General features: G+C 52.1%; 5 protein-coding genes and 2 long non-coding RNA genes across 12 annotated transcripts in view; 6 read left to right on the top strand and 1 right to left on the bottom strand.

The window, feature by feature from the left end:
• Positions 1-8,293: 8,293 nt before the first annotated feature.
• SRSF3 (serine and arginine rich splicing factor 3) lies at positions 8,294-14,336 on the top strand. The gene is made up of 6 exons (XM_054648652.2): positions 8,294-8,418; positions 9,166-9,373; positions 10,219-10,353; positions 12,568-12,606; positions 13,215-13,301; positions 13,545-14,336. Exons 2-6 carry the CDS (start codon positions 9,168-9,170, stop codon positions 13,570-13,572), a joined length of 495 nt encoding a protein of 164 aa, XP_054504627.1. The 5' UTR covers positions 8,294-8,418; positions 9,166-9,167; the 3' UTR covers positions 13,573-14,336.
• Positions 14,337-27,087: 12,751 nt separating this feature from the next.
• CDKN1A (cyclin dependent kinase inhibitor 1A) lies at positions 27,088-31,990 on the top strand. The gene is made up of 3 exons (XM_054649005.2): positions 27,088-27,181; positions 29,649-30,056; positions 30,776-31,990. Exons 2-3 carry the CDS (start codon positions 29,657-29,659, stop codon positions 30,823-30,825), a joined length of 450 nt encoding a protein of 149 aa, XP_054504980.2. The 5' UTR covers positions 27,088-27,181; positions 29,649-29,656; the 3' UTR covers positions 30,826-31,990.
• Positions 31,991-32,059: 69 nt separating this feature from the next.
• On the top strand, positions 32,060-53,792 carry RAB44 (RAB44, member RAS oncogene family). 4 transcript variants are annotated; one of them, XM_077190652.1, is made up of 17 exons: positions 32,060-35,060; positions 36,413-36,681; positions 36,776-36,890; positions 37,134-37,305; positions 37,537-37,680; positions 38,008-38,098; positions 38,204-38,299; positions 38,925-39,112; positions 39,873-39,921; positions 40,208-40,302; positions 40,777-41,906; positions 47,865-48,425; positions 48,927-49,008; positions 49,424-49,538; positions 50,934-51,035; positions 51,841-51,917; positions 52,364-53,526. In XM_077190652.1, the coding sequence occupies exons 2-17, from the start codon at positions 36,478-36,480 to the stop codon at positions 52,449-52,451; spliced, it is 3,309 nt and encodes a 1,102-aa protein (XP_077046767.1). In that variant the 5' UTR covers positions 32,060-35,060; positions 36,413-36,477; the 3' UTR covers positions 52,452-53,526. The 4 variants fall into 4 exon arrangements, with proteins under 4 accessions (XP_077046767.1, XP_054504979.2, XP_054504977.2 ...); XM_054649004.2 differs by having other exon boundaries at positions 32,062-35,060; positions 40,777-41,171; XM_054649002.2 differs by lacking the exons at positions 32,060-35,060; positions 36,413-36,681; positions 36,776-36,890; ... (6 more) ...; positions 40,208-40,302; positions 40,777-41,906 and having other exon boundaries at positions 42,821-48,425; positions 52,364-53,792.
• A 3,729-nt stretch (positions 53,793-57,521) lies between these two features.
• Positions 57,522-82,064, top strand: C25H6orf89 (chromosome 25 C6orf89 homolog). Of its 2 annotated transcripts, none has more exons than XM_054648818.2 (8): positions 57,522-57,616; positions 60,911-61,118; positions 62,505-62,670; positions 74,680-74,834; positions 75,149-75,270; positions 76,326-76,452; positions 77,137-77,260; positions 77,629-82,064. In XM_054648818.2, the coding sequence occupies exons 2-8, from the start codon at positions 60,930-60,932 to the stop codon at positions 77,712-77,714; spliced, it is 969 nt and encodes a 322-aa protein (XP_054504793.1). In that variant the 5' UTR covers positions 57,522-57,616; positions 60,911-60,929; the 3' UTR covers positions 77,715-82,064. The 2 variants fall into 2 exon arrangements, with proteins under 2 accessions (XP_054504793.1, XP_077046801.1); XM_077190686.1 differs by lacking the exon at positions 57,522-57,616 and adding an exon at positions 57,754-59,923.
• A 1,106-nt stretch (positions 82,065-83,170) lies between these two features.
• PI16 (peptidase inhibitor 16) lies at positions 83,171-103,620 on the top strand. Of its 2 annotated transcripts, XM_077190656.1 has the most exons (7): positions 83,171-83,611; positions 86,205-86,442; positions 97,509-97,727; positions 97,985-98,094; positions 99,291-99,379; positions 99,772-101,607; positions 101,955-103,620. In XM_077190656.1, the coding sequence occupies exons 1-7, from the start codon at positions 83,424-83,426 to the stop codon at positions 102,095-102,097; spliced, it is 2,823 nt and encodes a 940-aa protein (XP_077046771.1). In that variant the 5' UTR covers positions 83,171-83,423; the 3' UTR covers positions 102,098-103,620. The 2 variants fall into 2 exon arrangements, with proteins under 2 accessions (XP_077046771.1, XP_077046772.1); XM_077190657.1 differs by lacking the exons at positions 83,171-83,611; positions 86,205-86,442 and adding an exon at positions 94,534-95,095.
• A 2,396-nt stretch (positions 103,621-106,016) lies between these two features.
• LOC129130341 (uncharacterized) lies at positions 106,017-114,415 on the bottom strand. The gene is made up of 3 exons (XR_008535530.2): positions 113,419-114,415; positions 112,570-112,821; positions 106,017-108,206 (listed from the first exon to the last, which is right to left on the bottom strand). It is a non-coding gene; the product is annotated as an uncharacterized LOC129130341 (long non-coding RNA).
• A 12,052-nt stretch (positions 114,416-126,467) lies between these two features.
• LOC143695716 (uncharacterized) overlaps positions 126,468-129,984 on the top strand; it is a 4,919-nt gene continuing 1,402 nt past the window's right edge. The window contains exons 1-2 of the long non-coding RNA XR_013185232.1: positions 126,468-127,185; positions 129,494-129,984. The exon at positions 129,494-129,984 is cut by the window's right edge and continues 1,402 nt beyond it. This is a non-coding gene — a long non-coding RNA (uncharacterized LOC143695716). The remainder of the gene's footprint in view (positions 127,186-129,493) is intronic.

Raw genomic sequence — 129,984 nt, 5'->3', positions numbered from 1 at the left:
CTGTGAAGAAGTGGATTTCTGGCTTAGGGAAGGAACAACTAGAAGATGTAATTGTGCAATTAAAAATTATTATTTTAATCTGTGTTATCATTTCATCCAGCTCTATATCTGCTCATGGCATTGGTACACCCATACCTACATATCCCTTCAACCCCATCACACCTTTTTGGCCAGGTCTAGCCCAAAAATTTCTGTATTTTGGGTATTGATGACTGTACTCTGCTTTAGGATTGGCTCCAGCCTTTACTCCTGTATTAATTGTTACATCAAAACCTGGAGGGACAACAAAACAAAAGTTCTCGCATTTATATTGTTATGTAAGAGTAGTAAAGACAAGTTCCTGTACAAGTTTTTGTAGGAACAATTCTTTCTGTGCAGAAGAAATTTGGGATTATAAAAAACTCAGCATCTTCTCAAAAGACTTGTCTTTATACTACATTGAATATTGTCAGTGACTGGATAATAAAGCAAATTATACATTAATAGAACATAAATGCTCATCAGTTCTGTATTTGCCTGTAACAAGTTTGTTCTTAATAAGCCTGCCCTAATAATTTGTGAGTAATTTTCTTGGGCAATATGTTGAAATCAAACTAGATGTGAAATAACAAGTGGGTATTAGCTCTGATGAAAAACATGTGTATTAAATGCAGATACATGCACATAAATATACATAAAGATGTGTCTATTAAATGCTGAGGGATATTTGAAGTTATGCTAATGCAGAACTGCTCAGACACAATAGAGAAATGACACTTTGATCAGCACTAAACTCTACATTCATTAAAAGCATCTCCCAGTTACAAAAGGAACATGATCCACTTACTGGTGGTGTTTGGATCCCAGGGAAGTCCTGGCCTGCAGAATCTCCTGCCAGCCCTGTGGTGATGCTCCAGTCCAGTGCAGTGACACTGAGTGCCCTTGAGCACCTTTTATAGCAGCCCAGAGAGCTCAGCAACAATGGGAATGGGCTGCACAGCACTCTGTGACTAAGACCTTGTGCCAGGGAAATGAGACAGCTCCAGCAGTAATAAACCTTGGATTTTAAAATATTCAGCTCTGACTAAAGACAAGATCACAGCTTTGCAGGCAGTTTCTTCTTCCTTTGCAGTCCCTCCTGTTTTGTGAGAGCTTTTTATTCTAGCACAGCTTTGCTGTGCCCCAAGATGATGGACAGGGGATACCAACTGTTCCAGGGTTGATCAGAAAAAGTGTCGTTGGTGTGGAAATAAATTTTGCTCCTTTTCTGTCCTTATGGCTCAGGTGTGGACCCTGAGTTGGGTAAGAGGACTCTAAATTAACAGTACTGGTGATGCCTGCAATGTACAGTCAGCAAAGCCCAGTTACAGAATCACAGAATGAACCAGGTGGGAAAAGAGCTTTAAGGGTTAAAAGTCCAAGCTATGACCTGACACCTCCTCATCAACTAAACCACAGCACTGAGTGCCACATCCAGGATTTCTGTAATCACACCCAGGACAGTGTCTCCACCATCTCCCTGGGCAGCTGATTCCAGTGCCCAATCACTCTTTCAGTTAAGACTTTTTTCTGATGTCCAGCCTAAACTTCCCCTGGCACAGCTCAAGGCTGTGTCCTCTTGTTCTGTTCATGGTTGTCTGGTAGCAGAGACTGACCCCCATCTGACTACAACCACCTTTCAGGGAGCTGTAGAGAGTGATAAGGTCACCTCTGAATCTTCTTTTCTCCAGGCTAAACAACCCCAGCTCCCTCAGCCATTCTTCACAGGGCTTGTGTTCCAAGCCCTTCACCAGCCTTGTTTCCCTCCTCTGGATGCGTTCAAGCAAGTTCAAGTTACTCACAGAAAATCTCAGGAGCTGGTAAATAATAAAATCCCAGAATGGTTAGACTGGAAAGGACCTTAAAGCCCACCATCCACCCCCTGCCATGGCAGGGACACCTTCCACCAGCCCAGGGTGCTCCAAACCCCATCCAACCTGGCCTTGGACACTTCCAGAGATGGGGCAGCCACAGCTGCTCTGGGCAACCAGAATAAGATCCCACTGGATTTTAATGTTCAGTAGAAATTTAATTTAAATCTGTTGATTGTACAGTAAAAAATAAAATAATTTGAAATTTTGGAAAATGGGAGAAACTCACTAAACAATAAAAGTGCAAGTGGTAGTACAGGCAAAAAGCCAAATTCTGATATGTCCTGAAACCCTGCAAGCTGACAACACACAAGGTTTTGTATTCACTGTATGACCTCTAAGCAGTTAATTTCAATAGAATTTGGATACTCAGGATGTGGCTGGATCATTAGGCTGGAACCACTTAAGAGGACCAGTTCCTGCTTCTCAAACTGAAAGACAGTGAATGTATTTGTCACCTCTGAGGAGCAATTCCCTGGGAGGATTGCAAAGATCATTTGCTCAGTGTTTTCTGATTCCTTTCCCATAGGCACAGGGCTGTGTTCCTGACAAAGCCAGGCTCAGGTGGATGCAGACACGTTGTCCTGCACAGACAGACCCCTTGCAGGGCTTCACAGCCTCTGTTCTCCAGCTCCCATGGACACCAAATTGCTTTTCATTGTGTTCCTCAAGGCAGCTTGTCTGAGACAGCCAATAAACATTCCTGATTTCATTACCTGAGTCCTGATCATTAAGGAGAGTGGCACCCATTAGAGTGTGTCACCAATTAAGGCTGACATTCGTTAGCACTTATGCTGTTACACCAAATTATCCACCATGGATCCCTTGGTTACATCTTCAAGGATTAATGAACGTTGGCCAAAGTCCTGTGAGAAACATCTGGGACAATTCATCCGTGAACTTTTCAAGTCTCCAGTGTACAATGGGTTTTCATTGGATGCAGTTTTGGCATCTCCACCAGAAAAACATCAATGGAGTGACCACAAGCAGAGATGGTGACGTGGATCATGACAGGGGCACTTGGAGAGTGTTCTGGTGGTCACAGCACACTGCCATGGCTTTGCCCTTCCACCAAGGACTCTGGAGAAGTCAGAATAACCACGGTCATCACCTTGTGACATCTCACACTGCCATGGCTCTGCCCTTCCACCAAGGACTCTGGAGAAGTCAGAATAACCATGGTCATCACTTTGTGACATCTCACACTGCCATGGCTTTGCCCTTCCACCAAGGACTCTGGAGAAGTCAGAATAACCATGGTCATCACTCTGTGACATCTCACACTGCCATGGCTTTGCCCTTCCACCAAGGACTCTGGAGAAGTCAGAATAACCATGGTCATCACTTTGTGACATCTCACACTGCCATGGCTTTGCCCTTCCACCAAGGACTCTGGAGAAGTCAGAATAAGCACGGTCATCACTCTGTGACATCTCACACTGCCATGGCTTTGCCCTTCCACCAAGGACTCTGGAGAAGTCAGAATAACCATGGTCATCACCTTGTGACGTCTCACACTGCCATGGCTTTGCCCTTCCACCAGCCATTTCCTTCCACCAAGGGCTCTGGAGAAGTCAGAATAACCATGGTCATCACTCTGTGACATCTCACACTGCCATGGCTCTGCCCTTCCACCAAGGACTCTGGAGAAGTCAGAATAACCACAGTCATCACTTTGTGACATCTCCCTGAGGTCTGACTGTGCCAGGATTACCCTATGTCCATGAGAGATCCAACATTTCTAAAGAAAACATAAAATGTGTCCATTGCACACTCCAGGCACTCGCCCAGGAGGAAATGTTCCCAGCTGTAATGGGGTCAGTGCTAATGTCACAGGGGGAAATTGTACCACCAGCACTCCCTGGTGATATTTTTAGCTGGGATAAGTTGACCCCTGTGAGAGGCCTGAGCGGTGCAGAGAGGAGCAGGAACCCGTTCTGCTGGAGGGATTCGGGCTGCCCAGAGCTTTGTCCCCCCTCAGGGCATCCTCCACAGCATTCTTGGAGCCATCAAAGGTTCCAGCCTTGGCTGCAAAGCCTTCTCTCCCTCCCTCCAGCTTTCCCTGCTCCCTGCCTGGGAGGGCCTTTTGCTGTTCCCTCACCTTCAGTGGGAGTTTTGGAGCAGGAGGGCTGTGCCAATTATAGTTTCCCAGGGAGTGATTCTTTTGTTTTGCTTTCCAGCCCTTTCCCCAGGGAGCCAGGTGGGGGAGGAAGGGAATATGGCCTGCTGCAGGGCATGAAAGAAAAAGGGAAGAGAAAGCCTGGAGGCCCAGCTGAGGGGGAAGAAGGAGCTGGGGGAGGGAACAGAAAGCAAAGCAAATGTGCAAATAGCCTCGTTAGGGTAAGGGGGATCCTCTGGCCTGGGATTTGAAAACTTAATTAAACAAAGACTGTGCTGCATCAAAGGGATCCTCTATCTGTAGGGAGAGGGCTGAGAGATCTGAGGAATTTTTTCCATATGCTGTTCTCTGTTACTCACCAATAACAGGAGCGTGGGCTCCAGAAGTCTTCCTGCTTCCCTGACGAAAACATCGACTCTTTTTTAATTACCATTATTTTTGGGTTGTGTTTTTTTTTTCCCTTACTGCTCTTAGCCCAACAGACCCGAAATCCTGTGAGCTGCTGTGCCGTGAGTGAAAGCCGGGCACCGCCCTGCCCAGAGGAAACGCTCTGACCACACTCAGGGCAAACAGAGCTGCTGGAGGAGAAGCAGCAGCTGCCAAAGGGCTGTTTGCCCTCCCTGGCCTCCCCCACTCAGAGACAGCAGGAAACGACACCTCACAGCAAACCACGAAGATTTTGGCACCATCACACCTGCACTCGGTGCTCCAGAGGCATCACCAGCTCTCTGTCCCTGGGGAAGGAGCCAGCAGACCCATGGCTTCCATCACCATTTCAAGAGGTGAAGTTGAGGTCCAGGTTTCCCCTCCTTTCTGGGTGCTTTTAGCTCTTCTGTGTCACCTCCTTGTCTCTGGGAACAGTCCTGTGCCACCTGGAGAAGTGCCAGCAGTCTCACTTGGGAAGGGGCAAACTGTTCCAGGAGCAGTTTGAAATCGTGGCCCCTGTGCACTGCGTCATTCCAGAGAAAACTCCCATCTTCCAGGGAATTAAAATTAGAGTTGAACAGCAGTGACTCAGGCTCACTGTTTTCATTTTCCATTTTCTGTTTCCAAGCCAGATCTACAGAAGCTCCTGGGACTCACAGCTCTGCCTGAACACGGTAGCTAGGGTGAATGTTTTGTCCTCCAAAACCTACCCTGAAGCCAAGCCTGGGGCTGGTTCTCTTTTCTGCCCAAAATTGTCTCCGGATGGAATATTTTATGTATGCAAAACAAATTCAGGTGAAGCTGAGACAAAGCCTCAGGTCCCTTTTTCAGCTTCTGTAACACCCACTGGGCTCTCTGAGCTTATCCCACAGAGGTTCCACAGTGTTGCAGAAGTCTCCTGAAGATCTCACCTGAGTAAAAACAAAACAAAACAAAAAAAAAGGGATGTGTCCCAGTGCCATGAGCCCTGTCTCAATGGAAAGGAACTCTCTGGGACCTGCCCCTGCAAGAGAATGTCACTGTGGTGTCAATGGCTTAGACATGAGACCCCAACAGTGGCAGAAGCCTCACACCTGGAAAGGTGAGGATGAAGGATGAGCAATTAAATGTCATCCAAGTAAAGAAATGTCACACTAATTATTAATCCCCAGGTGCTGAGTCTTGGGGACATGCTGTGCTTGGTTCTGTGCCTTACTTTAAGTCTATGATATATAAATTACAATCTGTTGCTTCCTTCTCTCTTTACATGAAGCCTGAGGTAGAGATAAAAGCTTTCACTGTGTAAAAATACATGTTAGAAAAGTGAGGAAATAAGGGACTTGTACCCTTTAAACAGAAGAGTGTGTGGGAATAAGCTCATGCATTGAAATATATCTAGAAGATCAGGCTTGTGTAAGTCTGTTTCTTCAGAAAAAAGCTTTCACCAGGGCTGGCTGATGGGCAGGATGTGAAAATGGGGTGAATCCACAGGAACCTCATGACAGCAGACTCAGATGTGCCCGTGTGCAGTTGGTTTCTGACTGAAGATGCATCCCCCCCACCAGTTCCTGTTGTGTTTGAGCACTGACATTTCCCACAAAAGGCTTTCCTGTGGGCAGAACTGTGCTAGTAAATAACTGGTTTTGCTGGTGTCTGGTTTTGCTTGAGGAGCAGCTCTCAGAGATCCTCTTGCTGATAGAAGTGTTCTCCAGTAAATATTATCTGTCTCCTGAGGAATCCAGAGCTCCAGGAGCATTTGGACGATGCTCTCAGTCACATGGTGGAATTTTGGGGTGTCCTGTGAAGGGCCAGGAGTAGATTTGTGATGGTTTTTGTGGGTGCCTTCCAACTCAGAATATTCTGTGGTTCAGTGATCCTTTAAATTTGGCTCACAAAGCTGAGGTTTCTTCGAAATCATAATGTCTAGAATGTGCTCATTTTCCCCTGAGACTGAAATCTCAGAAACCACAACAACAGTTTGACTAGAACACCTTACTGCACAACTAGAACACCTTACTGTGGTCTTGGATCCTGGTCTGGGGGTTTATAAAACATTTAACCAATGGTATTGGACACAGGTGGTAAAAGCAGTGAGTGCAATGCAGCAGGATTTTCAGGACATAGCAGGATTTTCCAAACACTCACAAACTTGGAAGAAGGAGGGAAGTGATGTAGCACAAAGCTCCCACATATGTGACAGGGCTCATGTTCAGTTTCTGAATAACACCAAAACCAAACTGAAAACGGATTATGTTTGCATGATGTGATTTTTGTGGGCTGTGATTTATAAAATGTTGTGACAGGCTTAATCCCAGGGAAGAAGTGCTTGAACAGAGCAGGTAACATGTCCTAGGTGAGTGCTGAGTGCTCTGTTTGCTTTGCAGCAGGTGAGCTGACTTGTGAATAAATCCTTTGTTCCCAAGTCTGTCACCTGGAATTATCTTCAAACGTCTTGTGTAACTTTGGTATGAAATCAAAAGTTCTGTTAAGATTACAAGGTCGTCCAAGTTGCTATCTAATATTTGTTCCGTTTCTTTTTTAAATATCCATTATTGCAAAACTTAAATCATGTTTGATATGCACATTTTGTGATGTGAGGGGGTCTAGAAATGCTGCAAACCCTCTTGGAGAAGGGAGGTGAATGCTGGAGATCACCTTCTCAAAGAAGTCACAAAGTGAAATGGCTGAACAGCTCCAACCTTCAAATTATTTCCTTTGTTTGTGTTGCCTCAGGAAATTAGCCATCAGCTAATTTAGATTACAATGGATTAGATTTCCTTAATTAAAGGCAGGTAACTCTCAGATAACTGTATACACAATAAAAATACTTTGGAGCATTCATTACCTCAAAATCATTGTTGTATTTCTGTCCCTTGGCCAGTTTTGACCCTTTGAGGATTTTACTGGGAAAAAGCTCTTAAAAATAATGGGGGATTCCACAGAAGATTTTTGAAAATTCAACTGGTTGTTTTTAAGTCCAGTTGGGTTTCTGGAATTAAAAATTAAATTTCTGGACATCCTATCCTCTGCACAGTTCCTGTTTGGAAAGCAGAGTCAACAAGCATTAATTTGTACTCAAAATGCCTTTTTGTGTATTACATGATTAAAAGTATTAGTAATTATACCTGTACCAGATAAATCTGTCATCTCTGGCCCATGGCAAAGAGCTGAAGTCTGGATTAAACCCAGCCTGGTTGTGAGGGGAGGTTTTTGCAGCAGCAACACTGGGTAGATTTCTTATATTACCTAATAACAGAAATCAGGAAGCTTGTTATCAAAGACAACCCCTTTGGAACAACTTCATTGTTTATTAGAGGTTAAAACCCATGTTGTATGTACAAATGTTGTGTATGAGTGAGAGTTTGGCAAAGCACATCAACAGCACTGCGTATCTGTGGCTGAAACTCCTCCGTTCGAATCCTCTCGTTTTCTCTAGTACAAAAAAAAAAAAAAAAAAAAAAAATCAGTTCCGTCCGTCCTTTGTGCCTCAGTAAGCAAAGCCCTGACATGAAATTTACCAAAAACTCCGATTTACAGCAAATTGCTCAACGCACTTATTTAAAACTCAGGGGAAAGAAATGAGTCCGAGAGAATTGAAGCGTTCAGAAGTGTAAACCCTACCTAGAGGGACCTCATCGGGCTAGAGACACAAAGAAATAAAACTTTATTTTTCACGTTAGCCGATAAACCAGCAGTTCTGGGGCTGTTACCGCTCCTGATTCCAGGGCCCAGGCGGGGCCGCCTCAGCGCTCCCGCCATTGCCGCCAAGAGCCCGCCCGCGCTCGCGCGCGCCGTGACGCCACCTGTCAATCAGCGCAACGGCGCCCTCTGATTCGCTGCCGCCTGGCATCACGTGGGAGAGGACTGGCATTATATAAATGCGGGCGGGGTCGTTGCTGGCCGCCATTTTGTCCAGTGAGGAAAAGCGGAGCTGGGGTCTCGCTGAGGGTCGAGTCGGCTGAGTTTAGCGCGGGCTCCCTTCGCGCGCCCTCCCTCTAAGCACCGGTGAGGATCTTCACCCCGGAGGGCGGGGGGGAGGCGGCAGCCGCGGTCTTGGTGCCCGTCAGGGCGGATGGAAGCGGCGGCGGCGGCAAACAAAGCAGCCGCCATTTTGTAACGCCGGGCTTGGGGCGGCGGCTGCCGCGGCCCTGAGCGGAACCGGGCGGGGAGGCGGCGGGTTGCCGGGAGGAGCCCGTTCTCGGCCTGTTCCCCGCGGGGTGTGAGGCCAGGCGGGGTGGGGAGTGCCGCGGGGTCGGTGTGGCGGCGGCCCGTCCGCCAGTGGCAGCGCTGGTCCCTCACGGCGCACCGAGGAGCAGCTCCGGAGCGAGTCCCCGGGCATTGCCCGCGGGGCTCGGCGGGAGATGGCGCTGCCCACCCCGTTCGTGCGCGGATCGCCCTGATCCTAATCCCGATCCGGGAACAATGGAGCCTCCCCCGCGCAGCGCCCTCTGCAGACCCCCCCGCGCTAAGCAGGAAAAGAAGCGCAGGGACCTCCCCCAACAAATCTAAACAGTAAAAGTAAATGAAATTCCTCGAAATAGTGAATTTTAATCACAATGTGGCATAGCAGCTCTCTTGTTGGGTTTTAAGTTTTCTCCCAGCCCGCTCGGCCCTTCCAAACAGTGTCTCCATCACAACGCATCACTGCTGAAGTTTCAGGGGGAAGTAGCCAATAGAGTGACTTCCCGTGGAAGTGAAGAAGCACGTGAGCTGTGTTAAATATATGTGAACTTCTTTTTTTTCTTGTCCTAGCAATGCATCGTGACTCTTGTCCGCTGGACTGCAAGGTCTATGTGGGTAACCTTGGAAACAATGGCAACAAAACAGAATTAGAGCGAGCTTTTGGCTACTATGGACCACTGCGCAGTGTATGGGTGGCGAGAAATCCTCCTGGGTTTGCCTTTGTGGAGTTTGAAGATCCCCGAGATGCAGCTGATGCAGTAAGAGAGCTAGATGGAAGGTAAAGTGTGCTTGGCTTGGCTGGTCAAAATATGGGACGTTATAGGAGTGATACAGTTTTAAATTGTGAAACTTAAACTGCAGGACTAAAGTCTTGATGCATTTCTTATGCCCTGTTTTGTATGGTACTATAAGGGTGTTCTTATGGTGCAGCAATAGAATCTCAGAATGGTTTGGGCTGGAAGGAACCTCAGACCTCATCCAGTCCCACCCTCCCCATGGCAGGGACACCTTCCACCATCCCAGGCTGCTCCAAGCCCCATCCAGCCTGGCCCTTGGACACTTCCAGGGATCCAGGTGCAGCCACAGCTGCTCTGGGCACTGAAAAATTCCTTCCCAATATCACATCTATCCCTGCTCTCCTTCGTGAATACTATTGTAATGGTTAATTTTACATTTCCCAGTTGAACTCCCAAGTTAGGAATTATTTGCATCTCTTTGTGTGTGTTAATTAAATTGCAGATGGTGTTACTATAAAGAGGTAAAACTGATTGTGGAGACTCTCCTTTGCTCTTTCCCTGCCTGCTTTACTGGCACAGCAGTTTTGAGAAGCAGCCAATCCTTTTGTCTGCCAAGGGATCTCAGAACGGTTTGGGCTGGAAGCCCATCCGGTTCCACCCTCTGCTGTGGGCAGGGACACCTTCCACTGGATAGCCTGGGCTGCTCCAAGCCTGGCCTTGGACACTTGCAGGGAAGGGAAGTGCTGGAGCTGACTCTGGGCACTGTGCTTTGACAACAGAACATTTTTCCCTTTTGCGTTGTTCTTCCACTTTCTGGATCATGTATGCCCTATTCCTTGCTGCCTTCTCCCTGGCAGTGCTGAGCAGAGTTCCCCTCTCTCCCCAGAACGCTCTGTGGCTGTCGTGTGCGGGTGGAGCTCTCCAACGGGGAGAAGCGGAGTCGGAACCGCGGCCCCCCTCCGTCGTGGGGCCGGCGCCCTCGGGATGACTATCGCAGGAGGAGTCCCCCTCCTCGGCGCAGGTACCTGGGCACAGCACACTCCTAGAGCCCTTGGCACAGTTACCACCTAGCATCCTAGGAGCAGGCTTGTTAAAGGCATGTTGATGGATGGCATTCATCTATCTGATCATGATTTGGAAATGACAGATGCTAAAAAAAAAAAAACCCAAACCAACCCCCCACAAAATCGAGGTGAACTTGAGTTGTGTTGAATGTTGTTGGCTTTTGTCCGTAGGTGACTGTGCAGTTGGTAGTCAGTGCCCTCTGTCCTGGGCTTATCCTCCTTCCTCTTAAAACCTGCTCATCTTCTAGTCACACTTTGCCTTTCTTCCCCATACTTCAACTTAGGCTGTTCCTTTCCTTTACTCCATATTGGCAAAACATGACATACAGCAGTATAGCATTTCCATACCAATGGGTTTTTCCACTTTGTTTGCAGAACTAAAATACTTCCCAAGCAGGCAGCTGTTTAATAATAGATTGAGTAACAGTTGCTCTAAACATCTGGAATCTTGACACTTTAGTGTTAGCGTGGAAATAAAGCATCATGTGACAATCCTGTCACCTGAGGTTTGCAAACCCAGCTCTAGCATATAGCAGGATTTTTGGGCACTGGCACATTCTTGGACCCAGACTAGTTTGTCTGGCAGTTTAAGTGTGCACCGTGGTTTTTACAGGACTGAATTTACCTGTGGCAGGTGAGTGAAGTCCTCCCAAGCCAGGGTTTCAAGCTTACCCTTTTGCTGTTGAAAAAAAAAAAAAAACCCAAAAAAAATAACACATTAGGAGTATTTGTTAGCTAATAGATGGTTGTACTGATGGCTTGTTTTTCATTTTTTTTATGCTTTTTTGGTCCATCTATTAATAAAAATGAACCCGTTACAGAGTCACCATCATGTCTCTTCTCACCACCCTCTGAGTCTGCATTAGCCAGCCAACTAGCCCTTTCAGCGTCATGTGACCAGCGCGCCCCATGCAGCTTGGCTGGTGTCGTTTCACATGACCCAGGCATGGCCAGTCGTCAGGTTGCACCGCCCTTTGGTTCCCGAGCATGCTGTTTTCTCTCAGCCTTCTCTCCAACCTTAACCAAATCGGCAGCAGCCACCTCGACCGCCCACACATTCCCGGCCAATCAGCTCAGCTGTTTATTTACCAAATGTCTTCACAACAACTACAGCAGCAGCCTTCGGCTAACAAAAAAGCAGGAAAAATCCACAACACCCCCTTCGCCAACCAACTAAATACAACGCAACATCTGGCAAAACCTTTTCAGCAAATTCTTCTTGGCAGTCAGTCCGGCAGCCTCACCTCACCATTTCTAGCTTGTTGAAACCAAAGACTTGTAAGTTTTTCCTGCTTATACAGTTTACTGCTGGTTAAAATAAGGAGTAAGCGGCTTATAAGTAATTACTTTTCTCAATCAAAGGCTGGCTGTGCATAATTGAGTGGTAACGTACATATGTTGCTTGAGAAAACTTTTAAGGGTGATATGGAAGCTCTTACACTGTGAATAATGTAAAAACCAGGATATTTGCATGTGAGATGCCAAACTAAATTTTTAATAAAGCTCTAACAAATGTAGCTTTTCCTTGCCAGAAAAATCCTATCACCTTTAAATGGTTTTACTAACAGTTTTCAAAACTTAAAACAATTACTTTTTGGGATGAACTGGGCCGAGCTAAGGTTATATTTTTTAATTTTTTATTTTTTATAAGAAAATAGTCTAAACACACTCTATGGCATTAAAAATGACAATCACAAATATGCAGTTCTAATGTAGCACTTAATGGCATTATCAATATTGACACTGAGCGCATTTTCACTTTTTTTTTTTCCACTTGATATCTCTTTATGTCTTGTTATGGACCTTTTTGGCTTGCATGGGTTCCAAAACATTTGCTCTGTGCTATTTTTTTTTTTTTTTTTTGGAACCACCTGTGGGACTTTGGTGTGGTGTTCTGGGCAGTGTATTTAGTTGAAATGGAAAGTGTTGCATTGGACAACTCTGCTCTGACGCGTTCTTAGTTAAGTGAATTCGTGGTTGGAAACGTGCTGTTCACACTGAGCTTGGTTTTACTGCCTAATCTTTCCATGCCTTTTACTGGATGATGGATGCCAGTTATTCTTGGCACGTTCCCTGGGCCCAACAGTGAGTTTGACAAGTTGGGAAATGCCTCAGCCCATTAAAGCTCAAAGAATGGATAAAGTGCCTCACATTTGGTTTTCTGGTTCTAGATCACCACGAAGGAGAAGCTTCTCCAGGAGCCGCAGCAGGTACGGATCCCTTCCCTTCCCCATGGACTGCTCCAGCCCAGGGGTCTGAAAAGGACAGCCCAAAACAGCTCAGTGTGTGGGCTGTGCACAATCAGTTTGGTAAAGGAGAAACAGATTGGCTTCTGTCATATTGCTTGCCTGGAATTACTGAGCTGTTTGAGATTCCAGGGGTAGCAGTGGAAGGATACTGAGAACAGAAGTAGTTTCCTTTCTGCAGCTGCCTGGCATCTTCTGTCAGTTTTCCCCTAAGTTTAAGTCTTAATGTGCTACTCTCTCACAGATACTGTGAGCATAGGATCATTGAGCCCTGAGGTGGGAAAAGACAATTGAGTCCAGGCATAAATCAGAATGTGATTTGAATGGGATTCTGAAAAAAAAAAAATAACAGACCAAACTTCTCCAAAGTGCTACATACCTGTTTACAGCACATTATTGGCTCAGGCTGATTATTCTTCCCTCAAGAAAAGGTTAATAAATAGCAGCATGGATAACAAGCTTCCCCTGGTTGAACAGTTAGAAACCTTCACTCCTGAAGGGAAGCTCCTCATCTCAGGGAGCCTCCTGGGCCTGATGAAGCTTTGCTCTGATGGTGCTGTGGTCTGTCCCAGGTCCCTCTCCAGAGACAGAAGAAGAGAGAGGTCACTCTCACGGGAGAGGAACCACAAGCCCTCCCGCTCCTTCTCCAGGTCTCGCAGGTAAGGAGAGCCTTCAGTGTTTGTGGTTCTGAGTAAATGTGAAAATAACTTTGTGCCTTGTTGGAGAATCACCTCTAGTGTCATAGGAGATTCTTCGCTTAAAAACAACAAAATATTCAGTTTTATTAAATGAACAGTATTTTTAAAATGCTTAAATATCACCTGCTGATTGTGGCTGGGGGGCTTACAGGAAAATCTGTTCCTGACACCTGATCCTAACCTTACCTGTCTGTTGTTCTTCAGTCGCTCCAGGTCAAATGAGAGGAAATAGGACTGTGGGAAGGAGCTGTGTACAGGAAGTCATGAGATCCGAGGCCAGGAGTATGTACAGAACATTTTGTTTTGAGACTTCATAAAGCTTGGTGCATTTTTAAAATGTTTTAGCTGTTGAACTTGCTTTGTTCCTTGTATCTTGTAACAGGTGGCAAATGTAAAGATGTGAATCTGTATATGGTTCTGAGCAGATCCTATGATTTGTAATATTAATGGTTTTCCAATGTACCATTAGACATGGGAGGGGTGTGTGTGTGTGTGTGGAATGGCAAATGGTCTGTGTTGTGGGGCTGGGCTGGCCTGGGGGTGGCTGGGGCTCAGCTGGAGGAAGTGTGCAGGGATGGCTCCTTGTGGGATCAGGCCAGGAGCAGAGCAGGACACAGGTGCTCCATAGCCCATGTCTGGGAAGGAGAGTAGTGGGGCAGGGGGAGGGTGAGGGTTGGGGGCTGCAGCTTCATCCAGCTCCAGTTCTGACTGAGCTGCTTTCTATTCCATGAAATACAACTTTGTAGCTGTAGGGTCAGTTAATTTTGTACTTGGTGTGAGTAGAGTCCTTAATTAGGTGATTGTTGATTGACCATGTATTCCAGAAGCTCTGAATAGACCAAATCCACAGCAGAACTGACACCTGGAGTGGATGTGTTGTGTCTAATGGTACATTGTAAACATTAGTTATTAAACATTTCTTTACTGTACAAGAATTTTCATGTCACTTGTAAAATGTCTTTTGTGAGATCCTTGGGATTAAAGTTTTGGTTACAACTCGTTGTTCAGTATTTAACTCGTCCCTGACTGTGGCAGTCACCCCCCTGGCTGTAGCACAGCTGTACCTGCTCCCCTGCCCGTGGTGAGGGGCAGTCTCACTCCACCATGGCAGTCTAATCCTGTTTTACAGGTCCAGCTGGGCTGCTCAGTAGCAAATGCCACCTGACCTCTTGCCTGGCAAGGAGCCCTGTAGTGATTCCTTGGAAAGCCAGCTGGAGATGCAAAGGTTCACCATGAGCTGTGTATGCCAGCTGTGGGTTGGGAGCAGCAGTTCAGGTACTCATCCCATCTCAGTCTGGAAACCAAAACTTACCTGAGATTCACTTCCTGTAGAAATGCAGCATGGCTGGAGAGCAGCTGGGGCTGCCACACTGCCCAAGGGCTCCCTTGCACCTGAATCCCAGATTGCTCCACTGGTTCAGTTGTGTGGTTTAGATTAAATCCCTCATGATAAACACTGGTGGTGTGTGCCCGTGTTCACAGGGGTCCCAGGATGAGGGAAGAGATGAGGATCTGACTCCATGTTTCAGGAGGCTTGATTTATTATTTTATTATATATATTATATTAAAACTATACTAAAAGAATAGAAGAAAGGATTTCATCAGAAGGCTGGCTAAGACTAGAAAAAGAAAGAATGATAACAAAGGTTTGTGGCTCAGACAGAGAGTCTGAGCCAGCTGGGCCGTGATTGGCCATTAATTAGAAACAACCACATGAGACCAATCCCAGATGCACCTGTTGCATTCCACAGCAGCAGATAACCATTGGTTACATTTTGTTCCTGAGGCCTCTCAGCTTCTCAGGAGGAAAAATCCCTAAGGAAAGGATTTTCCATCAAATATGTCTGTGACAGTGGTGGAGTTTCCTTTACTTGGTGGTTTCCAGGCAGGGACAAGGAGGTGGTGAAGCTCTAAGGCAAGGATGTGCTGGTGCTGCTGAGCTGTGTCTGGATTGATTTATTTTTTTAATGACTTAGTCTTTGTTGGGCTGGGTCTTGAAGGTCTCTTCCAACCCCTCTGAGGTTCTGTTGAGTTAACGACTGTGTGTCGCCGTGTCTCCCACCTCCTGTCCCAGAAACACAGGCTGGCCGCATGTGCTGCAAGAGGCCCTCACAGCCTGGAACGGGATTCAGCGATGAGCTGGGACTGCCCGGGCCAGGCCCGGCGTTTGCGGGGCCTCGTTTCACCCGCGGAGGGTGCGAGCAGCGGCTGGAGCGGGCTCGGGCCTGCAGTGCCGCCGGTGCCCGGCAGGGGTCAGCGCGGCTCCTCCGGCCCGGCTCTCTTCGCTCTGGGATCCCCGGCCCCGCTCCGGCCCTGCTCCGTTCCCTTCCCTTTCCCTCCGTGCCTCTGGCAGTGTCGGGTGTGCAGAAGGGTCACAGCTCGCGGTGCCTCTGCCGGCACGGACGTTCTTCCTGTGGTTACCTGGCAGAACAAGGAGCCTTCAGTTCAGCGGCTGCAGGGAGAGAAATCTGAAGTGCCAGAGACAGTGGGAAGCAGGTTGTGGTTTTCATACGCAACACTCTTGCAGAAGTGTTCCAGTTTCAGGTTTCTGACTATTCTAGTCCCCAGCTGAATGAAGAAGTTGCTCCTTAGATCAGAAGTGGGCTGGTTTTATGTAATTGGGTGGAGGTTTGAAGGGGAACACAACAAACAGCTTCTAGAAAAAGATAGGAAATTAATAAATATGTGTAAACACTGACTGGACAGCCCTTCCCACAGGGTGTAGGTAATGAGCTATTTTTGATGTACCAGCACATTTGTGGATTTCAGGCATCTCCTTCCTGTCTGAGGGAGTGACCAGCCTGGGAGTGTTGTGTTTCAGAAGTTTGCTCTCAAATTAAATGTACAAGGAAGTGTTGGTGTTCTGAGGCCAGGGCCATCCCTTGCCTTTCCCCGAAGATTCTGACACCAGGAAGAATCACCAAGCAGTCTGTCCCTGCCAGGGTAGGACAGAAGGACACTATCCAAGGCTCCTTGGCAGAACCTCAGCCACAGCCCTGCTCTGGAGACCCCTGGAGTGATGGAGCAATTGCTGCTGCCTGGCACCTTCCAGATTGTTTCAGGGCCTGGTTTCATGGTGCTGACAGTCATGATTTACACAGTGTTTCTAATTTGGGGAGAGGTTTAACTGCCCCTGCTTCAGGCAGAAGCATCCTGGGGTTAATCATCGGAGATCCTCAGCAGTGCCTGAGCACATCCCAGTTATTTTATACACTCTCCCTGGGGAGAGCATTGTGTGCAAATGGGTTTGCAAAGAAGATCTTGTTTTTTTCTTTTTATGTACATGCTGCTCTTTGTTTATGACCAAAGATCGTGTTAAGAATGTGCCTTGCACTTTAGGACATCCTTAACCTCTCCACTTTCTTTCTTTTGTTGGGATTTGTTGCACTGGCCTGCAGCCAGGGTCGTGCTTGGGTGAGGGTTTGTGATCATCCCAAGCACTGACAGTGCTGGTTAGGCTGCTCCATGTGCAGGATGATGTGTCCATATGCATAATGCTAGCTAGGACAAAAACTGGAGAAAAGGAAGGCTGGCAGATATATGTTAAAAAAACAAGGAAAAAATCCCTTGAAAAATAGATTTGTGTTTGTCTGTTCCACTCAAATTCATCAGGTTTTAGGATACCTTATCCTGACCCTGTTCAGAAAGCTGAAGGGAGCCAGTATGGACCATTCCCACTGTTGATTTCAAAGCTGAACCTTGGGAAGGATTGTCAAATCCCTGTCCAGAGGTGCAGCCTGGCAGTTTGTGGTTTCTCCTCTAAATTGATTTGCTCCCTATCTGAGAGCAGAACAGAGCTGCAGAAGTCCAGAGCCAAAAAAAAGCTTTTTTACTCTTGGACAAACAGGTGTGCTGTGTTATCCCCCTCATCCTCCAAACCCAGTCTGGTTCTGGAGCTTTGCTCTCCTGTCCTCCAGCCCAGCTGGAGCTGCAGTGTGTTACTGATGGAAGGGCTTTGAATTTCATCCTCTGCCCTTGCATTTCCTTCTTTCTGAAACCAGAGAGACACCACACAGTGCCCATGGATCTTCTGCAGCAGCCTGGCACAGGTTACACCTTGTAGTTCTGAGCCTCTCCTGCTTTGGTGGGGTCAGGAAGCAGAACCCAGTGCTGGAAGGATTTTTTGACCTATAGATGTTTTCAGGGTTTTGTGTTTATTAATAAAATCATGGAAAAGCCCCCTAACATTGCGTCCAACCATTCCCCCAGCAGTGCCTGAGCACTTCTGCAGCTTTTTACTGCTCTTATCACCATTTTTCAGTTTCCAGTTTTTCCAGTTTTACTTTCATTTGCTGTGATGTCATCCCCATGAGCTGCCTCAGTGTCTCTTGATACACAGGTCCTCAAAGGGGCTGAATGTTGGACAAATTTCTGCTGGATTTGATCCCTGTCTCTGTACCCTTGCTCAAATCCTGCCCCAGCAATACTGTCCCAAAACCTGAGCTGCAGTCCCCCCCACAGGTGAACCTGCTCTGGAGCTGTCTTAGTGCAGAGTTAAACCAAATTACAAAACAAGTGAAAAAACTGGAGCATCAGCCCCTTTTGCAAACAAAAGGCTGAAGGGCAGGAGTGCAATTCCAGTTGCTCTGCTTTGACCTTAGCTCCTGCACGGGCGATGGCACCTTGCCATACCTGCCCTAAAGACACAGCTCCCCACTGCCCTGCTGCTGGAACACAGCTGCCTCCAGCTCCACCCCTCAGCCTGCCAAAACCTGGCAGAATAAAGCTATTTTTAGCTTAGCCATGTTTGCAGTTAGTCAGGGGCTTGCTGGAGCTGAAGCCTTATCCCAGGCTCTGACATGAGAAGTGTTCTGGTTTCCTCCAAGCACCATCACTCTCTGGGGTTGCTCTTTCGTTTCTGCAGTTTCACTGGGGCACGGCCACGAGTTCCTCTGTTAATGCCTTTCAAACAAACATGGCTGGGGACTAAAATAAACATGGGATCCAGACAAATACAAAATAGACATGCAAGAGGAACACTATGTTCGTTCCCAAGTGATTCATGTGGCTATTATTTAATAATTTAGTGGCTGACATAACTTGGAGTTGAACAAATCTTCACATTGATTGGGGTGGTGTTTCTGCTTGCTCCTCTAAGTCATTTTAGCCGTCAGATTTTCTGTGGGAGTGATCCCAGTTGGAAGAGGGAAGCACAAATCCTTCCCATCTGGATCCTGTCACCATGGCCAGCGCTGTCACTCCACAACCTCCCTGACCGTGAGGAGATTCTTCCTGCTCCAGTCCCACTGTTGTTGTTGGCATTTTGCTGGCTAACACAGGAGTTGTCATGTGCCACTGGCTGATGCCAGCCCCAGAACACCCCGAGGTGTGTGACAGGCCCTGGGCAGCCCCGGCTCAGTCGGGACGGCGCTATCGGGGTGCAGCAGGGGTATCAGGGTGGGGCACTGTGTCACTCAGGCTGTCACTTAGGAACATCACCCCTGCCAGCTGTCAGACAGGCATTATCTCCTCATGGGCAGAGGCTGCTTACAACATGAATATTCAAAAATATTCAGCAGGAAGTCTCGGCGCTGTCCCAGCCCTCCCTGCTGATGGAGGGCTTGCTGTCAGTGTTTGATACAAAGCATTTGCAGTTGGTGTTTCAGGGAATCCCGGAATGGTTTGGGTTGGGAGGGACCTTAAACTCATTTTGTTCCACCCCCTGCCATAGGCAGGAGCACCTTCCACTATTCCCAGGTTGCTCCAAGCCCCATCCAACCTGGCCTTGGACACTTCCAGGGCTGGGGCAGCCACAGCTGCTCTGGGCAGCCTGTGCCAGGGCCTCAGCCTCATTGCAGAGAAGGATTTCTGCCCAGCACCAGTGTTATTGCCCCTTGTGCACTGGGTGCTGCTCTTCCTGGTGCTGGATTGATCAGCTTTTCATGCACTTGCACTATAAACTTTGTGGGAGGAGGTTGTCCAGCTGGGGAGATAAGCTCCAGGTGTGGTTTGCTGCCACTCCTGCCAGCTTGTCCTTGCAGCTGCCTGGCTGACACGTGCCACTCAGGAACTCGTGGATGAAACTCTGCCAGGTTTGGAGGCAGGAGTTCCCCTGTGCAGGGAATGTTTGACAGGGACCCATAGGGTATTTTTTGATCTGTAGATATTTTCAGTGTTTCCTGTTTCATAGAAGCATGAAATAATTTAGGTTGGAAAAGCCCTCTAAGATCATCATGTCTAACCAAGCACTGCCAGGTCCAGCACTAACCCATCCATACTTTTTTTGAAATGTGTCCAGGGATGGTGACTCTGCCACTGCTCTAGACAGCCTGTGCATGTGCTTGACAGCCCTTCTGGTGAAGGAATTTTTGCTAATATCCAACCTAAACTTCTTCTGGTGCAGCTTGAGGCTGTTTCCTTCTGTCCCTGTTCCCTGGCAGCAGAGCCTGACCCCCCAGCTGTCCCCTCCTGTCAGGAGCTGTGCAGAGCCACAAGGTCCCCCCTGAGCCTCCTTTGCTCCAGGCTGAGCCCTCCCAGCACCCTCAGCCATTCCTGGTGCTCCAGACCCTTCCCCAGCTCTGTTCCCATCTCTGGACACACTCCAGCCCCTCTATGTCTTTCTTGCCATGAGGAGCCCAAAACTGAACACACCTCAAGGTGTGGCCTTAGCAGTGCTCAGCACAGGGGCAGGGGAACTTCAGCTTTACAACATCCCTCTCCCTTTGTCTCCCTCCTGCTCCCATTGTGGATTTACAATTGATAATCTATAAATGTCTCAGTGTTCTGCCAAGCTGAGGTTTGTGCAGAGGTGGGAAGGGCTCTGGTGCAGCATTGCTGCTGGTGGGTGAGGTACAGAACATTTTAAACCCTGTTCCCATCCTCTGTGGCACTGCTGACCACAGCTCCAGGTTCCAGCAAATTTTCTTTTTTTTTTTTTCCTGAAACTGAAAGAGAAAGTTTTATTTTGGCACCTGGAACTCCCCAACTTAAATCTCTGTGGAACTGGGCAGAGCCTCTCTGGTGTGTGGAGCATGTCCACCCCCATGGCCCAGCTCAGGGGACCAGTGGGGTGAAATCTGCTCCTCCATCCCCACTCCCGGAAATCCTGCTCTGCCTGACTGACATGTAGGAGGAAAAGTGCAATCGACCCTTACCCTGTGTCAAGGTGGTGGCTGCCATATCATCACCCCTGCCTTTATTGCCATCTCAGCTGTCCCCTCCCATTACCTCTGCTCTGCTCTGGGCTGTGCACGAGTCACTGCACAAGGCAGGGCTGGATCTGTCTGTCTGGGGTCTGGGTCCTGGTCCTGCCCTCCTGCAGATCCCATTTCATGCCATGTTCAGGGTCTGTCTGGGGTCTGGGTCCTGCCCTCATACAGATCCCATTTCATGCCATGCTCAGGGTCTATCTGGGGTCTGGGGTCTGGGTTCTGGTCCTGCCCTCCTGCAGATCCCATTTCATGCCATGCTCAGGGTCTGCCTGGGTCCTGGTCCTGCCCTCCTGCAGATCCCATTTCATGCCATGCTCAGGGTCTGCCCCCTGCTCTGCCCCTTCCCTCCCTGTGCCCACGCCCAGCCCCATCCTCGCCCCCCAGCACAAAGTGAATCACGAGGCTGTGCTGGACTGGGGCATTCCCGAAAGGTGTGACTGGGGATCCCAGGAGATGGTGACACACGCTGAGCCAGTGGCTGTTGGGATGGGCAGGCCAGGGTGCACATCCCAGAGCCAGGTTTGTGTGGGACAGCCCCAACTCCCAGCGTTTGGGAGTGGAGATGCCCCACCCTGGTGTCTGGGTGCTCCAGGCAGAGGGTGCCCCATGGAATCAGGGTTGTTTCAGAGGTGACACCGTGAGCAAATGCTTGGTCAGAGCTCCCCATCCTCACCTCCTTCTCGTGCCTATAAAGGGCCAGATCCAGCTCCCAATGGATTTCAAACCATCCATGGCTTGGAGAGCAGCAAACCCTCAGCAGCAGCACCGTGCCACATGTGCTGTGCATTGGGAAGAATTTACATCCATTGACAGCTTCCAGGGGCTGCATGGACAGGAGCAATCCTGCCCCACACTCCCTCCACTCACTCACCCTGCTGGGTAAGGTCCTGCTGTTCTCTCCCTGCCCTCACTGAGATGCCCATGGGGAACTGCTGGCTGCAAAATAACTCCTGTGGGTGTCCATGTCCCCTCCTGTGGGTGTCTGTGTCCATGTCCCCTCCTGTGGGTGTCTGTGTCCCCTCCTGTGGGTATCTGTGTCCCCTCCTGTGGGTGTCTGTGTCCCCTCCTGTGGGTGTCCGTGTCCCCCCCTGTGGGTGTCTGTGTCCATGTCCCCTCCTGTGGGTGTCTGTGTCCCCCCCTCTGGGTGTCTGTGTCCCCTCCTGTGGGTGTCTGTGTCCCCTCCTGAGGGTGTCCATGTCCCCTCCTGTGGGTGTCTGTGTCCATGTCCCCTCCTGTGGGTGTCTGTGTCCCCCCCTCTGGGTGTCTGTGTCCCCTCCTGTGGGTGTCTGTGTCCCCTCCTGAGGGTGTCTGTGTCCATGTCCCCTCCTGTGGGTGTCCGTGTCCCCTCCTGAGGGTGTCTGTGTCCATGTCCCCTCCTGAGGGTGTCCATGTCCCCTCCTGTGGGTGTCTGTGTCCCCTCCTGAGGGTGTCTGTGTCCATGTCCCCTCCTGTGGGTGTCCATGTCCCCTCCTGTGGGTGTCTGTGTCCATGTCCCTTCCTGTGGGTGTCTGTGTCCCCTCCTGTGGGCGTCCATGTCCCCTCCTGTGGGTGTCTGTGTCCATGTCCCCTCCTGTGGGTGTCTGTGTCCCCTCCTGTGGGTGTCTGTGTCCCCTCCTGAGGGTGTCTGTGTCCATGTCCCCTCCTGTGGGTGTCCGTGTCCCCTCCTGAGGGTGTCTGTGTCCATGTCCCCTCCTGAGGGTGTCCATGTCCCCTCCTGTGGGTGTCTGTGTCCATGTCCCCTCCTGAGGGTGTCCATGTCCCCTCCTGTGGGTGTCTGTGTCCCCTCCTGAGGGTGTCTGTGTCCATGTCCCCTCCTGTGGGTGTCTGTGTCCCCTCCTGAGGGTGTCCATGTCCCCTCCTGGGGGTGTCTGCCCTGTCCTGCCGTGCTCCAGGCCGTGGGCACTGAGGGCAGGGGATAAAGGGACAGCCGGGTGCAGGGTCTGGAGCCAGGTACTGCGGCCGCCCGGCCGTACTCGGAACAATGAGGCCTTTGCTGCCAGCAAAAAAACCCCACAAAGCTTCCAAGCTGCTCATGGAAAGTCAGTGAAGCAATTACGTTAATGACTATGAATGGGGCTAAAAACAATCTTGGATGAAAATGAGTGAGGGGCCGAATGAAGCGACCGATTCATGGCCTGGCTCTCGCATCCAGGAATATTTCCAGTAAGCAAAGGCCTTGTTTTAGGACTGTCTCATCCCCTATTTGTGCTTGGTGGGACTCTATTTCCACTCTGCTGGGTCTGGTGTCTCATCAAAATGCCTTCATAAATGGGGCAAACAAGGGCTGGATATGGCAGGGGAACAGTCAATTAACACGATCCGAGTTCTTTTAGGGGCAGAGTTAATCAAGCATTCAGCGTTTTGTCATTCTTGTCTTTCTTTCCTGGGAAAATCCTATTAGTATAAAATCACTTAATAGGGCACTTCAAAGAGCTGATGGGAAAACAGGCTTTGCTGGGATACAAACGCCCTCCAGCCGAACACTGGGCTCATTTAGACTTCTGCTGGAGCGTGAGGGTTTCATTAAGAGCCTTCACGTTTCCCACTTAAAAGAAAAAAGCTTGTTAGCAGAGATAATAAAAAAAAAAACCACAGAGAAAAAACTCCTGGTGATTTGAATCTTGCTGAAGAGGCTTTTTAGTGCTGGAATACTCAGGACTTTGTCACTGGCAATCTGCTGTCCTGAGTTGAGTAATTTCCACCTGCCTGGGATGTTCTGGCAAATAAAAGCTGTTTGAGGAGGGGAAAAAAAATCACCCCTGTGCCCCATGGAGTGGGACACAGCCTGGCTGGACATTTGGGGTGTAGGATGGTGAGTTCTGCAGGATTGAACCCCAACCCCATCTCTCCACTGTCCATGCTGGGGCAGAGGTCCTGTGTTAGTTCCCCCCATTTTCAGGGTGTTTCTTTGGGTAGAAATTCACCTTTTTGCAGAGTTTGTGTTTATCTCACCTTGAGAAATAGGTGAGATAAACATTAAAAAAGTGTGCCCTGATCTCTGCCATCTCCATCCCAAAAGACCTGAGGGATGCTCATCTGCCCAAATCTTTGCTGTTTTCCCCTCTGTGCTGGTTGATCTAACAGGAATATTACTTCCCTGCCCCAAAAAACCTTTTTCACATAAGACCTTTGACCACTAAATCTCAAACCCGTGTAAAATCCTTACACGCAGGAATCTGTGTGCATTTCAAACAGTCCCGATGAGCGCGGGCTGGACCTCGGTGAGTTATTCCTGCAAACACAGCTCCACCAAACCACATTTCCCCATTTTCCAAGGCTGGAGCATTCCCACCCCAACCCCTCCATGCGACCCAAGCCGTTCCCTGCTCCACCCCGGAGCTGCCCCCGTGTCCCCGTGGCTTTGGGGGTGCCGCTTCCCGAGTCAGAGCAGGACACGGGGCAGGGACGAGCCCGTCAGGAGCGCCGTGCCCGGGCACGTTCCCTGTGGAACATCCCGGGCTGTGTGAGGATGGGCTGAGTCACACTCGGCTCTGCCTGCCCACAGTGATGCGTTTGCTTCCGTGTCTGCTCAGGCTTCCACTCCCCCCGGCTTCTGCGGGACCCACCTGGGGAGATCCCCTGGGAATTCAGCGCTCCCGAGGGCTCCCTGCGGCCGCTGCTCAGTGTTTGGGTGCCGCCGGTGCTGGGAAGGAGGTTCCTTTGAAGGCTGTGAAATATGCAGTAATTTAATATATTCCTTCTGCTTCCAGGCATTGGGACGGGTTATTCAAGGAAATGATAAACACGGATTCTCCCACGAGCACCCTCCTCCCGGGTGGGGGTTTGGGAGCCCCGGGCCAGGGGAGGTGACAGATCCCACACCGTGGCTATAAATGGTGAGAAGGAAACAGCCCATCAGCCTTCAGCGCTGATCCTGGTCCCCAGTCCTGTGTCTGCCTTGCTCCTCCTCCTCCTCCTCCTCTGTGTTGTGGGATCAAACACCATGAATCACCTTTGGGATTTTTTTTTTTTAAGTTCCTGTATCGCCTTCTTAATCACTCTTCCTCCTCCTATCCCCCCACCCCTTTTTTTCCCTCTGGTAATGCCAATGCAGACGTGCCCATGGACTTCCTGACCCAGACCCTGACGCCATCCCTCTCCCACTTCCCATTTCCAATTAACCCCCTGGTGGCTGGAGCTCCCCTCTCCCAGAGGAAGGGAAGCGAGAGTGGAGTTTGCAAGAGCCAGAAACCTCCTCATGCCCCCCATCCCAGGGTGTGGGGAGTGAACCCTCACCCCACCAAAAAATCACTGAGAGTTACTTTCCTAAGGAAAAAATCTACATCTGATGGATTTTCTTGCTGGTTTAGTCCTGGGCTGAACCCCTGGAGTAGCTGGGATGTTCCCAGCAGCCAGGCTGCTTGGCTTATCTCACTTTTTGAATCCCCCAGTCTTGCGCCAGTGGCTCTGGGGCCACTCTGGGTTGCACAAGCTCCTTCCTCTGCCACTTCAAAAAGCTGCTGGTTTGATGTTCCCATTTCCTTCTGTGCACTGGGGGAGAAGAGGGAGGTGGTCTTCTATGGAAGAAAAGGGATGTGTTTTAAGCAGGGAGCATCCTCTGGCAAATGCAAATCCCAGAGTCCCAGGTGGCTCCTTTGCACTGACCCAGGGGATGCCTGGGCTGGGCTGGTGCCAACTGCATCCCTCACATGCAGAGGGAGCAAACCCACACCTGCAGCTGGAGCAGGGCTGGGGCTTGGCAAGGAAATCATCTGCAAACTTCTTCTGCATGAGGCTCTGAAGGCTGCTCCTGCCACCCAGGAGCACAAATCATTCCTGGGTGGAAAAAACGGTGACAGCTTCCCTGTCCCAGCTTGCCCCCTCCTCTCCCTGCCTATTGTAAACAGAAAGGATAAATTTTAGAGCCTTCAAGTCCAGACTGCATCTTTACAGGTTGGCTTTTCAGTGCTGTGACAGGAATTTAGCATTCCTCACCCTCATTTCCTGTCCATCCAACTCTGCCGCTCTGGAGGCAGCCCCAGGGATTGAACCAGGCAGGCACCACTGGGCTTGGCACAGCTCTCCAGAGTGGGGATGAGTGATTCACTTTCCTCACTGTCACCTTGTCACCTGGAATTGTGATTTCCCATTTCCCACCTTCTTTTCACCTTTCCTATTCCATCCAGCTGTGCCTCTCTGGGGGACTGCACAGCCACCACTGAACCACATTACAGCACCTTGGCACAGCTCTGCAGAATAGGGACAAGAGATTGTGAAATACTCCTGCAGCTTGTGGCAGGAGCGAAACATGCCCCAACACATTTTTTAGCTGCTCTGGCCAGTGGGAAGCTGCTGCTCCAGCTGGAAAAAGCAGGAATGGTCTGCACACCAAGGGTCCTCCTCAGCACCCCAGCACCTGCTGCCTCCAGGGGCTTTTGAGGAGACCTGGCACTCCCAAGGGATCACTTTAAAGTGGCCTTTGTCGCTTGGACTTGTGCTGTCACCTCCTTGTGCCCAGGGGAGCAGGTTGTGTTTGTGTCCGTGTGCCTGAGCCACGAGGGGGCTGCAGGACAGAGCCCCTGTGCCCTGCTGGGCTGGCTCTGAGGGCATCCCTCCCCTCCTCGGGCTGCCAGGCAGCGATGGAGCCACCAGCCAGGCTCAGGGCAGCTCCCTCCAGGCCCACAGGGTAACCCCAGCAGAAGCTGACCTGTCTTCACACCTTCCCTTGGATGCATTTTCCAGCTAAGCCACAGATCTCCTCGAATCCTTGCCGCAGATTCCTGCAGGACATGCACAGACTTGTTCCTCCTCCTCATCCCTGCCTGGACATCTGCAGGACTCAGGGCAGCAGATCCTACTCCAAACACTTTTTGCTACCCACAGTGGGTGCTGGGGCTCAGCTGGTGCAGCAGAGCCAGGCCTGGGGGAGACAATCCTGTTTGAGAGGCCGGGGATGGGTTGGGCAGTGCCTGGGGGCCAGGGGGGAATCATCACCGTGTGGTTCTCAGCTTGGCACCCTAGGGGCTGAGCCACCCCTTCCTTAATCCGTGAATCTCCTTCCTGCAGTGCCGGGTGGGTGGGACAGGACCCTCTTGGGGCTGGCTGAACTCCTGCGTGTCCTGGCTGGAATGTGGCACCTGGATCCACTGCAGGGGGCTCCTTGTACCCTCAACGAGGAGATCTCTGCATCCCTCCGGGGCATCTCCCTGTCCCCTGACCCCTCTAGGAAGGGAGTCTCTGCATTTCCTCATGGATTGGGGGGTCCCTGTATTCCCTGATGGGGGAGATCCCTGCACCTCCCAGGGAGGAGGGCTCTGTATCTCCTGGCTGGGGTTTCCTTTGTCTCCTGCCTGAGGTTTCTCTCTGGTCCCTGATGCCGGAGCCCTGCACCCACCTAGGAAGGGCTTCCCCCTATCCCCTGGTCCCTCCATCTCCTGCTGTAGGGGCGTCCAACACACTCCCCAAGGAGGGGGATCCCTGTATCCCTGACACAGCTCCCCGCCCTCCCGAGCAAGGGGGTCCCGATGCCCACGGTCCTGGCATGGCCGGGTCTCCCGTGGCACCGCGCACATTCCCGGGAACAGGGATGGGAGAGGAAGGGGCGATGGGGGCGAGGATGCACACGCAGAACGGGGCCGGTCCGGGGCGGGGCGGGAGGGAAATCCCGGGCGACGCCGGGCGCGGCTCCTCCCCGCCCTGCACTATAAAGGCGGGGACGGGCTGGGCTGGGGCAGACGCGCGGAGCCGGCGGTGAGTGCGGGCAGGGCTGGGCACGGCCGGGCCGAGCGGCTCCGCTCCTGCGCTGCCCGGGGAGGGAGGGCGAGCGCCGGTGCCCCCGGGGAGCGCCGGTGCCTGGAGCGGGGGAAACGCCGTAGCGGGGGCGGCTCCGCCTGGGGCCGTGTGCCCAGCGCTGGCAGAGAGCGGGGCCGCGCCCGGTGCCCGGGGCCGGCGGTGCCCGGGGCTAGAGGGTGCTGGGGCCGGCGGTGCCCGGGGCCGGCGGTGCGGAGCCCCCGGAGCCCCCTGGGGGATGCGGAGCCCCCGGGCTGGGTCACGCTCGCCCCCCGGTGGCGGCGGTGCGGGGTGCGGTGCTGTGCGGGGCGCGGTGCGCGGTGCTGTGCAGGGTGCGGTGTTGTAGGGGTGCGGTGCCCGGTGCTGTGCAGGGTTCCGTGCAGGGCACGGTGCGGGCGCGGTCCCACCGCCGAGCATCCCGCGGGTCCCGGCCACCCCCGTGCCAGCCCCCCGGACCCATCGGTGACACGAACCGAGCGTTCTCTGCGCGGGATCAGCGCTTCAGCCACTCCCGGATGCGGATGCCCCCAGCCCCTCCTGCTCGCCCAGCCTTGCCCAAACTGGTGGGACTGGTCCTGGCTGTCGCAGGTGTCTGTGGAGCCCCGCTGCGTGTCCCCCCCCAGGGCTGCTCTCATCACCCAGCTCGGCTGGCAGAGGTTTTAACGGGGCCGTGCACCTGCCGCTTCCTCGCCCGAATCTTGGGGTTCCCTCGGTGCCGGGAGCCTCGGAGCTCCGGCTGGGCAGAGGTCGCTGGAAGCGGCTCCAGCCCCATGGGAGGGGACGATGACCCGGCGCCCGTCGCGGTCCCTCCCTCGTTGGTGGCTTTGGCAATCTGCAGCCATGAGTCAGGGCCAGGCTGTTATCTTGAGGCTCCAGGGTGGCACCTGAGTGGCGTCGGCGACCTGGGAATGGGGACATCGGCTCGTGACGCAGGCGGGGAGGGCCGGGGGTGTCTGGCCAGGCTGACGAACGTGTCCCCCTCCCACCACCTGCCCGGGCTTGCCTGGACATGCTGGGACTTGCCTGGCAGTGAGGTCACCCCTGTCTGTGTGCTCACACTGCCCGGAGATAGGAAGCTGGATTTCTATTTTTACTCGGGGTGCTGGGTCTGAGCGCGGGGTGCCCACGGGGGCTGAATGTGGCCCCCCAGCCCCGGGCTGGGCACTCCCCAGCTCCCCACTGGCACACTGGGCTGGTGACATGCCTGGCAATAGGATCATTGAATCATTAGGGTTGGAAAAGATCTCCAAGATCCTCGAGTCCAAAAATCTGACCGACCCTCGCCCTGTCAGCTGGACCAGAGCTTTGAGTGCCACATTCAGTTGTTTCTTGCACACTTCAGGGGTGGAATGTGGGGAAGACAATGTGGCACAGGCAATCCAGAGGGGCTGCAGGTGCTGAGTTTGGAGAGAAATTTTCCCTGGAGGAGACTGAGAACTCATTTCTTGGGGAAGTTTGGGGACGGGGAGGATCTTTTGTGGCCTAGCTTTGAGAGTCCCAGATTAGGTGGGAAATTGGAGCTATGAATCTTCCTTTTTTAAGCTGATTTAGTGAGTGTGGCTGTTGCAGCAGGGGCAAGCCTTAGCTCTGAAAACTCAAATCCCAGAGCAGTGCTGCCTCTTATCAGCTGGACTCGATGATCTTGTAGGTGTTTTCCAACCTTAACAATTCTGATTCTATGTCCAGCTTCCTCATAAGTGGGGTGTAATGAGGGGCCCATTATCCCCACACGTGTGTCAGGGGAAGCTCTGCTCGGATGGAAAGGCTTTGTCACTTTCTGGGAAGGTCAAGGCTTTCGGCACCGATTTGAAAAAAAACAAACAAGGTCTTGTTTCTGGTTACCCAACAGCTCCTTGCAGATAAGGAGGGTGGTTAACAAAGTGGTCAAGCTTGTGGCACGTTCTTGCAGCTGCTTGAAGGTTTCCTTACCACTGGGTCTGAGTTCTTGAGATGAAGAAACTGGCCAGAAAAACATCCTGTTGCTTCACTTGCCCGTGTGCTAACTTGCCCTTGCCTGCATGGAGGTGGGGATGAGCAGGTTGGGCAGTGTCTGGGGACTGGGGGAGCATCATCTGCTGTGGCTCTGAGGCTGGCACCCCCAGGGCTGTCGTGGGTGGAGCAGTGAGGTGCTGGATGCTCTGACCTGGCAGGGCTTTGCCTGCTGCAGGGGGAGTAGGGAACGTTGACATCTGCACCTTCCCCACCCTCCTGTCTCGCGCTGGGCTGTGTCTGACCTCAGCCATGCTCCAGCCTTTGCTAAAATCTCCAAAGTCAGACTCCAGATGTGTCAGTCCCCTCTAGGCTGCCTCAGTGCAGACCCAGCCCAGCTGGTCCCACCTTGGCTGCCTTGCTTTGCCCTGGTGGCCAGCGCTCCCCTGTGTTTGCTGCTGTCACCCCAGCCCCATAACTCGCTCTGCTTTCCCCGCAGCTGCCACGATGCCGCTGTCCCAGAGCAGGGCTGGGCAGAGCCCCTGCAGCACCAAAGCCTGCAGGAACCTCTTTGGCCCTGTGGACCACGAGCAGCTCCAGCAGGACTTTGAGGACCAGATGAAACAACAGCTGGAAGAAGCTCAGCAGCGCTGGAACTTCAACTTTGAGACAGAGACTCCCCTGGAAGGGCCCTTCAAGTGGGAGAGGATGCTGGTGGCTGAGCAGCCGCCCCAGCAGGTTCACAGCCTGGTCAGGGCTGTCATCAGCAGCGACAGCAGGAGCTCCCTGGCCACCAGGGTCCCCCCCAAGGAGCGTGTTGGCAGGATTTGCCCCGAGGAGGCTCAGCAGAGCTCGAAGGTTTGCAGGGCTGGTTCCCTGCAGAAACGTGGGCAGACCACAATCAAAGGTGAGCACTGGGGGTTGGTGTCACTCCTTGGGGGCTTGATGGTGATGTCATGGCAGGGACAGACAGAGGGGACTTGGGTGCCAGAGCCCTGCTGGCTCTTGGGCATGGGGAGGGGTCCCACCCTCCCTGGATGTCTCCTAGGGAAGCAGAGCCCATCTTCCAGAGGGAAAAAGGCCCCCAGCTGGGTGCCTCTTGGCTGCTGGGATTTGTGCAGGGACTGACATTGGGCCTGTGGGTTTTGTAGCTGAAGATGCCCCCAAGTTCATCACCTTCAGTTCCAATGGCTTGACCCAATCCTAGAATCGCTGAATATTAAGGGGTTGGAATGGACCTTAAAGACCTTCAAGGTCCATGGGCAGGAGCACCTCCCATTAGCCCAGGTTGCTCAAGGCCTTCATCCAACCTGGCTTTGAACACTTCCAGGGTTGGAGCATCCAGAACCTCCCTGGGCAACCTGTGCCAGTGTCTCACCTCCCTCACAGTGAAAAATTTCTTCCTGTGCTCCATGGTCAGGGCCTGAAGTAGAACTGCAGATGAGACAAACAGCAGAGATGATGCAGATTTACAGCTCTGCTCTCCAGCAGCTTTGCACGGGGGCTTTAGGGTGAAACCCACCTGGCCTGGGCTTGGGGTGCCTCCCTGGGGACACCTCCCTCTTCCTGCCCTGCTGTTCCCAGCGGGCTGGAGCCACTTTCCAACCCTTTCCTTCTTCCTTCCAGACTTCTACAGTGCCAAGAGGAGGATTGTCCCTGCCCGGCCCCGGCCGTGACGCGCTGGGGCAGCCGCTGCCACCAGGAGCGTGGCTCCCCACCCTGAGCTCCGTGTAGCAATGTAGATCTGTAGTTTCCTATTTATGAGTTGCTCTGGGGTCCTGAGGGACCTCCACTGTGTGCAATGTAGAGGAGGAGCCCCACGGTGGGGCTGAAGGAGGACTGAGATGGACCTGGTGGGATGAAGGCACTGCCCTGCCTGCAGAAAAGTGCCCCGTGCCTGTGGGTCCAGGCACCGTCCTTGTGCTGTCCTGCTGTCCTGCCGTGGTCTGTCCCCTGCCTAGGAGCTGGTCCCGGGGGACACTTGTGTCCCAGCCACCTGGTGGCACCAGATATCTTTAAGAAATGTCACTGGTGTGGGTTGTAGAGCCCTGGGACAGCCCTGCTGCCGGCACAGGGGTGCCCTCTGTCCCAGCAGGATGGACTGAGCACTTGTCCGTGTGTGGGAGCAGAGAGATGTGGAGGCTGCTCCTTCCCACGGCTCTGGGCAGAGGAAGCTGTTCCCGGGACAAACCTTCCCTGGGAGCAGCCATGGGGGACCAACAGTGCCCCCGGGAGGCTTTGGGATCCCCTGCACTCTGCTGGCCCCAAATCCCATTTTCTCTCCTTGCTGTTGGCTTGTTGAGAGGTACTGCTTGCCCCCATGCCCCTGCCTGCCTCGACACTGACCAGGCTGGGGAGCCCCTGCTCTGGCTCTGCTGGGCTCCTCTAGGAAGAAGTTCTTCTCAGCAGCATGGATGATGCTGAAATAAGGAATTGTAGCTTGTTTTCCTGGACTCTTTCTCCTTTGGGGCTGGCCAGGAGAGGACCCTCACCTGGCTCTGCTCTGGGACCAAGGATGGCCTGGAGCAGAGGCTGCTCAGTTCCAGCACTGAAGGATGAGTCCCTGAGGGACTCAACACTGTCGGATCTTGGCACTTTCATGGAGTTCATCTGCTGCTCTGCTGGATTTGGACTCTGGAAACTGGTGCAAGATGGTCCCAGGAAGAAAAGGGACAGGGTTCATCTCCCACCTTGCACCACCATGCACTTTGCTGTGGGTGAAGCTTCCAAGCTCCCAGCACTAAATGTTTATTTATATTTAAAATAATGCTATGAAGTTATGTGGGGAAAGACCTCTTTGTCTGTAAGTGTTAACTCTGAATAAACAGCTGTGCAAAGGCATTCTGGGTTAATGTGGGTGATGAGAGCAGGGCCTGGCTGAGGGAGGGGGGTGTTCCAGGGGCTGGGGATCCCTCTGGGGGTGCAGCCCTGAGCTGGGATCTGCCTTTGCCAGGGCTGAGAGGAATAAAGCCTTGCCCCAACCTCTGTGCTTGACCCCATTCCCTGGGGACCGTGGTCTGGTGCTGCCACCGTGTCCCCAGCAGTGTGGGGTGTCCCTGGGGGCTCCCTGTGGCTCCTCTGTTGCCCCCATCATTCCCCTGCCCCACTGTGACTCCCCCCTGCCCCTCAGCCTGTGGCCATTAGCCATGGGCAAGCTGCTCCCCTCCCTGTGCCTTTAAAGGGTGCTGGGGGCCCACAAGGGTGACCTATGCTGTGGGATGGGGACACAAGAGCATGTGCTGGCACTGCTGCTGGAAATGTGCATCTTCTGGGTGGCACTGAGATCCCAGGGGCGTCAGGGATGTCTCAGTCCTTGGAGGACTGGGCAAGGCTTGGATGCAGACTCAGGTTCTGGTTCCTGTGAGAAATGCCCAGATTTGCAGAGGATCCAGATGAAAAGAAAGCTGAGGGCAATGACAACCTCGTGTCATTGCTCAGCTGAGGGTCCCTAAAGCCTCTGTCTGTCCCTGGAGTGAGGGGTGACATCCTCGCAGACCCTTGACACGCACTCAGCCTTTGAGCTGCTGCTGAGTCAAACCCTACAGATTTAGCCCCTGTAATCTTTCCCCTTACGTCAGTCCTTCCAAACCCCCCTGGCTGCTGCCAGGAGCTCCCCTCTGCTGTCACCTCCTGCTTGCCAGGAGCAGGAGCAGTGAAGGAAATGAGAAATAAATCAGTGAACCCCCCTTGTCTGTGTTTGTGGCTTTGGGGACAGCCAGGCTGGACTCTGCAGGGTTGAGCTCTGAGTCCCCAGGACACCCCAGGACTGTGTCCCCCCAGCTTTGGGACACAAAGCAGTGATGGCAGCTGGGGAAAGGATGGAAACCTCCCACTCCCAGCCCAGGCTGTGTTTGCTGCTCCCAGCCCAGCCCAGCCTCAGCACAGAGCAGGGATGCTGAGGGTCAAACCCTCACAGGGGGAGGTTCAGGTGCTTCCCTTCCCTTGTCCACATCAATCCCCTTTCATTGGGGGTCTCATTGGGGTTGGATTGTGCCCTCCCCCCTGGGCTGTGGTGACCATTGCTGATCCACTGGAAGCATGATGCCAGAGCCTTGCTGGGCAGAGGGCACAAATCAAGCTATCCCAGGGATATTTAGGGTTTTCCCTTCAAAAAGGAAAATTTTCTCCTCAAATCCTTGGGGAAAGCCAAAACCCAGCCTTTCTGTGCAGCAGCAAACATTGCAGAGGGTTGGAGGGTGAGGGCACAGCCTGACCAAGGGGATGCTTCAGTTTGGGGTGAGCAGCAGCAGCAGCTTTGCCCAGAGTGTGGAGAAGAACCAGCTGAGCTTAATCTGGCCCTGATGGAGCAGATGGACCTGAGCTGGCTGCTGCTCCCTTAGGTTAGACAGCAAATGAGCAGGGTGTGGCTGGTTCCCAGAGGGATTTCACCTGTTTAGGTGGGCAGAGAGAGCTGGGGCATTGTTCCAGATTGCAAGGCAAGATGTTCTCTATTACCATCTGTATGGCAGATTATCTTTTGTCAGGTGGGCAGTTTGCCTTATCTCTCTCTTTGAGTGACCACAATCATTCCTCCCTCCAGAGAGGGGACACTGCTGATAACAGCCATTGAATGTCCCTGCATGGCTGATAAGAACTACAGCATCCCATTGGGAGATGTGAGCCCAGGGGGAGGAGCCAAGCATTCCTACCTGGATATAATCTGGAGATTCTGGAACACCAGCCAAGCATTCCTACCTGGATATAATCTGGAGATCCTGGAACACCAGCACAGCTTCTGCACTGGATTGCCCAGAGGAACAGCAGCTGCCTCTCCTTGCCCTGGATCTTCAGAGGCAGAGACTGCACCTTTCTCCAGGATCCCTGCTCCAGCAGAACCAGCCCTGGCACTGCAGGAGGGCTGAGCCACAATTCCAATGGTTCTGCTGCCAACAGCCTGACCCACAGGGTGTCAGGCTGGGCTCTGACTCTGGCAGTGCTGGTTTGGTTTACTGCATTGTTTATTTTATCTTTTTATTTTATTTTCTTCCCTAGTAAAGAACTGTTATTTCCTGCTCCCATATTTTTGCCTGAGAGCCCCTTAATTTCAAATTTATAGCAATTCAGAGGGAGGGGGAGGGGTTACATTCTCCATTTCAGGGGAGGCTCCTGCCTTCCTCAGCAGACTCCTGGCTTTCCAAACCAAGACAGGCATCAGCTCCCAGCCCACAGCTCCTGCCCTGGGAGCCTGGGCTCTGCTGTGGGCCAGGGGATGTTTGTTCGAGTTATGCCCTAGAGATAACAGAGTTTCCTCCTGCCTGTGTTCTCTTCATGTTTTGCAGCTAAAGAGCAGGAAAAATGCCTCTGGTCCATCTGACTCCCCTGTCCCTCATGAGGCAGAGTGGCTGCAGCCCATGACCAGACCGTGGGTTTAAAGCCACGTTTATAATTCAGGCAGGAGCCTTAAAAAAAACCATCAGAGAACAGCACGGGAGGGACATCTTCAAATTATGGGGGCAAAGAGCCTCCACAGGGGGGATTTTCAGGTTGTTCTGTCTTTGGTAGGATGTTATAATCTGGAGGCTGTAGATAATCTTATATTTTGGGTTATTTGGAGTCTTAAAATAACATTTTTTCTTTGTCTGCTGTTCTTCCCCCCACTCCAAACTCTGCCCAGCCCCAGACATGGCAAACCAGGAAAGGATGGAGACTTTTCTGCCCTTCCTGATGGCACTGGCAGTGCCTTTGCAGAGCTGCCTTGGGACCTGGGCACTCTGGGGACACTGTGACCCTCTGGATGGCTCCTTCCCACACCCCCCTTGCAAGGCAGCAAACAGGAAATGTGTGAGCACCGGCAGTTGGTGTCACCCAGAACGGAAGGTGCCTTGAGAAAGAGAGATGAGAGCAGAGGCAGCTCCGTCCCTCTGAGCTGAGGAGCCCCTGTGCCCCACTCTGAGCGTCCCTCGTGGGCAGGGTAAGTCCTGCTGCTCAGGGGCTGGCTTGGGCATCACCTTCAGGAAGAGAAAAGTGAGGGAAATAAGGGGTTTTTTCTTGCTGTTGTGATCCAAGGGGTTTTTTTCCTGCTGCCTGTGAGGGGCTGTGGCTGGGGCTCCTTTCTGAGGGCTGGGAGCAGCGCAGGGTGCTGTGGAGGGAGGCAGAACACTGGGAGCTGGGGATGCCATGGGGGCCCTGCTTGGCTGGGTGGGGGCCACAATTCCCATCCCATCCCATCCCATCCCATCCCATCCCATCCCACCCCACCCCACCCCATCCCATCCCCCTGCTCGTTCAGCACCTCCATCATGCTGTGGGCTTAGCTCACTTGCCCTGGAGCTGGAACAGGAACCAGGGGCTTCTCCAAGCCTTAAACAACCCCCCTGCCCCCCAGAGCTCCTGCTTCTGCTGTCTTAGAGGCTGGGACCACCACAAGGCTGTTTCTGGTCCTGTGGGACTCCAGCAACTCCACAAGACCCTCTTCTTGTTTTAAGGGTTTGGGGCTGGTTTTGGGCTCTGTTCCCATTTCTGATGCACACTGGGATTCAGCAGGACCTGTTTCTCATGGCAAAGGGAGGGGGCAGAGGGCTGGAGGAGCTGCTGTCCCCCCAGGCTGGGAGGGGAGAGCTGGGCTCAGCCAGACCCAGCGTGGCCCCGGCTCTGCGTCACCGCTCCCCACGGTTTCCTTCCCTCACAGTTTCAGCTTTGCCACACAAAGAGCAGCCCCCCTAGGGGATGGCATGGTGGCTCTTGGTGACAGGGCCACCCACCCAGGCTGGGGACAGGGCACTGGGGCCCCCAGCTCAGGCCCCACGAGCCTGGGCGAGCAGCAGCGTGGTGGAAACCGGCCAAGGGCTCCTGCGCTCTGCCCGGAGGTGACTCACAGCTGTGAAAACTGGGGGAGGACTTTAAAAGGTGCTGCTGAGCTCTGAGAAGGCAGGTGGGACCAGCACGTGTTGCTCAGACCTCCAGCATCACCTTGGCTGGTCCTTTCCTGGTGTCACTTCCTTGCTGTGTCACCTCCTGGCTTACCCTTGTGCTCTGTGCATCCTCCACAGCCAGGGAAGAGATTTCCATGGGAAAGGTTTGGGGAGATTTGGGATGGGTGCTTGGCTGGTGGCAGGAGTGTTCAGCAGGGCTGGGAGCCCCTGGGAGGACTGGCAGGAGCAGCTGTTGCTGCTGCAGATCCAGGCTCCATCCGTGCCGTGCAATCAGAGATAAGGCCTTCCCTTCCCTTCCTGTTGCCAAACTCTCCTCAGCAATCGAGGTTTGGGCCCTTGACAGCAGCAAAATGAACTTCCAGCTTGGTGCCTCTCTGCTGTCTCCCACCAGGCTGGAGCAAAGGTGCCCAGTGAGGGCAGGGCTGCCCGAGTGTCCCCGCCAGGCCAGGCCAGGCCATGTCCGAGCGCCGGGCAGGCACCAAGGGCCGGCGCTTGGGCTCCAGCCGGCGCAAGCAGCTGCAGGAGGGCCCTGGGCAGGCACCAGCACCCAGCCCCAGTGAGGAGCCACCATGGGCATCTGAGATAGTGCAGAGGGTGCAGCAGCTGCTCAGCACCAGGCACACGGAGCAGGCAGGAGTCGTCACCCGCTCGGACGTGCAGGTGAGGATGGGGCTGTGCCCTGGGCTCCAGCACTGCCATGGTCACTGCAGATGCTGTGACAGGTGGGTTTTACCCTGGTTTGCTTTGGTTTTAGAAGCTGCAGGAGGAAGGTTTGCCGTGCAGCAGGGAGGAGCTGGAGCTGGTGTTTGATGGGCTGGATGCTGCTGGCACCGGGCGCTTGGGCACAGAGGAGTTCACGGCCGGGCTCCGTAAGTGCAGCCTGGGCTGGTCCTGGACACGGTCCCAGGGCTCTCCTGGGGGATGTGAGGTGCTGCCTTTGCTGTGTGGCACAGGATGAATCATCCCTATGACCAGCTCTCAGCCCTTGGCTCACCAGGAGCAGGGTCCTGCTGTGCTGAACCGCTTTGTTGAAGCCGTGGAGAGGGAAATGTTGGTGTTGGGCTTTGCTGTTGCCCTGCTGGGCACTGAGGATTTGGGATATCTGTCAGCAGGGCAGTTCCTGAGCTCCCAAAATGCTGCCAGGGAACACCGGAGGAGGAAGACGGCGTCGCGGAGGGTGAGGCTGGTGCTGCCCAGCCCAGTGCTGGAACAGGGGGACAGCGAGGAGAGCAGGCACTTCAGAGCCTTCATAGAGCAGCTGGGCACAGACAACCCCTCTGAAGAGTGAGTGCCCTGCTTGGCACCTGTGGGTGTCCTGCAGGATGGATAGAGGGGGAAAGCTTGGGGCAGGGAGCTCAGAAATGGCGCGGAGGTGCCTTGGGCCTGAGCACAGGAGAGGGGTCACAGCAACCCCAGAGCTCACACACCTCAAAAAGTGTGAGTTCAGTGACTCAGCTGGCCTGGCTTTGGGGGTTCTGGGGGGATGCTCACCCCACAACACCCCTGTCCCTGCAGACAGGAGATCTGGCAGCTCTGGGTGAAGCTCCGGCAGGACGAGCCCCAGCTGCTGGACAACCTGGAGGGATTCCTGGCCAAGATGAGGCAGCGCATCCAAGAAGCCAGGAGGGAGAAGGAGGCTCTGGAGCTGACTCTGAACAGGTGAGTGACCCCAGGATAGTGCACAGGGATGGGACAGGAGGGATGGGGACAGGGATGGGGCCCTGGACGGCCACCCCAGCCGTGTGGAGAAACCTGGATGCCTTCAGCATCCCCACCAGCGGCCGGAGCAGAGGTTCTGCCAATGTTTGGGGTCGGGCTCCCTCTACAGTCACGGAAGCGATGGCAAAAGGGCCGGACGGACTGCCGGACACATCCGTGCTGGGGGACACCCTCGGGCGAACCCAGCCCGGCATCCCGAGGCTCCGAGGGCACTGCGGGGTCCTGGAGCGGCTCTCACCCCCCTGCCCGGCCCTGCTGTCACCACAGGCGTGTGGCCGAGCACGACAAGGACGTGCAGCAGCTCTGCGAGGCCCTGGAGCAGCAGATCCAGCAGGAGCAGCTGCGGCTGCAGCAGCAGGTGCGTGCCCAGCTCCTCCTGTCCCTGCCCTGGGGACCCAGCACCCCGGACCCGCTGGGCAGCTGCCGGTGGGTCCGAGGGTGCCAGCGTCCTTGTGCCACCCAGAGCACGGCCCGGAGCCGCCAGCAGGGCGAGGAGCTGCAGCGAGCGCTGGATGCCAGCGAGAGGGAGGTGCAGCGCTTGGTCACAGCGCAGATGGAGGTGGGCTGCCCCCAACCCCCCCTCTGTGAGCCAGGGGTCTCCTGGCTGTGCTGTAACAACCCCATGCTGCTGCACAGCCTGTTCTGGGGTGTCCCCACCACCCCTGGCTGCAGGCTGTCACACAGGACCCGCTACACCCCATCCCTGCCCTCCCCTCCATCCCCCGAGGACGCAAGTTGAGTTTCCCATCCACCATCCTCATGTTGTCATTATAGTGCAAGGGTTCTATTGTCATTACATTGAAAGGGCTCCATATTGCTGGAGTTTTGTACTGCCTTGATGTTTCTCATAGGCAGCTCCTCTAGGCACTGCCTCTTCCTGGTCCTGACAGCAGCCAACTGACTCCAGATCCCACCAATCCACTCTTTAATAACACTCTTCTGATTGGCTACAGGTGTGGCCTGTTAACATCAGGCCTGCTCCTAATCTTTAGTAATTGGTTCAGCTGCAACTCTTTAGTGGATAAGATTGCATTCTATACCACCTTCATTTACCCATACTGTATCCCCCTACATCCTCAGGGTGGGGGGGTGGTGTGAAATTCAGCCCTGTTCTAGAGGAGGTGGTTGTGAATTATTTTGCGTGGGGATTTTTGGCTCTGAGTGTCCTGGTTGCCATCCCCCAGCTGGAGCGGCGCTGCCGCAGCCTCCAGAGCTCCCAGCAAGCGACCAGCACGGAGAACCAGCAGCTGCAGGAGAGCAACCAGGCCCTGCAGCAGCACCTGCAGCACCTGCACCAGCAGCTGCAGCACACCCAGGGCCACCTGAGGACCATGAGGGCTACAGTGGCTTGGGAGCACATGGGGGAGCCCAGGTGAGTGGCTGAGTGACCGTGTGTCACTCTGTGTTCCCCACAGACATCATTTCCTCCTGGATGGGGAATGAGTTGGATGGGCCTCAGGCATCACGGTGCTCCAGTGCTGCCCATGGTGCAGGTTAACTGTGGCTTGGTGTGCAAAGCATCAGAGGAGAAAGCAGGACTATCAGCACCATGAATGTGTGCCTGGAGGGCAGTACCAGAGAGATGTGGGTGTCTGTGACCGTGTTCACAGTGGGTTTTGGATGAGGGAAGAGATGAGGATCTGACTCCATGTTTCAGAAGGCTTGATTTATTATTTTATGATAGATATTATATTAAAACTATACTAAAAGAATAGAAGAAAGGATTTCATCAGAAGGCTGGCTAAGAATAGAATAGGAAAGAATGATAACAAAGGTTTGTGGCTCAGCTCTCTGTCCGAGCCAGCTGGGCTGTGATTGGCCATTAATTAGAAACATCTAACATGGGCCAATCCCAGGTGCACCTGTTGCATCCCACAGCAGCAGATAACCATTGTTTGCATTTTGTTCCTGAGGCCTCTCAGCTTCTCAGGAGGAAAAATCCTAAGGAAAGGATTTTTCATAAAAGATGCCTGTGACAGGTGTCCTTCACCCAGGAGGGCTCAACAGGACTGATCCAAGGACTGTGGGTTTTGCTGACCTGCCCTATCACTGCCCTGACAGCCCTGGTGCTGGGGTGGGTGTGGTGAAGGGGATGGAGTTCCTGTTTTGACCCTTGTGCTCTGTGTTTGCAGGGACAGAGTGGTGGCAGAGTTACCCATCGTGGTGCCAATGTCCCCACAGGTACTTCAGCTGGGTGTGTGGGGACAGGTCCAGGGCCTTGTGCTGTTCTGTTTGGGACTGCTGAGGAGCTCAAGAGCACAGGGAGCACCTGCAGCACTGCCTCCCCTAAAATCTCTCTCAAACGGGGCTGGTGCAGATGTTTGGGAGGGGAGGGGGTTGCAGCACCTTACTTCTTGTACCTCCAAGATTTTGGGGGGTACAGCTGGATACTTGCACATCGTTTCAGGTGGATATTCTCCCTCACCAAGTGTATTTTTCTCTCCTCCTCCCACCCTGTTTCCTGCAGCTGAGTCCTGGGAAGAGCGAGAAGTTCCGCTCCGAGATGCGGATCAGGCTGGGATCCCAGAGCAGCGAGGGCAAAGCCAAGAGCCCCCACCAAGTGTAAGGGGTCCCCTGTGTGCCCCTGGGGTCTGAGAGCTGGGGCTGAGCCCCAGGCCCTCCCTCCACCCTCCCCAGGCAAACAATGAGATTTTGTCCTTGTAGCGCTCCTCTCCCACCCACTCATCTCTCACCACGGAGCTCACACCTCTTATCCCAGCTCATCACTCCCTTGGCTCAGGAACTGGCTGTACCTGGCTGAGAATTGTCTTTTCCTGTCTGATAATGTCAATATGGGTACTGGGAAGAGGCCAGGATGCAGCCCTGGGTCTGGCTGCCTGTGTGTGCACCCCCTTTCCCCTGCCCCCATTGCTGCCTGTGTGAACTCCAAGTGCAATGGGGGGATATAAAATCAGGTTTGGAGAGGAATGGGGTGAGGGTGTAGATCAGAAACCCTCTGGGACTGACTGGGGATGGGAGGGAGCTGGAGCCTGACCTGGGAGCTGGTTCATTGCCCCCCTTTTCTGCCCTTTCCAGGGTTTGGGAAATGCTGCCAGCAGAAACAAACCTTTCAGGAGCCCCACAGAAAGCAAGCTCTGCAGAAGAGGACCCCTTCCCAGAGCCTTTGAAAGAGGAAGGTGTCTCTGACCAAAGCTCTTTGCTAAGAGAGATGAATGATGCAATAGCAGCTCTGAGCAAACATCTGAAGGCACAGGCAGTGGGTGCACCCCCTGCCCTGGCAGACACTGCCTGTCACCCCTGGGACAATGCTGAGCCCCACATGGGGACAGAGGCAGCCACAGCCCATGAAACAACCCCTGGGGTTCTGCAGGAGACCCTCCCTGGCCACATCCATCGTGAGCTGCTGGAAGGAGACCTGCAGGAGGGAGCAGGCACAGCTGAGCTTCGTGCTCTGGATGTGACACAGGCTGGTGCGTCCGCAGGAGCCGGGCACTGCACGGCTCAGGAGCCAGGGGCAGAGCAGGGAGAGAGCCCAGAGGAGGCACAGAGGATGTTATTCCTGCAAGGAAAGGGTGCTGGTGTGGAGGAGATGGTGCTGAACGTGGCTGAGCATCTGGGAGAGAGCATGGAGGCAGCAGAGCAGGTCCTGATGGAGGTGGAAGGAGCAGGGTGGCTGCAGGAAACAACGGCTTGGGCAGAACCACAGCTCCTGGGAGAAGTTGAGGAAGTGGAGATAAGCCAGAGAGAAGATTTGGAGGCAGGTCTGGGGCCACCTGAGGCTGGGCAGGAAGGTGTAGCAGTGGGACAGTGCCTTGCCATGGATGAGCAGCAGCCAGGGAGGACACTGGAGGTGCAGGCCCTGGGCACAGAGCTGCAGGAACGGGCTGACCCCACACTGGGGCTCCCAGGGAAACTGGAAACTGAGCTGGGAGAGCACCTGGAGCCACAGCCCCCATCCTGGGGTGAGGCACAAGTGGGAGCAGCCCATGGGGGTGGTGTCCCTGAGGTGCCAGTGGCTCCAGGCCCAGGAGTGCTGGATGAGGAGCGTGCCAGGATGGAGGTGCAGCCCCAGGGAGAGACCACGGACTCCAAAGTGCTGGAGGCGCTGCCAGCCCCAGCTGAGCGTGCAGGGAACAGCAGAGCCAGGGACGAGGAAGAGGAGGTGGATGAAGCAGAGCCCAGGGAGGCAGAGCAGCAGCTGCAGGGTGAGTGTGCCAGGGGAGGTGCAGGGTGGAGAGGGAGTGTGGGTGCTCTGGAGCCACTGGCAGTGGCTCTGCCACCCACCCACGGGCAGGGAGGAGGGGGAACAGATGTGGAACTGATGGAGGCCCCCAGCAGCACCAACATGGAGCTGCTGGCAGAGGTGGAGGCAGATCTGCAGGGCTGGAGTGAGGCTGGATCCCCAGGGACACAGCAGGGAGGGGGTGTGGATCCAGGTGTGCAGCTGGAGAAGGAAAAACCAGAGGTAGGGCTGGGAGAAGAAACAGGGGCTGCTGCAGTGCAGAGGGAGGGTCCTTCCCCTGCAGAAACACCTGTGGGCAGCCCAGACTGGTGTGGGCTGTTCCCAGGTACATCTTGGGCACTGGTGGAGGCAGATCTGCAGCTCTCTGGGGGTCCCAGCCCAGAAAACCCCCAGGGAGGGAAGGGGGAAAGAGCTGTTCAGCTCCCAGAGAATGAGGAAGAGGATGGGGCACAAGGACAGGGTGAGCAGGGGCTGCCACATGGGCCAGTGCCTCATCCCAGTGGGCTGACCTTGGGTCAGGGGGAGGGGGCTGGTGCAGGGCCAGAGCTAAAGGAGAATGCTGAAAGCCTGGGCACTACTGAGGAGCAGAGCACTGGTGCCAATGTGCAGCTGATGGCAGAGGGGGATGAGCTCAGAGTGAGCCCAGGAGGGAGCACAGAGACAGATCTGCAGCCCTTGGGTGAGGCTGGATCCTCAGGAACAGAGCAGGGAGGGATTGTGGATCCAGAGGTGCATCCCCTGGATCAGGGGGATAAAGCAGAGTTTTTGGAAAGGAAGGCAGAGGATGCCCAGGCAGATATGGTGTTCCATGAGGGTCCCAGCCCAGGGGCTCCATGGGGAGGGGAGGCTGAAAGAGCTGCTCAGCTGGAGGAGGAGGAGGAGGATGGGGCACAAGGACAGGGTGAGCATGGGCTGTCACACGAGCCTGAGCTTCATCCGCAGGGATCAGGAGCTGAGCATGGTGAAGGGGCTGGTGAAGACATGCAAGCACAGCAAGAGGCTGAAAGCCTGGACACTACTGAGGAGCAGGGCACTGGTGCCAATGTGCAGCTGATGGCAGAGGGGGATGAGCTCAGAGTGACACCAGGAGGGAGCACAGAGACAAATCTGCAGCCCTTGGGTGAGGCTGGATGCTCAGGGACAGAGCAGGGAGGGAATGTGGATCCAGAGGTGCAGCCTCTGCATCAGGGGGATAAAGCAGAGGTTTTGGAAAGGAAGGCAGAGGATGCCCAGGCAGATATGGTGTTCCATGAGGGTCCCAGCCCAGAAGGCCCACAGGGAGGAGAGGCTGAAAAAGCTGTTCAGCTGGAGGAGGAGGAGGATGGGGCACAAGGACAGGGTGAGCATGGGCTGTCACACGAGCCTGAGCTTGACCTGCAGGGATCAGTAGCTGAGCATGGTGAAGGAGCTGATGAAGACGTGCAAGCTCAGGAAGAGGCTGAAAGCCTGGGCACTACTGAGGAGCAGAGCAGTGGTGCCAATGTGCAGCTGATGGCAGAGGGGGATGAGCTCAGAGTGACCCAAGGAGGGAGCACAGAGACAAATCTGCAGCTCATGTCTGGATCCTCAGGGACAGAGCAGGGAAGGAATGTGGATCCAGATGTGCAGCACCTGGATCAGGGGGATAAAGCAGAGGTTTTGGAAAGGAAGGCAGAGGATGTCCAGGCAGATATGAGGGTCCATGAGGGCCCCAGCCCAGGGGCTCCATGGGGAGGGGAGAGTGAAAGAGCTGCTCAGCTGGAGGAGGAGGAGGATGGGGCACAAGGACAGGGTGAGGATGATCTGTCACACGAGCCTGAGCTTGATCTGCAGGGATCAGGAGCTGAGCATGGTGAAGGGGCTGATGAAGAAGTGCAAGCTCAGGAAGAGGCTGAAAGCCTGGGCACTACTGAGGAGCAGAGCAGTGGTGCCAATGTGCAGCTGATGGCAGAGGAGGATGAGCTCAAATCAGCCTCAGGAGAAAGCACAGAGGCAGATCTGCAGCCCTTAATCCAGACTGACTCCATGGGGACAGAGCAGGTGGCTCCAGATGTGCAGTCCCTGGATCAGGGGGATAAAGCAGAGGTAGTGGAAAGGGAGGCAGAGGAGTCCTGGACAGACACTCAGCTGTGTGTGACTGCCAGCCCTGAAACTCCCCGTGGAGGGGAGCTCTGTGCAGCTGTGCAGCCCAGGGATGGGGCTGGGGATGGGGCACAGGGACAGGGTGTGCGTGGGCAGATGCAGGAGCTGGTGCCTGACCCATCTGCAGTGACCATCAGCCAGAGAAGGGGGACAGATGGAGGTGTGCAGCCAGTGGAGGAGGCTGAAAGCTTGGACACAGTGGAAGAGCAGAGCAGTGGTGCCATTGTGCAGCTGATGGCAGAGGGGGATGAGCTCAGAGTGAGCCCAGGAGGGAGCACAGAGACAAATCTGCAGCCCTTGGGTGAGGCTGGATCCTCAGGGACAGAGCAGGGAGGGAAAGTGGATCCAGAGGTGCAGTCCCTGCATCAGGAGGGTAAAGAAGAGTTGGTGGAAGGGGAGGCAGAGGATGTCCAGGCAGATATGGTGTTCCATGAGGATCCCAGCCCAGAAGGCCCACAGGGAGGAGAGGGTGAAAAAGCTGCTCAGCTGGAGGAGGAGGGTGGGGCACAAGGACAGGGTGAGGATGAGCTGCTACATGAGCCTGAGCTTGATATGGACAGATCAGGGGTCAGGCAAAGAGAGGGGGCTGATGAAGACGTGCAAGCTCAGGAAGAGGCTGAAAGCCTGGACACTACTGAGGACAAGAGCAGTGGTGCCAATGTGCAGCTGATGGCAGAGGGGGATGAGCTCAGAGTGACACCAGGAGGGAGCACAGAGGCAAATCTGCAGGTCTGGGGTGAGGCTGGATGCTCAGGGACAGAGCAGGGAGGGAAACTGGATCCAGAGGTGCAGCCTCTGCATCAGGAGGGTAAAGCAGAGGTTTTGGAAAGGAAGGCAGAGGATGTCCAGGCAGATATGGTGTTCCATGAGGGTCCCAGCCCAGGAAGCCCACGGAGAGGTCAGGGTGAAAAAGCTGCTCAGCTGGAGGAGGAGGAGGATGGGGCACAAGGACAGGGTGAGCATGGGCTGTCACATGAGCCTGAGCTTGATCTGCAGGGATCAGGAGCTGAACATGGTGAAGGGGCTGATGAAGACATGCAAGCAGAGGAAGAGGCTGAAAGCCTGGACACTACTGAGGAGCAGGGCAGTGGTGCCATTGTGCAGCTGATGGCAGAGGGGGATGAGCTCAGACTGACCCGAGGAGGGAGCACAGAGACAGATCTGCAGCCCTTGGGTGAGGCTGGATGCTCAGGGACAGAACAGGGAGGGAAACTGGATCCAGATGTGCAGTCCCTGCATCAGGACGATAAAGAACAGTTGGTGGAAGGGGAGGCAGAGGATGCCCAGACAGATATGGTGTTCCATGAGGATTCCAGCCCAGAAGGCCCACAGGGAGGAGAGGGTGAAAAAGCTGTTCAGCTGGAGGAGGAGGGTGGGGCACAAGGACAGGGTGAGGATGAGCTGCTACATGAGCCTGAGCTTGATATGGACAGATCAGGGGTCAGGCAGGGAGGGGAGGCTGATGAAGACATGCAAGCAGAGGAAGAGGCTGAAAGCCTGGACACTACTGAGGACAAGAGCAGTGGTGCCAATGTGCAGCTGATGGCAGAGGGGGATGAGCTCAAATCAGCCTCAGGAAAAAGCACAGAGGCAGATCTGCAGCCCTTAATCCAGACTGACTCCATGGAGACAGAGCAGGTGGCTCCAGATGTGCAGTCCCTGGATCAGGGGGATAAAGCAGAGGTAGTGGAAAGGGAGGCAGAGGAGTCCTGGACAGACACTCAGCTGTGTGTGACTGCCAGCCCAGAAACTCCCCGTGGAGGGGAGTTCTGTGCAGCTGTGCAGCCCAGGGATGGGGCTGGGGATGGGGCACAGGGACAGGGTGTGCGTGGGCAGATGCAGGAGCTGGTGCCTGACCCATCTGCAGTGACCATCAGCCAGAGAAGGGGGACAGATGGAGGTGTGCAGCCAGTGGAGGAGGCTGAAAGCTTGGACACAGTGGAAGAGCAGAGCAGTGGTGCCATTGTGCAGCTGATGGCAGAGGGGAATGAGCTCAGAGTGAGCCCAGGAGGGAGCACAGAGACAAATCTGCAGCCCTTGGGTGAGGCTGGATCCTCAGGGACAGAGCAGGGAGGGAAAGTGGATCCAGAGGTGCAGCCTCTGCATCAGGAGGGTAAAGAAGAGTTGGTGGAAGGGGAGGCAGAGGATGCCCAGGCAGATATGGTGTTCCATGAGGATCCCAGCCCAGAAGGCCCACAGGGAGGAGAGGCTGAAAAAGCTGCTCAGCTGGAGGAGGAGGATGGGGCACAAGTACAGGGTGAGCATGGGCTGTCACACGAGCCTGAGCTTGATATGGACAGATCAGGGGTCAGGCAAAGAGAGGGGGCTGGTGAAGACATGCAAGCTCAGGAAGAGGCTGAAAGCCTGGACACTACTGAGGAGCAGAGCAGTGGTGCCAATGTGCAGCTGATGGCAGAGGGGGATGAGCTCAGAGTGACACCAGGAGGGAGCACAGAGGCAAATCTGCAGCTCATGTCTGGATCCTCAGGGACAGAACAGGGAGGGAGTGTGGATCCAGAGGTGCAGCCTCTGCATCAGGAGGATAAAGAAGAGGTTTTGGAAAGGAAGGCAGAGGATGCCCAGGCAGATATGGTGTTCCATGAGGTTCCCAGCCCAGGGGCTCCATGGGGAGGGGAGGGTGAAAGAGCTGCTCAGCTGGAGGAGGAGGAGGATGGGGCACAAGGACAGGGTGAGCATGGGCTGTCACACGAGCCTGAGCTTGATCTGCAGGGATCAGGGGTCAGGCAGGGAGGGGAGGCTGATGAAGAAGTGCAAGCTCAGGAAGAGGCTGAAAGCCTGGGCACTACTGAGGAGCAGGGCAGTGGTGCCATTGTGCAGCTGATGGCAGAGGGGGATGAGCTCAGAGTGACACCAGGAGGGAGCACAGAGGCAAATCTGCAGGTCTGGAATGAGGCTGGATCCTCAGGGACAGAGCAGGGAGGGATTGTGGATCCAGAGGTGCAGCACCTGGACCAGGAGGATAAAGCAGAGTTAGTGGAAGGGATGGAAGGGGAGGCAGAGGATGTCCAGGCAGATCTGCAGCTCTCAGAGGGTCTCAGCCCAGGGGCTCCATGGGTGGAGGGGAGAGGAGCCCTTCAAAATGAGGAGGAAGAAGAGGGTGGGGCAGAAGTACCAGGTGAGAATGGGCTGCCACAGGAGTCTGTGCTTGCTCCAGAAGAAGCAGGAGACCAGCAGGGAGAGGGGCCTGGTGCACAGCCACAGGAGGAGGCTGGAAGGCTGCACACACTGGAGGCCCAGAGCACTGATGCTGGTGTGCAGCTGTTCACAGACCAGCAGATGCCCAAATCTGGCTCAGGAGGGAGCACAGAGGCAGATCTGACACCTCTGGGTGTAGCTGGGTTGTGGGAAGGGGAGCAGAGCCTGACTCTAGGCTTGGAGGCAGTTCTGGGGACATCTCCCACTGCAAAGCCATGGGAAGGAGCTGCTGCTGCAGATGTGCCCCCTCCAGCTGAGGCTGCCACTGCTGCAGAGGGCCCTGGTCTGGAGGCAAAACTGGGAGCATGCATTGCTCCTGAGGGGCAGATCCTGGAGGCACAGGAATTACTGCAGGGAGAGAGGGCTCCTGCAGAGGGGAAGCCTCTGGATGGAGCTCATGGTCTGGAAGTGGCACAGGGAGAGAGGCTGGAGGCAGGGGTGAGGAATGGAGTGAAAACTCAGGGTCTAGGACTAAACCAGGGCCATGATGATGCTGAGTTGGCCTCCCTGGTCTCCGAGGCGCTGTCACAACTCAGCCCCCTAAAGCTGGAAACGATGATGCAGGAGGATGTTCTCATTCCAGATGTGTGGCGGCTTTGTGCTCCAGGACAGGCAGCCCAAAGGGAGCCTCAGGAGCAGGTTTCAGCACAGGGACATGAGGGGAGGCTTCACAAGGTGACCCAACAGCCAGAGGGGGAGACACCACCCACGAGGGAACCGGAGCACACGGCTGCTGGACCTGCTGAGCATCCCAAGCAAGAGGTGCCACCAGCATCACCACTGCACAAGGCAGTGCAACCAGGAGATGCTGGGAATGATCAGCTGGGGGTGGTCCTCAGAGAAAACTCACTGGGGCAAAGGCAGCTCTTGGGAGAACAGAGCAAAGACATCAGTGTTGGTCAAAGAGAGAAGATGCAAGAGTTTGGTGAGAAAATGAGCCAGGAAGGTGAGCCCAGCTCAGGAGAGCCAGGGGCTGTGACTGCAGCTGGGGCAGGAGCTGCCCCACAGGGTTGTCCTAAAGCTGCCCTGGACCCAGACCACCTGTACAACGTGCTGTTTGTGGGGGACTCCCACGTGGGCAAAACGTCGTTCCTGTACCGTTTGCACGCCGACACCTTCAACCCTCACCTCACGGCCACTGTGGGTAGGTCTGCTCCAGCCCCCTCCAAGAACTCCATTAGATCACAGCTGCAGTTCCCTTTCCTCCACCCCACAAGCTGCTGGTGGTCCCCACACGCCTGTTACAGCTCACACCAAGCGTGGTGTACGAGCAGTCCCCAGGGGCCAAGCAGAACCACCAAGTCCCCACGCCTGGGTGCTCATGGGCAGGAAATGCTGCTTCTCCTTGTCCTTCCTAGCAGCAGTGGCCCAGTGCTCTCCTCTCTGCTTTGCCTTTCAGCTCCATTCTCCTTTCCTCACCATCCTGGTTTTATTCATCATGAGATGATGAATAAATGAGATGATGAGATGACAGACCTTCCCAAAATCCAGTGATTAAACATCTCAAAGCCAGAGGCTCACTTGGGACCAACCCCTGGAGCTGCAGCCTCAGACCACCCTGCACCATGTTTCTTCTCCATCCATCTTCTGTCACAGGGCAGAACTCAAAATACAGTATCAAAATATTTTCTTTTGTGTTTTCCAGGACTGGATTACCAGATCAAAAACCTCGTTGTGGATAACAAGCGCTTTGCTCTGCGCCTGTGGGACTCAGCTGGTCAGGAAAGGTGAGGTGCTGCTGCTGCTTAAGGACGCAAACTGGGATTTTTTTTCCCCTGTAGTTTAGGGGCAATTGCTATCCTTTGCTTTGCTAAGGTGCTGCTGCTGCTTAAGGACACAAACTGGGATTTTTTCCCCTGTAGTTTAGGGGCAATTGCTATCCTTTGCTTTGCTAAGCAAAGGTGAGATTGCTCAAGGAGGGACTCTGTACAGTATGTGATCTGATAAAGCATAATAAAGGAAGTAATTAAGATAAAACTGGCGCTCAGGCTGTTCCTATGGCCCCTGCCATCAGGACAAGAGCCAAATGTGGGGGCTGCCTGTTTTGTAGACGTGCGTTCCCACCTTTCCCGCTAGGATTTCACATCACACGTAGGCAGAACCTCCTCAGACCGTGCTGGTGATCATCCCAAATGCCCGCAGGTACCGCAGCATGACCAAGCAGTTTTTCCGGAAGGCGGACGGGGTGGTGCTGATGTACGACATCACCTCCGAGTACTCCTTCTCCGACGTGCGCTACTGGCTCAGCTGCATCCAGGTGGGGGCGGTGAAAAGCTCTTGGGACTGACAGGAGTGGCCAAGCCCTTTGGAAAGGGTATTCTGCGTTGCTTTCATTATAAAATATTTTTTTTTCGTGGAGGATTTAACGCAGATACAAACGATTTTCACACGCTGGCAGTGTTTCCCGGGGTGATTTGTTGATAGTGTGGAAAAATGTCAATCAATCACTTGTTTTTAAAATTTTAAAAGTTTAATAGTAATAAAATGATTATAAAAATAGCAATACAATTAGAGTAATAATAATTTGGACGATTTGAATTAGGACAATATGAGACAATAGAAACAAAGAGTTATGGACCTTTGGGTACCTCTTTCTGGGCAGCATAAGCCCAAAAAAGGACCCACGATTAACCCTTAAAAGCAACGGCCTGTTGCATATTCACACACCTCATCCATGATGCATAAATTCCATTCAAACACAGGATTCTGTCTGGTCATCGTCAACTTCCTCTTCTTAATCCTGATGGTGTCATCCTGTCCTAGCAAGGCAGGAAGAATTTCGTTTCTCCTGATAATGGAGCAATAAATTCTCTTTCTCTGAAAGATTCAGGTGTCCTGTGGCTGCTGTCTCAGTGTGAGTCCTTTCTTTAGGAAAAAAAGTATCCTACACAGCATAGTTTCTATTTTAACTTTATGTTATAACCTAAAACAATATTTACCACACTACTTAAGAGAATTAATACAGCATAACTTTCTAACACAACACATATAATATTTATTTTAATATTTGCAAAAAGCCAATCATAAAATACGCATTTTTCACACTTTCATTATAAAATAATTTTTTTCCTGGAGGATTTAAGGCAGATACAAGTGATTCTCACATGCTGGCAGTGTTTCCCAGGGTAATTTGTTGATAGAACCAGTAGGGTAATGATAAACTCTTAAACAATTAAAAACTAGTGCAAAGGAATGGAAAATGTTGCTTTTACATCAAGAACAGTCCACTTTGAGTCCTAGGGAATGAGAGGTTATTCAAGGCCTATTAAAAACTTCTTTTCAGAGATTTACAGTTGACATAAAACCAGTGTTTAAAAATGCTGAAACAAAATAGGATATTGCCTCACTTGGTGCCTGTAAATCCCACCTAGAGCACCTTCAAAGACTGCTGCAGTTGAGAACAAAGTGAATTCATTACAAGTGTAACTCATCCAGTGCTCTGTCATGTTAATTGACATAGGCAGATGATTTAAGGAGAAAAAAAAATAAATCTTAAATGCTGTTGAAATTATTCAATTATTTAAAGTTTTGTTGTTAGCCCAAATCCGTGGGTGTCAGTCATGGTATTCCAGGATATGTGTAGAAAGTGTGGCCAGCTGGGATTCAAGGACGATTTTGAAGCTGTTCTGATCTTCCCTACTTTCTCACTCAGGAAGGAGCAGAGGATGGAGTTGCTGTTCTGCTTCTTGGGAACAAAACCGACTGTGCTGCTCAGAGACAGGTCCCTACAAAGGAGGGAGAATGCCTGGCCAAGGTGGGTGGTGAAGCACAGCCAGCCAAGCGAGGCAGGGACACCTAAGGATCAGCACCATCAACCCCAAGAGCTGGAGAAAGGGGAAAGCCCTTAATTTACCCCTCATGCATCAGTGGTTGACAAAATGTTCTCTGAATCCATCTCTCACCCTTCCCTGCCTTGCTTTCCCTTTGTCACTTCAATTTTGCCTCAGCACCATCCCAGTAAATTGGTTTATGGAACTGGATTTGTAAATTAAAAGATTTTCAGCTCTGCTTATCTTTGCTGTGAAGTGTTGAGTATCTTCCCAGCATCATAAAAATAGTAAACCCACTGAGCACTATCCTGGTTTAAAGATACTGAAATGATCAAATTTGATTAATCTCTTCACATATAGATGGCTAATAAAAATTAGATTAGGAGAATGAGAAGAATTTCACCTTTACTGCCTTATGGGATTTGGGCCAGAATCCATGGAGCAGTTTTGCTAATGGAGATCAGGGATAGATGCTTATTCTACCAAACTGAGAGGGAGTAAAAAAAGAGTTGGGAACATCTAGTAATGCCTCTCTCTGTGTTTGCTCCCATGACCAAATTCTTCTGTCTGCACAGTCATCCTTTTCCTTGGTGTTCAAAGCTGGTGTTGTAGCAACCAGAAAATCTGGATTTCACCCTCGTGTTCCAGTAAATAAGTTACTGAGTTATTTGTTTCCTTGATTCCCTCCTGTTTCCCCTTGGCTGGGACTGTCCCATGGCTATTTATTCCCACATTAAACTATTCCAGTGCAAGAACATTACATTTCTACTGGGGGTTTGTGTCTTCCAGGAGCACCAGCTCATGTTTTATGAGTGCAGCGCTGCCTCAGGCCACAACGTCTTCGAGTCCATGGTCAGCTTCACCAGGTGAGCCAAGTGCTTGGATTTTTTCACCTGCCCTCGATTTAATGGGCTTCCCCTCTGCTTTTTTAACTCCAAATACTGGATGTCACCATCACCAGAGACTCCATGCCCAAATGTCAGGGAAAACTCAGGGCAGTTCGTGTTGGGATGAGCATTTAGCACTGCTCTAACTTGTCTCCTGAACACCCAGCATTGCAAGGAGGTGAATTAAACCCTCTTGGGGATGCTGCTGACTTCTCCCTGGCTTGACTGAAACATGTTCTGTCTGTGATTTGATTTAGGTTGGAATTTTTAGCAGCATCCACAGCTCTAGGATCACATGGAACTGGAAGGATCCTGACTCCTTTCAGCTGTGCTGGGCCTCTTGTACCAAGGTTCATCAAAACAAACAGCACAGAAATACAAAATATATGGGAAATACACAGCTAATTTGCTTGCTTTTCTCTCAGGTTGCTCAAAGTTCGTGAGGATGAATTGAAAAACAAGGCAGAAGAGGTACCAAAGGCACCCCAGAAGAAAAAGGGCTGCTGCTGGTGATGGAGAGACACCCCACACACTGATCTGAAACTGCACCAACAGCCAGAAAAGCATAAAAATAATCCTTGGACACCTTCTCTTTTCCTGTGTGTCTTCCTTGGATGCTGAGAGCAAAAACTGCTGTGGGGGACCCCCTGCCATTCTCCCAGCCCTCCAAAATACTTCTCAGGGAACTTTACCACTTCCTCTGGGAGACCAAAAACAGGCTAGGAAAAGAGGCAGAAAAGGAGCCCAGCTGGGTCTGAGATGCTGCAATGATACTGGAAGCAGCAGGGAGCAAACCCAAGCCTTGGGAGAGAAGAAATGAAAACCTGAAGCCATGCAAGTGTATAAACCAAGGAGGTTTAGTGCTGTTGGTGCTCTGGGCTGTGGGGACTCCTCCTCTGGCTTTGCAATCTGATTGGATTTGATCAGGAACAATGAGATATTCAATATATTCTAAATGCACTTAAATGTCTCCAATGACACAAGGTAAAGCTGATTTTTCCCTTCTGTGGTTTATCCTGCCAGTGAGCAGTGATGGGGCTTGACAGAAACTACTGAATATTTTGCTCAAAATAAATTCAAAACCCCCAAGAGCACGTCCAGGATAAGAAGAAGATAAATGCTTGCAGGAGGTTTCTTTCATTGTGTTGTCCCCAGAGCAGAATTCTGGATTATTGCAACAAATTTCAGGCTGGGCAGAGAAGAATGAGCTGCTGCATCCTGCCCTTCTGCTCTTTGTGAAGTGCTGAATTGGTTTTAAATCCAGAAAAATCTAAATAAGCACATGTCACAATTTCAAGGGTTTTTTTTCTCTTTTTACAGCTTAATTGAACGATGTTTTTGCAGAAAAAAAAGACTTACAGTCTAAATAAATAAGAATACAAGTGCTATATTTTATTATTTTATATGCTCCATGTAAATTCCCAGCAGTTCAACAGGTGTGTTTAAAGACTGTGCTTATATGCAGAGTTTGCAGAAATAATTCTGCCTAGTTGGGTTTGCTTTTTTTGCCATTATTATTTATATGTGCATAATGGCAAAGCATAATAGGAGCCAGTTTGTGCCTTTGAAAAATAAAGTGAAAGCAGGAGTTGGGCTTCTAGCAACACTATATATTTTCATATATAATTATATATATTTTATATATATCAGCTTCACCTGCCAGAGTCCAACTTTGCAGGGACTCTGGAATTTTGGGGTCTTTTAGGGATGATTTATTTCTCCTGCACACCACAATTTATCACTTCAGTACCTCTGTACCCTAAGTCTCCATCCTCTGTGTCTCCCCCCAGCCTACCTCAAGTAATTTTCCTTTGGCCCCATCATTAAAATACTTTATTTTCTTAATGCAATATATTTAATGCTCCCATTCCCTGTCCATCCCTCTTTAGTGTATTTCTTTATACAATATTTTTAGTGATGGAGCAGCTCCTCAGGAAGGATTTATGTGGCTCAGCTCAGAGCTGTGCCTGTGGGGTTTGGTATTTGGGATATCTGGAATTGCTTTTTCTTATTGTTTGGGACCTTCTTCACTATTTCTTTTTTTACTTAAAAATAATATAAATCCAAATGTACTTTGCAAATTTGATCCATAATAAGAGAAGCATCATTTCAGTCTGATCGAGCCGAAAACTTTCTACTGGCTCTGTAACACTTCCCCATGTAAAGCCACGCATCAGATCAGCTTTTATTTTGCCTAAATATGCTGGGATTGCACATGGAAGGTACTGCTTGGCCGAGTGGCAGCAGGATTGTGCAAGAAACGCTTTTATCTGATTCTAAAATGAAGAGTTGAGGCCGTGGAGGCTGAATTTTCCCATTAGATGGCAGCAGCTGCAGCAATTCCTCCCCACTGCAATGTTGCTGCTGCAGGGAAGGACCAGGGAGCTCCAACAGGGCCTAAAGTGGGAGCTGAAATAAAAGGATTCCCAGAACAGCAGGCAAAAAGAAATGTCTATCTTATTCCCCTATCTTATTCCCCTAGAGAAATCATCTCTAGAAAAAAAGGATGGAGTTTGTGCCCAAAGCATGAGTTACCACACTCCAAACCTCCTCGCCAAACTTGGAAATGAATTTTTCATTGCCAGGCTGGGAGAAACACGGGGCAGGGAATAAACCACACTGGAAAAAATTGGGCAGCATGTTGCACTTGAAAGCATCTTTCACCTTTAATAATTCACATTCCAGCAAACATTCCCACTCTGGGATCAAAGGCACCGCTCCTTTGCAAGCCATTAAACGCCTGCACAAGTGTTTGGAGGAGGATCAAGGCCTGGGATATTAATAGCAAGAGGGAAATGCATATTTGTTTGGACCACAGGATGTTTTTTTTTCAAATCAGGTGGTTTCCTTTTAAGCTGTTTGAAATTCCTCAAGGCACTCCACAAGAATTAGAGGAGCTGCCTCAGCCAAACCAAGATTGGGAAGATCTCGGATCCCAGCCCAAAGTCAGCAGGGATTTACCATCATCCTGCTTGGATGAATGCACCTTGGAAGCAGAGAACCCACACGAGCTTCTGACAAGTTGGAACAAATCTTCAACCACAGCTTTCAGTGCCCCAGCTGTGGGATTTGGGTTTTGCCCAGGAGCGTTTCCCAGAATTTCACCCATTTCCCTGGAATGGCAGTAAAATTGAGATGAGGAGACAATCCCACTCCCCTGGGCTGGGATTGACAGGGCAGGAAATCCAAACCTGAGGAGAGGAAGTCCTTTTTCTTGCAATGTTTAATTCATCTGCAGAACTCAGCACTGCAGGAAGTTGTTGAGGCTGAGAACTTAAACAAGGCTGAAATTTAAACAAGGTTGCTCTAAAGGGTCCTGGTCTGGTGGAACAGGGGGAGTGGAATGAGATGGTCTTTAAGGTTCTTCCAACCCAAACCATTCCAGGATTCTATGAAAATGCATCAGAGATACCAAAAACACCCATCACACCCACAATCAAAAGCTGACTGAAAATATGTTTAATTGCAGTTAAATACTGAAGCTCATATCTGAGAGTGGGGCTCCTGCATTCTCCCAAGCTTTTCATACCAGGGGTGCCTCCAGGGACCTTCTCTTGCCCCATTTCCAGCTCATTACTCCTTGAAGCCTTTCCCACAATTTTTGGGGCTTTCCCACATTTTTTTAGGGGGTGTTAACTGTGTGCTCAGTGCTTGTCACTTGACCTGTGGGAATGGGCACCCCTGTCCCCCATGGGGCTGGGGATAAGTGGGGTTCAGGGGGCACTGTGAGGGTCTCCCAGGAGGTGCTGGAGGGGACTGTGGGGTGATACTGGCGACTAATGGGGTGCTGGGAGATGAAGGGAGGTGTTAGGGATGCTATGGGATGTGGCTGTGAAAGATTTTGGGGGTTCTGGAGGGTGCTGGGTGTGCTGTGGGCTCAGGAAGATGCTGAGGGTTCCTGTGGAGGCTGTGTGGGATGTCTCAAGGTGCTGGTGGAGGCTCAGGTGTTCCTTAGGGGGGTCTGTGAGTAATGGGGGATCAGGCAGGTGCTGGAGTGTGGTCTCAAGGTGTTTATGGGCTCAGGTAGGTCCTGGTGGGGTATCTCTGACTAATGACAAGGTCAGGCAGTTGTTGGGGGTGGTCTCAATGTATTTATGGGCTCAGATGGGTGCTGGGAGGGTCTTAGGGGTCCTGAGGAGCTCTGATGATCCAGGGGAGGCTCAGGCTGGTCTGGGGTGGGAATAATCACGGACTGAGATGGGTGCTGGAAAAGGGGTCTCCATATTCTGGGCTGAAACGTGAGCAGGGAGTCTCAGGGGGACATTGGGGGTGCCAGTGGGGAGGGATGTGGGTGCTGGGGGCTGTTCAGAGGTACTGGGGTGGTTGGGGGTCCTGAAGGATGTTGGTGGCCCTGAGGCTGACCAGGGTGTTGGGGGTTTCTGGGGGTTTTTGGGGGTCCCGGACAGTGTTGGGGGTCCTGAGGGATGTTTGTGACAGCAGAGGGACGGGTGTTGGTGGGGTCCTGGGGAATGTTGAGGCTTTGGGCTGAGCAGTGTGTTGGGAGTTCTGGGCAGTGCCGGGAGCCCAGGCTGGGCCATCCCGGGTATTGAGTGCCCCGGCTGGTGAGGGGGGTCCCGGGGAGTGTTTGTGTTCCTCCGACTGGGTTCCCTGGGCGATGTGGCCGATCCGGGCAGTGTTGGCTCCCCAGGCACTGTTGGTTCCCTGGGTAATGTGGCGGTCCCCAGGCAATGTGGGTGTTGCCTGGGCAGTGTCGGTTCCCCGGGCAGTGTTCCCCTGGCGGTCCCGAGGTGGTGTTGGTTCCCCGGCCAATGTGGCGGTCCCCGGGCAGTGTTGGCTCCCCAGGCACTGTTGGTTCCCTGGGCAATGTGGCGGTCCCCAGGCAATGTGGGGGTTGCCCGGGCAGTGTCGGTTCCCCGGGCAGTGTTCCCTTGGCGATGTGGCGGTCCCGAGGTGGTGTTGGTTCCCCGGCCAATGTGGCGGTCCCCGGGCAGTGCTGGGTCCTTGGGCGATGTGGCGGTTCCGGGGCAGCGTTGGTTCCCCAGGAAATGTGGGGGTTCCCTGGGCGGTGTGGCGTCCCCAGGCAGTGCTGGGGTTCCCCGGGCGGTGTTCTCTGGGCGATGTGGCGGTCCCGGGGCGGTGTCGGTTCCCTGAGCAGTGTCGGGTCCCCGGGCAGTGTCCGGTCCCTGGGCAGTGTCGGGTCCCCGGGCAGTGTCCGGTCCCCGGGTAGTGTCGGGTCCCCAGGCAATGTGGCGGTCCCCGGGCAGTGTCGGGTCGCCGGGCAGTGTCGGTTCCCCAGGCAATGTGGTGGTCCCCGGGCAGTGTCGGGTCCCCGGGCAGTGTTGGATTCCCGGGCAATGTGGCGGTCCCCGGGCAGTGTCGGCTCCCCGGGCAATGTGGCGGTCCCTGGGCAGTGTTGGGTTCCCGGGAGCTGTTAGTTCCCCACGCAATGTGGCGGTCCCCGGGCAGTGTCGGTTCCCCGGGCAGTGTGGCGGTCCCCGGGCAGTGGCGGTTCCCCGGGCAGTGTGGCGCTCCCCGGGCAGCGTGCAGGCCCCGGACCGTGCCGGAAGCCGGAAGCGGGGCTGTAGCCGTGCCCGCCCCGCCGCGGGAGGAGCCGGGGCCGGAGCTGGAGCCGGGGCCGGAGCTGGAGCCGGGGCCGGAGCGGGGCGGGCGGGGCCGCAGCCGGAGCGGGAGGAGCCGCCGGGCGGGACGCGAGCGGGGTGAGGCCGCGGGCGCGGGCGGGGGTCGCGGGGGGCCCGGATTGCGGCCTCTGACCGCGGGCTGGGCCGGGGGGATCCCCGGCTTGTGGAGGCCGGAGCCGGGGTGGGGGGTGTCCTGCTTAGTTTATTGATTTATTTTTAAGAATATCCCCTGGCTGGGGCTCCTCTGCCTCAGGGGAGCACGGGCGAGGCCGTGGGGCTGTGGCCGGGTCAGGGTCCCTCCGGAGGGGTTTCATAGCAAGGCTGGGACCTGATCCCCTGGCAGGGCGAGAGAGGCAGCATCAAGCAGATGGGAATATATTTTTATATCTATATCTATATATATGTACATCACTGTAGGTTCACCCGCAAGGCGAGCGAGCTTTCCCTTTTAAAGACTCCTCCAGCACCGTTTCTGTCTAAATATTTACCTTGTAAAGCCTTGGACTAACCACGCTGGGGTCTGTGGGCAGAGCTGGGTGCTGGGGTGCAAACCCTGCCAGCCAAGTGCCATCACTGTTTCTGTTCATGGAGAGAGCTGCTGATTCCTCCCGGGGTGCTGGAGTTCATAAAAAACCAGAATAACATATGGGTTCCTCGTTCAAAGGCCTCTGTCTAAGGGGTTTGCAAGGGATGAGCCCTGCTCAGTGTGTGTGGTGGCAAAGAGGGTACAGTAGCCTGTTGTTATTATTTTGGAGGGATAGGAAGGGAAATAATGGGTTGTTATTTGTTTTTTAAGGCCTCATCTGTTCTCCCAGCAATGTGGAAGCATAATGCCTTATTTCCTAGCTGGAGGATTGAGTTACTCTTGAATTTGTCAAGGAGGAGGATTGGGTTTTCAGTGTCTGTGATTTACAGGGGTTGTCTACAAAGGTGTTTGCTCAGAGCGGAATGTAAATGGAGAGGGGTGGGAACTGGGATATATCTCAGTGTTGTATTTTAGCAGGATTTTTGTGTTGTTTGGAAAAGGGGAAACCACAGTGTTTGACAGCATTTCTGTGGGGATGTTTGTTCTAAGTGGTTCCAGGCAGATCCTGCAAGCAGGAGAAGCTTGTTGAATCTGCTGGAATTCTGCACGGGACAGCTCCAGGGGGGAAAGCTTTGGCACTTGGGAGCCAGAGGACACCAGATAATCTTTCAGACCACTTAGCACAGCACTTACAGTGTCCAGGCGACTGGAGTAACCAGAAAAGCTGGAGGGGGGGAAAAAAAGGCCTTTAATATCCTGCAGATGTGCTGGCTCCTGCTTGTTCCACGAATCAGAGTATTGCATGAATGAAAGAGTTAGCAAAGCAATGGCTTGTTTTTATTGTCACGTGCATGGCAGGTGCTTTACAGATGAGAAAAAGAAGTCCTTGTCTTGGAGAGGTTAATATGAGATATTATTGACCCAACCTGCTTTGCTTGCCCATGGGGCTGCTCAGGTGGCAAGATCTGGGACAAATATTTGCATGGAATGCAGGGAATGCTGGTAGAAGAAGGCCAGAAGCTAATTAACCTGGTAATGCAGTGCAGTATGTTCTCAGAGTTGGGTTTTAATTTGGCATTTTTACCTTTTTGGTGTTTCTGTGGCTGTGGCTAGAAATTTGACGCTGATGTTAATATAACATCTGACATTAACTGCTGGAGTTGAATGCTTAGGCAGCTGCTGACCAAACAAATCAGGGTTATTTTTCTGCCAGATAATTTTCCTGATCTGATGCTCCATGTGACCACATAAACAAGTGTGCAATGACAGAACAGGGGGGATCTTGTGGGGAGAAGAGCAATCACTAAAGCTGTGAAACTGGGGGGTTTTGAAAATACATCCCAGAGTTGCACTAAAAAGAAGATCTTAACATCACCCTTGCTTGAGTTGTGACTTGTAGGTGGTTTAGGGGCAGAGCTGTCAGCCAGTTCTTTAAAGGCAAATCAGAGTTCAGATCTGAGCTTCATCATGTCTCCAGTTCTGTCCATACATAGAGTTGTGGCTGATTTGTGCCGTGGGAGCAGCCAGAACAAATTGCAGCTGAGCAAATCTGAGTTTAGGTGGTTTGTTACTTAGGGCTGGTCAGTGGGTGCTCAGGTGAGCAGAGCCCTGTCAATAGTTACAGTTCTCACAGTGCAGGGACAGAATTTGGGGAGCAAAGAGGTGGATTGGTGAAGTGGATTCATGAGCTGGTTCCTGGGGCCAGGAAACTGTAGAGCAAAATGGGGACAGGGGCATGATTTCAGTTTTCAGCTGTGATTATCCATGGTGCTTCTTGTGTTTTTATGTGATGATCCTCAGGCTGTGCTCTCAGGGCAGAGCATTGCTCAACTCTCTCCCAGCTGGCCCAGTTTGATCAGGTTAGTGTTACCCACATCAGAAATGAGAGGCAAAGCAAAGCTCTGCAGATTCTGCCTTTCCCCCAGGCAGTGGCAGTGTTTTTTCCCAGGCAATGGGAAAATTTTTTACAGTGTGATTCTCACATTGGCAGCTTGTACCTTGTCCAGCAATTTTTCTTTACATCTTTTCTTGAGCCCATGAGCTGCTGTCAGAGAGGCCTTTGTGGCAGAGTAGAAGTGGTAGAGGAATATACTTTTTTTTGCAACTTAATGTTGATCTCTCATGGGTGTGTTCTTATATAAGTGCGAAATAATTTGCTGTCAAATGCCATTTTGTCACCCAGCACAATGCAGTTCTTGCTGGGATATTTAGTTCTGTGGCATCTCTGACCTGCAGGCAAACTTGAGAGGAAGGTGGGGGCTTTGTTGCCTGCAGGGCAGCTGCTCTCACGTTGCTGTTACTCAAGAATCGGTTGGCTTTGACATTAGGTTGCGAAAATTTAAACAAATTGTGAACTGCCGAACTTTGCCCGACACATTCTGCTTGTTTCTCTGTCCTGTCCCACTGCTGACGGGAGATTTAATGAAAACAAATCTGGATTGAAATAAGCGACTGCAATCGTAGCACGGGAGGGCTTAGCAGGGCTGCTGTGTGTGATGATCAGCTTTGTATTGTTGGCTTTTGTACTCGGTGAGCAATTGCTTTATGGGACGGATTCATTTGGAGGAAATGAATAAATGGGGTTTCATGGATTTCTGGGAAGCTTTGTTCATTTACATAAGCTGCGAATCTCGGCCGGTTCTGCTCTTGTCAGGAAATTTCACGGCTTCTTTGAGTCGGTGGGAGATCCTGGAGCAGCAGAGACTATTAGGAGTGCAGCTCAGTGTTGTGCTGTTGGCTGGGAGCAGGTTTGCTCCAGAGGATCCTTCCTTCATTCCTGGGATGGCTGTGATGTTGAGTTCTGTGGCTGCAGTTGATTTCTGTTAACACACCCCATCTCTCCTCAGGGATTTCTCCTCGGAGGCCATGGAGCTTTCAGCCAACGAGCTCAGCATCTATGACAAGCTCTCAGAGACCATTGATCTGGTGAGGCAGACTGGCCACCAGTGTGGCATGTCAGAAAAAGCCATTGAGAAGTTCATCAAGCAACTCTTGGAGAGAAATGAACCCCAGAGGGGCCCTCCACGGTACCCTCTCTTAGTGGCTCTCTACAAGGTAAGATGACTTTTGTGCATGAACACAGCATTTGAGGGTCAGGATTCTCCTTTGCACCTGAGCTTTTCATTTCCCATTGCATTTTCTTGATGAATTTTCCAAGATCTTTATTTAAAAAGCTGTGAAGTGTAGCTTCCTTCCTTCATGCCATGAGCTGCTTTGAGAACAGCTGTCCAAGATTTGGAATTGCTCATCTGTGCTGTAAATTTATGTTGTCCACATCTTCCTCTCCCATAAATTATTAAATAATGAGATTTGGATTGATTTTTCAGACTAAGATTCCTAGTGTTGGCATCCTGAATGGAAATGTGAGGAAGGAAAGAGATTCTTGAAGTTCAGGGTTGAGTGAACATGAAGTGAACATGAAGTGAACATGGCTCTTTTTCTGACCCTGCCACAAGCTTCTACATGCCTTTATTCTCCTTCTGGTCTATGAAATAAAGCTATTATCATCATGCTTGATGGTAGAAAAATGTTTTAAAAGCCTTAAGTAAAAGATTCTGTAAAAACTTTTGCAAAGTGAGTGAAAGGGCGCTATTGTTAGGTAGGTTTGAGACCATTCAATCCCAGACTGGTTTGGGTTGGAAGAAATCTTGAGGATCATCCTGTCCTAAGTCCTTTCCATGGGCAGGACACCTTCCACTAGACCAGATGTTTGCTTCAAGTCTAAAAATCTTCCCACTGACATAATATTCAGTAATACTTTAGTGTCATCTCTACAAATCCATTGCAATGGATTTTATTTGGAAAAAAATTCAAGCTCTCTTCCTCGTGTCCTATAAAAAGCTGTAAAATGAGGCAGGAGAACAGGAAACTGCAAATTTGAACTTTCAGCTTCTGTTCTTGTTTTTGCTGTTGATTCAGTTTGACTTTGGCCAGGGGGAGAAATGCGTCATGTCATCTCTTCAAGGCTTATTTGGGATTCTGCTATGGAGGAGGGAGCTGGTGCCAACTCTGCCAAAGTATTTCGAGGCTTGACGGATGTTTGCAAAAGCCACAGGGTTTTCCTTGTGTAAGAGGCATGGCAGGAGTGCAAGCTTTTATTTGATTAGGTAGGGAGGAAAAGGAACTATCTGTAGATAATCCTGATTGATCTCATGCTGGATTATTTGCAGTGCTAAAATACAGGAACAAAGCTGTTTTGTGTGGCTTGGGTTTGAAGGCTGCTTAATTTCATCTGTGGACAGCCCTAATAATAAAACTGGCTGACAACTCTGTGTACATAAATAGCATTGCAGCTGAACAAGGAGACACAGCAAAAATAAAGAGTGTTCATGCTGTGGTGCACAGCCACAGCCCTTTGATACCAGCAGAAGGTGTGTCCTGGTGTGAGGACACCTCAGCTCCTTGCAGTGTGATTTACTCTGTGCCTGTTTTCCCTTGCAGGGACTGCTCACCCTGGGCTTGGTGTTGCTGACTGTTTATTTGGTGATCCAGCCCTACAACCCTCTGCCACCTGAAGCTCCACTCTCCAGAGCCCAGGCCTGGGGCTCCCTCGTTGGGCACATCCGGCTGCTGTCCCTGCCCATTGCCAAGAAGTACATGTTGGAGAGTAAGGAAATGTTTTCCCTGCTATAACATAAGCCTAGCAAGAAATACCAACTTAAATACCAGCCACGAGAGTCACTCGAATGTCTCCAGGGTGCCACAAATGTGTTGCTGGCTTGGCATCATGGTTTTCTCTTTTCCTACCACTGAACTTAAAAATAGCAGCCTGAGTTCTAGCTTCACTGGGACTGAAGCATATTTTATCTCTAACTTGATAATTTTGTTCTTGCACATTCTCTTTTCCTTGCTTTTAACACCTCGGGTCTTTCTTCCACAAGAGTTCCCTTTTCTCTAGAAATCTTTGCACTTTTGAGAACCAGAACTGAGATAGCTCTGCTAGGGAAATGTCACCTTTTCTTGTTTTTTTCTGAGTGAGGCAAAACCAGTGTCTCAACCAAATCTTGATATCTGCGAGCAAAGTGTAAAAACCTCAACTTTTGGCCTGGTTTAAGGAAAAGGAGTTTGTGCCAAGTGGCATATTGTGAAAGGCCTGGGGGATTGAGTGCTGTCATGTTTACGTGACATTAAGGGCAATGTGTGTGTGTGGGAGGAAGTCAGATAAGGGTTCCCTGTGAGGTGATCCCATCACAGGAGAGCAACATCCTAGATTTTCCTAGAATGGCACAATAGAAATGGAAAAGTTCGGCTATTTCTCATTCTTGGTTAATCATTTCACTGACTTAGCCTGACAGGTGGGTGCAAGCCTGGGCTCTGCCTCTGCTGGAACACAAAGACTGTCAGTGATGATAAAGCTGTGAATTATTTTGAGCAGGGATGTGGCACAATGTTGATGGTCTGGTGGCTCACTGTAAAAACAAACTCCTGTAGCCATGCCCTTGTCATGGTTATATTTAGCTTGGGTACCTCATTGTGTTGGAGTTGTCTGTGTTGGCTCTGACCTTCCTGCCAGAGCTAAAAAGGGCTCCCTGAAATGGCAGCACCATTCTACATTCTCTCTCTCCCTCTTGCTGACATGGGATTTCTGCTGATTCCAATTTGTATGGGTGGGGCAGGGTATCCCCCATTGTTCCTCTTATTCCTTATGGATTATCTCTGGGAATGAAAAACAAAGGTGAGAAGATGGCCCTGATAAGCACATGACATTAAGAGCTTGCTTATCTACTGCATTCCAGCTTTTCCATGGGTGAACACCTCCCTGCTCCTGTATTGAGATGGAATCCAGTGGGAATTTTAATGCTTATTTCATTTTTCACAAAGGCCAGGAGTGACAGGACAAGGGGAAATGACCTAAATATGAAGGCAGGGTGGACATTAGGAAGAAATTCTTCCCTGTGAGGGTGGGGAGGCCCTAGCACAGTTTGCTCAGAGAAGCTGTGGCTGCCCCATCTCTGGAAGCTTTCAAGACCAGGTTGGGCAGGGCTTGGAGCAACCTGGGACAGTGGAAGGTGTCCCTGCCCATGGCATGGGGTGAAGCAAGGTGAATTTTAAGGTCCCTTCCAACCCAAACCATTCTGTGCTTCTGTTGTGTTTGTTCAATCAGATTTTGTCCAGAAAGTTGACAGGTTCTTCCTTCAGCTACCACAGGGTCCCTTCGGATGAGAAGAGCCCAGGGAGGTTCCTTAGCACAGCTAAAGTTTGTAGGACAAGGGCTGCCTGAAACCATGAGGATCTCCTTGTAAAGATAAATAAGAGCAGGAGCAGTTCTGGCCTACCTTTGGAAAAATCAGCTGCATGATGATGAGATGGGGAAACATCCAGAGGAACAGGGGAAAAGGGAAAGGTGGATGGAGAGGAAGGATGCAGTGTTTTTATTTAAATGACATAAAATCCCTCATGTCTCTGTGAGTCCTGTAAGTCTTCAGAAGTGATGAGCAATAGGGTGGGCAGCAATCCAGTTCTGGGGAAAAGAGGAGAGGGGAGAGGCAGTTCCTGCTCTCTTTTTCACAGAATTGGGTTGTGGTGGAAACCACAGCATGTCCCAATTAACAGATGGACTTGGGGTTGGCTGGAGTGACTTTGATCCTGGACAAGACCCTGGCTATTGAAATGGGAGAGTGCAGCACCCAGGCTGAACCTTGGCTGGGTTCCTGTGGGAGTCCCTCATGTCCTGGCTTCCCAGCAGGCAGCTGCAGCCACCAGCTGTCACTGGTGTCACCATCACAGCTTGCTGCCCACAGGACACTGGTGAAGCCATCCAGCAGGGATCTGGAAGAGGCAGTTCCATGGCTTGGGGCTGAGTGCTCTCCCTACTTTTTGTTTGTTGTATTATTTTGCCCCTAATTTTGGCCTTGTGGTCTGCTGAAGGGAAGGGGTAAAGCTGCATTTTGTGTCTTCTTTGTTGATGAGAGTTTTAAGTCCAGGAGGTCTTGCAGGCAGGTCTGGTGTTCTCTATCTGATCACAGAATGCCAGAATAGTTTGGGTTGGAAGGGACCATTGCAGGTCACCCAGTCCAACCCCACTTTCAAGGCAGGGTCACCTGGAACAGGTGGGTTTGGAATGGGTACAGAGGGGGGGACATGACCTCCCCAGCAGCTGTTCCAGTGCTCTGCCACCCTCCATGGAAAGAAGTTGGAATTTCCTATGTTTTACTTTGTGGCTAAAACATGTTGTTGGGCACCATGGAGAAGTCTGGCACATCCTCTTGGCATCCCTTGGAGATATTTATATGCCTTAATGAGATCCCCTCTGAGTCTCCTGTCTCTAGAAGGCAGATGTTTGCACTGTGCCTGAGCAGCAGAGAAAACCACTAATGAAGGGACTCGACGTACAGACTCCTCTTCCTTTCCCAATCTGGGTTCTGGGAAGAAAATTTTGAGGGGGCTGAGGATGGAGCTTGGAGCTTTCTGTGCTTGGGCACCAGTTCAAAGCCAGAACTGTTGGGCTGTTCCTGTTGGAAACCACCTGGTGTCAGCTGGAGACTGCTGTGGCCCACCAGCAGTGCTGGCACACGTTACCCTGCCATGGACAGGGGTGGTCTGGCTCCTTCCTCTGTGCCTGGGCAGGCAGGGGCAGCCTGGGCTCTGCTGTCCCTCCTGAGCTTTGGGGCAGCTTTCCTGCTGAGGTTCTGTTCCTGTTGAGGAAGCTTTCTGGGGTTGAGGTTGGAGCCTGCTCTGCTGGGAGCTGTGGGTGAGCAGCCAGGTTTGTGTTGCAGAACAAGGGCAGCTCAGTTGTTGGGTTTCCCCTGAGAGGCAAGAGCTGCAGTCAGAGTGGTGGTGAGGCTTTGGGAGGTGCAGAGGTGCAGGATGTGCTCCCCCCTCCCTCCTGCTGATGGTGACCTGCCCTCCATCCTTGTGCCTTCCACCCAAGAGTGGTGCTGTGGGTGACAAGGGCTGTCAGTGCCTGTGGGTGGACCTTTGAGCAGCCGAGGTGAGGAGCAGCATCCACAAAACTCTCTTGCATTGTGCATTGTTTATAGGATTGAGTCCAAAGTAAATTTCCTTTTTGCCTGTCTCTGTGCTCTCTTTCTTGCTGACTTTTTTCCCCGGATCAATTCCCATATTAAACCTTATGTTCCCACCCTTTGTTCCTTGATAGCTGACTCTTAGACCCTTGGGTCTGTGCCTCTCTTCCAGCTGTTTTCCCAGGGCAAGATCCCTGTGGTTGGGGAAAAGGTCTGTGGAAATGTGCTTTGCATTTGCTCTTCCTGAGCTGGTGTTTATGCAGAGCTTGTGAAAGCCCCGGTGCTGGGTCACATTGGCTGCTCTTCATTTATAACCCCAGAGAGGTTATAAAGGGCAGTGGGCTGTCAGACCTCTGGGTCTACCTGCTGTAAGGAACATGGTGTATTTTGATGGGTTAACTCACAGCTATCTAATGCTATTCCAGGGAAATGTAAGACCTGTGCATTCTGGATTAATTTCTCACACAGGCTGGGATGGGCAATTCCCGCTGTGTTTCAATTCTCTGGTGCAAAATGGGGGTACAAGTGCTCCTCTCTCCCAGCATTAGGAAGCATTAGGGATACATGAGCTCTCAAAGTCTTCAGTAAAGCCAAATGAAAAGGGGTTTTCTATTCTTTTACAGAAATTTTAAAACCACACTGGTGGTCACTCTACCTGATTTTTCTGTCCTTCACAACTGTGTCATCCCTATAGCTTTGTTAATATCTAAATATGATTTTTGATGTCAGCTGGTTGGTAACTGTTCCCTGCCAGCCATGCAATGATGTGATGAGCAGGGCATTAAGCTGCTCTCACATTAACTCATGTGTCAGCCTGTGGTAAGTTCAAAAACCTCAGCAGAGCAGGTCTGTCAGTGGGGAACAGGCTGTGACCCAGTGTGACAATTTGCACATTGCACTGGTAGCAGGGGGTGTAATGACCTCAAGGAAAATCCAGCTTTGCTTTTAATAATGACACTTGGTCCTGGGCACCCTCATCCTGCACAGCCCAGAATCAGCTGGGTCAGTAACTGCTCAGCACACCTAAAATCAGACAAAAGCACACATGGATCTCAGTGTTGGAGAAGAGATCCTGTGCAAGTTATCCCCAGCTTGGAGAAGAAGTGTTAAATACCCCTTTTTGCCTAGACCAGTAGGGCTAAAATCACGTTTAGGGCTTTATGTGTAATTATTGTAGAGAAAGGAGCCCAGCTGGAGGAGCAGTGTTTAGCAACACCTTGTAAATGGCCTGTCACTGTGTTACTAAAGCCTGCTGGGTGCCAGAGCTGTTTGTGGGGATGGGTCACAGCAGGCTGGGTGACTGGGGGAGGGCAGCAGCTGGTTACTGGGAGAGGGCAGCAGCCTCTGCCTCTTGGCTGGCCCACCTTGGGTTTAGCTGGAGGCTTGCCTTGGCTCTTGGCCAGCCCCTGTCTCTTCCCTGATCTTAACCCTTTGCAGGCAAAACACTTTTCCCTACACTTCTCTCACTCCAGCCTTTGGAGAGTTTTTATCCTTGGCACAGCTTTTTGCAGAAGGGGAGCACCCAGCATGCCTGCCTTGCATGGAGACTTGCTGCTTCTTGAGAGCAGCCTGGGCACCCAGATACTCATCCAGCCTTTCCCTGTGAGCTGAGCACCCAGATCTTCATCCAGCCTTTTCCTGAGAGCTGAGCACCCAGATATTCATGCAGCCTTTCCCTGTGAGCTGAGCACCCAGATATTCATCCAGCCTTTCCCTGTGAGCTGAGCACCCAGGTGTTCATCCAGCCTTTTCCTGAGAGCTGAGCACCCAGATATTCATCCAGCCTTTCCCTGAGAGCTGAGCACCCAGATACTCATCCAGCCTTTTCCTGAGAGCTGAGCACCCAGATATTCATCCAGCCTTTTCCTGAGAGCTGAGCACCCAGGTGTTCATCCAGCCTTTTCCTGAGAGCTGAGCACCCAGATATTTATCCAGCCTTTCCCTGTGAGCTGAGCACCCAGATATTCATCCAGCCTTTTCCTGAGAGCTGAGCACCCAGATACTCATCCAGCCTTTTCCTGAGAGCTGAGCACCCAGATATTCATCCAGCCTTTTCCTGAGAGCTGAGCACTCAGGTGTTCATCCAGCCATTCCCTGTGAGCTGAGCACCCAGATCTTCATCCAGCCTTTCCCTGTGAGCTGAGCACCCAGATCTTCATCCAGCCTTTCCCTGTGAGCTGAGCACCCAGGTGTTCATCCAGCCTTTCCCTGAGAGCTGAGCACTCAGGTGTTCATCCAGCCTTTCCCTGTGAGCTGAGCACCCAGGTGTTCATCCAGCCTTTCCCTGAGAGCTGAGCACCCAGGTGTTCATCCAGCCTTTCCCCATGGGCTTTGCAGCCCATGCTCTCTCTGTCTGACCCATTCCTGAGCCCAAGGAGCATGGGCCTGCGTAGAATAGAGGGTTGAGCAATAAGGCTGCATGGGAGGTAAAGCAGGATCTGATTTCTAACTTGTTTCCTCTCCTCTTGCTCTCAAAGGATGTTATTTTTTTTTCTCCTCAGCAAAGTTGAGCTGGTTTTTGCTCTTGTTTTCGTGTGTGTTTTTGTGCACCCGCTTTGGGGGCTGAAGCATTTGGAGGTGGTTGTGGGTCACAGCATGTGCAGGGCTCCCTCCCATCACTGCACAGCTGCCAGTTTATCTGATCTTTTGTGTATGTAAACAACCCTTTTATGATATAACCTGAAAGCAACCAGCAGACATGTGTTGGCTCGTTCAAAGGGGAAAAAAAACCAGCTGACTTTGCAGGGCAGGGTGGTGCCAAGTCGTTCATACTCTGTTACTTTGGCCTTGGTTCAGCCAGTGAGCTGTTTATTTGGGTTTGCTGGCAGTAAACTAACCCCAAACCATTGTGGTGCTGTGGAACACAAAATACTCTTCCTTTTATTTCTATATTGTGAAGCCTCCAAAATTTCTTGTCTCCTCATTTGCAGAGTGAATCCTTACTTTGGATTTGCTTCCCTGGGATCGGTGTTTGCCCTAGGTGGCCTCTTGCAGAGGCATTTAGCAGCCTGGCAGAGCCCTCTGTGCACTTGTGACACAGACATGTCAAACCTTTTACAGGCTGAGGCCACCACCAGGCAGGTGACAGCAGCTGGGAGGGGTTTGTTTCCAGAGCTGTTCCTCTGAGGCAGATTGCTCATGCAGCACAAGCTGTCACTGGGGCAGGTAACCAGAGCTGCAGCTGGACTCTGGATGCTTTCCTGACAGCTTGGCCTCTGCTTTCCATTCTCGAGACTGGTAGGTGCAGATTTCTCCTGGAAATAATGCTCTTTTGCCCCAGTGGACTGTGAATTCCTCTTGGGCTCGGCTCAGCAGACTTGATTTCACAATGTCTGCTTGGATCAAAATCATTTTCATGCTTTGCTCGGGGTTGACTAATGGTCCCTGTGCTGGTGGAGCAGCCGTTCCCCATTAGTGAGATGAACGAGTAGTTCTTCAAGCTGATGACTTCTACTCAGAACAACAATAAAGGGGTTCTTGATGGGGTTTTTTTGTAGTTGTTATTTTGTTCCTAGCTGTTCCTAAAAATGCTGTGAACCAAACTGGGAGGTACTTTCTTCTTGTGGTATAAATCTATTCAGTATACCCAGAGCTACAATAAAAGTTCAATATGAGGGAGGGGTGAGGATCTGGTGCTGAACAGGGACACTCTTTGTAGTATATATTTAAAGCCCCACTGTGATGCAGTCCTTAATCAGGACTTGCAGGCTGTAATTAATAATCCTTGTTTCCTGCCTGACTTACTTAAAAGTCTATCAGTTTAGTCTGACTTTGACATGACATTATAAATGATCAAATTAATTTTTAGCCTAATGAAGAATTTGCAGCAAGATGGAAACATTGCTTGTGCAACAAAGTGCTCCAAATGCCTCTTCCAAGCTGTGCCACCACTGTTCCTGGTAGCTACAGAATTTAGAATTCCTACTTTTGTAAAGTAAGAATTATGGGATTTACCTGTGTAAATGTTGTGATCATGAATTGATGCCTAAATTGCTCCACTATCCCAGGTTACTCCAAGCCCCATCAAGCCTGGCCTTGAACACTTCCAGAGATGGGGCAGCCACAGCTTTTCTGGGCAGCCTGTGCCAGGGCCTCCCCACCCTCCCAGGGAAGAATTTCTTTCCAATATCCCATCTATCCCTGCCCTCTGGCAGTGGAAGCCATTCCCCCTCATCCTGACCTCGTCCCAAATCCCTCTCCAGCTCTTTGGGATCTCCTTTAGGCACTTGGAAGGGGATCCAGGGTCTCCCCAGAATCTTTTCCTCTCCAGATGAACAACCCCAGCCTGGCTCCAGAGCAGAGGGGCTCCAGCCCTCAGAGCATTTCTGTGGCTTCCTTGGGACTCACTCCAGCTCCACATCTTCTTGTGTTGGGGTCCCAGAGTGGAGGCAGCTCTGCAGGTGGGGTCTCATCTGAGCAGGGCAGAGGGGCAGAATCCCCTTTTAATGAAACACCCAGGTTTGTACAATGGAACTACGAGAAAGGACAGAGAAATGTCTGGGGAATATTCAGTGCACAGCCATTCTTGGGAGCCCTGAGTTCATCCAATGCTTGTGGAAGTTGTTTGAATATTCCAAGTATTTCATTCTATGTTTGCTTGAATATTCCAAGGACTGGCCCTGGTGAAGTATGTGGTAGGTCTGGGGAATAGTCTCATCCTCAGAAAGAAGGATGTGGGATTGGGAACCAGCCTTTGCAGGTTGTGGAGCTGCTCAGTTCATCAACCAATCCTCTGGGGAGCTTCCTGTCAGCGACTGTGGGTGATGGCAGCAACAGCCCCTACAGACACAGCACCTGGGGGGCTCTGAACTCCTGGGGGGCCTCCCTGGGGCCAGACTTCCCTGTGCAGACCTGGCAGGTGCTTGCCTGGTGGAGATTGCTACAGCCTTGCAGCCCTGAGCACTAGGGAGCAAAGCAGCGTGGTGGGGAGCCAGCAAACTGCCTCAGCACCTGCAGTGCTACAAGCAGGAGGTTTTTGTGTTTTGAACACTTTGTTAGGGTCAGGAGCAGCCCTTGGCTCTGTATCCTGCAGGAACAAAAGTTCCCCCTGCTAGAGGCTTCCCTTTGAACCTTCTGCAGTGGCAGATTGATCCTGCACCCTCTGTATGGTCCCTAAAGAGAGCAGGGCTTGCTGAGATCCTGCTCTCACATCCATGTGGGCAAGTTTCCATGAGTTAATTTGCTTTGCTGCAATGGGCAGAAGCAGGGCCAGGTCTTCTCAGGAGCTATGAGTTTACAATCTGATCATCCACACCCAGCATCTCTGGAGCTGTGCACACACACCCCTCTCCAGTGCTGTGGGCAGCCAAAAATTTGGGAGATCCTCTGTGAAAACAGCCAAGAAGGGCGGGGTGCTCATTTTAAATTGAGGGTGACTTGAAAATTATTTTTCTGCATAGTGGAAAGTAGAGTCATAAACTCCTTGTAGTATTAATCATAGATGTGTTTTAAGGGAAGATTGTTATCTTTTGGTCTGTGCTGTGTTAGCAGCTGAAAATCCCAGGCCTGGCTCTGCTAGGAGCTCTCCTGACACAGGGGAGAAGGCAGCTCTTGTTCTGGAGAAATAATAACACATAAAAGGAAATATGAGGTGCTTATGGCCGATGGGGAACTGAAGTTCTGTTGAACAAAGGCTGCCCCTCGAAAAGGGGTGAGAAAGCAGAGAGAAGTTGGCCACACTTGTGTCGTGTAATGGATAGTTGGATGTGTCACTGCTCCAGCTGCTCTCCTGCACTCCAGCTCCTCGGGGATCATTGCCCACGCCCAGCACTTCAGCCTGGTGTGGATGGGAGTGGATGAGACCATGGTGTGAGGGCTGGGCTGGGATGAAAAGAGCATCTTCCATTTGCATCCCTGAGCAGCGTGTGTGAGCACAGACAGCGCCCAGCCTCCACCAGAGCAATCCCCAGGGTGTCTGGGCAGGCAGGGTGATAATGTAAAAGGCATGCAGGGAGGGCAAGGAGACAAAATCAGCATCCTGGGTGAAATCCTGCCCTGGTCCCCAGTGGCAGTTGGCTCCTGTGTGCCCCATCTCTCCTCCTGCCCTCCCTGGGAAGGGCAGGCACTGCCTGTGCTTGTCATGCCAGTCACACACATGCTGGTGCACAGACTAACACCCTCCACAATAAATCTAAAAGATTAATTACTAGGGGAAAAAAAAAAAATCCCACAACCCCACTTGCAGCGTTTGAAATGCATCTCAGCCAGTGCTCTGCTCTGGTTATTCATGGGGAAAAGAAATCACCTCCTGAATCGAGCAATTGAGAATGCAAATATCCCAGCCTGGCTCAAAAGAGGAATCAAGCTCTGTACTGTCAAGCTGATTAGCATCCTGTTCCTTGGGGTACTGCCCTGAGCCCAGAGGGAAAATTTGGGGACAACTGTGCTTAATGCTTGGGGATGAGGTTTCTGAGTTTTGCCCAGAAAGAAATTACAGCCTTGCTACGCCCCATCTGATGATGAGCATAGAGATGTTTTCGTGTTCTCTTCACAGTGACTGCCCTTTCTCTGGTGAGATCTTTCAGCCTTTTGTTTCCTGTCACTGACCAGCTGTTTTTTGTGAGTTGAGTTTTTTTGTTGCTGTAAAACTGAAGCTTTGCACAGGCAGTGGAACAAAGATTTTCTTTTTTCTCTTGTGAGCAGGGAGGGAAAGTACATTGGAGCAGTTTCTCATGGGACTGGGACTTCTGCTTGCAAGAAGGATTTTACACTTTGTTTTGCCTTTTTCCTCTTTCCCTGAAAGCAGTGTAGATGCCTCTTCCAGAAAGACTAGGAATTATATCCTGATCCTTTTCAGTCCATATCCCAGCAGTAGGGTGGGAAATGCAGCATTTGGGAGTTGGAAATACTCAGCAAGAAAGAAGCAAAATGAATCCCAGTCTGCTCCTTGTTGTTATGTCCAAATGAACATAAATCCTCTGCAGCATTGCAGATGTCAGAGAGGAAAATAAAACAAGAGTGTCCCTCTGAAGTGCTGTTCATCCCTTCTTAGCCCTGTGCAGGAGCATGAGTGTGGCTGGAAGTTGCAGTGGCAGTGACAAGCAGTTTGTGCATGGTCTTTTTTGCCCCAAAAAGCTGCTGTGTATCTTTGTTTCCCAACTTGATTTTTCAGCCAGACTTCACTCTTCTTTCTCCCTTTACCATCCCCTCCATTTTTCCAAGTTTGCCTGCAGCAATGTCCAGGAGACTTTGGGGCTGTTTTGACATGTGCTGGTAGGGTGGGCCTGCTGGTGAGCACAGATCCCTGGATATTTCATGTGAGATGGGTCCCAGGCCTTGGGTTTTTCCTGACCCACCCTGACAGATCAGGCCTGGGATGGGTTTGCTGCCACTGCCCAAGTTAAGCCTCTCCTGTTGGATTAAGGCTGCAGAACCAGGGCTGTCACTGCCATAAAATCTGTGTTTGAAGTGGAATTTCCATTAAGCTCTCTCATTTCTCATAACCTGCTGCTGTATCTCCCAATTAAAAAATTTGTCTTGGGGATGTTACAACTGGATATCAGGGCAAGGTTCTTCCCCCAGAGGGTTCTGGGCACTGCCCAGGCTCCCCAGGGAATGGGCACAGCCCTGAGGCTGCCAGAGCTCCAGGAGTGTTTGGACACCACTCTCAGACACAGGGTGGGAGTTTGGGATGTCTCTGTGCAGGGCCAGGAGTTGGAATTTGATCTTTGTGTGTTCTGTAAATTAGAGCCACACCCTTTCAGAGTGATGGCTGCCCTGCACATCCTTTCCATAGAAATGCATGGGGTGTTCAGCATTGTCCTGCTCATTCCCTGCTGCAACAAGTCCCTTCTCTTAATGTTTCTTTGGTTTTTTGGGAGAGCTGTTAATTGCAGGAGGGAGGTGGGATATAGGCATCAAGTTGGTGTTTTCATGTAAAAATTAAATTTTTGAAGATGTAAACATATGCAGTGTTCATTGTAGGCCAGTTCAGCTGATTGTGGTGTAACAACAATTTTTGGAATTTAAAATGAATGTGGCTGTGGTCCAGGGGTTGCTTGTGCTGGGACTTTTCTCCCAGTTTCACCTTCAAGTCAATGCATGGGATGAATGAAAACAGCAGCAGCATGTCTTGGTGAAATCTGACATTTCCCAGCATCTTCTGCACACCAGAGATTGGGCAACCATTGCCTGGGACAAATTTCTAAATTAACACAGTGGGAAAGGGCAGGGTGATGATTTCAGGTATGTCCTGGCAGGGTTCATGACACCAGTGCTAGCCATGTGGGAGTTACTCTTTCCACCCTGAATCTATTTTTGGTTTACTGGGTGTTACCTCCTTGATAACACCTTTGGGTTGCTCATGAAACAACTTATGGAGTTGTTTCAGTTTAATTACACTACATATGATGGTTGCCATCCCTCTGTTGCTCATGGAAGGGTAGCTGAGCTGTGTGCCTCATGTACAGAGAAGTGGAATTTCCATGAGCTCTCCCATTGCTCACAACCTTCAGCTCTATCTCCAAAATGTGCTGGAAAGATTCTCTCCAGCTCCCTGCCTGCTGAAGCTGCTTCTTTTTGAGTTACAGCCATCAGAAACTATAAGAAATCTCAGTGTTTCATGTTAGGGATAATGAGTTTGTAATTGAATTTGTCTCCTTTCCATTCCATTTTTGGTCTTACTAAAGAGGTTTCCCTTGTTTCTTCCCCAGAATGCCAGGACTGGTGGGCAGCAGGTTGCAGACAGAACACTTCTGCACTTCCTGCAAACTGCACAGTCTGTTCTGCTGTGAAAAGCCTTCACATAGTGACAGACTTCAGAGAGCTATCAGAAAAGCTCCAGAGGCATCAGCCTTTTCTAATCAAGGTAATGCAGGGATTTGTGAGGCTGGGTGATGAGTCCAAACTCTTGAACAGCACAAGCCCAAAACCCCTGCCCAGGATTTTCACCCCTGAACTCAAACTGCTCATTCAGGACACGTGTCTAAGAAGACATTTCACTCCTGTCAAGATGTGGGAGGAAAGAGCTCCCTGCATTGTTTCTCTGACTAATGATCATTGTATTTGGACACTTAGCAATCCATGTGGCTGTTGCTTTTGGATATTTTCTAGTGGGAGGGAAATGGCAGCAGGGAGCAACCCTGTGGGCACAGCTTTTATCTTTGTCTCATGTTCTTTAAGACAGGGCAGCACCTCTCCTATGAAGAACTGAAGCATTTTCAGTCCCAGGATCCAGAACTGGCAGAGGTTATAATAGAAGAAAATTCAGCTGAATTATGGAGCTGCCCATTTTTCTTTCCCTGGTGAGTCAGACAAAACATGTGATGGATGGACACATCCTTTCTGTAGGGGTGCTCAGGCTCTCCTGTGTGAACCACCAGTGCCTGCAAGTTGCAGTTTAACTGGAGGGAAGGTGTACAGGAGTGGGTTAGAGGCTGCTTCTGGCACTGATTTGTTCTGAGGACAAGACTTCTGCACTAAAAATGGAGACTTGGTGCTTGGTCTCCAGCTATTGCTCCTCTTATATGATAAAATTATCCCAGGAACTGCCTGGTCCCGTTCTTCAGGCTGTAAATCATCTGGGCTGTGACTGATCACCTGAGGCAACTGGTTCACATTTCTATCACCTCTGTCTGCTCAGTGGAAATCCTCCACCACTGGTGCTGACTGAGAAGAGATGCCATGACTTCTGCAAACACTGGGAAGTAATGGAAAGCCAAAGAATCCTGCAGTTTGTGTTTGGTCTTGTGCAGAAAATATGGCCAGCACTTATCCTGCCCCTGTTATCCAAAAGCTCTTTGCCAAAGCCTTTAATGGGAACAAGACATGTGAGCAACTCAGAGCTCTCTGAGGTCTCAGAGCCAGCACTGGTAGAGGGATGGTCAGGGTGCAGAAGAATTAATCATGTTAGTCCCCTAGACAGGGATGTAAAGATAACAAGCCCCACCTGGCCTTTTCCAGTTACATTTCCAGGTCTAGAGAATAGCCTTGGATCCCCCCCTGGCTCACAGTGTGGGTTCAGTTATGGTTGTGTATGATGCCACCTCTCTGCATCTTTTGTAATTAATGGATCTGGTCAATGACTTGGATCATTTTAAGGGAAAATGAGAGGGAAATGAAGTTCAGGCATCCATAAGGACCTGTTTGCTCCCTCTTTACATGGTCCTGGTGCAGGAGCCCAGAGGGGAGTGGGAAGGAGCAGATTTAGAGGCTGAATTTTGCTCCTGCCTCCCAGGGCTAGTCTGTCATGCTGCTTATCAAGCTTGAACGTTTGGCAAGAATTGTATCTGGAAAATAGCTTTTAAATGCAAACATTATCATTGTATGATGATTGTTTAATAAGGACTGGTTTGTTTAGGAACAAGTCTGTGAATAGATCCAGGATTCTCCAGGAGTTTTTCCCTGCTTCCTCGTTGCTGTCCTTCCCCAAGACAGTGTCTCTGGAGAGCTGCTTCCTCATCCGCCACCCAGATTTGGGGAATAAGGTGAGAAATTAATTCCAAAGGCATTCTCCTCCTGTCCATGAGTTGTCTCCCAGCAGCTCTGAGTTTTTATGGGATTTTCAGGGTATTTTTAGCTGATACAGTCCTGGAAAGGAGCTCTTGGGGTTGTCTCAGTTCTGTCCATCCCTGTGTAAAGTGGCATCTCAAGGTGGTTGTGCCTCCCAGCACTTGTGTCCAGTTTGGGGCAGAGATACCTTGTGCCCATCTCCCTTGGCAACTGGAAATGTCACAGAAACAGAGGGACTTTAAAGATCACCTTGTTCCAGCACCCCTTGCCTGCTCCATTCATGTGTCTGGCCTTGCTCTATAGTTGGGTGAGGTTTTTCTGTGCACAGTTGGGCAGAAATGTTTTAAAAGTTGCATTTTAGGAGCTGTTGCAGGCAGTGAGTCTCACTCATTCTGAGACACTTCACTGGCCTGATCTCCTCCTTTGTGTTTTCCTGAGTTGTGGGGATGTGCAGGCCCTGCCTTGCCTTGGAGCAGAGGAGAACCCTTGCATGCAGCTGACCTCAGCTAAAATCCTGTGCTCCACTGGTAACTGGTGGAGCAGCAAACGTGTTGTTTGCTGTGTCTCACCTGCCTGCAGGGCAGTGACTGTCCCTGCTTTGGGCAGACAGAGCCAAGGAAAGCTGGCCAGGCTTTTGAAATCCTCTCCTCCTGTCCTAGAGCTACAGCCTGCACAGCCTCTTCGCTGTTGGGAGTGGGCAGCTCACCCTGACTGTTGCACCTCTGGACACGTGCAGAGGACACTGTGAGGTGTTCAAGGTGGAGCTGGAAGCTGGGGATTTGGGTGAGTACCAGAGCTGTGGCTTGCAGGGACTGGGAGTGGAATCAGGAGACTGCTTCCAGCTGGGTCATTTCTGTCTGACACCTGGGATGGTGGTTTGTGCCATTGTCACCTCCAGAGTGGTGTGTGCCCACTTGTCACAGCACAGGGAGCGATCCTCTTGGACTGGGAGTTTGTGGCCTAGAACTCCAACACTGGAGATGCTCCAAGCTGAGCAGTGTGGGTGCACAATGGGTATTAAAAACCCAGTGCCCACTGAGGGAATTATCTTCCCAAAGAGCTCCAGCATGACCACATCCCTTTGTGGGAAATGGGAGCACTCATTAAGGATGGGTTCATCTAACAGGGCCTCTCCATTGCCTCTTCCCAAGGTTATGCCAGCACAGATCACTGGACAATGAGCTTCATGGCTAGAGGGACAGAGCCAGCTGTGATTTGTGATGGAGCTGCCAGCTAAGGATGCTGGGGTGGGAAAACAGAGCTGTTCCCAGGACAACAAGGCTTTCAGCTTTGAAGCCAAGGCAACGACTTGAGAGGAGCGAGCCGGGGCTACTGGGGCAGGCAGCTTTGCCACCCTGCATGTTTACAGTGTTTTAAAAGGACTATTTTCCTGACCCTTGAGGTAATCCTTTGCCTTTCCTCAAATGTATTTTGGGAGAAGCTCAAGCTATTTATGACCCTCCCTGTCCCCTCAGGTAAGCCCTGGGTTTGCAGCAAAGGGTTTTTTTTTCCAGGAGCAGCAGATGGATTTCTCAGGATGAGATTCACCTTATGTTCTCTGTGGATTATGGCACTTCTGAAACTTCCTGGGGGGTTTGGGAGTGGATGGGGTGTGTGACATTTCTGTGTACATTCCTCCTGAGGAGGAAGCTTTGAGCCTGTGTAGTCAGGCCAGTTCTATAAAGGGAATGAATTGGTGATGTGTCCCAGCTCTCCCTCACGTCCGCAGCTGTGTGGGCCCTGCAGAGCTGACCTTGGCTCCTGCTCCCAGGCTGGGGAGAGCCTTGAGCCTGAGGGCAGAAACTCTCACCCACTGCATCCTTCTTGTACCAAAAGAATCCCTTCAGGCCTCTCTGTGTTGTGATCGCCTTTCTGCAGCTCTCTGACAGCAGGTTGTGAGTGAGTCAAATGGTAATTGTGCTTTTCTTCACCTCCACTTCCTTTCCTGCAAAAACACCGACACACATCTTAGAGGTGCTGGCAGTGCAGGAGTTCTGGATGGAGCTGGGGCTGGGAGAGAGCAGCTCTGTCCAGCTTTCACCTCAGACACCAAGGGCTGCACAGCCATTCTCAGCTGCTCCTTGTTTTGGAGGCACTGCCTGCGTTCCCAGCCCACGGCACCTCTGGGAGCACCTGAAACCTCCCTCTTCCCTGGCATATTTTTGCATTGACTCCTTCCAGACCTGGAACTCTGTCTTCAGAATGAACGTTGGTTTTTCCTGGGTCCTTTCCAAGCTGCCTTTGCGTGTTTCCTGCTGCTGGAGCAGCGCTGTCTCCAGTGCCCTGAGAGAGGCTCGGGTTCGGGGTTTGCAGACTGCGGATGCTCCGGTCCCTTCCAAGTCTGATCCTTTGGGTCTGATCCCACTGCTGAAGATCATTTACAGATGTGTCAGGCTGAACTCATAGGCCAGGGCTGGAGTTCAGGACATACTCTCTCACACTTGTTAATATGGAGTTGGGAGGGGTTTTGGTTGACAGCGAGTTAACTCTGTTCTCAGGAGCAAGAGCCTTTTTCTCTGTAAATATTTTAGGTACATGTAAAATGACAGATTGGGAAAATGTCTGTCCAGCCTTTGTTTTTGAGGAGAATGGGAGCAAACATTGTGCTAATCTGATTAGGAGTTGACAAAAGCTGCCAAGTGGGATGACCACTTCTGGCTCCTCTACAAGAATAAGGCAGAGGACAGTTCCTGCTCCAAAGAATTGAGTCTGAGGCCTTGACACTACAAACATTTCTATGCATAACCCTTGTTTTTCTCCTGTCAAAACAATGAGAACAAGCCCAGCACCTGTGTGAGTCTGTGCATGGCCCTTGGTGCTGGACACACACCAGATCTAGTAGAACCAAAAGGGGAGAGTCTGGCTCTCTCAGGATAGAAAAGGACTAATATAATTTGTTACCAAGTATTAAAGGGAATTGGACTAATAGAACTTCCATTAGTGTTCTCACTGCTTGGAGTGTATTTCACACTCATGACACTACATTCAATCTTGTACATGCCAAGACACACACACACACACCACCCCTCTCCCTCCTCTTAAAACCTGGGTCTTAGTTAATGGAAATTTGGGAGTTCAGTGATGGCAAAATTAGGGCCTCATTAGTGACTGTTGCTATTTACACTTTGGCAGCTTCTCAAATCAAATTCAAAGGCTGACCAGGTTACTGCACCTCTTACTGCTTTTGTATCTGACCCATTTTTGTAAAGCATTTGCTCAAAGATGCTGCTGGAGCCATTCTTGCTGAGATTGTGGCGGTTTGGTGACACTGTCACTGCTAAGTGTCCTTGACTGTAACTTGTAAAAGAGCTGCGGAGATAATTCCCAAGTGTCTGTGAAATGCCTGGATTTTGAGAGTCACACTTAAGCCATTGTGGCTGTCTGGCTCTTTCAGGAAGAAGCAGAGAAAATGGATCTATTTACAGTTGTTGTTTGGACTAGGGGGAGGAAGGGGCAGGTTTGTGCCTGTTTAGCAGAAATGTTCTCACGTCGTGCTTCTCCCTTCCTCGAAGAGTTGCAGCCTTCCTCGAAGAGTTGCAGCTGGTTGGACAGGAGCTGCTGAGTCTGGCCTGTTTGCAGAGCAGCCTTCCAAGTGCACTTTATGGGCTCTGCATAAGTTTCCAGCTCTGTCTCAGATACATTGCATATGTCCCAACCCCGCTCCCTTCGGAGCTTACATCATTTGTTTTTAAGCTCTCCGGTATATTTTCTCTTCCTCTTCCAAAGGCTGTAAGGAATTAGCTGCTAAACTATAACAGGAGGGCAGTTCTCCTGCTGATAGAGTCAATTTTGGCCAAAGTGCAGAGCCCCAGTCTGCAGCACAGCTTCCAGAGCAGCTCCTGTCTCCAGCTGCCAGAGGAGTGGTGCTCACACCTTCCACATCCCAGGGCAGGCGAGGAGCCACGGTGGGAAACCCAGAGGTGAGGCCACAAGGGCAGAACTGGGATGGCCAAAGGGAGGTTTTGATACCTGGTTGTCTTCCACATCCAGAGCTGCAGCTTCCCAGCGTCCCTGGAAAGGCTGCAGGACTTCCCTGGAGAGGCTGGTGGTCCTGGTGGCTGCTGAGGTGGAACAGGGCTGTTCCTGCAGCTATTGAGGTTTCACAGCCATGATCACTTGATTCACAGAGAGGGTGTCCCACCGTGGTCTCCCTCAGCTCCCCTTTTGCACTCTCTGTGCTGGTTTGGACAATCTCCCACTCCCACTCTGCCCAGCTCACACAAGTTCCCAGTTAATACATTTTAGAATCCCTTTGTGTGCTTCAGAGCTCATTGCCTGTGAGCTGGGAGGGCGATTCCTCCTCACCCCACATCCCAAAGGCTGCAAAGCTGCTCTGAAATCACACCAGAATCGGTACTACCCACGAGCCCAGCGGGCAGAGGTGAGGAGGGGGCACCTCTGCCCTTGCCAGGCTGGAAGGATGGGCTGTCCCCATCAGCTGGGCAGGAGGATCGTGGTTTAAAGCTGCTCCCCAAAGCAGGGGTCACTGACCAGTGCTGTCAGTCAGTCCCGAACTCAGGGTAACTGAAAGGAGGAGAAAGGATTATTATGATTTACTGCAGTACCAGGAAACCAGTGGCCCCATGGGAGCCAACCTGGCAGTTTCTATTGATTCTTTTTTTTGCTTTCTTTGTTCCTTTTCATTTTTTTCCCTGCCCACTGTTATTGCACACATTGATTCCCCTGAGGGGTCTCTTTGCAAGGCCCTGGAGAGCTTTGAGTCAGATTCCCCATGAGTCTCCAGACTGCAGCTTCTCCCACCAGGCCTGTTTTTGGAATATTCTGGAGGAGAAGCTGCTTTGTCTGGGCTGGATCAAAGCACCTCCCTTCCCTCATGGCCTCCTGGGCTCCAGCAGCAGCAGGAGGAGGTGGGGAGCAGGAGAGCATCTCATGGTAGAGATGTGAGCTCTATAATCCCCAGTGTCTCAGAAAAGGGGATCCTTCTGCCTTGAAAGCCTCTTGTTCCCTCCTTCCCTCCCTCCAGGAGGGAAATTTCCACACCCCAATCCCAGGTCCTCATTCAGCCCCACGGCCCCCAAGAGAATTATTGAACATTTCCTGGGGTGAGGCCATTTTGGTGGGTGCACAAAGAGTTTTTGCTTCCTGCAAACCAAACTTTTCTCCTCTTGGTAAATTTTATAGGTAGAACTCCAAATCCTCCTCTTCAGGAACCTCCTCCTTGTAAAGGGCAGATTTAGTGTCCTGCTGAGTTAGACAAGGGAGATGCTGGACTTCCCTTTGCTTTGGAGATTGAAACAAATGACAGGTGATTTATTTTTAGCATTATCTCCTTGTCTTGGGGAGGGGAGCCACATTCTAAAGGCTCAGAGGTGCTGGGAAGTAAAGCTATATATGCATAAAGACTGTTTCAATGCTGAACACTAAACTTAGTGATGGATTAAAAAAAAAAGAATGTGAATATGCACTTAATGCAGAATTTTATGGATGGTCCTAATTTAATATATTGCAAACTTTGTAAATACTTGGGAAGAGCCTGTATAAAGTATGTAAATAAATGAGATTTGTATGTAAGAAGAATAAAAAAGTTTTTAATTTTTGCAATTAAATACAAGTGTTAATGACCCTTTTCATGATTTTTATTTTCATGTTGAATGTCAGCTATTGAGGGATTATTTAACCTTTTTTGGTACACTTTTTCTGAGGGAAGTGTAATTTTAAATGAAAAGTCAGAACACTTTTGTTAGGAAAATGTCATAAGAAGCACTTTGTGGAAAAGGAGCAGTTTGGGAAAGGTTTTAGCCTGATTTTCTGAACAAAGTTGATACAACAGCTCTGCCTGTCCCTCCTTTCCTTTCTTCCCAGCAACAATCTCCATCTTTCCTTCACAATCCAGCTGATTTTAGCCAAACTTTGAGGCGTGGAAGATGATAAACTCCTCCAGAGCTCATAAATCCAGGCGAGTAGGGAGAAAAGAGAGATCCTGTTACTCCCACAGCAGAGCAGGAGCCCGTTAGACACCAGCCAGCCCCACTGGAGACCTCGAGATGTGAGTCAGTAGAAGCCCAGGCTTGGTCACTTCTGTGCTGCAGAGTGGGGCCTCTTGGAGCCAGCAGGGCTGGAGCAGAGCCTGTCAGGTGTGGGTGGACAGTCCTGGGTGGCAGCAGGTTTGGGGTGAGGAAACCTTCAGGAGGGTGGAGGAAGGGATGGGAGAACAGGGATATGACTCTGGCCAGAAACTCCCTGGAAAAGCTGAGCTAATTCTGGGATCCCAAAGCTTTGGGGCAGTGAACAAAGGGTTTCTGGAGCTTAAACCCAGTGTGAGACCCCCTTGATCCCTGTGGTGGGGTTGAAAGGGTGCAGCCCTTTTTCCTTGCTGGGTTCCCAAGGATGAGCAGGTGACACTACCAAACATAGGCAAGGATAATGGTGTGTTTGGGGTCATAATGGGTGTGGCTCCTGTCCCCATGCAGTGGCTGCTGCTCCCTGGGCTGGGGGACAGGCTGTTCCTTGAGTGAGCAGAAGGAAAGCTGCATTGCACATACCCTGTCAGAGGGTTTGGTTATTCCAGCCAGCCCTGAGGGCAGCCACAGACTCCCAGCTCTCCTTTTTGGGGCCATCTCAGCTCTGTACCCTGCTCTTCCTCTCCTGCTCCTCCCTCTCCTGATGGTTCAGGGCAGAGGCATCAAGCTCAGCTCGCCCCTGTTGCCTGCAGGCTGGGCAGCCCAGGGGCTGTTCCTCAGCTGCCAAATGCTGTCCCCCATCACAGAGGTGGGCTCTGCCTCTGTCTGGGGAGTTGCAGTGCTGCAGACTGCTCTCAATCCTGCTGCCTTTGTTTCTAACACATTTCTAACCCTGCATTCCAGGAACGGGGGAAGACCCGTGTGAGAACAGGGCTTTGTCAGTTGCTGTGGGATTGTTGTTACAGATTGTGGGTGGCACTGTGGTGGGTATTTGCTACAGGGCACCTGTGAGGAGGAGGAAGCTGATGAGGTTTTCTCTGGGCAGCTGGAAGCAGCCTCATGGTCAGAGGTCCTGGTTCTCCTGGGGAGCTTCAGCCATCCTGAGATTTGTTGGAGAGATAACACGGCCCTGCACAGGCTGGAAGTCCAGGAAGTTCCTGCAGATCATTGAGAATAACTTTGATACCAGTGGTGGAGGAGCCAAGGAGGAGAGGTGTGTTTCTGTTCTGTACTGCCAAACCAGGAGGGCCTGGTTGAAGATGGGGAGCTTGGGGAAAGCCTTGCCTGTAGTGACCCATGTTATGGTGAAGCTCAGGATCCTGTGTGGGGAGCAAAGCAGTAACAGGGCTAGAACCCTGATTTTCCAGAGGGTTTAATCAACCTTTCCAAAGACCTACTTAGAGGAATCCCAGGGAACAGGGCTCTAGAAGGGAAGGGGGCCTAAGAAAGCTGGTCAATATTCAAGCATCCAAACTCAAGACCAGTGTATCCCCATGACCCAGAAATCAAGCAAAGGGGGCAGGAGAACTGCATTGAAGAGCAGGGAGGTTCTAGCAATTCTCAAATGGAAGAAAGAAATTTATGGGATGTTGAAAAAGGGACAGGCACATGAGAGATCTATAGGAACATCTTTGGGGTATGCAGGGATGCAATGAGGGAGGCTGCAGTCCACTTGGAATTGAGTCTGGCAAGGGACATCAAGAACAACAAGAAGGGCTTGTCCAAGTGCATCAGCAGCAAAAGGAAGATTAGGGAAAATGTGGGGCTGCTGCTGAATCCAATGGGTGTCCTGGGCATGGAAGACTCAGAGAAGGTGAAATTACTCAACACCTTCTTTGCCTCAGTCTTTACTGCTGAGAGCAGCCCTCAGGAATCGCAGATGTTGGAAGTAAGAGATGAAGGATGGAGAAAGAAGAACTTCCCCTTGGTCACAGAAAGTTGAGAGAGAGGCAGACTTAACACCCATAAATCCATGGTGGGATGCACCCACAGGTGCTGAGGGAGCTGGCAGAGGTTGTTGTTCACCCACTCTTCATCATCTTCAAAAAACCCTGGAGAATGAGAGAGCAGCCCAATGATTGGAAAAAAGCCAGTGTTAAGTCCTGTCTTCAAAAAGGGCAAGAAGGATCTGGGAAACTCCCAGCCAGTCAGCCTCACCTTCATCCCCAGAAACATGATGGAACAGCTCATTGTGAAGATCATCACCAAACCCCTGAAAGTAAAGGAGGTTATTGGGAGTGGTCAGCATGGACTCACCCAGAGGAAATCCTGCTTGACCAATCTGATGCCCTCTATGATGGCATGGCAGGATGGGTTGATGAGAGGAGAGCAGTGGGTGGTGTCTGCCTTGACTTCAGCAGGATTTTGACATTGTGTCCTGTAACATCCCTATGGATAAGCTCAGGAGATGTGAATTGGATGAATGGACAGTGAGGTGGATCAAGAACTGTCTCAATGGCTGAGCTCAGAGGGTTGTGAGCAGAGCAGAATCCCTGGAGGTCTGTAGTCAGGGATCAGTACTGGGTCCAGTCTTATCTAACTTGTTTATCAACAGCCTGGGGGAAGGATGGAATGGACCCTGAGCAGGTTTGGGGATGGCACAGAACTGGGGCAGTGGCTGATCCACCTGAGGCTGGGCTGCCTTTCAGAGGGACCTGGACAGGCTGCAGAGTGGGATGGAGAGAAGCCTAACGAGGTTCAACAGGAGCAAGTGCAGGTCCTGCACCTGGGGAGGGATAACCCCAGGTACCAGCACAGGCTGGGGGTGACCTCCTGGAGAGCAGCTCTGCAGAGAAGGAGCAGGGGCTCCATGAGTTGGCCATGAGCCAGCAGTGTGCCCTGGGGCCCGGAGGGACAATGGGATCCTGGGAGGGGGCATTGGGCAGAGTGTGGGGAGCAGGTCAGGGAGGTGATCCTTACCCTCTGCTCTGCTCTGGGGAGGCCATATCTGTGTTCAGTTCTGGTCTCCAAGAAAGACAGGAGTTACTGGAGAGACTCCAATGGAGGCCATAAAGATTAAGGGACTGGAGCATCCCTCTGATGAGGAGAGGCTGCTGGACCTGGGCCTGGTTAGTCTGGAGAAGAGAAGACTGAGGGGGGATCTCATCAGTCCATATAAACATATCCAGGAGGTGTCAGAGGATGGTGTCAGACTCTTTAGTGATGCCCAGCAACAGGACAAGGAGCAATGGCCATAAACTCAAAATACAAGAAGTTCCACCTCAAGACAAAAAAAAAATTCATCCCATGGAGGGTGGCAGAGCACTGGAACAGGTGCCCAGGGAGTTATGGAGTCTCTCACTCTGGAGATATCCCAAACCCACCAGGATATGTTCCTGTATCACCTGTTCCAGGTGATCTTGCAGAAGGGTTGGACTGGATGTTTCCAGAGGGCCCTTCCAACCTGAGCTATTTTGTGATTTTGAGAAAAAGGACAGGAGGTAAACAAGGGGACCCATAATGGGGGTCTCAGGGGATGGCTGAGGTTTGGAGCAGCAGAGGGGTTGGACTGGATGATTTCCAGAGGGCCCTTCCAACCTCAGCTATTCTGTGATTTTGAGAAAAAGGACAGGAGGTAAACAAGGGGACCCATAATGGGGGTCTCAGGGGATGGCTGAGGTTTGGAGCAGCAGGGGTTTGGATGAACAATGCCAATCCAGGGACTGGGATTCAGGCATGGAGAGTGACCCTGCATGTTCATTGGCACCAGCCCAGTGCAGCCTCTCCATCAAGGCTGGTATGTGACACGGGTGTGTCCCACGTGGCTCCAAAACTCTAATAAATACATTTCCTCCCCAATCTTCAAGCTGTTGGGTGTTCCTGGCTCTTGGGAGGTGCTTTAAATCCGACTGCCAGAGCCGTGGGCTGCTGAGAGCAGAAGCTGCCTGCACGATGCTGAGCTCAGGTCTTCCTCCCGTTCTCCTGGTGCTCTCAGTGCTGGAGCTGAGCTGGTGCCTGAGTGATGAAGAAAAGAAGATCATCGTGGATGAGCACAATAAATATCGCTCCCAGGTCTCTCCTCCTGCCCAGGCTATGATGAAGATGGTAAGTGGCTTTTATTACAGAGGAATATTGGGGTGTTTGTGTGGTCCAAGGCTGGATCTTAATGCAAGGAGGGGTCAGGGAGTTCCTTAGGGGAGGCAGAGCAATTCTCATCTAGGGTTACAAATAGGTGTTAATGGAGGGGTTCCCAAAACTGCCTCTAAAGAGAAGAGTTTCCTTTACCTTTGGAGTTGTCTTTGATCATTTTCTGGAAGTTCCTAAGCGTGATGTGAGTCCCCAGATGCTCTTCCATGAGAATGATGCAGCTCTTGCTCACATGAGTGCCTGCTGGAGCTCCCTGTGATGGCAGGAAGGGCAGGTGAGACCCTGCCATGAGCAGGTGCCATGACCTGGAGACTTTGCCATGGTCATTGCCAAGAGTGGTGGGGGAATCCTGCTGTGTGGGACACCACACAGTGCTCTGTATTTGCATCAAATTCAAACATGTTGGTCAAGTCTGTCAGTTATTTGGGCCCATCATGCTCCTACTCCTCCCCATGCCTTGTGCAGGGCTGCCTTGGATGTGAGGGATCCCCCATTTTGCTTGAGGAAATCAAATCAGGTCCCACATCACATGTGGCTGCAGTGGGAGCAAAACCGAGCTCTAGATCTGGTGCTTTTTGTCTTGCTCAGACTCTTGATTTGATTGGAACTTGGCTATGAAGTTTTATCTTGCACCACATGTGATTTTTCCTTATTGTTTGCAAATCATGGGGAGGAGGACAACTGTTTATCCTGTAAAGTTGGAGCCCTTTACTTTTTGGGTCACAGTGTGTTTGGAGGAACACCTCCCTGCCTGGCCCAGAAGTTGCCCAGAATGAGTGAAGCCTTTGTGGGCTGGTAAATGGGAGTTTAACAACCAAACAAAGCCAAAAATTCAGGGAGAGGAGACCTAACCAGTGACTGCAGAATCAAAGGGGACAGAGCCAGAACCCTCAGCACTGTGATGGTTTCTCCACGCTGAGTTGAGAATGCTCCATGATGGTGTTAGATAAGCTCCAGGAGATGTTGTGAGAGTTGTGCTGGTGCCCTGACCTTCTCCTGTTTGAAGAGATGCAGAGAAGTGCATCTAGGCCCAGAATGGGGGCCCAGGCAGGTTAAACCAAGGCTTGTGCTGAGGCTGACCATGGAGCTCCCCTCTCCTGAGGACTGTGCTGGGCAGGGGTTTGAATTTTCCTCATGCATGGGGAAACTTTGGCCGGACAGAGCAGGGGTCCTTGGTGAGTGCCTTGTTCCTGTTGGAGAGCCCAGTGTCCCTCCCTGTGTGCTGACACCAAGCTCCTTTCAGACCTGGGACACCGACCTGGAGGTTGATGCTCAAAGGCACGCAGAGAAGTGCAAGTGGGGCCAGAACGGGGGCCCAGGCAGGTTAAACCTCTTTGCTATACCTTCAACCCTGGATGTAAAATTTGCCATTGAAGGATGGAACAGTGAGAGGAAATTCTTCAACCTGACGACATCCGAGTGTGTCCCCGGGCATTCGTGTGACAACTACGTCCAGGTACCAGCTGCTGGGGTGGAGGGACTGTTGGGACAGGAGCTGGAGCAATGCCCAGTTCCTCCCAAAATCTTTGCAAAAGGACAGGGAACCAGGTGGGATTCACAATGATAGATGCAGACCTGGGCATGGTGTCAGCCATGAGTGGCCTTTTGGAGAACTTTTTTGAGACAAACTCTGCAGCCCTTTTTTTTTTTTGGCTGCTCAGCAGTGCCAGCTCAGTGCCAACTTGTCTTGGGTAGAAGGATGAGATCTGAGTGTTTCTTCACAGCTTGGGTGGGAGCAAGGAGGAGAAGAGATGATGGTGGTAAGTGGGTGGATGGATGGATGGATGGATGGATGGATGGATGGATGGATGGATGGATGGATGGATGGTTCCAAGACCAAAGCAGAGGTGGTGATGTTCTGCCTGGGTAGACTATATGGTAGGAAAGCTGTGGCACTGGAATATATGGCCTTGGGAAGGTGGTTCAGACAGGGGTGAGGGGTAAGCATGAATGCCAAAGCAATGTGGGAATAGGGATCTGGGGCACATGCTGGGAGATGAGGAAGATATTGGAGCAGCCTTTAAGGCCAGAGGGGAGACTGCCTTCAGCCTGTCCCTTCACCTTCAACCCTGGTCTTTGCCTTAGGTGATCTGGGCAGCAACAACTCGTGTTGGCTGTGGGAGCAATTATTGTGAGAAGATCAATGGAATGGAAGGAGAGAACTTGCACCTGCTTGTCTGCAACTATTATCCCCCGTAAGTCCCAGGCCCCAATGTCCATCCCCTGCTCTGTTCTGAGGGGGATGAGGGATCTGCTCACCCCCCAGAGTTGTCTGCCCTGGCTTTAGCTGCCTTGGGGTCAGGCTGGTGAGCAAACAGCCCTGACAGGCCATGGCAGGAGACCAAGACCTGTTTTCTACATTAATCCCAAGTTTTGCCTTGGCTGGGATATCCCAGCTGAATCAGCCCCCTCTCTGGGATGGGTGTTTCCCCTTTCCTCATGTCTTCTTTATCTTTGCATTTTCTGCTTCCAGGAGTAAAATAAAGGAAAACAGGGCCTACCGGGAAGGACCCTCGTGTAAACTGTGTCCCAGGGGTACAGTCTGTGTGAACAACCTGTGTGGTGAGTGAGCAGAGCCACACGTGGCCCTGGGGGGGATGTTGGGACTGAGACCCCAGGCTGGTCTGAGCTCTGAACCCTCCCAGAGCTGTCAGGAAGCCCCTGAACTGCAGTTCCAGGGCTGGACCATGAGACAGGACAACTGCCTTAAGATAAGGAGGGGCTTGTACCCTGTTAGGCAGCATTATTTGCCCCTTGCATGGCAGGAGGTTGTGAGGGCCATGAGATGTCTCTAGGTTGGGAACCCCAGAGTGACCTGAGAGGGGTTGGCTGCTGTTTCAGCCCCTCCTTGGTTTCTGTTGGTCCTGCTCAGTGCATGGATCTGTGGAGGTGAGCCAGCCCTAACCCATGGCACTTTTCATCTCTGCATCTCTTTCCCCCACCCTAACAGCCCTGCCAAAACTCACAGCCACAGCCAAAACAGAGCCCACAGCATCAGAGGCCATCATAATTACAGCCAAGCCACCATCCAAAAACTCACTTCCAACCACAATCACAGCCAAGCCACCCCCCACAGCCACACTGCCAAACACAGCCAAGCCCAAACCCCCAAACTCTCACCCATCACAAGAGCCAAACCAAAACCTGCCACCACTGTCTCAACAACAACCCCAGCCAGACCAAAACCCACAACACCCAAACCCACCACAACTCTGGCTAAGCCAAAATCCACCCCAAGTGTGGCTAAGCCAGTATCTGCTGCTACAACACCAGCATGTGCCGTAATGGCAAAGACACGACTGAAAACTGCCACAACCACAAAGCCAGAGCACAAAGACCTGATGAGGCAACCAGGATCACTCTTTCCTTTGAGCCCAAGTTAGACCCATCTCCAGAGGTTGAGGCAGGCAATGGAGAGCTTCTTAGCTCCTTCACTAAAGAGGATCTTCTACTCTAACTTCATCTTCTCTTCTTTTCCTTCCATATCCGCCCTGCACACAGCAAAACCGGGGACAAACTCGGATCCGCCCAGAGGAGGAGCCCCCAGTACCTGCTTGGGCCTTTCTCTCTTCCTCCTCCCCAGTGCCATCCTGGTGGGCCTTCTGCTCTGAAGAGTCTTCCTCAGCTGTGCCTGCACCCCTCACCAAGGCTTTTGTCAGCGCTGGTTGTTCCACAGCCCTGGCAGGCTCAGGAGCTCCTTGGACAATTCCCACACTCCCTCCTTGCGCTGCCTTCTCTGCTGCAGCCCCAGAGAGCCAAGGGCAGCTGATGCTGGGGCAGCTTTGTCCCCTTCCTGAGGAGACCTGAGGGCACGAGGGTGTTTGCCATAATGCTGGTGACCTTGGATGCTTCTCCTTTTTCCTGGCTTCTGTTCCATTTCCAGGCTCTCCCACTCACCCACAAACCCATGTGGCCAGCAGGCCCTGCCACAGCCTGACCCTGGGGACAGCAGGGTGACTTGGGGACAGTGAGACATGGTGGTTGGCTTTGGTGTTTGTTTCCCACAGAAAGGCTTTTTTCCCTCCCAGTGTATTTCTTTCAGTTTTGGACATATTTTATCTCTTTCCTATCTTCTCCAAATAGAGTGGCTTTTTTGAGGATTTGTTTCCTCCTGGTTCTAGTGTAGCTCTGGCCAGTACTGCCCAGCTGTTCTCCCCTCACCTCTTCACACTCTGCAGCCCTTGCCTCCCCCCTCTCTCTTGCTCTCTGGCACATATCCCATTCCTCAGTCACTCCAATGCCACAGATTCATTTTACGCCTGTGCCTGCACCTGTGCACACACAGAAGAGAAACCTTCAGAGCTGAGAGAGGCCACCAGCTCCTTCATGTAGCTTTTCCCTGCATGGCTTCATTGCATAATTTCAGTGTATTTAAATTTAAATACAGACCCTGCTTGATGTGTAACTTGTGTGTGTGTGGTCAGGGAGAACAAATCCCCACGTGTGTTGGTACAATCTGAGCTCCAGAGGTACAAGTGATGCTGTTACAGGTCACTGGTGGCTCTGCTGCCCAGCAGCCCCAGCAGTGCAGCAGGAGCCCAGCTGGCTGCAGGCTGCCCTGAGCTCTGAGCCCAGCCCAGCCCAGCCCAGCCCAGCCCAGCTCAGCCCAGCCCAGCCCAGCCCAGCCTAACCCAGCCCAGCCCAGCCCAGCCCAGCCCAGCCCAGCCAGGAGGTGACCAGCAGATGGCACTGGGAGAGGCACCGCTGGGAACTGGGCACCTCAGCTCGCCCCCACACCCTGCCCGAGCTCTGAGCTTTCTTTCACTGCCAGCCTCAGGTGTAGTTAAGAATCAGATTCAAAATAACCTCGTGCCCAGGTGCCGTGGCTGCTTCTTATCTCCTGCTGCCGCTGTCCTGGGGGAGAAATCCCTGCCTGCCTTGTGGACAGGTGATAAAAACACGGCCCCAGAGGCGGCTCCTCAGCCCTGTGAGGGGAGAGGGCTCGGAGCTGGCACAGCATTTCAGGACCTCGTCTGCTTTTGCATCTGTGTGAAGGACAGTGTGGCATTTCCTAGAAGTTCCCTAGAAACTCTACCAAGAGCAGAAGAACATTTCTCCTCCCAGCAAGACCAGGGCACTCGGGCAAGCCCTGATTTTTTGCAGGGCTGGATCCCCACGCTGCTGAGAGCCATCGAGGCAGAACGCTGCTGCTGATTATCAGCCACCAACAGAATTCCAGGACTGCAGTGTTTTATCACTGGTGTGGGGCTGTGAAAACCCTTGAGTTTTGTTTTCCTGGAGGTTTTGACTTGTGGGGACAGGCTGTTGTGCAAGGACCTATTTATAGAGATCCTTGCAGCAGCAAACTCCAACCCAGAAGGAAATCCGCTTTCCTCTTGCCCTGCTCCCCGGGACAGCAGGGCTGAGCCTGCCCACACAGGCATCTGGGGGCTTGGCTTCATGCTGAATTTGGGGGTTCAGGCAAGGGCAGGGTTTGGTGTGGTACACAGGGGAGTGCACAGAAGCATGCAAGGGAGACTTTTTCAGCATTTCCACTCCATTTCTGGGCTTGGCATAAAGGGGACTCTGGCACTGAGGTGACCCTGGCAGAGATATTCTGCCAGCTTCTTACATCCTTATGGCCATTTTTTCTGGGAGGAGGAGAAGGCATTACCCATCAGCTGTGCTGCCTGGGGTGAAATGGTGGCATTTGTGGTGTTTGTGAGGCCTGGCTTCTTTATCAACCTCACCTGCTGGGTTCCCTCTATCCCAGGGCCTGTTTCCAGTCCATTGCAACCATCTGCAAAACTAAAACAGGAGGGCACTTCTCCTGGGAGTAAGGAATCTATTTTTCCCAATCTGCCAATCTCCAGTGTGCAGCACAGCTTCCAGAGTAGCTCCTGTCTTCAGCTGCCAGAGGGGAGTGGTGCTCACACCTTCTGCATTGCCAGGGTGGCAAATCCACAGTGGCAAAACTGGGATGACCAAGGGTAGGTTTTGATACCTTGGCCAAAGAGCTGCAAGTGAGCCCTGGTCATTTTCCTCATCCTGAGCTCCAGTTTCACAGATCCTTGGAAAGGCTGCAGGAGGCTGGGACCTCCCTAGAGAGTCTGGTGTTCCTGGTGACCTGCTGAGCTGGAATTGGGTGGGAATGGGGCTGTTCCTGCAGCTGTTGAGGCATTGTGGTGACAGACACAATCAGATGAGTCACAGATGGGGTGGCTTTCCTCACCTCAGCTCTCCTTGGCACTCACTATACTGGTTTGGACAGTACCCCACCGTCACCCTGCCCAGCTCAGAGGAATTCCCCATCAACATTTGTGTCCCAGCATTTTTAAATAATAGAATGGATGAATGGTGTGGAAGATGATAAACTCCTCCAGAGCTCATAAACCCAGATGAGTAGGGAGAAAAGAGAGATCCTGTTACTCCCACAGCAGAGCAGGAGCCTGTTAGACACTGTCCAGCCCCCTGGAGACCCTCGAGATGTGAGTCAGTAGAAACTCAGGCTTGGTCACTTCTGTGCTGCAGAGTGGGGCCTCTCTGGAGGCACCAGGCTGGAGCAGAGCCTGTCAGGTGTGGGTGTGTGGCTCCTGTCCCTGTCCCCATGCAGTGGCTGCTGCTCCCTGGGGTGGGAGATGGGCTGTTCCTTGAGTGAGCAGAAGGAAAGCTGCATTCCACACACACTTACCTAATGCCGGCTGGACACGAGTCTCAGCTCCAGGGTGGGGCTTGGACCTTGCACTGCTAATCCTGATGCTTCTGACACTGGCTCCAGAAGAAGCTGTCACAGCAGGTTGGGAGTTGAGAAATGGCCCTGCACCCCTTTGGCAGCCGCCCTGCACTAGCCAAAGGCATCAGCTCTTACTCACGTTTCCCCGTGAGCCACATGCCCTGGTGATGACTCCTCCAGGGCTGTTTGCTCTTCCCCACAAGCTCTGTGAATCCCAATTTCCTTCATCCTTGTGGCCATGTTATCTCCTGCAGGGCTCAGCCAGGCTGCTGTAGTGCCAGGGCCTATGGGGAGCCTGGCCCTGCATCTCCACATCACCTTTGGAGAGATCAGAACCTGCACTGGTCCAGTGGAAGGTGTCCTGCTCATGGCAGAGGGGTTGGAAAGAGATGAGCTCTCAGGTTCTTCCCAACCCAAACCATTCCATGGCTCTGTGATTCTCAGCACTGCCTTGTTCCTTGTAAGCCAGGCCATGGTGAGCTGGCCAGCAGGAGCTGGAGCCCTTGTTGATGTTTTCTAGATGTTTTTCCAGGTCTCCAGAGATCCAACAGCAAATGTGTGGAGGTTGTCTCCATCAAGAGACAGATTTGCCTTAGCAATACATGGGAATCTCTGGTTTGACCATCGGGGTTGAAGACCTGGTGAGATCTTGGCCTCAGACCCCACTTGCAGGAATTGTTGGACAATTGAGGCCATGGCTGACTGCAGAGCTAGTGAAGGACAAAGTAATCCACAGAGCTCAGAGACCTGGGGGGCAGCAGCAGAGCTGTTGTGGTGAGAGAGGTGACCCGTGTGGCCCCAAACCGGAGGAAAACCGACAGAGCCTTGCCTGGGGACTGGGGAGGGGAGGCAGAGCCGGCGGCTGTGATGAACTTGGCTCGGCTCTCAGAGCTGCCCACCCGCTGATCCTCTGCGATCCCAGCGGAGCTCCTGGAGCCGGGCCGGGCGCTTGCACAATCGCAGATGGGAACCGAGGCTGGAGCAGCCCGGGGGGCTCGGCCAGACCCGCTCCGGCCGCGGGGCTGCGGGACACGGGTGCGGAGCCCCCAGGTGTCTGCGGAGGGAGCACAGCCCGGCCCCGCAGAGCCACGCTCTGGTTATTCCAGCCGGCCACAGCCTCCTGTTTGGGGCCATCTCAGCTCTGTACCCCGCTCTTCCTCTCCTGCTCCCCCTCTCCTGATGGTTCAGGGCAGAGGCATCAAGCTCAGCTCGCCCCTGTTGCCAGCAGGCTGGGCAGCCCAGGGGCTGTTCCTCAGCTGCCAAATGCTGTCCCCCATCACAGAGGTGGGCTCTGCCTCTGTCTGGGGAGTTGCAGTGCTGCAGAATGCTCTCAGCAATTGCATCCTGCTGCCTTTGTTTCTAACGCAGCTGCATTCCAGGCACGGGGGAAGACCAGTGTGAAAACAGGGCTTTGTCAGTTGCTGTGGGATTGTTGTTACAGATTAGGAGAAATGGAACAGGAGGTGGAGGAGAGGACCCGTAACTGAGGGCTCAAGGGATGGCTGAGGTTTGGAGCAGCAGAAGCTTGGATGAACAATGCCAATCCAGGGATTGGGATTTAGGAACAGGGTCTGTCCCAGGGAGAGGACCCTGCGTGGTCGTTGGCACTGCTGCCTCTCCATCAAGGCTGATATGTGAGATGGGTGTGTTCTGCATGGCTCCAAAACTCTAATAAATACATTTCCTCCCCAGTCTTCAAGCTGTTGGGTGTTCCTGGCTTTTGGGAGGTGCTTTAAATCCGACTGCCAGAGCCGTGGGCTGCTGAGAGCAGAAGCTGCCTGCACGATGCTGAGCTCAGGTCTTCCTCCCGTTCTCCTGGTGCTCTCAGTGCTGGAGCTGAGCTGGTGCCTGAGTGATGAAGAAAAGAAGATCATCTTGGATGAGCACAATAAATATCGCTCCCAGGTCTCTCCTCCTGCCCAGGCTATGATGAAGATGGTAAGTGGCTTTTATTACAGAGGAATATTGGGGTGTTTGTGTGGTCCAAAGCTCGATCTTAATGCAAGGAGGGGTCAGGGAGTTCCTTAGGGGAGGCAGAGCAATTCTCATCTAGGGTTACAAGTAGGTGTTAATGGAGGGGTTCCCAAAACTGCCTCTAAAGAGAAGAGTTTCCTTTACCTTTGGAGTTGTCTTTGATAATTTTCTGGAAGTTCCTAAGCATGATGTGAGTCCCCAGATGCTCTTCCATGAGAATGATGCAGCTCTCGCTCACATGAGTGCCTGCTGGAGCTCCCTGTGATGGCAGGAAGGGCAGGTGAGACCCTGCCATGAGCAGGTGCCATGACCTGGAGACTTTGCCATGGTTTCCCAAGAGGTGAAAAGAGGGAATCCTGCTGTGTGGGACACCACACAATGCTGGGTATTTGCCTTTGCAGGTGAAGATACTTTTATCTATTGGAGGGAATGTCAGCTTATCAGTAAAGGTCTTTCAGTTATTTGGGCTCATCACACTCCTAATCCTCACCATGACTTGGTGTCTTAGAGATGCAGGATCCCCTATTTTGCTTGGAGAAATCAAGTCAGGTCATCAGTGGGAGCTGTAGTAGGACCAAAAACAAGCTTGGTGCTGGTGCTGCTTTTTGTCTTGCTCAGACTCTTGATTTGATTAGAACTTGGCTATGAAGTTTTATCTTGCACCACATGCGATTTTTCCTCACTGTTTGCAAATCACACAGAGAAGGACAATTGTTTATCATGCAGAGTTGGAGCCCTTTACTCTTTGGGTCACACTGTGCTTGCAGGACACCTCCCTGCCTGGCCCAGAAGTTGCCCAAAATGAGTAAAACCTTTGTGGGCAGGTAAATGGGAGCTTAACAATTAGAAGAAGCAAAAAGTTAAACTCAGGGAGAGAAGGCCGGACCAGTGACTGCAGAATCAAAGAGGACAGATCCAGAATCCTCAGCACCATGATCCCATGGGACCCACCAGGCACAGCAAACTCAGAGTATCGGGGCTTTGGAGCCAAAGTCTTAGAGAAAGCCTGAGGGAAATGATCTCTCAGGGTCCTTGAGTCAATTCCTGTCCTGTGGGGCTGCTCCTGGCTGAATCCTTGCTTGCAGCCCCTGTGCTTTGAGATGCTCCCTCTGCAGCTTCTGCTCCTGCTTCAACACACAGGACCTGCTCTTGGTCTGGGGCCAAAGGCTTTTTCATTTTGAAGTCCAGCAAATGTTTAGCTCACAGCAGCCCTGACGATTCCTCAGCAGAGGTTTTCCATGAGAACACCGTCCTCACCTCCCTCCTGGGACCTTTGCTTGGGCTGAGTTTGCTCTGGATTCACCTGCTGCCGTGGCACTGTGCCTGGCTGAGGTCACTCTGTGCTTCCTTTTGGGACATGGGGCTGCTTGCTTTGGAAATATTCAGTTGAAGGGGGGGGGAATCTGTAGCCTAAAGCCCCTTTGCTAATGAGGCAAATCTGCAGGTGTGAGTCCCCCGTTTATGGAGCCCAGCTCTGTGCCAGAGGGAGAGGGGTGTGTGCTCCCCAGATTGGGTCTCCAGCCATCTCTGGCAGCGTGGCTTGGGGCCATGCTGGGAGCTGAACCAACACTCTGTGTCCCATCCAGGTGTTTCCTCCCCCCAGTGCCTTCATGCCTGTCCTCATCCCCTCAACACCCCAATGGTGCCGTGTCCTCCTGTCTGGCACCTTTTGGATCCAGCCCTGGCTCTGTCCAGGAAGGTTCCCCTCAGGACCCTGTTTGCAGGGCCAAGCTGCTCTCTCCATCAAGGATGGTCCAAACAGCTGCAGTGCAGGATTCCCCATATGCATGCCTGTGAGAAAAGCTCTTCCTCCACCTCCTCCTCCTCCTCCTGTTCTCCTCCTGCACATCCCTGTGGCCAGGGGCTCAGCTGGTGGCGGGGCTCCTGGCTGGCAGCCACATCTCAGTTCCAGGCAAACAGATGATGCTTCCAGGAGCCTGTGCTCCCAGGCTTTGTTCAGCTGCCAGGAGAGATGTGTCCCATTCCCCTCCCATCCCCACCCTGGGTGAGGAGGGATGGCCCCAGACCCTTCTGGTGTGACCCACAGTGGGTTTCCTTCTTTCTTCCATGACTTCATGGTTTCTGCACGCTGAGTTGAGGATGCTCCATCGTGGTGTTAGATGAGCTCCAGGAGATGTGGAGAGAGTTGTGCTGGTGCCCTGACCTTCTCCTGTTTGACCTATAAACCAAGGTTTAGTTTGTGCTGAGGCTGACCATGGAGCTCCCCTCTCCTGAGGACTGTGCTGGGCAGGGGTTTGAATTTTCCTCATGAATGGGGAAACTTTGGCCAGACAGGGCAGGGGTCCTTGGTGAGTGCCTTGTTCCTGTTGGAGAGCGCAGTGTCCCTCCCTGTGTGCTGACACCGAGCTCCTTTCAGACCTGGGACAAGGAGCTGGAGGCCCTTGCTCAATCCTATGCAGAGAAGTGCATCTGGGACCACAACAAGGAGAGAGGCCGACGGGGAGAAAACCTCTTTGCAATGGCCCCAACCCTTGAACTGGAATTTGCCGTGGAAGACTGGAACGGGGAGGAGAAATTCTACAACTTTACAACATCCACGTGTGTCCCCGGGCAGATGTGTGGCCACTACACCCAGGTACAGCTGCTGGGGTGGAGGGGTGGCTGCTCAGCAGAGCTGGGTGCCAGATTTTCTCAGAGAGATGAAGTCTGAGTGTTTCTTCACAGCCTGGGTAGGAGCAGAGATGGTGGTGGATCCTGAATGCCAAAGCAATGTGGGGATACAGGATCTGGGACACACTCTGTGGGATGAGGAGGTCTTTGGAGCAGCCTTTAAGGCCAGGGGACAGTTGCCTTCACCCGATCCCCTCACCTCCACCCTGGTCTTTGCCTTAGGTGGTCTGGTCAAACACGCATCAGATCGGCTGCGGGGCACATTTCTGTGAGAAGATTGATGGAATTGAAACAGAGAACATGCACCTGCTGGTCTGCAACTATTATCCCCCGTAAGTCCCAGCCCCTGCATGGTTGGTGCATCTCAGTGGGGTTTCTGTGCTGGAAATGCCCTCATGTCACAGCAGGGTTTGTCCTTGGTCAGAAATAGAAGTTCCAAATAATGCTGCTGTTATCTTGGGTTGGTCCCAGACTAAGGAAGGGCTGTCTGGAAATCCTGGCCCATGATTGTGACTGCTGAGTGCTGGTTCAGCTCCTGGAACACACCCAGGGAGGGACCTTCTTCCCCAAGAGCTGCCCAAGGCTGAGGTGGCAGTAGCTGAGGGTACAAACTCTCCCCTGCCCCGGGCCTTGTTCTTCCCTGGGGTGGAGAGGCCCTTTTGCAGCAGCAGGAAGGGTTGGACGTGGGAGGAGAGCTGGGTACCGCCTTCCCAGCCCTTGGACCAGCCTTGGCACCACTGGCTTGGAGCTGCCGAGAGCACCAAGACTGGCTGGTGGCTGCAGAGCTTCCTGGGGTCTGGAGTAGAAGTGAGACAGAATTCCCTGGCCCGATGTCCATCCCCTGCTCTGTTCTGAGGGGGATGAGGGATCTGCTCACCCCCCAGAGTTGTCTGCCCTGGCTTTAGCTGCCTTGGGGTCAGGCTGGTGAGTAAACAGCCCTGACAGGCCGTGGCAGGAGACCAAGACCTGTTTTCTACATTAATCCCAAGTTTTGCCTTGGCTAAGATATCCCAGCTGAATCAGCCCCTCTCTGGGATGGGTGTTTCCCCTTTCCTCATGTCTTCTTTTGTTGCAGTGTGATGCAGTGGCTGTCTCAGTCATCCCGGTTCTTTTCCCAGGTGTGCCAACAACCTCTCCCTTCCCCTCCCTTGCCCCTTGCTGAGTGCTGTCTGTCAATCCTGGCATTCCAACAGAACAAGAAAACCCCGTGGTTGCTGTGTCTTTTAATCCCAGGGAGAGGGGGAGGGAAGGGGTAGGGAGCCACCAACCAGGTAAGGGAGGGGAAGTCTCAGGGGACAAATGACACCTGGATGGCCCAATGTCCCCAGGGCTGAGAGGCAGCTTTTGAACTTCGCCAATCACACACCCCGCCCTTGCTGGAATGCCAAGATTGACAGACAGCACTCAGCAGGGGCAAGGGAGGGGAAGGGAGAGGGCATTGGCACACCTGGGGAAAGAACCGGGATGACTGAAACAGGCTATTACATCACACCACAACATTCTTTGTCTTGGCATTTTCTGCTTCCAGGGGTAACATGAAAGGCAAGAAGCCCTACGTGGAAGGACCCTCATGTGAAATGTGCCCCACGGACACAGTCTGTGTGAACAACCTGTGTGGTGAGTGAGCAGAGCCACACATGGCCCTGGGGGGGATGTTGGGACTGAGACCCCAGGCTGGTCTGAGCTCTGAACCCTCCCAGAGCTGTCAGGAAGCCCCTGAACTGCAGTTCCAGGGCTGGACCATGAGACAGGACAACTGCCTTAAGATAAGGAGGGGCTTGTACCCTGTTAGGCAGCATTATTTGCCCCTTGCATGGCAGGAGGTTGTGAGGGCCATGAGATGTCTCCAGGTTGGGAACCCCAGAGTGGGGGATAGCCCAGAGTGACCTGAGAGGGGTTGGCTGCTGTTTCAGCCCCTTGTTGGTTTCTGCTGGTCCTGCTCAGTGCAGGGGATCCATTGAGGTGAGCTGAGCCAGCCCTAACCCATGGCACTTTTCATCTCTCACCAGAACTCGTTGTAGGAGAGACCACTCCGGCCTCTGTGACAACAAAGGCAAGGCCATCCACCCCAGCCACAGCCAAACCAGAACCCACAGCCAAACCTGAACCCTCAGCCACAGCCAAACCAGAGCCCACAGCCAAACCAGAACCCACAGCCAAACCTGAACCCTCAGCCACAGCCAAACCAGAGCCCACAGCCAAACCAGAGCCCACAGCCAAACCAGAACCCACAGCCAAACCTGAACCCTCAGCCACAGCCAAACCAGAACCCACAGCCAAACCAGAACCCACAGCCAAACCTGAGCCCACAGCCAAACCTGAGCCCACAGCCAAATCTGAACCCTCAGCCACAGCCAAACCAGAACCCACAGCCAAACCAGAACCCTCAGCCAAATCTGAACCCACAGCCAAACCTGAGCCCACAGCCAAACCTGAGCCCACAGCCAAACCTGAACCCACAGCACCAGTTCACACCACAGCTGAACCTGAACCCTCACCAGTGTCCACCACAGGCAAATCTGAACCCACAAAACCAGTGTCTACCACAGCCAAGCCAAAACCCACAGCCACACTCCCAACCACAGCCAAGCCCAAACCCCCAGCACAGGCACCCTTCAGCACAGCCAAGCCAAAACCTGCCAGCACAGTCCCAACAGCAACCCCAGCCAGGCCAAAACCCACAACAGCAGCAGCCAGCACAGCCATGGCCAAGCCAAAACCCACCGTGCCAGCAGCCACCAGCACTGCAGCCAAGCCAAAGCCCACCACAACTGTGGCCAAGCCAACACCCAGCACACCAAAACCCAGCCTAACAACCACTGCCACTAAGCCAACACCCACCACATCCACCAAGACAACATCCACCCCCCTAAAAGCCACCACAACAAACAGCACCACCAAACCAACACCCACCACCAAACCAACACCCACCACAACCACCACCACCAAACCAACACCCACCACAACTACCACCACCACCAAACCAACACCCACCACACCAAACACCACAACCACCACCAAACCAACACCCACCACACCAAAATCCACCACGACCACCAAACCAACACCCACCACACCAAACACCACAACCACCACCAAACCAACACCCACCACAACCACCACTACCACCAAACCAACACCCACCACACCAAAATCCACCACCACCACCACCAAACCAACACCCACCACAACAACCACCACCAAACCAACACCCACCACACCAAACACCACCACCACCAAACCAACACCCACCACACCAAAATCCACCCCAACTGCAGCTAAGCCAAAACTTCCTGCAGCCACAGCCAAACCAACACCCACCACCCCAACATCCACCACCACTACAGCCAAGCCAGCACCTGCTGCTACAACACCAGCACCTGCCACAACAGCAAAGACACAACTGAAAACTGCCACAACCACAAAGCCAGAACCAGAAAGGCCTGATCCTACTGAGGCAACCAAGATCACTCTTTCCTTTGAGCCCACCTTAGACCCAGATTATAAAGTATCACCAGAGGCAGACACTGGAGAGCCTCTTAGCTCCTTCACTACAGAGGATCCAGCCTTATTAGAAAGCATGGGCACCGCCTTCAGCCCCAGATCAGTCCCAGAAATACAGAAAGGTGTCAAAGAGCATGAGAAAGAGAAATCAGCCTTTCCCAGTCCATCTCCATCCCTCAGCCAAGCTGTTCCAGAGATGAAGCTAGGTTTCAATAGAGCTGAGCTCATAACCCCCTCCAAGTCCGTGGTCCTCAGCCCTGAAGAGCCCACGTTCTTGCGCTTAACATCATCCTCCAAAGACAAAAAAGGGCCGAGCCCCCATTTCCAGACCTCCCTCTCAGGTAAGGCGACCGTGGAGTTTGTCCTGGCATGGACACTCGGACATTCAGGGATCCCCAAGCAGCATGGAGAGGGCTTGGGAGGAGCAGTGTCAGACTGGTCCTTTGGATCCTCCTCTTGTATGTGGCACCAAGCCTTTCCCTCACTCTCTGCTCTAACCCTGAGGGGCTGTTGGATGTCTCGTCCCTGCAGCATGGTCCCGTTCACAGCCTGCTCCCACTAACGCACAGCTTCCCTGGACCAGAGCTCTGCTGCCTCACGGAGCACGTCATGGCACACCTGCATGAGTGGGAGCTTCTCTTCTGCCAGATCTTCCCCTCTAACTCCACGTTCTCCTCTCTTCTTCCAGCAGGTGCCGTGGACACCGAAGAACTGGAGACAAACTCGGACCAGTCAAGTGTGGATCCGCCCAAAGGAGGAGCCCCCAGTACCTGCTTGGGCCTTTCTCTCTTCCTCCTCCCCAGTGCCATCCTGGTGGGCCTTCTGCTCTGAAGGGTCTTCCTCAGCTGTCCCTGCACCCCTCACCAAGGCTTTTGTCAGCGCTGGTTGTTCCACAGCCCTGGCAGGCTCAGGAGCTCCTTGGACAATTCCCAGGCTCCCTCCTTGCGCTGCCTTCTCTGCTGCAGCCCCAGAGAGCCAAGGGCAGCTGATGCTGGGGCAGCTTTGTCCCCTTCCTGAGGAGACCTGAGGGCACGAGGGTGTTTGCCATAATGCTGGTGACCTTGGATGCTTCTCCTTTTTCCTGGCTTCTGTTCCATTTCCAGGCTGGAAGTGTTGAGCTCTCCCACCCATCTGCCCATGTGGCTGGCAGGCCCTGCCACAGCCTGACCCCAGGGACAGCAGGGTGACTTGGGGACAGTGAGACATGGTGGTTGGCTTTGGTGTTTGTAGATGAGACACAGTGGTTGGCTTTGGTGGTTTTTTCCTGCAGAAATGCTCTTTTCCTTCCCAATGTGTCTGTCTCAATTTTGGACAAGTTTTACCTCTTTCCCTTCTTGTCCAAACAGAGTGGCTGTTTTGAGGATTTCTGTTTCCTCCTGGTTCTGGTGGAGCTCTGGCCAGTACTGCCCAGCTGTTCTCCCCTCTCCTCCTCACTCTCTGCAGCCTCCTCCCAAGCCCCAGATTCATTTTACGCCTGTGCCTGCACCTTTGTGCACACACAGAAGAGAAACCTTCAGAGCTGAGAGAGGCCACCAGCTCCTTCATGTAGCTTTTCCCTGCATGGCTTCATTCTTTGCATAATTTCAGTGTATTTGAATTTAGATACAGATTCCTCTTGACGTGTAACTTGTGTGTGTGGGGTCAAGGAGAACAAGTCCCCACTTGTGGTGGTACAATCTGAGCTCCAGAGGTACAAGTGACATTGTTAGAGGTTATTGGTGGCTCCTGGGCCTGTTGCAGGACCACTGGCATTGTCTGGGCCACTGTGTTTTGTTACCCCAAATCTCTCCTCCCTTCACCTGAGGATTCCCAGTCAGGTGTGTCAAATATGTGCCAAGCTTTGCAGACAGATGGAAGGAAGATAATGGGGAGATGCAGCCCCTTCTCTGTCATTGCAAACTTTCATTTCTTACAGATGAGGTGGAGGATGACCTGAAGGCCATTATCCAGATCCTCCACTGCTGCTCTGTCCTGTGCATCCCCAGAGCATGCACTGAATAAATCCTGTTGTGAAAGTCTGTTCACTCTCTCTCTGGGGGATCTGGACACCTGGGAGCTGCTTACTATTAAAAATGCTCTTAATTATGTGCTTACATAGAACTGCTAAAAGACAACATGACTTCTGTGGGTCCTGAAGGGGTTTTTTGGCTTTCCAAAAGCATCCATGTGCTGCCTTTTGTAAGGGTGTAACTTAATGTTTTTAAACCTTTGTAAAAGCAGCAGGAGGCCATGGGGATTGAGGATGACGTAGGGAATTTTTCTTGAGCATCCAGCTGAGTGTAAAGTAAAAATGTGTCCCCACCAGGAATTCTTGGGCAAGGCAAGCAAGAGAAAAAGACCTCAGAGCAAAACAAGAAATAAAAACTATGGCTGGAGCACATCTGGTTCTCTGTTTTAGGAAGCCTAGCACAAGTCTCTCACACCCTAAACACAATTTCATCTTTGCAGCACAGAAAAAAGATAAATTCCAAGTGTAAATCCCCAGATTCTGTTTTTGCCGTGTTTTCACATCAGAACATCCAGCATAAGGGACAAGGACCTTGAGAGGCAGAATCAGCACTGAAGTGATGCTGGTATCTGACTTTGCCCTTTGCTTTTCCCCATCCTCCTGCTTTTCCCAGCAGAGCTGTCCTGCAGCTCCTCATTCCCCTTGTCCCGAGCCCCTCTGCAGGAGCCGGGCAGCCCCAGCAGTGCTGCAGGAGCCCAGGTGGCTGCAGGCTGCCCTGAGCTCTGAGCCCAGCCTAACCGAGCCCAGCATAACCCAGCCCAGCCTAACCCAGCCCAGCCTAACCCAGCCCAGCCCAGCCCAGCCCAGCCCAGCCCAGCCCAGCCCAGCCCAGCCAGGAGGTGACCAGCAGATGGCACTGGGAGAGGCACCGCTGGGAACTGGGCACCTCAGCTCGCCCCCACACCCTGCCCGAGCTCTGAGCTTTCTTTCACTGCCAGCCTCAGGTGTAGTTAAGAATCAGATTCAAAATAACCTCGTGCCCAGGTGCCGTGGCTGCTTCTTATCTCCTGCTGCCGCTGTCCTGGGGGAGAAATCCCTGCCTGCCTTGGGGACAGGTGATAAAAACACGGCCCCAGAGGCGGCTCCTCAGCCCTGTGAGGGGAGAGGGCTCGGAGCTGGCACAGCATTTCAGGACCTCGTCTGCTTTTGCATCTGTGTGAAGGACAGTGTGATATTCCCTAGAAGTTCCCTAGAAACTCTACCAAGAGCAGAAGAACATTTCTCCTCCCAGCAAGACCAGGGCACTCGGGCAAGCCCTGATTTTTTGCAGGGCTGGATCCCCCACGCTGCTGAGAGCCATCGAGGCACAACGCTGCTGCTGATTATCAGCCACCAACAGAATTCCAGGACTGCAGTGTTTTATCCCTGGTGTGGGGCTGTGAAAACCCTTGAGTTTTGTTTTCCTGGAGGTTTTGACTTGTGGGGACAGGCTGACCTATTTATAGAGATCCTTGCAGCAGCAAACTCCAACCCAGAAGGAAATCCGCTTTCCTCTTGCCCTGCTCCCCGGGACAGCAGGGCTGAGCCTGCCCACACAGGCATTTGGGGGCTCGGCTTCATGCTGAATTTGGGGGTTTAGGCACGGGCAGGGTTTGGTGTGGTACACAGGGGAGTGCACAGAAACATGCAAGGGAGACTTTTTCAGCATTTCCACTCCATTTCTGGGCTTGGCATAAAGGGGACTCTGGCACTGAGGTGACCCTGGCAGAGATATTCTGCCAGCTTCTTACACCCTTATGGCCATTTTTTCTGGGAGGAGGAGAAGGCATTACCCATCAGCTGTGCTGCTGGGGTGAAATGGTGGCATTTGTGGTGTTTGTGAGGCCTGGCTTCTTTATCAACCTCACCTGCTGGGTTCCCTCCATCCCTGGGCCTGTTTCCAGCAGGGACAGGGAGGTGTTTGCTGCTGGTTGAGCAAGAGGAGCTTCCTTTGCTTCAGCTCCTGAATCTCCCATGAATGCAGTGGGTCAGAAGGGTTGGGGTGAGCCCCTACACCCTGCTGGGTATTTGGGGTTATGCTGCTGGCAGTTCCCTCCAGCTTCCAAGTATTCCCTCAGAGTGTTTGGGGCGAAAGTGCTCTCATCCCACTGTGTCTTGAGATGGTCTGGGGAGGTCTCACCTTTCTTGATCTTGTTTCCTGGCTGCTTTTTGCTGAAAGGAAGTGCCCATTCCTGCCTGCCACTGTGGTCAGGGGTGATGTGGCTGCCCCAGTGCCAGGTGCTGTGGGATCCTGGCTGAGTCAGGCTGGTGTCCCACACATCCATGGTGTAAGCTCAGCCTGGCTGGTCACCCTCCTCCTGGGCAAAGCTGCCCTTTCCTTTGGGCCAGGATCCATTGGAGCAATTAAACATTACCTGGGCTGGTTTCTCAGCCCTTGATGGGATTTATTTGGGTTAGTGAACCCTGTGTTCTCCTCTGGCTGGTATGCACATTATAAACCTGTTTATAGCAAGGACTATCCAGGGCAGAGGGAAGCCCAACCTGCAACCCTTGATCTGATTCAGGGTGAGGAAGCAGGTCAGGCTTTGTGTAAGAGTTGTGCTGAAAATTTGTGTCAGGAAAGCACCTGCTGACAGCCAGCACACATGGTCTCAGCTGCTTGGCCAACTCAGTCTGCCCCACATCCTCATCTCGTGGCTTCCCTTTCACACCCAGGATTTTGGTCGGTCAGGAACAGTGATCACCCCTCAAGAGGTCCCAGTTCACCAGCCAAGCCCACTTCAGGGCAATAAAAAGACTCAGTTTTTAAAAAGTCAAACCAAGTTTATTTTCACGAGGGAATATCTCCAGTAATATTTTATTCATGGCTTCCAGCTCACACAGTTCCACTGTTTGAGATTCTCTGAGTTAATATCAGTGCCATGGAGGGGGACTGAAGAGATTCCATCTGGGACACGTGGGATTAGCTCTTTTCCAGGGGACACCTCTCCAGATGAAGTGGATATGCTGCCCTGTTCCCATCCTTGTGCTGCTATTTTGGTACCTTCCAGACAATCTGTGGGCAGGAGCCCTGCCCCTGAGCAAGCAGCTGGAGGATAATAATGCAGCTCAGAGGACCAAGCTGTAGCTTTTTGCACAGCAAGTCGCCAGGACTGCTGAAAAGCCAGATTTATGGCGAGAGGGCTGCATTCCTTCTCTGCTCGGAGCTGCAGCATCCCCACCCAGCAGCTGCGTCCCAGCCCCGCTGCAGCTCCGCCCTGTCCCAGCAGAGGGGCCTGAAATTCTGCTTCATTCTGGGGACTCCCAGCAGCCAGCTCTGGCTCTCCCTGTGCCTCTGCTCAGGGTGAAACTGGAGGGCTCCAATTTCTCTCTGCTCTCTCCCTCCCACTTCATCTGAGAAGGTGTCCTCTGCTTGCCCTCGCTCCCCGGTGGCTCGGGTCTCGCAGTCTCCCTGGCAGTGAGATGGTCGTGATAATGGCCTGAAATGTCCTTCCTGGTGCAGCCCTGATCGTGTTACAGCTCCACTCCTGGTCTTGATCCTACTCACTCTGGAAAACGGCAGAGGGATCGTCCCATCTGCTCCTAAGAAACACAAAAATTAACAGTTCCCTGTCCCTTGCCAGGGGCAGAGCTCTGAGGCGTGATGCCTTCTCTCATGTCTGTTGTCAGGGGAGAACCCAGAAGGATTAGAACCTGCTCCTTTTGCCTCAAGTCTCTTCCTTACCTGTCTCCACTTTAGGACAAGATTTTAGTTGGAATCATTGGTTCACCCTATGTAAATACCCAAGAGCCCCAAAATTCCCTGACAGGGTTTGCATGTGAGGGAGTTCAGTTGATAAGGGATTATCAGATCAGAAAGAACCACCCTCTAACTCTGTTCCATGGGACAGGCTGGGAACTCGTCCAAAACAAAATGCACTTCCTGAGCAGGGGCCAAGCAGCCAAATCTGATCAGCTCCCAGGGCTCTGAGTCCGCAGGCTGAGCTTGCCCCTGGCTCTGGTTCTGAACTCAAACTTCAGAACTGAGCACAAGAAAATTAAATCATGAGCTCAGATCCGTCCCATTTATACAAAAGTGTCTTCTCCCCTCCAGACCTGAGGACAGACCAGAAAAGATCAACACATTTAAACATTTTACAACTTGAATCCATCTCCTGCAAAAAAAAAAAAAAAAAAAAAGAACAGAATTGAACACTGAGTTGCTGCTGTGCAAACTCATTTCCCTGGTTCTCTGGAATCCTAAAGAGAGGTGGGTTCCCTGGAAGCAGGCGGCTCCATGCACCAGTGCCTGAGGCATGAAGCAATTCCTGGAAGAATGCAATTCTGGATGCTGTAAGAGAAACACCCACTGAGTTGTTTAACAATGCCATGCTGCTCTTTTGGATCCTCCACAAAAGAAGCGATGCCTCAGGAGCTCCTCCGTGGTTTTGCTGCTCTTTAAGGAAGGCAATAGACTGTATAGTTATCACCTGAAATGGGATCAAATCCCTCCCACCAAACTATACAACCTACTACCTCACCTCCACAGAGCAGAACAGACGGGTCACGGGCAGGGATTTGCTTTTCTGGCACCACCTGCCCCACACCTGGTGTAGAAGTGGACGAGCAGAGCTGAAGACCTGACTGTCTCCTTAGGAAAGACAGTAGATTGTATAGTTAGCTCAGAGGGAGGACCAGACTCCACAACTATTCAATCTACTACCTCAGCCTCAAGGACAGCTTGGGACCGTGGCAGCCTAAGGCACTGAGATGATCTTTATCCAGGCACTGAGATGATTCTTATCCAGGCTCTGAGATGATTCTTATCCAGACACTGAGATGATTCTTATCCAGGCACTGAGATGATTCTTATCCAGGCACTGAGATGATTCTTATCCATGCACTGAGATGATTTTTATCCAGACACTGAGATGATTTTTATCCATCCACTGAGATGATCCTTATCCAGGCACTGGGATCAGCCTTATCCAGGCATTGGCTGCTCTGTAGGTCCTGCAAGAAGGAATGAATGAAAAATCAGAATTCTTGATGGCAGGGGAGAGGACTCATATCCAGCCTTGTCCTGGAGCTCTTTCTCCTTCTTCAAACCTCCTTCAGCCCACTTGGACTGTACCTTGTGCTTGGCAATCACACTGGCTGCAGACTTCATGCACCCAAGGGTGCCCAAAAGCAGCAGCCCTGCCCTTGGAACCTGGGGCTACACACGGAGATAGCAGAGCTCTCGGGAAGCTGCAGCAGCGCCAAGCACACCCAGCCAGGCTGACCTCACCTCCTGAACACACAGCATATCTAGAACAAACCTGCCAGACCAGATAAGAGAATCCATCAATTTAGCTGCTGTGCACTCCAGGGAATTGAGCAGATTAGAAATAACTAAGTACAAGGAAGCTTTTAGGCTGCAAATGTAATGGTATCGAGTACATCAAGGCAGATCTTATTTCCTAAACAAATGAGTGCAACATGCAGCCGTGCTGTCCCTCTAATGCTGCAGCCCAGCCAAGCAGTATTAGCATGGATCTGAGACAGACTGGCTTCCCCCCAAGCCCTTGGCTCACCTTCTGAGGCTTCTTCACTCTCTGTACACCCAAATACAGAGGCGAGGTATTAATCTGGGAGTTTGAAAGGAACGTGTGAGGCTCTTTTGCAAGGAGAAGAAAGAATTCCCCTTGGAGATGAAAGAGGCCCTAACGACGAGGGAGCCACGCCAAGCAGGCTGCATGTGCAGCCCAGCACAGCCCCAAAGGATCACTTCCCATGGGAGCTCAGCAGGAGATGTCCCCAGCCTCCACAAGCATCTGCTGAGTGCTGTGGTGGGAGAGGAGGGGGCTCAGGGAGTTTCCAAAGGGATAAAAGCTGCCTAATGCTTTGTGCTTCCACAGCTACCAGGCAACAGGCAAAAAAATCCCAAAGTTTTGGTCAGCTACTGTAGCTGGAATCCTTGGGAGAGTTTAGGATGGCCTCAGGTGCAAGGGTATCTCTGCAGCAGGGTTGGGAAGTGCCCTCTTCCAGAGCTCTCCGTGGGCTCTCCTCACTGGCATTCAGCACAGTCCAGGTAATTCTCTTAATTTCCTTTGCCAAACTGGTCCTTGACAGGGAATGACCCACTGTGCTGGCCCAGGCCTGTCCTGGTGTAACAGGGCATGAACAGCATCAAAACCCAACGTGGCAGAACTGGACCCTACAGCACTGGAGTGCCCAGCCCATCCCCGGTGCCAAGTGCATCCCAAACAGCCTCCTGATGGGAAATGCTGTTTTCTCCTGGTTTTATCAGCATAGAAAGTGATGCACAGGGGTTGCACATCCCTCCTCAACCAGCCAGAGCTGAGGTGAGGTGACAGCCAGGCTTTGGGGTCCATCAGGTCTGGCACTGCTCAGCTCCTTGGGGACAGAAGGGTTAGTTTAAACCAAAATGTTTCAGCTTCCCAAAAATTAAGCTGCTGCCACATGCACCAAGCAGAAGGGTGGCAAGAAAACCAGCAGATGCTGCACTGGTCAGGGACTGGGAGGGTGGGTGGTCTAGATGAGTCCTGGGTGATGCAGAGAGGCAGAGGATGCTTGTCTTCTCCAAGGAGACTTTTAGCAACTCGCCTGGAGGAATAATTTTTCCTGATTCCCAATCTGGTGGTTTATATTACTTTAACCACATAAGCCAGATGTATCAGGCAGGCATTTCAAAGGTCACTCTTGATGCCATTGCAGACAACAGGCATTTGGGCATATCTCAAACTGTTGGTGGAAAATTACATTAAATAACTCTGAGCTCACATAGATGTAATTATACATGGAGAGAGAAAAAAAAAATCCCTTCTGACTTCTATAAGTAAACCTGAAAACAGAAGACTTAATTATAATAATTGTCTTAATGAGTATAGGTTTTGGGAATACCCAGCTGCTGAGTCTGGAATCCTGATTTTAGCAGGATCTGTGAAGAAAGGAGTCAAACAGGAGGATTTATGGATCGAACAGGGGGATTTTTTTATGCCCAGTAAGGATGACTAAGAGCATCCTACCCTTAGTATCACTGTCACACTTGTTTGTCCTACACAAATTGCAATGACAGGAATTCCCTCTCCTCATGGCCCGAGGTCTAAACCATCAAGACAAAAGACAAGGAAGGAAGGAGATGTGCCCAAATTTGCCTGGATGTGATGCAGCTATGCAAAATTCTGGATTAAACAGCCAACAGGGTCTGTAGGGGTCAGAGACCCACACCCAAAGCTTCTCACTGCCTTCTCACATTAAACCCAGTTTTGAAAGATTCTTTGGATCCTTGATTGCCAAGAACCTCTTCAAAAAACATCACTTTCTGTGCACGCCTTAAGGCAGTGGCCCTGTAATTTCCACTTTCCAGATTCATAGAAATCCCTCAAAATTGATAAAATCTGATTTCTGTGAAAACACTTCATCAGTTTCTGCAAGCCACTGCATGAAGGTCCCTGAGCACAGCGTGTGTCACTACATGGTCCCACTGTCTATGGGTGCTTGGAGGGGTGAGGAAAATTGGGAGGTAAAGGGTATTTTTTCACAGCAAGATCCTCCAGGCTGCAATAAAAATGGCATTTCCAGTCCAGCTTTCAGACTTGTTTTTGGGATCCAAGTGACCTAAACTGCTCCTCATTTATCAGGGCTCAGGGCGGCTTGTGATGACCCCAGCAGAAAACCCAAGACGCCGTCCCCCAAATTTTGAAACATCTTTGCACCAGAGATTGCTGAGCATGGCCAAAATGTCTGCATTTAAAAGGAGCCCACCTCGGAGAGGAGCTGGAAAGGCTCCGAAGCCTTGAGGAGCTGATCTGGTTCATTAAGGAGCACTGAATGCAATGGAGGAGGGGGGAGGAGGAAACCAGAAAACAACAAAGTCTCTGCTTTAAAAGCTGACACCACTTTCAGCCTTTGTGTCGGTGCCGAAACGTGCCAGGGACAGGGAGGGCTTCTCAGTGGGAAATCAGGACCCTGAGTCTCCAAGAGGATTTTCAGCCTCCTGGAGCTGGGGCAGAACCAGCCCCGGCTCCCTGGAACGGCGGCGTTGGCACAAAATGGCCGAGTGTGGCCATTTTGTTCTCTTGGCTTCGTGTCCTCCCAACCTGGCTGGAAAAACAAAAACCCAAACAGACCAAAATAAAATAAAATAAAATAAAAATCAAACCAAAAATAAGCGAAAAGAAGGGTGGAAGGTTTTCAGTAACTCCCCAATATTGTGGGGACCCACAGCGCCAATTGGAGCTGCTGATCCGGCCGGCAGCGAGGAACCCGCTCACACAAAAAGCAGAAAACAAACCAAAAACCCATCTTGGACACACCCTGTGCCACGGGAAAGCAGTAAAAAATGACATTTGCCAAACTAGCCATGAAGACAAGTTGTTTATAACTTCTCCCAGGCCAGGCAAACCTCTCAGCAAAGCAAGGCCAACCACCTTCGCAAACACCCCATCCTAAAGTCAATATTAAATATCACACTTTGAAACAATTAATCAAAGACACCATGAATAGGGAAAGAGAAATGGAAGTAAAAATATTTACAGTTCAATGCTGCAACAGCCCGTGGCTCTCAGCAATGCTTTTACTCCACACACTTTTAATGACATAGGGAATATTTCACATCAATTTTGTCATCGCATTTATTATTAAGCAATTAGCAGGCATCTTTATAAACAATTGCTCATCACTAAGGGGTTGTCTTGAGTCCTATCAGATGTTTCTAAACATCTGGATCATTATTAATGAATCTGATATTGTTATCTATAATGCAGGCATCTGTAACTTGCTTGTTGTATGACTTATCCTTTATTAACCCTTCCTAAACGCGTTATTAAAGGTGGCCATAAAGGTAATTCTTTTTCTAAATATTTTCCTAAATTTTTCTAAATATTTTCTAAGTATTTTCCTTCTAAATTTGTATATACCTCACCCTCTCCTGAAGCAAAAAAAAGTCCCAGTATTTTTGTCATAAAAGATAGCCGCTACTGGTATTTCACAGCGTAATTTCATTAAATACTAAAAATAAGAGGAAAAAAATATCCTTCAGGCTTATTTTTACCTGTTCTGCACTCAATGCTATAGGCTAACTCAAAAATCGAAAGAAAAACCTTTTTTTTTTTTTTCTGTAACACTCTATAAAACTGTTCTATTAATACTGCTAACCTTCTCAATGATGAGTTCATAAGCTGCTCATGAAAGGTGTGCAGGTAATGTCCACCTCTAATGTAGATTTGGACCAAAACATTAAATTTGCACCATGAAGCACCCGCCCAGCGCCCGCCCGTGCAGCCCCGGCTCCGGGACCACCGTGGCCCTGCCATTCTCTCTATTGTCTGTTTGCAAACAAGCCAAGGGGATATGGAGGCAAATCAAATACCTTTCTGTGCAAGGAAAGCCATTTTTCACCTCTTTCTGCTCTCCTTCCCAGCTCCGCTCTGCAAGTGTCTGCTTCTCTCCACATGTCTGGAAAGCCACTCAAGGAACAGCAGGACGATCATTCCGGCACCTTATCAGAGCCTGATCCCCGCCGTGCCACAGGGCAGGGATCTGCTCCTCAGAGTGTCCACAAACAAAGTGACGTGGCTACTAACGCCAAGACATCCAGGCTACTGAAGGAAATGCAGAATCGCTTAAAAAAAAAAAATTCACTTTTTATTTGGCGCATTTTCTTGTGTTTTTGCCCCGCTTCTGCGCAAAATTTTACGGTAACGCCACCAAGTTGCTTTAAACTTTCAAGGCGTGTTCCTGTGGATGGTGTTTCTGTTGTGTATCACACCTTAACGCGTGCAGGATACACACAGAGTGCAGTAAACAGCTTGTGAGCACAGTACAGCTCCAGCCTTGGGAGAAAAGCAAGGGCTTAAAAAGCCAAGAACAGCTATTGCTTTAAATATTTAAATTAAGATGTTTTTATTCCGGAGATGAAAACTTTCAAGGCAAGAAGGCAATAAACAAAAAAAATCCCTAAAAAAATATCCTCCGGATTACATCAGCTAAATCCAGGCAGTGCCAGCTCGGTGGAAAGGTCAGATCCCGTGAGCACCAAAAACAAGAGGACACACAACAGGTTAAAACGCTACCGTCCGGCAGTGACCGGCTCTGGTCATACCAAGCCGATGTGTAAAACCATCCGCCCGTCCAAAAACAAATTAAGACAACAGTGCTCTCTGGTACTTTATAAATCCAGAAGAAAGGAGGGCTGTTTTATTGAATATAGCGAACAAACCTTTCCGTCCGGCTATTCCGTGCAGCCCCGCGGCTCTGCGTGCACCGAGTAGCCCTTACGCTGCTCATACAAAAGCTCAGTTTGGCAATTCCAGGCATTTTCAGAGCTCAACATACGCCAAAACTACCCACTCTCTGCCTCTGCCTTTGGTCTCATTCCAAAATGTCCTTTTTTTTTTTTTTCTCTTTTTTTTTTTTTCTTTCCCTTTCTCTCTCTTGCTACAGCCGGTGCCACGTAGAGACGGGAGAGTTGGGCTCGGACATGGCCGCAGCCTCCAAAAAAGAGCCAAGTCCCAGCGTCCCGGCTTCTCCCTTCCAGACGGGAAACAAAATGGCCATGGAGCAGCCATTTTGTTTGCTGCGGGATGGGAGGGAGAAGGGAAGGGAGGGGAGACGCAGGCCAGGCGGGAAGGATGAGGGGGGAGAGGGGAGGGCGTCGATTCGGCAGGAACCCAAAAGCTCTGCAGCCATGCCCGGGCGCGTCCTCCTTCCTCCTCCACAGCAGGACTGAGCCGGAGGGATGGACGCAGGGTTGGATTTCCAGCCCTCCCAAGATGGTTGAGCCTGAGTTGTCTGGCCTGACACGGGTGACATTTCCCTCCCTGGGCCAGGCTGGCACCTCCATCCTGCCCGCGGGGTCCAGCCCGGCTGCTGCCGGGCTCTGCGAGAGCTCCCGAAGGGAGCCGGGCAGGAGAGCGGAAACCAACGCAGCAACGTCAAACTCCTGAACTTCCCTGGGCAGGAAATGGTGTAAATAACACCCGCAGAGAGGGGGAGAGGAACCCGCCTTGGGGACAGCGCGGCCTCCACAGCCCGGATCCCAACGGCACCCGCAGGAGCAGCAATCCCAGCAGCTGTCCCGGCTTTCCCTGCTCGCTCTCGCTCCCGCCAGGACGAGCCTGCCTCGGAAACAGAGGCTCTCTCCAGCAGCACCTTGTGCCCACAAAAAGCCTCCACAACTTTTGTTTCCATGGAGCAGCACCACAGCTGCCCATCCCATGGCTTGAGGACCCAGAGCCTCTCACTGGACCCTCTTTCCCAAAAGCACAGGGCTGAAGTCCCAGTTACATCCAAAGAGACACCCAGATGAATTCCACCCTCCACCATGGGCGTTATGTTCCTCCAAATCCTCACCAAAACCAATGACAGGTTTTTAGAGCAAGGCAAACACCTCACAAACCTGTCTGGGAATACCCAGCATGGGAAGACCTTTAGGAAGACACAAATCAAACAGCCCCTGGGCTGTCTGCTTGTGTAGATGGCACAAGCTGTGAAAATCAGAAATATTCCAAGATTTAGGACTGGTAGGATCTCCCCATTAGAAGTCCTATCCCTTAAGGATGCAGGGAACTGGAAATGCCAAACCCAGCACAGCTGTGAAGCTGTTAAAAGACATGTAGGAAAATCCTGTAAGAAGGTTGTCAATAGGATGAGGCACTTTGTGCCATATTTACATGGGATAAATTTAAGCACAGGAGGCTGGACCTGCTCAGATTTCTCAAGCCAGTGGGGAGGGTAATTTCTCTGCAGAGTAATTCAGGGCAGAAGCATAATGGCAACATCTTGAATTATCCTGTGAAAAAAGTTAAATCTTTAGATCTTTTTTAATAACCACTATTCCTCACTGCAATTTCTGGCAGAGTAACCTAAGATCTCCAGGTGAAAATTGTTATGGATTTATTAGTCATTTGTTGTGATTGATTAGGCTTATTAAAATGTCCCTAAAAATAAGTATCACCTGTAACAAACTCCACTGAGAGCCTGCTCAGGATATCCTGATTTCTGCTATGGGTTTGATGTGGAGCCATGTGACCCCACAGGTGGGTTTGTGCCCTTTGTATTAACCTCAAAGTCTGGGAATTTTGAAGGAATTTGAGAGATCCAAGTCTGGTTTATTTTACTAGGCTTTGAGAAGACAAGGCTTGCTTGAAAGCCTGTGCATGGAGAGAATAGTGCATCTCTTGTGGAATACTCTTCCAGGAAAACCAGCAAGACAGGTTGGAGAATGATGATCAAAGGGCTCTAGATGTGCATAGGAACAGATCAAGAATGGCCATGTGCAGCATTTCAGGCTGAAGCTAAGAGTGAAAACCAACTTCAGCTGCTCTGGCACCCAATATTCTCTTCTAGAAACCTCCAACAACCTGAGGAGCTCTGTTTTTACTCTTATTCCAAGTGGAAAGGAACAGAGCAGGATGAGACACATTTACAAGATACATTTGGAGTGTTTTGCCTTTCCCAATAACAGCTCCCCTACATCAGCAGCACCTTCCTGGTGGTCCTGAGATGGAGAAATATGGAACTGGGGACATGCAAGGGGCTGGGGCTGCTCAGTCTATCAACAGCACACCCAGAGCTGCATGTAGCCCCTCAGCACTAGCTGGTTATTCAACAAATCTTAGTCAAATTAGGGGGGGAAAGATGGAAATACAGAGAATAAGAAATGGGGATTTTTTGGGAGGCTGATGGAGGGGAAAGTGTCTGATGCATCAGGAAAAGAATGAGACCAGGAATGCACAGGTTTTGTGGACCTGGGAGGGAGCTGAGATGGTTTGTGTCAGGAGAGGGAGGTGTGAACATGATTAAAATGCTGGAGCTTCACAAAGGACAAGGGAGGAGTTGCTGAACAGGGATATTTTTGTAGCCTCCAATCTGGGCTGCTGTGGGCTCAGCAAACTGGTGGTGGATTAAGCTGTGGTCATGAAAGGAGTCCCTCCTACAGGACAGGCCACTTGCTTTGGTGCCTTCTGCCTCTGTGACCTCAGCAGTCCCTCATTCCAGGCACTCCCTTGACATTCCAGCCTTGAGCAGGGCTGTGGCTGCCTGGGCTGCTGGAAGCCAGCAGACTGATAAGGCACACGTGGCCCCATAATGAAACCCTGTGAGATTCCCCTCCTCAGGGATGGATCCCTGCACGCAGGAGTTGGTTCTCATTCCTCTGCACACACATCCTTGCTGCTGAGAATTGATTTATTTGAGAGCAGGCAAAAAGCACAGGGAGCTTCAGGTCAGAGCTGGGTGGAGAGAACAAGCTTCTCCTTTCTGTTTGGGATCAGGGCTTGTGAAAAAGGGTCTGTGGCGTTGTCATGGGTCTGGCAAGCCAAAGAACTGTACCCTTGTGCTTCAGCTCAGGGTTTTTCCCAACCACGCTGCAAAGCTGTGTAAATCAGCTGCTCATCATCATGTGTTGGAGGTGAAGGGCTTCCTCAGCATCAAAGTTTCCCCTCTGGCTGTTTGTCTGAATCTCTTCAGGAATTATCCCTCTGGTCTGATCCCATCCCAGCGAGCCTGTACAAACACAGCCCCACTGCCATTCCTGTGTGCTCTCTCCTCCCCACACTGGCCATTTGCTCATGAAATTTAGAGTAGATGAAGATCTGAGTGAAAAGCCGAGGTAGGTGAGAAAAATTTCCTTGAAAATGAGGTGAAGTGGTTTTGGTTTTATTCCTTAGTTGGTGCATTTGGGTGAAGCAAATTGCCTCCTCTGAGTATCTGGACAGATTCAGTTCCTCTCAGGTTTGTCCAGGGGTACCTTCCCTCACTGGGCCTGAGCACTCTCTTGGGAATTTTTAGGACTCCTCCATTTCTGCCTCGAGTAAATTATGTGCATAAGGCAGCAGCAGTCACACAAAATCACTTGGGACAGAAAAACCCAGACTTAACAGCTGCATTGCTAAGCTTCTGCATGCAGTCTTAGTGAGTCACTTTGCCTGTTTCCTCCTTTGGGAGACAGATATTCCCTACCTGGGATGCTGAGAAGGTTATTAGTTAATGTACTAATTAACCAAATGTGCTTTGAACAATAGAATTGCTCGAGGCAGTGGATCTCATGAAGGTCTAAGTCTAACACTGGCTTTAACAAGATTGGGCTCCCAGTTCTTATCAGCTGGGACACCTTGCCCCTGGCTAGGGAGAGAAGAATTGAACTCCTATACATTATTCATACTGTTGGCACTCCTGAAGCACAAAGGACTGAGTCCATCCAAGCTCCTTCCTGCTCCCACCACGGATGAAGATGGAGCTGCCACATCACAGACCAAGCTCTGGGGCTCCAGAAAAACCCCAAGCCACGGTTTTGACAACATTGCTGACCCCTTTAGTACATGCCCAGCAGTCTGTGACCCACATCTCACCCTGCTCTGGAGCTCTGCTCTCACCCAGGGCAGTTTCTCCTCTCTCTTCCAGAAGATGGATGGTGGCAGAGAACTCCCTGAAGTGAGAGATGCCTTCTCTGTCCATCTCACTGACCCATCCCAGGCTGGATTTGGAGCTGCAGCTGCCACAAATCCTGCAAGCCAAACCAGCTGAGGCTTTGGCCAGTCCTGAGCTCATCCAAAAGCCATTTTGTGCAGCTTCAGGCACCTAAGGTGTCTGTTGAGGCAACTGAACAGGGAAGTCAAAACCCACAGTGGAGATTTTAAGCCACTGAAAGGTTCCAATAGAGATGTAACCAATGGAGCTGATGAAGGCTGTTTGCCTTGAATTCATGTTTGGGATGAATACAACAATCCTGCTCTGCCTGCACTGCCTCAGGGTGCCAAAGTTACCCCTTAAGAGTGACACTGTCCCCAGGCTGGGGGCGCTGGAGGAAGAGAAATTGTGACAATTTAGATTACTCAGGGAACTGAGTTTGATTCCCAAATGTGAAACTAAATTCTCCTTCCACACCAGCCCTGCAAGCTCTGAAACCCTGCAGGTTTAGCTGCTTCCTCCCCAGCTGGAACAGAAAACGCCAGGCAATGTCACAGCTATTCCTCGTGTGTCACATTTACACAATGCAAAGACCAAATGGAAAGAAGCTGAAAATCATAATTAGGCAAGCAAGAACCTACAGTCTGAAAAATTCATCCCTCTTTAGTCTAGTCTGAGGCAGGTATTGTATGAGACTCTGAAGAGCTGAGTTTTCAGAGCTGCATTTTCAGAACTGAACTGCTTCTGAAAGCAGGGCCCCTAAAATAAGCAAGATTAGCAAATGTTCCCACCTCCAGCAGTTCTGACGATGACACCAACAGACAGATTTTCATCACCCTTTTGGCTGAGCCCTTCTGGAACTGTGGACACATTTTCTACAGGCAGAATCCTTTCTAAAGCTCCCCCTTTGCAACATAGCAACTGTACAGATTCCAAACTGCAGCCAAGTTTGACCACAGATCCAGCTCTCAGCCCTCTCTGTGGATGCAAAAATGCTTTGGAGAAACAATATCAATATGGCTTTTCTAATTGATGGTCTTGTGCTGGCTTTCACCCATCAGTTGATTGACCATCCTCAACTGTCATTTCCTAAACCCATTTTTTTCCTGCTTGTTTATCTTCCCCAGCCTTGTGTGCACACAGCCACCACCCAAAAAACCTCTGTCCAGGGACTGGGATTTGTCACTCCTATTTCAGTAGCAGCAGAGCACAGAACAATGCAGGGCCTATGCAAACAAGTACTGCTGTTTTCTTTTGCTTTTCATTTATTCCTTATGGTAAATCAGTGCATTCCAAACCAAACAAAAATCAGAAGATTTAGGACCCAAAGAGCAGCCCAGGGGCTGAGGACAGGTTGCATTTAGAAATGAAGCAACAAGTAGCCCTTGAAAGCAAATGAAATGTTTAACCTGTGCTGCATTCCTGAGATTGTTCCTGCTGTAATGACACTTTGGCAGGAGCTCAGGTGCCCTGAACACCACACATGGGGGAGGACTGGGCTGTGCATGTGAACTCCCCTGGGCAGGGACAACTTTTATCTTCATGTGGCAGATCCCCAGGACACTCCAGTGCCCACCAGTAAGAGCCATTTCAGTGGAAGCTGACACTGTTTGGATATACAGGACACCAGGACTGGGATTTGTAACTCTTGAGTTTTGTCCCAACTCTGTCACCAAGCTGGACCTTTCAGAAGACCCTAAAGGACCATGCACACTTCAGCCACTGCACTACAAAAAACCCCACTGATCCACACACCAGCTCCTCTTTTGATTTCATTTCAGCCCAGGCCCAGTGCATTACCTGACACTTGTACCCACTGCAGGGCTGTCATGGTTTTTGCATAGTTGGGCAAAATAGCCAAGGAAAAGAAGCTGAAATGAGCTCTGGGGATCCTGCACAGCACTTATCAACTTTCCCAGTGTTCTTGCAGAGCAGGACTGAGAGCTCAGTCCCTCTCCTGACCATGAGGGGCCCTGTATGTCCTGTGCTCAGCATCCCATGGGATGAACAAGGCTTTGAAGCCAGGCAGCCAAACATAATCCACCTTTACCTGCGTGTGGCACAGCTGAGCTGGGATGAGCAGGCAGAGTCTGGAAAGCTGAGCTTATCTGTGTGTCACAGCCATCCCATCCCTTTGAACTGCTCCAAGCCCTTGGGAGCAGCCACCCTCCCTCCTGCCAGAGCAGTGCCTTTTCCTGGATGCCAGGCTCCATCCAAACAAGACACCCAAGGCCAAGGGAGGCTGGCACAAAGGTGAGCTGGTGGGAATTCCTGCACTGGAGGCTCTGCTGCCTCCCAAAAAATCAACCTCTGACACCCCCTGCTCCGGAAGGTTGCCCCAGCAGGCTCGAAAATGCCCCATGGTGAAAAAAAAGAACAAGGGGAGGAAGAAAAGGGCTGGGTGCTGCTGTTTGGGACCATGGCCGTGCTGGCTGCAGCTCCTCCAGGGCTGCCCCAGCCCAGCAGGGAGAGGAGCAGGCACTGCCTGGGCTCAGAGCGAGCCTTGTTCCCATCCTGCCTGAGTGGCTGGGGCAGACAAGGATGGAAACAGTGCCCCAGAGGCATCTGCCTGCAGTGGGGCCATGGCAGGGATGAACACAGTGCCCCAGAGGCATCTGCCTGCAGTGGGGCCATGGCAGGGATGAACACAGTGCCCCAGAGGCATCTGCCTGCAGTGGGGCGTGCGTGGCTGATGCACAAGGATGAACAGATGGGTTGATTACACAGGGAGAAATGGACACTAATCGTATCCAGACTCACCAGCTGCAGGATTTCCTCCTGAGCCCTGGAGTACAGGAAGCCCGTACCTGCTCGGTTATCCTGTCTGTGCTCATTAGGCCCTCCCCCGCCCTGGGAACCGCAGCTCCGCTGATCCCCCGGGCAGGGAGGGCCGGGACGGCAAAGCTGAGATGCAGATGGGAGCTCCTACCGTGCTCGGGCTCGGCTGGACCAGCCCCGGGGCAGGGCAGCTCCTGCACAGCCCGGCCCCATCAGCCCAGCCCTCCCTGCTCTCTGAGTTTGTGGCCAGGCTCTTCTTTTGCTGCTGCCTCTCTGAAGAGCCAGGAGGATTTCGGGGTTAGCAAGGCCAACAGCAAAGACTGTTGGGTTTGACACATCATTCACTGCGTGTCTCCTCATCTCTGCTGAGATGCAGCTGCCCCTAGGGTGGGGTTTGGTGTGTGGCTGTTGGGGACAGGGAGAGAAGGAAGTTTTGTGGATTTAAAGCAGCAGAAGCAATTCCCTACCACACTGCGGGATGACTGGCCAGACTGAATTGAGAGGTGATGTTGGAAACCTCAGCTGTGTTATATCTGGACACTGAAACATGCCAAGTGGATGGGTTTCATCACCTGCTTGGATTTTGTGCAGTGCCACCTTGGAGGAAGGAGCAAAGCCCTTCTTTTATGCATGTCCCTCTGCATTCATCCCAGCTCTCTTCAGAGGCAGCAAAGTCTCCCCACTTTGGATGTCCCAGGCATCCTCCCTGTGGGGCTCCTCAGCTCCAGGGGTCTTAGCAAACTGGAGCTCTGGGAGCAGATATGCAGACACTAAAGCCATCAATCACATCGGCATCAGCAGCTGCCCCGACTTTTGGTGGAGTCTCTGTGAGGCGTTTCCTGCTTGGGAATTTGTTGCTCTGAGTTGGGATTTTGGGACTTTCTCTCCTTGCATGCCCAGGGTACCTCCACTACCAGCCTGAGCTCACCTTTCTGTTGTCAAAATTGATGCAAAAGCAAATTAAGCTGCTCCCACCTTGTGCCTGCTCCCCATTCAGATTCACTCTGGCTCATGTGCCAGGATGCCACATGCTGCCCCACAACCTCCCTTTCCCTCATTAGAGCTGATGCCCAGTGCCAGGCAAACCCAGACTGAAGGATGGGAGAACCTGAACTCTTGGTGTTACTCCCTGAAGCTCCCAGGCCTTGCAAAGCTGCTTCAGGTCTTCACACCTGGCAATAAAACATCAGCATGGGCCATCCTGTGAGTCCACACCAGACCTAAGACTGAGACCACCTAAAGGTGGCTGTGGCTGCCCTGCAGAGCCCTCCAGCTGAGGGGAAGAGGAAGAGGAGGAAGGAGAAAGGAGGAGGAAGCACAATGCTTGTTGTGGTCTTGCAGATGAGGAGAAACCTGCCCAGCCCTGCAGGAGCCAGGGAAGCACGGCCACCTCCCTTGGGCAGCAGGATGGTGATGCTGGCAGCAAGCACAGAGGGGAAAAGCAGTGCTGGGGGAAAACCCTGGTGTGGGAATGAGCAGGAGAGGTTCAGTGAAGCCACCCCCAGGGTGATATTTGGTTGCCATCACCTCAGCAACACAGCCCCCACCCCTCTGACTGCACAGAGCTCGCCTCATGCAGTGTTGGTTGTGTCTTTGCTGGGCTATTTCTCTCACATTTCCTGTGGCCAGGACTATCTGGAGAGCAGCCTTAGCATGCCAAGCCCTGTGTGTCTCGTGGGCTTTCCAGCTGCAGGGCCAGACAGCACAGCTCAGTGCCCATGAGCAGCCCTACAATAACAAACTGGTCACCTCCTGCGTCCTCCCAGACCTCACCTTTCACAGAGCCAATCCTCACCAAAGTTAAACAGTAGCTATGAGCAACTCCAACATAAAAAAAAACAGTACCACAGAAAAAAGGTAGAGAAAATAGGAGAGGTGGCAGAGAGAGAAAAACACTGCAGGGGGAAAAAGAAATTGTATTGATTCTTCTGAGGCCCAGCTGTGGGGTGGTACAGAGGGTGAGTCTGATCTGGCTGTGCTTGGACACCATGTTCCCCATGGAGCCTGCCAGCATCAGCTCTCCCTTGGATGGGCTTCTACCAGGATCTCATGAAATTTGTACCCCCAAATCCCTTGGAACAATTAGTGGAAAGGCTGAGGGTGGAGCCCACAGAGGTCAAATTAGTCTCATTGCCTTTTACCCCTTGTTCCCCACCAGAAGTGGTTCCTGGAGTGGTGAAGCTGCTTACATGGATGGTCCAGCATGGGGGAACCTTTCCCCCTCAGCTCTGGCCTGTGGAGACACAGAGCTCAGCATTTTCTGCAGCTGTAAATCAGGCAGTTCTCACCAATACAAATTTTGCTGTGAGTTGTAGGGGATTAAAAAAAAAAAAAAAAGAGGAAAAAGAAAAAAGGAAATCACAATTCAAACTCTGCCTTGGCCAAACTTGGTCCTTTTAAGGAAAGGAAATTACCCAGAGCCACCCTCGAGAAACCTGGGGGCCTGATCCTGCTGTGAGGAATGTCTGTGCAAATCCAGAGTGGCTCTGCTGCCTGCTGGGGGTTACAGCAGCTGAACGAGGCTCCAGCCTCAGAGCAAAGCTCCTGGTCTCCTGCCAGGAGATGGAGCAGAGCTCACACCAGAGCAGCCTGAGAGCAAACTGGGGATTTAGAGGCAATAAACAGCAGAAAGATCTGACTCCCCCTTTCAAGAATTCACCCTTTCTGCTGAGCCATGTTCTGGAAGCACGAGCCCTGTTGTGCTGTGAGCTGTGGAATAAAACAGCTGTGTCCCTTGGCTGGATGGCTCTTCCAGGGGTGCCAGATGTTTTGCTTAGGACACGTCAGAAGAGCCTTGCTTGAGTTCAGACTTTTTTTCCTCTCAGGCTGCTTGTAGGAACTTCAGTGGGGGTTTGGTTTTTTTTTAATATTTGTTCTCCACCACATTTTCACAGGAAAGCAGTAGGGATTGGGAGCAAATTGGGAAAGGTCTGGTTTCACCCCAGCCCCTCTTTGTATAAATAATCTGCAAGGGAAAAGCTGAAATAATGAGTAAAACACTTGTGCTGCCTTTTTACTGGAATTAAGGGTCTGGATGTAACCCACTGTGTCCACGTGCTCTGCTGAAGAGACCATCCTGGCACATTTTGGGGGTCAGACCCCACAAATGCCTGACTGCCCCCAGCTCCCACAATGTGGGGATTTCAGCTGCCAAACCAGCCATGGAGTGTTGTGGAAACAGCACAACAAGCAAGGCCCAGGACAGGAGCCCAGTGTCCCAGCCACCAAACCAGGGTGCATGAGGCCACCGGGTCAGGAAGGTGTGAAATGCCCAGGACACCATCTCTGGGAGGCTGTCACCATCCTGGTGGGAAGGCATTTTTGGGAATGTCCCCAGGGCAGGGCTGCTACAGCCAGTGCAGGCTGTACGGAGGCACAGAAGGGCCGCAGCATTTGGGTGCTTTGTAGCCAGTTTGAAGGTTTTACTGTAGGGCCATGCGTTGCTCACTGAAAAAGGGTGGTTTTTTTCAGAGAAAGAAGGAGGAGCAGGGAGGCTGGGCAGCAGGGAAGAGGAGGAAAAATTTGGTGAAGGAGGAGGGGTGGCTTCCATGGCTCCGAGCGCCTGCGGAGTGCACGGCAGCCAGGAAGGAGGACCCTGCCCTGCAAACAAGCTGCTTTTGTTGTGTCCCAGCCAGGCCTAAATTAAGTTTGACAGAAAGAGGGCATATTCCCCCACGCTGGGGCAAGCCCTGGGCTCGGGCAGGGCTGGGCCACCCTGCGGAGGGAGCCTCGGCCGTGCCAAACCTCGCCCCGGTGCGAGGCGCGAACCTGCACGAGGCCGGAGGAGCCGCAGGGCCCGGGAACATCCCGAGCCTTCACGGGGCTTCCTCCAGCAGAGGCTGGGAGCACCCTGAGCCTTCATGGGGCTTCCTCCAGCAGAGGCTGGGAGCACCCTGAGCCTTCATGGAGCTTCCTCCAACAGAGGCTGGGAACACCCTGAGCCTTCATGGGGCTTCCTCCAGCAGAGGCTGGGAGCACCCTGAGCCTTCATGGGGCTTCCTCCAGCAGAGGCTGGGAGCACCCTGAGCCTTCACGGGGCTTCCTCCAACAGAGGCTGGGAGCACCCTGAGCCTTCATGGGGCTTCCTCCACCCTGAGCCTGGGAACATCCCGAGCCTTCACGGGGCTTCCTCCAGCAGAGGCTGGGAGCACCCTGAGCCTTCATGGGGCTTCCTCCAACAGAGGCTGGGAACATCCCGAGCCTTCACAGGGCTTCCTCCACCCTGAGCCTGGGAATATCCCGAGCCTTCATGGGGCTTCCTCCAACAGAGGCTGGGAGCACCCTGAGCCTTCACGGGGCTTCCTCCACCCCGAGCCTTCTCAGGGCTTCCTCCAGCAGCACCCGGCCCAGCCCCGAGGCCGCCGTGGCTCCAGGAAAAGCCGCCTCCAGAGTGCCCCGTCCCGCCCCGCTGCCGGGCATCTCCCAGCCCCGTGCCTGCCCGGGCACGCCGTGCCAGCGTGGGGAACCAGCCAGCTTCTAAACAGTTAATGCTGACAAAACCAGGCGGCTTGAGTTCCCTCCTTCCCAGACCGCTCCTGGTGGAACTCACCCCCTTCAAATGAAATGAAATAAAATGATCCTCCTGCTCTGACCTCGCCCCGCTGTCCTCCCCGCTGTCCTCTCGTCCTCCCTGTCCGTGCATCCGCTCTTGCCGTGCCCCCACCCTGCGCTGGCGCTGCCGGGAGTGCCCGTGCCCAGCGTCTCCCACCACGTTTGCTCCGGCTGCCATGTTGAATTGCAAATCCGACATGATTCGACACATTCTCCCCCATCGGTGGTGCCCGCTGGGGAACTAAAGAGGCACCCGGGCGACGACGCCCAGCTCCGGGTGGCTCTTGGGGACGTCCCGGGTGGTGGGGCGAGGGCAGGGAGAGAAATCACCCTCCAGTTCTGCTCCAAATGCTGCACGTAGGGACCTGCCTATCTGCTATGCTATACATCCCTCTCTAGGAGACCGATTAAAGTCGGGTGTTTTAGCACCAAGGGCCAGAGGACTCGGCGGGAAGGGATTTTGGGGAGAAGGCAGGTTACAGCAACAACAAAGCAACTGGAGGAACAAAACGTTATTTCAAATCAAAGGCAAAAAAACCCCAACCGCACGGACAAAAAAAAAAAGAAAAAAAAAAACCAACCAAAATTAAGAGTGAGGTTCGATTTCGTACCAAGGCAGCAAGAGAGACGCACCGTGGAAGAGAGTGGTTTTGTTGTTGAGTAGTGGCTGGATTTAGCTCCGCTTATCCGGACAATCATCGGGGAAGGATCCTTTTCCGAGAAAGGCCAGTTTGAGTGAGACAGCTTTTTTTTTTCCCTTCTCTCTGCTCGCTCTCTCCCCTTTCCTTCTCCCTCGCAGCTCAATGCCAAGAAATGGGCGGTGCCTGGATGCCAGGCTCCATCCGAACGAGACACCCAAGGCCAAGGGAGGCTGGCACAAAGGCGAGCTGGCAGGAATTCCTGCACTGGGAGCCGCGCGCCTGCGGGACGAGCCCGTCACCTCCCAAAAAATCAACCTCCGACACCGCCCGCTCCGGAAAGTTGCCCCGTCAGGCTCGAAAACGCCCCATGAGGCTCAAGCACATGGCGAAAAAAAAGGACAAGGGGAGGGAAAAAAACCCCCAAGACCCCTCTTTGCATCGACGCAGGTTAAACAAAAGGCCTGGGGAGGTGGATTATTTTTTTTCCGCCCTCCCCATGCTCCTTTTCCCGCCTTCCCATCCCTCTCCTCCCTCCTCTTGTCCTCCATCGTTGTCTCCCTCGCATGCCGCCCCGGCGTCCAGGCAGAAATGAGCCCTTGGCTCCCTCCTTCCTGGTTTTAGCACGACAGGAGGTGGTGGGTCCTTGAATAGGAACACACACACCCAACGCGAGAGGGACCCGATGGGGGCAGAAAAAAAAGAGGACAAAATATATATATGTACATACAAACAACAACCCACCCGCCATGGAGGGCGGTTGGGAGCAGTTGTTGCCCAGGGTGGCAGATTGGGGGTGGTTTGAATGCCAGGGGGTATTTTTGGCCTTATTTTGTTGCTGCCCAAGCACCTGGGTCGTGCCGATTGTAAAAGGGAGTCACGGCGGGTTGGGAGAGGGAGCGGAGGGGGGGCAGCTGGGGTTGGTAGCGCTGCTGGGGAGATGCCAAAAAACCAAAACAAAACACGTTTTCATTTTGTCTGCACCAGCCTGGGCGCAGGCGAGCGCGGGAGAGAGGGAGGGAGAGGGAGGCGCACGCCAACAGAAAGCCGCCGTGCTCAGACGCGGGCCTGCGGCCACGTCCCTCCGCAGCCGCCCCAGCAGCCGTTCCCGCTCCCTCGTCCCCCTCTCCCTGCCCACCCGGCTTCGCCTGCCAAGTCCGAGTTGGCACGGCTCCCCCGGCTGCGCCGAACAAAGCCGTCACCCATCCCCGAGCCGGCGCTGACAGTAAGCAAAGTGACAGGCGCATCTTCCGCATGTTAATCCAAACGGCAAGAAGGCGAGCGAGCTGCGGAGGCCCCCCCGTGCCATGCACACCCACCCCCCCCGCCACCGAGCCACCCACCCCACCCTTGGCACCCGACAGCCCCGGTGGCCTCGTGCAGGGATGGCGAGGCCCCCGCCGGCGGGAGCACCGAAGGCTCCTCGTCGGCGAGGCTTAAATCGAGCCGAAGCCCCGCTCGGCGGGCAAACGAGGCCACTCGGCATCTGCTGTACCTGTTCCCGCTGCCTTCATCTCGCCTTGGAACCGTGACAAGAGCGCACTCGCCTCTGGTGGGCTCTCAAAGCCGCGGGTCTGTAACCCTTTGCAGGAAGTTGGCACCGATCCCAGGTAGGACTTTACTCCCCGGCTCTCGCTCTCTCCCCCCACCTCCGCCTTCTGCTCCCTCCCCTCCGCTCCCCCACCCATCCTGTCCCTTGGGCCCCTCTTGCGTCCCCCAAAACGCCACCCGGCCCCCGTTCCCCCTGCGCTGCTCACCCGCCTCGTTGGCCGGGGGTAGCGTGGGGGGCGGCCGACGGCTGCTGGGCACCCACCGAGCCCTCGTGCCCACCGCCCTTGCACACATACCCTGGAAGGATGACCTGGGCAAGACAGAGAACAACAACTTCCTGCTCTGGCTCCCTAAAACGCCTGTTTCCACGCAGGGGTTAGGCAGCGCGGCGAGACGGGGGGAGCTGGGAGGAGGTTTGGGGGTTTGTCGTCATTGAACCAGGCTTTTTTTCTTTTCCTCTTTTTTTTTTTTTTTGGCTTTTTTCTTCTTTTTCCCCTTTTTTTTAGTCTTTTTTCTATTTTTTCCTGCCTTTTTTCCTTTTTTTTATGCCTTTTTTTTTTTTTTTGAAACATATATTTTTGCCCTGCAGTCCAAACCCAACGCGAAGGGAAAGGAGGGGAAGAGAAATCAAATGGGAAGAGAATAGCTTCAAGTCGGCAGGACAATGCACGGGAAACGGGGAGATTAGCGTAGCTCTCAAAATCCATCACGCCCGCCCCGTTTCTGAACCGTTCGCCCCCGCGCCTCGTCTTTTTTAATTCTCCCAGCTCCTGAATTATTCCAGTCCACGAGCGGGAGGGGAGCGCACAGTCCGGAGTCCCTCAGAGCTGCCAAGAGCATTGCAACAGGAAAGAAAGGAAGCGGGAGAGGGAGAGCCAGGCAGAGCCCTCACAATCGAGCAGCGAGAAGAGCAAGGAAAAATTAACATCCAATTAGTGCCGTGTTTAACGAGGGAGACAGAGGCGGCTGTTGTTTTATTGCCCTGTTCTTTTCAGGCGCATCTGACAGGCAGCAGGGAAGGCACCCCTGCTCTGAGTGACGTCATCATATTTTATTTTTTAATTATTTCCCCCCCCCCCCTCCCCCGTCTTTCCTCCTCTAAGTTTTGCACAGATGATCTCGGCAACTCGGCCAGAGAAATTTGGGACTTTCTCACATTCAAGCCACCATCTCCCCCCTCCACCTCCAGCCTCCCCCCATCCACCGACAGCAACCCCGGAAAAACAACAGCGCCAACCCACCCCAAAGTCTTTGTTCTTCCAAAAACAAAAGAAAAAAAAAGGAGGAAAGAAAAAAAATCAGCGTTGGGATGAGAGCTGGAGGGAGCCTGGAGGAGGTTTCTCTGCGTGTGCGTCCGAGTGTGTGCGTGCGGCCGTCGGTCCCTCTCCCGTCCCTCTCCCCAGACGCTCGCTCGCCTTGTAAAACTTTGCTGCATGTGACGCTGCTCCGGCCTCCTCTGGCAGCCTGACAAGAGCCGCCCGGCCGCAGAGCGCAGGCGGCTTTTCAGGGAGAAACTCCATTCCGAGGGATGGGAGCATTCACACGTGTGCAGCGAGGGGCAGCGCCTCGAGCCAGGCCCGCAGCCGCAGCGATGCCCACCCTCGATGCCCACCCTCGCCACGCCAGCCCGGCCTCGGGGCACAGCAGGGGGAGAGGGACAAGTTTAAAGCTGGGGAGACTTTTCCCCTCCTGTTTTTCCCCGGGATGGGGGCACAGCCCTCGGTCTAAGTGCCGAGGGAGGTGCGCAGGGGTCACGGTGGCTGCAGGGAAAGGAGTCTGACCTTGTGCTGACCTTGTGCTGCCACCTCTTCCCCAAAAGACCCAGATCCCCTCAGGGTAGGATGAAACATCACTGGCTCCCCCTGAGAGCAGTGCCCAGGAGGGAACAGAGCAGCTCAGTTTAGGGGGATTTGAGGGTGTTTACCCTAAAAAAAGCCCACAGCAGGCAAGCAGGAGCATGCAAAGCAGCTTCCCCACCTCCTTCCCATCCTCTTACCAGCCGTGAGTGATGGACGGAGCTGTCCCTGTCAGCGTGGCAGGTCAGGCCGCTGTGCCGAGCTTTGCTCCTGAGCTCTTTGTGGCCTCTTCTCCTTGTTTCCAGATGGGATTTCCCTTATCCAGGGGGAATCCACGAGGACCTAGCTCCTCTGTAATCCCCCTTTTCGAGTGAAGGCCATCCCAGGGGATGGGGCTGTGTGAAGACAGGGACAGGTCCAGGGCCACCACACTGCTGGTCCTGGGTCCAGTCCAAGTCCCCACCCTGAGCATTTCCTGGCACCAGCCGGCCCCACCACCCCGGCAGCAGGATCTCCTCTGTGAGGGTTATTATTTTTTTACATATATATATATATATTTATTTTTTTTAAGGAATTATTTGCCTACGTGGAGCTCGGCGCTGCGGGAGAACAGAGCAAACAGCCTTATCGAGGGCAGCTGTGCCACAGGGCACTTCCTCATGCGTGGCTGCAAGATGGGGCCCTCCATGGCTGCAGGGGAGGGCTGGCAGCCCCTGGCCTTCCACTGACCAGACACCAGGGAGACACCAGGCACCCTCCAGGCATCGGGAGGGCTCTCTGGAATGTTCCCTCCCAGCTCCACGGCAGGAGAGCGGCACGGCCAGGAGGGGGTTTGGACTGAGCTGAAGGGTCTTCAGCAGCACGGCTCTGCAGGGGAAAGGACAGGATGGAACATTGGCTCTGAGCTCAGCTGCACTTCCCTGGGCACAAAGGCTCATCTTGCTGCTTTCCAGATCCTGCCAGACTCAAGCATCCATGCCCAGCGGAGACAGACCAGCCTTGACCTGAGATTCCCTCTCCTGGCTGCTGTCGCTGCCTCCCTTCTCCCCCGGGCAGCTGGGA

This window comes from Agelaius phoeniceus, chromosome 25, assembly GCF_051311805.1.
Source record: "Agelaius phoeniceus isolate bAgePho1 chromosome 25, bAgePho1.hap1, whole genome shotgun sequence".
In the NCBI taxonomy this organism is placed as follows: domain Eukaryota; kingdom Metazoa; phylum Chordata; class Aves; order Passeriformes; family Icteridae; genus Agelaius; species Agelaius phoeniceus.
The sequence above is the reverse complement of the archived record's forward strand: the minus strand, read 5'-3'. Positions and strand labels throughout refer to the sequence as shown.

What these genes read in the sequence shown, in the direction of transcription:
- C25H6orf89 (XM_077190686.1), top strand. Translation starts at nt 59,829, where the DNA reads ATGGTGCTTCTTGTGTTTTTATGTGATGATCCTCAGGCTGTGCTCTCA. An exon ending in ATCAGCCTTTTCTAATCAAG is followed by an intron (nt 74,835 to 75,148) that starts GTAATGCAGGGA and finishes ATGTTCTTTAAG; the next exon opens with ACAGGGCAGCACCTCTCCTA. An exon ending in TGCCCATTTTTCTTTCCCTG is followed by an intron (nt 75,271 to 76,325) that starts GTGAGTCAGACA and finishes TGGTTTGTTTAG; the next exon opens with GAACAAGTCTGTGAATAGAT.
- RAB44 (XM_054649002.2), top strand. Translation starts at nt 42,926, where the DNA reads ATGCAAGCACAGCAAGAGGCTGAAAGCCTGGACACTACTGAGGAGCAG. An exon ending in GACTCAGCTGGTCAGGAAAG is followed by an intron (nt 49,009 to 49,423) that starts GTGAGGTGCTGC and finishes AAATGCCCGCAG; the next exon opens with GTACCGCAGCATGACCAAGC. An exon ending in ACTGGCTCAGCTGCATCCAG is followed by an intron (nt 49,539 to 50,933) that starts GTGGGGGCGGTG and finishes TTTCTCACTCAG; the next exon opens with GAAGGAGCAGAGGATGGAGT.
- SRSF3 (XM_054648652.2), top strand. Translation starts at nt 9,168, where the DNA reads ATGCATCGTGACTCTTGTCCGCTGGACTGCAAGGTCTATGTGGGTAAC. An exon ending in GTAAGAGAGCTAGATGGAAG is followed by an intron (nt 9,374 to 10,218) that starts GTAAAGTGTGCT and finishes CTCTCTCCCCAG; the next exon opens with AACGCTCTGTGGCTGTCGTG. An exon ending in TCCTTCTCCAGGTCTCGCAG is followed by an intron (nt 13,302 to 13,544) that starts GTAAGGAGAGCC and finishes GTTGTTCTTCAG; the next exon opens with TCGCTCCAGGTCAAATGAGA.
- CDKN1A (XM_054649005.2), top strand. Translation starts at nt 29,657, where the DNA reads ATGCCGCTGTCCCAGAGCAGGGCTGGGCAGAGCCCCTGCAGCACCAAA. An exon ending in TGGGCAGACCACAATCAAAG is followed by an intron (nt 30,057 to 30,775) that starts GTGAGCACTGGG and finishes TCTTCCTTCCAG; the next exon opens with ACTTCTACAGTGCCAAGAGG.
- PI16 (XM_077190656.1), top strand. Translation starts at nt 83,424, where the DNA reads ATGAGGTTTTCTCTGGGCAGCTGGAAGCAGCCTCATGGTCAGAGGTCC. An exon ending in GTCTGCAACTATTATCCCCC is followed by an intron (nt 98,095 to 99,290) that starts GTAAGTCCCAGC and finishes TTCTGCTTCCAG; the next exon opens with GGGTAACATGAAAGGCAAGA. An exon ending in TTTCCAGACCTCCCTCTCAG is followed by an intron (nt 101,608 to 101,954) that starts GTAAGGCGACCG and finishes CTCTTCTTCCAG; the next exon opens with CAGGTGCCGTGGACACCGAA.